This window comes from Cnephaeus nilssonii (assembly GCF_951640355.1).
Source record: "Cnephaeus nilssonii genome assembly, chromosome: 7".
Taxonomy (NCBI): Eukaryota; Metazoa; Chordata; class Mammalia; order Chiroptera; family Vespertilionidae; genus Cnephaeus; species Cnephaeus nilssonii.
The window spans coordinates 41,318,417-41,462,595 of NC_137078.1; the positions used below are offsets into that span (position 1 = coordinate 41,318,417).

Below are 144,179 nucleotides of genomic sequence, written 5' to 3' on the forward strand. Positions count from 1 at the left end.
AGCCCATAATTCAATTTCAACAATTGTCTCAATAATTCTCTTTATAGCATGCTTTTCTCTCCCGTACAGGACCCAATCCAGGCTCACTTCCTCAGCCTTTCTTTGTCTTTTTAAAAAATATATATATTTTATTGATTTTTTTACAGAGAGGAAGGGAGAGGGATAGAGAGTTAGAAATATCAATGAGAGAGAAACATCGATCAGCTGCATCCTGCACACCTCCTACTGGGGATGTGCCCACAACTGAGGTACATGCCCTTGACCGGAATCGAACCTGGGACCCCTCAGTCCGCAGGCCGACGCTCTATCCACTGAGCCAAACCGGTTAGGGCCTTTCTTTGTCTTTATGACACAGATTTTTGAAAAATATTGGTCATTATTTTGCATAGAGCTCCTTAATTTGAATGTGTTGATCTTTCCTCGTGATTGGATTCAGGTTATGCATTTTTTACTTCAACACCACAGAAACATTGCCGTGTGCTCTTCAGTGTATCATATCCAGAGGCACATGACATCGGTGCCCCTCACGGGTGTTATTTGGTTGCCCAGTCATAATGTCTGGTTTCTCCATCATTATGGTGGCCGTAAAAGCTCACCACTCAGGTCTCCTGCGGCGAGAAGCAGGACCGATGGCTGCCTCAGCTGCTGCGAGGAGACCGCACTTCCCATTGGCGGCCCATAGCCAGTGGGTGATGCAGCAGGCCGGGTCCTGCCAGGTAGGAGGGCCCCTCTGATGGACTCCCCATCAACCTGGCTGATTCCCTCTTAGAACTGTGCTGTATGTAAGACTCCTACCCAACGCTTCATCTTTCACTCCCCTCCTCCCAAATTCTCTTGCATTTCTAATCCTGTCTTGGTGTCTGCCTCTTGAAGGGTCTGAACTAACGCAAAGTGATATCAAAATAGGTCGCAGAACACAAGCGGTAAAACGGAGACTCGGGACTGGTTTTCTCCTTGCTGGAGGGTGAATCAGCTGCTGTCCTGGGTGATAGGTACAGATATAAGGTGGTGGCCCAGTTGCCAATGATTTTCCTGGTGGCGACCTGGGAAAGGGTCCTGTGGCAGAGAGTGCCGTTGCAGCCTCGATGATTCTGGGTGACCCCAGCGTTTGGGAGGTGTGGTAAAGCGGTGCATACAAAGACAGGAAGAGGTAGCTGATTACTTGTAAGTTGATTGACACTCTGCAGAGGGATGAGAACTGAGAGCTGAGGACAAGTAGTTAAAGGTGAAGTAGGAGAACCAGAAGTCTCAGTGGTAGCTTGCAGGGAGGCCCTGGTCCCCGGCACTGTAAGAGCAGACCTACTGAGCAGCAGACTGAAGCCCTGTGAGACTTTCTTGCCCGTGTTTTATAGATGAGAAGATGGAGGCTCCGAGAGATGCAGTAACTTGCCTTTCCGCTTTTTGACAGGTCTACCTACCTTCAGAGCCCTTACTCCTTCTGCAGATACATTTGTGGGGGCCCCTGACTTCTCCAGGGGAAGAAAGCCATGGCCGGGGGTGGGAACATTGCTGTACCATAGTCACTGTGTATTCTATCTCATCCGCTTTTCACTGCAATTTTTACTCTTTTTTTTTTTTTTTTTTTTTTTTTTTTTTTTTGTCTGATCCATGTTCTCCACCTCAAGAATTCAGGGTTACCTTATATAGAGTAAAAGGATCAAACTGTGGAAAAGTACAGCAAGACATTCTAGCCATGCTTATAAGAGTTAAGCCCGGCCGGTGTGGCTCAGGGTTGAGCATCGACCTGTAAACCAGGAGGTCATGGTTCGATTCCTGGTCAGGGCACATGCCTGGGTTGTGGGCTTGATCCCCAGTGTGGGGCGTGCGGGAGGCAGCCGATCAATGATTCTCTCTTATCATTGATGTTTCTATCCTTCTCTGTCTCCCTTCCTCTCTGAAAACAAAAAAAATAATTAGAAAACCCATTGCTAAGAAAATACATTCCTTTAAACACTGAAATGAGTTTCCTTCTCTTTGGGTGTACACATAGCTTTAACTGTGTGTGTGTCCAGGGAGAGAAAGGTGAATGGTGAAACTGTTTTACTGGTCCATGATTTGCTAATATTTGTGTAAATATATAAATGAGAGTAGTTTTACTTTGAAGATTAGATAAAGCACAATAATAGGTAATTGAGATTTTGCAGGCTTGTTCAAGAAATGGCAGGGAAAGCTTTTTAATACTAACAATCCATCATAGGACCATGGATGCATAATAATACCTTATATTTGCATGGTACTAAAAAGTTTGCAAAGGGTTTTCACATGTATTATTTAGTTTTATTCTCACAATAATCCTGCACTGGGGAGGGCAAGTTTTATTAGCCCTATTTTATATACACTATAGTGAAATTATATTCTTTCACAAACAGATAAACTAAATAAAGTTCATTGAAATGTCCATGCATTATAAGAAATGTATCTGAAACCTGGCATAAGAGGAATGCAATTTCTGAAGCAACCTGCTGTTCTGCCTGGAAACTTCCATTTGTTTTATAATATTTAATATTTAATATAATTGCTAATACACTGGAGTCAGTGTTCCCAACCTGCAAACAACCCTCACTTAAATCTATAATTCCTTTTGCTGCTCTTTGCAGTCAGAAGTTAATAAATAAAATAACACGAACACTCAACACGAATCATTTTCCTTTGACATTGTTAACATTTTCAAGTGTCCTTAAACCCTTTAGATTGCCATGGGGTTAATTAAAAAGGAGAGAGAAAAGAACCAAACCTAGTATTTCTAGATATGATCTATTTGGGAGGTGGGATAGGAAAGTGTTATTATCTTTTCCCACTTCTCTGAAGGGTGCAATCAAAGTTTTAAGAAAAGTTCTATAGACAAAACTCTTCTTTTTAGCAAGTAGCTTCTTGGAGAATGATTTATTTTATGTATGTGGTGAGTCTCTTTATCCCAAATAGTTCTTTTTGCCTTATGGGCTCTTTCATTTGATATTAATAGAGTTACACAGGCTTTCTATTGGTATTTGCTTACTTTATATTTCTTCTCATTATGACTGAACTATGTCTCATTCACATAATTTGTAGCTGGATTTGTTGGTTCAATTACAGTGCAATATCTCTCTTTGAATAGAATCATTTAGTTTGTTTATATTGTTGTGATAACAGATATTTGGACTTATTTCTATCCTCCTAATTTGTGTTTTGCATATATCATGTTTTTGGTTTTTTCTTGTTTCTTTCCCTCCTCTCTTCCATCTGTTGGATTAATGGAGTTTTTCTTTATTCCCTTTTATTTCTTTTATTTTAGTATATACTTTTCACATAAATTATAAAAATCTAAAGTTTATAAAATCTCAGGGCACCCTCATTCTCCATTTACTCTTTGTCTTACATGGTTTTCTTGTGTAGTAATTAGTTCCTTTTTCCATCTCCTTTTTCCCATAAATTGTTATTTTTACTTATTGTCTGGCATGGGCAATGCTTATTCAGATTTACTCACTTACCTTAGTTAAAATGCTTTTTGCAAACCACTTCTTCTTTCTGGGTTCAATTTCCTTCTTTCTTTAGTTGCTTTTTTATTGAGCCTCGGTCTTCATCTGAAAAATATCTTTATTTCACCCTCAGTTTTCAGTAATTCTTTAGCTGACAATGAAATCCTGGGTTGCCCACTATTTTCCTTCCACACTTAGGCAAAGGTACTGCATTTCTATTGGTCTCTGTTGTTGCTGGGAAGTGTTATCAGTCCTAGTGATCTGCCTGTTCTTGCTGGTTGCATGTAAGAGTTATTCATTTTTAAAATACTTCATTGTGTGTATTTGTGTGCATTTAAAAAATGCAATCATTTGAGGTAACTATAGTTCTTGAATCAAAAAATGCATGTCTTTCTTCAATTCTGAAAAGAAAAAAGTCATTTGTTTTTAAAAGATGCTGTTTCCTCTGTCCATGCTCTCGTCTTAATTTCTGGGACTGATTAAAAACATGTTAAACCATCTTAATCTTTTCCCTATCTCTTACTCTCTTTCCTATTTGCAATCCCTTTTTCTTCTCTGCTACAGTTTAATGAATTTCTTTAGATTATATCTTTCAGCTCATTGATTTTTCTCTTCAGCTGTTTTTAATTTTTTGTTTAAGAGGTTCCTTGGGGTGGGTAGTTATTTATTTATTTATTTATTTATTTATTTATTTATTTATTTATTTCCAGGACTCAATTTTTCGTTTCTAGAAGTTCTTTTTGGTTCTTTTTTATGCTCATCTCTTTCTCTTTTAAAGTGTCTTATATTTTCAATATTTTTTTGCATGGGCTGGACTCATTAAATGTAAACAGAATATAAATTTAATTTTTTTCCCCAATTGCCCATTTAAACTTGATATATGATATATTGACCTTTTTCCTGCCTTTTTGATGAAAGCTTAGCCAAGTCTCATAAATGTTCTAGCTTTTATTAGATAACTAGAAGCCCGGTGCACGAAATTCGTGCACGGAGGGGGGTTGTCCCTCAGCCCAGCCTGTACCCTCTCCAATCTGGGACCCCTGGAGGGATGTCCGACTGCCCATTCAGGCCTGATCCTGGGATCGGGCCTAAATGGGCAGTCGGACATCCCTCTCACAATCCAGGACTGCTGGCTCCCAACTGCTTGCCTGCCTGCCTTCCTGATTGCCCCTAACTGCTTCTGCCTGCCAGCCTGATCACCCCCTAACCACTCCGCTGCCAGCCTGGTTGATGCTTAACTGCTCCCCTGCCAGCCTGTTTGCCCCCAACTTCCCTCCTCTGCCGGCCTGGTCACCCCTAACTGTCCTCTCCTGCAGGGTTGATCACCTCCAACTGCCCTCCCTTGCAAGCGTGGTCCCTCTCAACTGCCCTCCCTTGAAGGCCAGGTGCCTCCCAACTGCCCTCTCCTGCTGGCCATCTTGTAGTGGCCATCTTGTGTCCACATGGGGGCAGGATCTTTGACCACATGGGGGCAGACATATTGTGTGTTGAAGTGATGGTCAATCTGCATATTACTCTTTTATTAAATAGGATAGAGGCCTGGGGCAGGGGTGGGGGCCAGCTGGTTTGCCCTGAAGGGTGTCCCGGATCAGGGTGGGGGTTCCCTTGGGGCGTGGAGTGGCCTGAGTGAGGGGCCTGTGGTGGTTTGCAGGCCGGCCACACCCCCTGGCAACCCAAGTGGAGGCCCAGGTATCTGGAATTTATTTTCCTTCTACAATTGAAAACTTTGTAGCCTGGAGCGGAGCCAAGCCTGCTGCTCCCTCTGCGGCAGGCAGCCATTTCTGTGGCAGTTAATTCACCTTCTATAATTGAAACTTTGTAGCCTTAAGCAGAGGCTGGGCCCGGACAGGGTGTGCGGAAAGCTTTGCTTCCCCTGTTGCCGCCGGCAACCCTGCCTTGCTCTCTCAAGCTCCGTTCTGCCGCCATTTCTGTTTGAATTTGTTTACCTTCTATAATTGAAACTTTGTAGCTTGAGTGGAGGCTTAGGCCTGCAACAGCTCTCGGAAAGCTTGGCTTGCTCTGTAACCTGGGAAACCTTGCTCTCTGTGGCTGTAGCCATCTTGGTTGGGTTAATTTGCATACTTGCTCTGATTGGCTGGTGGGTGTGGCTGGTGGGCATGGCTGGTGGGTGTGTCGATGGTACAGTCAATTTGCATATTACCTTTTTATTAGGTAGGATTAGGTATCTTGTGATTACTTTTAGATAGTGAAACAGTTCTGTTTCTGTCATTATAATTTCCAACCTGGTATATTAATTACATTTCTGAATGTCATTTGAAGTTGAAGTTTTTCTCCTTCCAAGGCTTGTTTTTTTCCAGCTGGAAAATCTGAAGTGGGAGAGGGGAGCCTGGTTGTCATTGGTGCTATTTTTCCTTTCTGCGGCCCTCTTTGTAGTTGTCTTAGTTTCTAACCTCAGGATCTAGCCCAGGAGGTTGGAGGAATAGGAGAAGGGGCACACTCTTATATGGCTGGTACTGTCCTCATCTTCCTTTGGGACTCTCTGGATAGCAAATGTTTAATAGCAATCTCTTTCACAGGATGCTTCTCTGGGTTTTTCAGAGATTACCCACTCCCCCAACCCCAAACACCTTTAGGAAAATATAGCTGCAGTTACCATGAATGGGCAAAGCCTCACTTGTAGCCAATTCTTCCTTGTCCAGTCTTGGCCCTGGTTTTCATAACATTTTAGTACTTGTATGTATTCTAACACAAATGGGCCATTATCCTTTCTACTGATACTCATATCTTTCCCCCCTCATTGTTATTTGCCTCCACAATATCTGTTCCCACCAAAACAAATTCAAAGTAAGCTATGGCCCAGTAAACTCAGAGATTTGAGTTTCCTAGAAAATCTTCTATTGTAGCAAGATAATTTATCATGACATGTTTTCTTGCTTGTAAGCAAAATATTTATTAACTAGAGGCCTGGTGCATGAATTCGTGCACAGGTGGAACTGGCCAGGGGGAGGGGCCGCGGGCAGTTGGCCGGCTGGCCACGCCCCCTAGTCAAACTCCCGGTTGAACTCTCAGTCGAACTCCCAGTCGAGGGGACAATTTGCATATTAGCCTTTTATTATATAGGATGTTTGCAATACATTTAAAATTATGCAATGTGATTACTACAATTTGATTCTCTCATAAAATCATAGAATCCTATTTTATTTTATTTTTGTTTCAAATTTTAGTACATTAAAAAAGAAGGCTAAAAACTCAACTCTTGCTCTTCCATTTCAAATGAATCAACTTTCTCTTTTACATGGACTAAAGATTAACAGCTCAGATTGGTTTTTATACGGCATTTATGTCTTAGTCTACTGTGTTAGTATCCAAAATACAAAACCATTAAATATTAATCTGGCTAGTAGTCATAAAATCCAATTGGAAAAAAATCAATCCAGGAGATGGGATCTTAGTGTCATATTACAACTTTCTTTCACAAAACAAGGAAAAAAGCTTAGTGCAGAAAATTCTAACAAGATTTATTTACAGCTTTTTTCTTTTTCTTTATCAGGTTTACCAGAATAAATATTTGTACAGCTGAAAGTGTTGCTAGTAGCGGGTTGTTGGTGGCTGCCTCAGGCAAGGCAAATATCTGGAGCATCAGATTTGGGAGAAGGTAACCTTTTTTTTAATTAAAAAAAAAAATCTTTATTGCTGAAAGTATTACATAGTCTCCTCCCCTCCCCCTACCCCATTGACCTCTTCCAGCCTGCCCCAGGCCCTCACCACCCTAATGTCTGTGTTCATGGGTCATGCATATATTCATACAAGAACTTTGGTTGATTTCTTCCCATCTACAGAAGTTAACCTATTACATAAGGTGTTACCACACGTGGCTTCAGCTTTGCCTGAGGGGACCCTCAGCACCCACATGTTGTCTATATGCAACCTTCTTGATGCTCTCTTACTTAAAGTATCTTGGTGTAGTACATACACATTTCTCAGGCTGCAAATTTTGCTGGCAAACATATAACTATTTATCTAAATATAAATCTAAATTCTATCTTGAACCTCCTTATTTCTATCACTGACCAAAAATTTACTTGTCTTACTTTCCAGGTAAATGGATGCAAATCCAGCAGTCTCGGTCATTTGATGTATATACTATGCTCCTGTCCCTCACGTTTTCTTCGTTGTGAGATACGAGTTCTGAATGGACCTCATAGTGTTCAGGTGTTGGGGTTGGGTGGGTAGGTAATGCACGCCTGGTTCACTACATCCTTTAGAGAAGTGAGTCCCCCTCCTAATCATGCTGGCCTCTGTGCCTGCTGCGTCCACAGCCGATGTGTCCCTTTAGGTACTTTTCCACAAGGAACTGACTTTAGTGCTGTTCTCATCATGCTGGGGCCCAAAGAAAACTCAGGATTCAGTTCCTCTTATGTCTAGCTATGTCTTGTCACCACTTCAATATTGCTGTTCCCATATCATCATGGCATGGAGCACTTATGCATGAACGTTCCCTATCCAAGTCTCAGATGGACAGTCGGGCAGAGTACATTTTTGTTTGTTTGTTCATTTTTTGCTAATCCTCACCAGAGGATATGTTTTTCCATTGATTTTTAAGAGAGAGTGGAAGGGAGGGTGGGAGAGAGAGAGCTAGAGAGAGAAACATCAATGTGAGAAATACACACTGATTAGTCCCACCCATGCATGAATTCATGCACCAGACCTCTAGTTAGTAAATATTTTGCTTACAAGCAAGAAAACATGTCATGATAAATTATCTTGCTACAGTAGAAGATTTTCTAGGAAACGCAAATCTCTGAGTTTACTGGGCCATAGCTTACTTTGATTATATTTTGGTGGGAACAGATATTGTGGAGGCAAATAACAATGAGGGGGGAAAGGTATGAGTATCAATAGGAAGGATAATGGCCCATGTGTGTAGGAATAAACCATACAAGTACTAATCCCAGGTATATGCTCTTGACTGGGAATCGAAACTGACACCCTTTGGTGCATGGGGTGATGCTCTAACCTCTGAGCAACACCGGCCAGGACTATAGTACATTTTTGTGTTTGTTAGAATAGGCTAGGTTCTGCTGTGGTGACTAATGCTCCTTAAATCTCAGTGGATTCAAAGGACAAAGGTCTACTTGCCACTTGTATGTCACTCCTGAGTCAGCCGTGGTGCTGCTCCGTGCCCTCTGGATCCAGGCTGCTGGAGCTGCCTCTATCTGCGACACTGCTGATACCAGGGTAGAGGAAAGGAGAACACAGTGAACTCTGCGCTGGCTGATACAGCTCACACTTTATTGGCCAAAGTAAGTCAAACGGGCAAGCAGAGAAGTATCATTCTCCCTGAGGGAGGGGCAGCTTGTATTTTCAAATAATACAATCTACCACACTATTTCTGTGTTTCTAGCCTAAGGGAAAATGTGTTTCTCTAGTAACTTAGCCTGAGGAGTGGTGAGGGGTCAGAAACCTCATGCCCAGGTCTTTTGTTGTTTCTCCTCTAGATCAAATTCTTCTCCCTGGTTGGGAAACTTTAGTCTTCAGGGAGGGTGGTCTGGTTCTTCTTCTGTTTCCTTCTGATTGATTGCTTATGGGAAAATAATGTTTGTGTTCAGCTTTTTTTCAGCGCTTAGCCCTTTGAAGCTCCAGAGAACCCACCTTTTGCAAATCACAAAGCTTGCTGTTTAGATAATTTTTTTTACTGCTATGAGCTTCAGAAAATCTATTTAGGAACCCAAGAGCTAAAAACTCTTTTCTTTTCTTCTTTGGGGCTTTTCTCTTAAAGATTTGTTGTTTGTTTTGTGTCCTCCTTTATTAAATGCTCCCCAAAACAATGAATGCTGAGGGGTCGGAGGGGCAAAATAAGAAAAGGTAATAAAAGAAAACCTCAATTATTATCTCCAAATACAGTTTATCACAGTTGTAAGAAAGTGAAACAGTTGCTAAAATAAAGCCTGCTTGCGGGAGGAGAGATTGAGGACGTTATTATCCTGAGAGAATATTTCCTTGGTCGTGGGGGATTACCATTTCCCACCCCCTGATCTCCAAGGCTCACTGGAAAGGATGTTTGTAAACAATGTCTAGCTTTGCTTGGGACCTTTCTTCTGAGAAGTATAAATGTTTGCCTGTTGTAGGAAGCTAATCCTCTGCACTCGGAATCTGGTTTCTCGCACCATATAAAATTGAACAACCCCTCAAATCTCAATTTGACTGTATACACATTTCTTTATAATTACTTATTTGAAAAATCATGTGATCCAATATTAAAAGTACTAGAGGCCCGGTGCATGAAATTCGTGCACAGGAGGAGTGTGTGTGTGTGTGTGTGTGTCCCTCAGCCCAGCCTGCACCCTCTCCAATCTGGGACCCCTCAAGGGATGTCCAACTGCCCTCTCACAATCCAGGACTGCTGGCTCCCAACCGCTCGCTTGCCTGCCTGCCTGATTGCCCCTAACCACTTCTTCCTGCCAGCCTGATCACCCCCTAACCACTCCCCTGCCAGCCTGATCGACACCTAACTGCTTCTCTGCTGGCCCGATTGCCCCAAACTGCCCTCCCTTGCCAGCCTGGTCACCCCTAACTGCCCTCCTCTGCCATCCTGGTGGCCCCTAACTGCCCTCCCCTGCCAGCCTGATTGCCCCCAACTGTCATCCCCTGCAGGCCTGGTCTCTGCCAACTGCCCTCCCCTGCAGGCCTGATCACCCACAACTGCCCTCCCCTGCCAGCCAACTTGTGGCAGCCATCTTGTGTCCACATGGGGCAGCCATCTTGTGCGTTGGAGTGATGGTCAATTTGCATATTACTCTTTTATTAGATAGGATTATTTTTAGAAAATATATCATAGTACATTATGCCCAAGAGCTCATAAATTGTAAGGTATACCAATATTTTATGTAACACAAAGAAAGAAAATGATGCCAATTAAATATAATGCTATCTTATCACATATACCTTTTATTTTATAATCATTGAAAGAGTTTTTTGGACTTATTTAAACACTAGGGGCCCAGTGCACGAAATTCTTGCAATGGGGGTGGGGGGTCCCTCAGCCCAACCTGCCCCCTCTCACATACTGGGAGCCCTCAGAGGATGTCCTACTGATGGCTTAGGCCTGATCCCCACGGGAAGTGGGCCTAAGCCGCAGTCTGGCCTCCCTTTGTGGGGATAAAGCTGCTGCAGCCACTTCCAGTCATCACAGCCACCAAGGTGTTTTCATAAACACAACTCCAGTACCTTCACCAAGAAAAAATGACAACTTTCTTTAGGCATTTTCAAGATGTGTCTTTCATAGGATATGCATTTCTTTCTTTCTTTCTTTCTTTCTTTCTTTCTTTCTTTCTTTCTTTCTTTCTTTCTTTCTTTCTTTCTTTCTTTCTTTTCCTTCCTTCCTTCCTTCCTTCCTTCCTTCCTTCCTTCCTTCCTTCCTTCCTTCCTTCTTTCTTTCTTTCTTTCTTTCTTTCTTTCTTTCTTTCTTTCTTTCTTTCTTTCTTTCTTTCTTTCTTTCTTTCTTATCCTCGCCTAAGGATATGTTTCCATTGACTTTTAGAGAATGTGGAAGAGAAAGGGAAAGACAGAGAGAAACACTTTGATTGGTTGCCTCCTGCATGAGCCCTGATCTGGGCCCCAGCCAGGGAGGAGCCTGCAACCTAGGTACATGCCCTTGATCATAATCAACCCAGACCCTGCGGTCGGCAGGCCGAGGCTCTATCCACTGAGTCAAACCGGCTAGGGCAGGATATGACATTTCTTAGCCCTCCAGCAGCGGACCTTCGTTTTTTTCTCCAGAAGTGTGGTGGAAAAACCCTAGATCACCTTTTTGGATTCTTATTACCCAAGTTACTAAGAATATTACCAGTGGCATACAGGAAGCTTAGCCAATGGGCAGTCAGAAAAGATGTTTCCTCTATAGTTCACACCAATCACGGGCTGTGCCCTGCCCAGGCCTAAAGCCTCTGGCCAAAGCTTTAGGCCTAGGCAGGGGACCTCCAGCTCCCTGTGATCGCAGACACTGCCCATTGGGCAGGGGACTCCAGCTCCCTGCAATCCACCACAGGAGCAGACCCCCTTGCAGGAGTGGACTCCCAGTTCCCTGAGATCCATCGCAGGCTCCCCGCTCGTGCCCAAGGCCGGAAAAGCCTCTGGCGGATGGTTTACTGGTGGGTGTGGCTGGTGGCGTGGCTTGTGGGTGTAGCGGAGGTATGGTCAATTTGCATATTACTCTTTTATTTGGTAGGATACAATCAGCTTATATTTTATTTTTGCATACCCGTAAAGTAGAAGCGAAATGGATGGCTATGGTATTTGCTCCTAAACTTTCTAATAATTTGGAGTCACTTTCTGGCTCTGTGCAGTCCTTGACCTGAATGCCATCAGAGCATTTGGATGCAGCTTTTTTTTTTTTTTTTTAGTGCTCTATTGCTTTGCTCCAGGATTTTCTTCCAAAAGCTGATATCCATTCTTTAAATATTGGTATGTATGGTCAGGCAATGACAACTAAATCACAACTGCTGCCTGTCTTACAGTGATCGTAAACCTCATCTCAACTTAGAGATATTAGCATGTGAAAAAAAAAAAAGTACTTCTGAGCATGAATGAAAGCTGCTATACTGCAAATTGCACACCAGAAAACTTTTACCCATGTGTATTCCCAGCAGCACCTCATGAAGTTACTCATTTCTTTTAAACCTTAGTCAATTTGGGTAATTTCTATAAACAAAAACCTTTACCAATTTGATAGGTGACAAGTAGTATCTCATGTTAATTTATACTTGTTTTACTACTTTACACTTGCTGACATTTATTTTTATACATTTTTGGTCATTTGTATTTCTTCTTTTACTCATTCTTCATATACTTAACTTATTTTTCTGTTTCCATGTTAATCTTTTAAATATTAAGAGTTCTCTACATGCCTCTCAATAAGTAATGTAGGACAGGTATTCACCTTTTACCAATTATATGCTGCAAATATTTTTCTCCCCTAGTTTTTAGTTTTATTTTTAAATTTAAACTTACAGGATTATTTTTATTATGTGCAGAAGTATCTAATATGCATACAGTCAGGACATTAATATTTACTTCTTTTGCTTAAAAACATTCACCCCAACCTTCAAATCAAATAAATATTAATCTTTATTTTCTTCAAATTGTTTTATGGTTCTTTCTCTTTTTTAAGAAATTAACTCTTCACTGCATATGAAAGTCACTTAGTAAGAATCTAACCTTATTTTTCCACAAAAGTAAATACATTGGACTGAATAAGCCTCCCTTTCTTAGTGATTTAAGATGCCAACTTCCTTAAATGTAAACATTTTTATACTTACTAGGATCTGTATATGAGATAGCTAATTGGGTCAAATGCTTTTCTCTCTAGTTTTTGCACCACCATCATATTGTTTTAATTATTAATTAAATTCACTATAGAATTTGTCAACCAAACTAGGATGCTTTTGCAAGTGAATTATGTCTGGATGACAGGCAGAAATCTGGGCCCTGGGGCACCCAAGTCATTGTGGCTTTATAATAAACTAGAGGTCTGGTGCACGAAATTTGTACATGGAAGGGTGTGTCCCTCAGCCCAGCCTGCACCCTCTCTGATCTGGGACCCCTCAAGGGATGTCCAACTGCCCATTTAGGCCTGATCCTAACTCTTTCAATGATTATAAAATAAAAGGTATATGTGATAAGATAGCATTATATTTAATTGGCATCATTTTCTTTCTTTGTGTTACATAAAATATTGGTTTACCTTACAATTTATGAGCTCTTGGGCATAATGTACTATGATATATCAAGAACCTTAAAAATTTGACTCAGTAAATTCACTATCCTAAAGATGCCATTGAAGGCACACAAAGGTTTTAATACAAATATCAATATTTCAGTATTATTTATACAATTGACATATTAAAAACAACCTATAAGTATAACCTAAAAATCCAATAGGACCAGGCCTAAACGGGTAGTTGGACATCCCTCTCACAATCCAGGACTGCTGGCTCCCAACTGCTCGCCTGCCTGGCTTCCTGATTGCCTGCCTGATCACCCCCTAACCACTTCTGCCTGCCAGCCTGATCACCCCCTAACCACTCCCCTGCCAGCCTGATTGATGCCTAACTGCTCCCCTGCCAGCCTATTTGCCCCTAACTGCCCTCCCCTGCAGGCCTGGTCACCCCTAACTGCCCTCCCCTGCAGGCCTGGGTCCCCCCCAACTGCCCTTCCCTGCAGGTCCGGTCACCCCCAACTTCCCTTCCTTGCAGGCCTGGTCCCTCCCAACTGCCCTCCCTGATGGCCATCTTGTGGCAGCCATCTTGTGTCCACATAGAGGCAGCCATCTTGTGTGTTGGAGTGATGGTTAATTTGCATATTATTATTTTATTAGTTAGGATTAGATAGGATAGAGGCCTGGTGCATGGGTGGGGGCCAGCTGGTTTGCCCTGAAGGATGTCCTGGATCAGGGTGGGGGTTCCCTTAGGGCATGGGGCGGCCTGGGCGAGGGTCCTGTGGTGGTTTGCAGGCCGGCCACACCTCCCAGCGACCCAAGCGGAGGCCCTGGTATCTGGGATTTATTTATCTTCTATAATTGAAACTTTGTAGCCTTGAGTGGAGCCAAGCCTCCTGCTTGCTCTGTGGCCGCAGCCATTTTTGTTGGGATTTATTTATCTTCTATAATTGAAACTTTGTAGCCTTGAGTGGAGGCTTAGGCCAGCCAGGGTGTGTGGAAAGCTTGGCTTCCTCCATTACCGGGAAAACCCAAGCCTCCTGCTCTCTCCGTGGCCACAGCCATCTTGGTTGGGTTAATTTGCATACTCGCTACTGATTGGCTGGTGGGCATGGCTTGTGGGTGTAGCGGAGTGATGGTTAATTTGCATATTACTCTTTTATTAGATAGGATTTTCATATCTCATAGAATAAGAGTTCCACCATGACTTTTATTCTCAACATTGGTAACTCTTTTCTCAAGCACAAAAATGCGCACAAATTAAGTAGTGATGGGATGAATAGCTAATAAGTATTTTAGAATGATTCATGTATGTCATATGAGATGTTTTGTTCAATTTAAATGAAATTAAGTTGGTTTTGATCTTTGATATTTTGGTATTTGTTGACTCTTTTTGTGACTTCCTGTTGCTTCCCACTTGAAGTTACATGCAATTGAAAGATACTTTACAGGCCATCACCTGGCTTACTGCCATCTCCTTTTCTTTGATTTCTGTGGTTAACCTATTGCTCAGTCTTCCCTCAGAACCTTCTAGCTCAGCCATTTTAAACCTTTTTCATTTCATGGCACACATAAACTAATTACTAAAATTCTGTTGCACACCAAAAAATATATATTTTTGCCAATCTGACAAAAACAATAGGTATAATTTTGAAATCATTCACACCAGACGGCTATTGTTGTGTTGGCTATTGTCATTTTTTCATTTGACAATCTAAGGAAAAGGGGCCAGTGCCCTTGACTAAATACTCAGTTATTGCATGTTTTACAAATTTTTGTGGCGCCCGGCCTGCAGGCATGGTTCATTGGTTGAGCATCAACCTATGAACCAGGCAGTCATGGTTCTATTCCTGGTCAGGGCACATGTCTGGGTTGCGGGCTCGATCCCCAGTGTGGGGTGAGCAGGAAGCAGCCAATCAATGATTCTCTGTCTTCATTGATGTTTCCTATCACTCTCTCCCTTTCCCTTCCTCTCTGAAATCAATAAAAATATATTTTAAAAAATTCTTGCAGCACACTGGTTGAAAATTGCTGTTCTAGCTAACTGTTATTTCAGGTACCAGTTATATCTCTTGTTTAATAGCTGCCATTTCGCTTTCTCACATTATTCTGTAGGCATCCTAATTGCTAATTAGTACAGATTAACAAAATATAACAGTTTTGTTACATTTGAGTTGAGATATTTCAGTTCAGTTATTTCCCAAAGTTAAGAATGCAAAAATCTATGAGTTCCTGTCCATATGATCAGAGGTCCAAGCCAAACTGGGGGGCAGAGGAACATGGGTCCTCTTTCCATAAATCCAGAAAGGAAGAAGTTTGCCTGAGTCCTACATTGTTTCTCACTGGGCAGGAGGCAGTCTTATTTTTAATTTAATTTGTTTATTTATTTTGCAGCATTTATTCCCTGCCAAGTAAAATGCTGGCCAACACAGGGTCTCCAAGGCATCTCTTTTCCATCAAGCACCGTGGAATGCCCCCTTTCCCCTTATAGAAACAATGTTCTAAATCTCCGTGTCTCCAGGAACACAAAACACAGCATTATACAGGGAGCTGATCCACAAATGGAAAAGTTTTGAATGACTTTTTCCAGCCAGTGATGCTTAAGGCAAAGTGTACCCTCAGGCTTTGTGTATGCCATTTTTTATATTGGTTTTAACTTGTTTTTAAGAAAAACATTCCGGTAGAGACACTACAGAACCTACAAGGATTTAAAGAAGGTTCTGGTGGTTTAATCCTTGAGCTTCTTTGTAAAAACTAGGATTTGGGGCAACACCTTTATTTGTACTATCCTTTGCATCTTGTCCCTTTTCTCCTGTCCTTGTGTGTAGGTCTGTCTATATGTAAGCTGGGTGTTCTTCCCTGCCCTCTTCCTTCGGCCTCTATTCTTTGCCTTCTGCTCAGATTTAAACCACATTTGTTAAAAAAAAAAAAAATCTAGCTAAAATGGCTGTCTTTTTGCAGCACAGCTCACCGTATTGCCTTCTCCTTTCTCCTCTTTTTAGGATTCATACGTGAAAGGCAATCCCATCTGGCTTTACCAACTCCCCTGTTCTACTTTGTAATGCTCAGGTTCAGGAAGTTCCAAGTTACAACAATGTGTTTCCAAACTGCCTTTGCTAATGAGTTGTTTGGAACTTGGAACAAATTTTTCCAGCAAAAGTAGTCTCTAACTGGTGTTTACAGTTCCCAGTTCAGCCTGCAACAACTTACTCGACATGCTGCACATTTGCTGAGTCAAGCGTTTGCTAAGTGCTTGCTGGCGGTGGGGAATTTTTTGTGTTCACCAGGTTGCCCTTCAGCATTGTGCTATTGGTTGAGCTGTTCACTCCCCTGACCTCGTTCTCATATGTCATCTGCAAGGCTTTTGCTTGTTCTGGTAAACAGATCTTTCTTTAGTACTAGCTTTGCAAGTTGTAGCCCTCTGTACACAGTTCATCTGTAAGACACCACGGTAACTTTCTGAACACTCAGGTGAGGCAACAATAATTTGTATATGTTGATCAAAATTTAGCCACATGGCTGGGAAGGTTTGAGACACACCAGGCTGTCATGGCCTTTGGGATGCGGTTCACTGCATAAGGAATAAAACATTCTTAAGACATGATCTTCAGAGAGAGCGGAATTTCTTTGGTGGTAGGGGACAGGTTGTTTCTTGGAATATGGTTCCTAGTTGGATACAGAAGCGGAATGAAGAATGAATGAAGAATGAATGAATGAATGAATGAATGGCAAAGGGTTACAGGCAGTCCCCTGGGCACATGCACTCAGTGTTGCACACGGTTTTGAAGCATGGATAAGAAGGGCCCCACATTACAGTATTTCCCTTCTGTGAGGTCACCAGGAAGGCCCAACTTTTAGCATGTCTGTGATTTTATTTTACTTTTCAGGGTTCCGAAAGAACAAAGGCTTCATGACATTGTTTTGCTTTGCAATCTTTCTTCTTTAGCAAAGGTAGGTCAGTGGAGGCTTTATATTTCATCTTTCAAGAACGAAGTATCCGGGACTATGTACCCCAGGAGGCCAAGAAGCCTCTCTCATAACTTTAAATCTTTTTTATTTCCTGTTTCAACCAAAAGATGCCTTAGGAAAGGCTTCCCACAGAGGTTGGGGCGGATGGGTGTGGCTGCACTTGCCCGCAGCCTCCTCAAACAAATCGGAAGGACGGAGAGAAAGCACTTAGCACGGACCTCCGAGGTATGGCCCGGGAAGCCCCGTGGATGGTAGCGGTCCTCTGGCTCCTTCTCCTCCAGGCTGGCCACCCTCCTGGGGACCAGTTCCAGGCAGGAGAGCATCTGCATTGGAACCCGATCCGCGCCTCGCCGGTGGGGGGCGCGCTCCCGTGGGAGCGGTCGGGCTCCTGGGGCAGGGCGGGGCAGGGCGGGGACGCGGCCCCTCCGCCCCCTCGGCGCCACCCCTTGCTCCGCCAAACTTTCCTTGGGCTCGGGACGCGTCGCAGCCGCAGTTGGCAGAGGCGCGCCGCCGCCGCCACCACCGTGTCCTCCGAGCTCCTCGCGCCGGCGGAAGTCCAGCGCCCGGCCGCCCCGTCGCGCGCGGCCCGAGGGCATGCGGCAGCCGCAGGGGCCCCCCGCTCCCGGGCTCGGCGGCGCGGGCGAGCGTGAGCGGTGAGTGGGGCGCCGGGCTCGGGAGGGTTCTGGGGCGTGCGTGGGGAGGCCGGCTTGCGGGGGGCCCTCCGCCGGGCCCAGCTTTTCGGGATTGCCAGCCCGGGACCCAGATCCACTCACTCCGAGCGCCTGGGACAGGACCCTGCAGGCGGAGTGTGGCGCACCTAGCCCTTTCTCACTTTTCCCCCCCCCGAGGAGTAAAAAGCCATCGGAATGCCCACGCCGCCGCGTTGCTTCGCTCCGGCTGCGGGCTGGTGGGCTGGGCGCAGGCTCCGCTTTGCACAGGTGCTGCTTTCCCAAGCTCGGTCTTACCGCCGTAGGTGGGGACGGAGGTTCTCCCGCGGGGCCCGGGGATATAACATTTTTCAGTCTCCAGTTGCTCCCCGTACAGTGGAACCATGCGAGCCATCTAAACATTCGGGAAATAGTTATTATTAACTAGTAACACTGTCAGGGGTGTGTGCTTTGCAAGTGAAGGTCCCAGTGGCAGACAAATGGGCTTTGTTCTGTAGCAATGTTACTTTATTGCTTTCCCTCTGCAAGCTGCGAATACCCGAAATGGTTTAGAAATTTCTCAAGCATGTAATTTGAGGAGTGACAGTGAATAATGGAAACAGTTTAATCTAATAAGGTAATCATTAAAACGGTTCCCCAAAGCATTGGTAGGTCAACTTTTAAGCGAATAATTTCCACGAAATGCACGCCCCCCCTCCCCCCCCCCAACACTCCCGTAATTTGTTGTTGTCATTGCAACACGTTTACCTCCTTACTCCTTTGCCACCCAGAGTAATACCTGGTCTTGGAATGTTACTTTAGAAGTCAAGGGCCACCTAGCTTCTCACGGTTCCTACTTGCTTTTATAAATTGGAGAATAAAGTGAATGTTGGCCAGACAGAGGATTCCTTTATAAGTAGGTTGTTACTCCATGCACGCACCGCATTTCATTAATGCATAAACTTCTGTATTGCTAAGGTTTCGCAGTGAACTGTCAGTAGTTGCTTAGCCTGCTTCCCATGAGACATTGGACCCACTTTCGTGTGATCCATCCAGTGAGTAGAATTTTCCTTATCGCCCCTCCTCCACCCCCACAGAAGTGATACAGTTAGAAACACACAACCTTGGCTCTGCTAACACCATGCTTGTCTAAACAAACTGGGTTATTCTTAAAAAAAAACAACAGCAAGCAAACCCTGCCAGTGAGGCTGATGTATTTGAGATAAGCTTCCAGAGTTGTCTTTTGTGCCTTGAGTATGGGACCCAGTATCATGTCCCAATATCTGGGCATCTAACCACCTGGACATAACTTACATTGATTGTCACTACCATATAACTAGAAAAATAGATCCTTTAGGCACATTTTTTCTTGTTTTATTTTTTGTCTTTAGAACTTTATAACTTTGATTTAACTACAAACGACACAACCTCTTTTTTTAATTCTGACAAATGCATAAATCAACTACCACACGCTATCAGATCAGGTCTCTTTTAGGTATCTGGCTGTTTTACAAGATGTTTGATAGAACAGATCTGTGTATGTTTTCTATGAATGAAGGCTGAAATGAGAACACTAAACTACGTGATCGTTTTCCATGTACGTTCATCAGAACCTGCTCGAAAGCCTACAACATGTTCATTCTCATGTTTCCAGAACACCCATGCTCACAGGAACAAGTGCGCACACAGCATTGCAGGCAGGCGCAACCAAGGCACACACTCTCAAAGCCGTGTCCACATGCCCGGGGCTGGCTGGGTCTCTCCCAGGTTTTCCATGTTCCTGCTGAGGAGCAGAAATCCACCACAACTTAAGCCCAACCTCTTATTTCTTTGGGCTGGAGCAAGGGGGAGTCACTCTAACTCCAGTGGGAATTACAATGGCTCAAATGACCTATTAGCCATTCTCCTGGGAGTGTACATTAGTTCAGAATGCTTTCTGGCCTGTGATTATATCCATCAGCGTGGTTAAGGCTGATTGCAAGCTTCTACATGGCAGAGCCCAGGCCCAGGGCATTATGCATGTGGTGGAAAGGGAAGAGAAGGGCTTTGCAGTCAGACCAGCCTTGGTTCCAGGCCGGGCTTTCTGACCTGGGATACATGGCTGTGCCTCTCTATGCCCTCGTTTCCTTGTCTGGGAAAACGAAGATGACATCCACCTCCCGAGATTCAAAGAGAAAAGCACTTAGCAGGGTACCTGATACACAGGAAGAACTCCTTAAATGTCTGTTGCCTTCTTTTTCATCTAGGTGAACATTAAAGTATTGATATTTCTGGAAACATGGGTGCAACCCTACCTTTTTCTGGCAAAGATGGATCCCTGAGATGTTCCGTGTACCTTCCTCACTTGCTTCCCCTCTTCCTGGCTCTGGTCCTCTTGCTCTTTCCCCCATCATCCCTCCTGCAGGGACTGGGCCGCTTCCTCTCTGGCCTCGCTGTTCCTTTGTCCCTCGTACTGGAGTCTGTATGTATGTGGAGGAGTCTCCTGGAACTTAGTCCCGCTGTGGATGGGAGAGGTGTCTGCAGAAGCCCTGAGAGTGTGTGCTTTTACGGTGCTGGTCAGAGGGGAGGTGGGAGTACAGGAGTCTGGGTTCTAATCCCAGCCCCACTCTTGTGAGTTCTTGTGATCTTGAATAAACCACTTGTCATCCTTGAATTAGTTTTCTCATTTACATCATGGGGATGATAATTCCTTTTTTACCTACCTGCCTGGGTTGTTGTTGGGGCCCAATAAGTCATGTATGTGAAAGAGTTTTGTGCCCTGTGAGGATACATTGGAATTAAACATTGGAATTGAAGAGGCAGGACCTCCCGATGTGGGACACCCCTGGCAGACTGTAGGGGTGATAGGATCTCCATGTGGGTGTGCTAAGTGGGCAGGGCTGCAGTCCCTCCGCGCCCCTCTCTCCTGGCCTCTGATGTGGAATGAGACATCAAGGACGAAGTCGTGCCAAAGGTTGAGAAACTGCTCTGTGGGGAATACAAGAGGAAGGTACATTTCAGGACTGAGAAAATCTAATACCGTGCAATCGAAGACACAGGGCAAAGTTCCGAAAAGGCTTTATTTCCCTCTCACAATTCCCTGTACTGTCTGCTCATCTCAGTTCATAATGAACAAAAACAAAGAGCGACCCAGCCAATGTCAGAGGAGAGCGTGATGGCATTCATCAGACATCAACATGGGACGCCCCACGCCGTCCTCACCGCCCTGTGCTTTCTTGCTAACTTGGGTCTCTAAGGTTCACCCTGCAAGGCACTGAACTGACTCAAGCATTTTCCTCTCTCAAACAATTAATCGAATTATTTCCTTCCATCTGAAAGATATGTGTTGCTGTCTGCCTGACCTGCCTGGGAAGCCAGGTGAGCAGTAGCCAGTGAGCGGAAGTTTCTGATTTTCTGAGTTGTGCCCACCCCCTCTTCATCCCCCCAGGCTGATGTTTCCTCCTTTTCCCTCTTCATCTCCTGGCCTGGCCTCTGCAGCACCTGGCCCTTAGCCTCCTGTCCTGCCTTGAACTCCTTGCCTGTGATCCTGACACTGTCCGGGCCCCATGGACCTTACCTCTTATCAGATGTGAATCATTCAGACACCTCAGGCTGGGCCGGACTGAGTCAGTTTAGTGCTTTGCAGAGTGAGCCTTAGGGCCAGACTGGGTGTCACTCTGGAAAACCCATCCGGTGTCCAGTATAGCCTACCTCACCCCTTCCAACAGATATTTACCAGCGCCAACCCACCTCTCAGGCTCCCCCCAGATACTCATCAGCTAGTCCTATGTCTTCATTGTTCCCTGGGACACTAGGTGGCAGTTTTATTGGCCCTGGCCTTCACTAGGCCACGCGCCAGGTCCGTGGTATCTTCAAGGGATGGCTTGGCGGGTGGCAGGGCTGGGTTGGAGGGCACTTCAGCCCCTCCATAAGCTATACCCATTTGCCTAAATGAACATGAGATCTAAATAAAAGCAGTGTGCTTGCTTTGTAAATGCAGCTTTGAGGCAGCCTCCTCAGATCCCCTTTCAGCGAGACTGCCCCAAAGCCTCTCCTCTACAGGGATTCTGGAGCTGCCCCAAGGCTAGGTGAGTCCAAATGGCCTGTGGAGTCAGTCAGAGTCTTTCACTCCCCAAGGAGAGCTAGAAATCCAAACACAAGGTTCAGAGTCCTGGGGAGTAACTAGTAATTGAAGACCAAAGCAAGGGATCAGGTATAGAACATCATTGTATCATCTGCTTCCTGCCCTGGTTGATTTTTAATAGGTCAGTTCTTTGACGGGTCTCCACCCCCCCGACTAAATTGTCATGTGGATCTAACAAAGAGTATAATCTTTTTCTATATCCTCATGGCATTTAGATTAGTCAGCATTCTCCAAAGAAACAGAACCATTAGGGTATATACATACTTACACTGAGTGGCCAGATTATTATGATCTCTGAAGGCATAATAATCTGGCCACTCAGTGTGTGTGTGTGTGTGTGTGTGTGTATATATATATATATATATATAGAGAGAGAGAGAGAGAGAGAGAGATTTACTATATTGGAGGCCCGGTGCATGAATTCATGCATGGGTGGGGTCCGGCCAGCCGGGTGAGGGGGAGGGGACATGGGTGGTTGGCCAGCCTGTCTGCCGGTCGAACTCCTGGTCGAGGGGACAATTTGCATATTAGCCTTTTGTTATATAGGATATACACTGAGTGGCCAGATTATTATGCGTTCAGAGATCATAATAATTGGGCCACTCAGTGTGTGTGTGTGTGTGTGTGTGTGTGTGTGTGTGTGTATATATATATATATATATATATATATATATATATATATATATATATATAGAGAGAGAGAGAGAGAGAGAGAGAGAGAGAGAGAGAGATTTACTATAGAAATTGATTCCTGAGATCACAGAGGCCAAGAAATCCCACCATGTGCCATCTACAAGCTGGAGAACCAAGGCCCGAGCCAGGAGCACTGATGTCCAAGTGCAGGAGAAGATATAAGCTCCAGCTCAAGCCACAGGGCGAATTTGCCCTTCTACCTTTTTGTTCTATTCAGGCCCTCCTTGTGTCACCTGAGGCCCACCCACATAGATGAAGTCAATCTTCTTTATTCCATCTACTAACCTCTTCCAGACACACCCTCAGACACACCCAGGTAATGTTTTACCAGCTCTCTGGGCATCCCTTAATTCAGTCAAATTGACACATAAAATTAATCATTGTACTAGCAAATCAGGAAATTGAATTGGTACAACACTACCATCCAATCCACAGAGCCCATTCATATTTCAACAGTTGTCCCCCAAATGTCTTTTTTCCCCTGTCTGATCCATGTTCAATTTGCCATGTCTCTTCTGGAACAGTTTCTCAAACTTGCTCTGTGCCTTAAGTCCTTGTAGATCTTATATTCAGCAGGATGACTCAGCCTGCATCTAGCAGGTATTTCTTCATAACCAGACTCAGGTCTTGTGTTCTTGGCAGGATACATATTCTGCTCTTCTTAGCGCATAAATTAGATGATATAAAATGTCAACCTGTTGCACCACTGGAATATTGGCCTCCAGTGGCTGGCTGTGTGGGTGTCTGCCAGACCTTCTCACCTTAAAATTTATCGTTTTCCCCTTTGAAATGTATTGGTGTTTGTGGGGAAGTATTCTAAGGTTATGCTAATAGCCTGTTCTTCAATAAATCTCCACCTACAGCCTTATCCTATTAATGACTTCTGCCTGAATCAGCCACCTCTATTAAGGCTGCTGCCAAATAGTGATTATTTATTTCTCTCACTCTTATATTTATTAGTAGACATTCTACTGTAAGGGAGAACTTTTTTCCTCCCTCATTTACTTATTAATTTATATTAATATAAATTGATGTGCCCATTGTTACTGGGGTGTCATTGCTTTAGGTCTTTTAGAGGAAGTATTCATAGATTTCCTTTGTAAGCAATATGTTGAAATCTGTTACTATTTCTTTTTATGCTCACATGGTCCTCAGTTTGGCCCGTGGGAGTCCCTTTGAGCTGGCCTTTTGACATCCCTATCATTCACTGAGCATTTAAACAGTTCCTGGCACTACATGATATTCCAGGCTCATCTTGTACTTTCTCTGAGTTAGTTATTCCTCCCTTTTGGGAGAGAATAGTATTTAGAAACCAAGATTTGGAAGGTTGATGTGCCCATTGTTACTGGGGTGTCATTGCTTTAGGTCTTTTAGAGGACAGAGCTAGGAAATATAAACAGACACATTGATAATTTTTTCTACACTAGGCCCTGTATGAAAATCATTCACACTAATACCTCCAAGTCCAATCCAACACCCAGGAATCTTTCTATTCTTTCCCCTTTATATCTTTTAATATATATATATATATATATATATATATATATATATATATATATATATTTATTGGTTTTTAGAGAAAGAGGAAGGGATAGGGAGAGAGCGAGAAACATTGATATGAGAGCAAAACATGGATCAGCTGCTTCCTGCACGCCCACTACCGGTGATCTAGCCCGAAACCCAGGCATGTGCCCTGACTGGGAATCAAAACAGCAACCTTTTCGTGCACAGGATGACACCCAACCAACTGACCCACACTGGCCAGGACTCCCCTTTATATCTTTGTACATATCTTCTCTGACAGTTAGAAAGTTGACCCCATTATCTTTAATATTTGTACTTCTTTGCTCAAAGTAGCCCATTCCCCAACCACAGAGGCCACGCTGTCTCCTCTGTGTCCACCTCCCTTCCCACTGCCTCTTGTCCTTGGCTGCCTGGCCTGCCAGCCATGTGTCTTTGCAGCTTCACTACCAGCCTCCAGTCCCTCCAGCTCACTGCTCTGTGTGGCTTCCCAACCAAGTTGCCCAAGCCTGTGTGCAGGTCCCCAAACTCCCTCCCATCGTGTTTCATTCTCAACCACAGGCTTATCCCTCAGTTCTGGGGAAGGAAAGAAAGAGAAGGCAAAGGAAGAGATGGGAATGAAAAGGAAGCAAAGAGAGAAATACTATATATATATTTTTCAAGCGTTTGATACAAATTGCCCTCCCAAAAAGTTGTATCACTTTACATGCTCACCAACATGTTATTAGAGTGCCATATTCCCTATTCCTTTTCCAACACTGAATTTTACCCACCTGTCTAAATGTTGTCTATCCGATCACACTTAACTTAGTCTCTGTTAGAGCCCATGCCATACTCAACTCCGTTTATACTTCGTTGTATGTCCCATCTTACCCTTTAGATAAGGGCCTCTCGGCCTTGGCACCACTGACAGTGGGCTGGATAGTTCTTGGTAGTGGGACTGTCCTGTGTATTGCAGCACGTGTAGCAGCATCTCTGGCCTCTGCTCTCTACATGCCAGTAGCACCCCTCAGTCCTGTCTACCACAAGTATCTCCAGATATTGGGAGATGTCCCTGCGGAGAGTGGAGGATTAGCCCTGACTGAATCTCTGCTGCTCTAGATTATGAGCTTCCTGAGTGCATTTTACATCTGTGTACATGGTTGTGTGTATCTGTCTTTCTCCTGCCTATAGTGAACAGTGGAGAATGCGACCTGGACAGGGATGAGAGGAGCCAGTGGTTGGGTAGAATCTATATTATAAAAGACCTGTGGAAAAAAACAACCGGTCACCAGGAGGTGCATGGAGCACCTCTCGCGGGCCTGGACTCGCGGCTCGCACGGCGAGGCTGGCGGGGAGGGGGGGGGGCATGCTACGAAGAGGGCTCAGCAAAGCGGGCGCGGGGAACGCAGCACAGGTCCCCAGGTGATGAGCGGAGGTGCTCCCGCCGCAGGGGGAGGGGTTGGGGCGCACAGGGCCGGGGGTGGGGGGGGGCAGTGTGTGGGGGAAGGGTGTGAGCTGGAGCGTCACAGGGCGCTGGCAGCGACCACGGAGCATGCATGCGAGGCATTGCAGGGCGGTGGACATGGCCCTGATGGCAGGCTAGGCCTAGGGGACCCCACACACGCACGATTTAATCATGCACTGGGCCTCCAGTACACTATAATAGGACCAATGGATCTTGCCCATTAAATATATGCAACTCTCTACATATGCAAAATCCTTGAATACCTAACAGAGGGAAAGGACAAGGAATGTCAACAAGGATGCTACCATGTCATTACTAGTCTTTCTCAGTTAATTTCCAGTCTGATATCTTCTAGGCAGATAATTGGAGTCTGTGGCCTAGTTCAACTGGTAGACTGGTTGATGGGAACGTTATGGGCTTTAGGAGAAGGTGTTTCTTAAATTACATCATTCAAAGTGTTAGAAGTAAACCAGCTGCTTGCTCTTCTGAGCTTTCTCTGAAATAGGCCAGCTGACTAATCATTGCTATTTCCTATCATGCATTTAGAATTTTATTCTGTCATTTTCATTTGATTATGTGAACTTTTCCCTCATAAACTTCTGTCAAAAATTCTCAGTAGAGATACACTTACAAATTTTTATTGACATTTACCCTAATCATGGTGTACTTCTAGTATCATTGTAAATGTTTTAAAAAGGCATTAATGTTGTTATAGAGGACAAATCTGCACATCTCTCCGAGGGGCATAGAATTAACCACTGAGAAAAGGCCGCAGTGGTCGGTGTGGTGAAAGCTCCCTGGGCCAGAGCGGTGGCAGCTGGTCAGAGTGAATCGGGATCTCCAGGTTGTAGAGCAGGGAATGCTGCTCTGCCCACCTCTATAGCAGCAGTTCTCAACCTGTGGGTTGCGACCCACAGGTTGAGAACCGCTGCTGTAGAGCCTAAGGCCATCGGAAAACACAGATATTTACATTATGATTCATAACAGTAGCAAAATTACAGTTATGAAGTAGCAACGAAAATAATTTTATGGTTGGGGGTCACCACAACATGAGGAACTGTATTAAAGGGTCACGGCATTAGAAAGGTTGAGAACCATTGATCTAGAGGAAGTATAGTAACAGAATCAGAAGGTTAAACATGAGGCGACTAAATGTTCTCCGTGGTAGTGAGAACACCAGCTAATGACTCTAGGTGGGGTGGTCGGGGAGAGAGGGCCTTGGCTTTGGGGTGGTTATGCCAAGGACCCCCCCATCCTGCGGGAGGGGTTTCCCCCTCTGCTCTCCCCTCCCTGGTAATCTCTGCTGAGACCCTTTCTCCCTTACCTCTTGGAAACAGGCTTGCTCTGAGGGTTGCTGGACTTGTCTGACTTCTCTGGCCCAGAAGTGAGCCGAGGCCTTCCCATTAGCTGTATCATTCACTTCGTCCCAATAACACAACAAGTTGGAGCTTGTCTCCCTCTTGCAACAGAGGAAATTGAGTCTCAAAGAGGTTAAGTAGCTTTGCTCAGGCCCCGCTGATAATTAGTAGTAATGAAATGAATACTGTGTATCAGAAGCTATTCTAAGCACCTTATTTAAATCTCCCAACAGTCTTAGGAAGAAGGTACTGTTATTATCCCCATTTTATAGATGAGGGAATTAAGGCACAGAGAGGTTCGCTAACTTGCTGGTAGGCAAGGCTGCAAACTCAGGGCAGCTGTCTTCAGCGGTCACGCTCTTCTGCGTGTGGATAGCTCGTTTCCCCAAAGCCATTTGCTGACGAGACTGTCCCCTGTTGTTTATTCCTGGCATCCTTGCTGAAGACCAGTTAACTGCATAAGCATGGGTTTGTTTCTGGGCTATTTTGTTTCATTAGTGTATATATCTCTCTTTATGCCAGTACCATATTGTTGTTATTTTTTTAAAAAAGTTTTTATTGATTTTAGAGAGGGAGAGATAAACATCTATCAGCTGTCTCCTGTAGGCCCCTATTAGGGGGCAGGGGAATCAAACCAGCAATCTTTTGGTGCATGGGACGATGCCCAGCCCACTGAGCCACACCATCCAGGGCAGTACCATATTGTTTTGATTACTGTAGCTTTGTAGTAATATAGTTTAAAATTAGGAAGCATGAGGCCTCCAAATTTGTTCTTCTTTCTCAAAATTGTTTTGGCCCTTTGGGATCCTCTGTAGTTCTATATGAATTTTATGATTGTTTTTTCCTATTTCTGTAAAAATTTGAGTTTTTAACTTTCTTAGGACATATTATCTACCATTTATTGAGTCCTTTCTAGGTGCTGTGCATCTTGCTGAGCACTTTATAAACATAAATTTAACGTAGTGCTTTCAACAATCCTACGTGGTAGGTGTGGCTATGTCATTTTTAGAGAGGGAGGAAAGGCTCTGGCTAGACCAGCAATGTGCCAGGTTGGAGTCAATGATGAAAGTGATGAATCTGCATCTGACTCAGGTCCAGCTGATGTAAAGCGTCTGCTCCCTTCCCCTCACTGCTCTGGCCCTCGTAGGGTCACAGGCCACCACACTTTCCTTGAAAGGGCTTAGTTTACCAGAACTCCACAGGTCTGCCCTTCTTTCTCTAACATTTAAATACCTATGTTCATCATTTCTTTATTCTGACTGAGAAACATCCTATATAATAAAAGCGTAATATGCAAATCGACCAAATGGCCGAACAGCAGAACGACCATACGGTTGACCATCAGACAACCATCTGGGACCACGTTATGACACCCACCGGCGCCAGGCCAGCCAAGGCGGGTGCAATGTGATTGGTCGGGGGCTCGGCCATCGCCCCATGATCGCCCTGCAGAGGGAGGCCCAGACCACTGGCTGGCGGGGTGATCAATCGGGGGGGCTCCACGATCGCCCCAAAGAGGGAGGCCCAGGCCACTGGCTGGCGGGGTGATCAATCGGGGGGGCTCCACGATTGCCCCAAAGAGGGAGGCCCAAGCCACCTACTATCAGACTGTGGTGGGTGGGTGGGGCCTCCCTCTGCGAGGGAAGCTGGAGTCCTGGGTGCCGGTGGCTGGGGAAGGAAGGCCTAGTCTTGCACAAATTTCATGCATTGGGCCTCTAGTCTATTATATAATGGAGAAATAGAAACAAGAAAACCACAAAAACAAAAAACAACTCCCGTTCAGAAGAATCCGAGACAGGTGTGTAGTAGCCACAGGTGCCTAAAACCGAGGGAGCCCTGCTGGGCAGGAATTCCTCAGAGCCCCCCACCCTGGCTGTGGAGTCCCATTGGGGCTGGTCCCTGCTTCTGCCCTCAGGGAGCAGCCTGGCAGGGACCCTGGCTGTGACTGTCCCCTGGGAAGTTCTTCCTTGTCCATTATCCCCTCTGGCCATATCTGAAATTGGTGTTGGGGAGTGTGGGCTTCTTGCGGGGAGAATGAACCTGGGTCTTTGCAAGCTGAGCTGTGGCTTCCGTGGCGATATGATTCCCTATAAAGGTCAGAGGCCTCTCTCCGGTCTGTTTGCATCTGTCCGTTCTCCTTGCCAGTCACCACACCCAATTCCCAGTGGTCTCTATTGTGAGGCCCTCGCACACATGGACTTGGGTGGGCAGCGGCACCCTTACTGGCTCTTGACCGTAGGCCTGTGTTCCTTTGGACCCGCGGCAGCGCCTCGCTGTGGGCGTGCGAGAGGCTGCGACAGCGATGTTGTTTCCTGCGCTTTGGAGCTTACGTTCGCTCACCTCCCAAGGCGCCCGGTGTCTGGATGCTGTCTGTTCTTTTCCGCCTTCGCTTACAAAACCTACAAACGGAGTTGGCCCGAGCCCATCTCTTTCCTGAACTGCCTTGCTAACAGCTGCACGGAGCCCCCAGCTCACGTTCTGTTTCTTTCCAACACCTTCACCTAGAACTACAGGCGTCTTAGGCAAAGAGGCCCTCAGACACAGCGACTCGATGAAAACAAGCGTTTATTTGTCTCTTGTTAACCAGGCTAGCGAAGCAGTTCAGGTTCCGGGTCCCTTACTTCTTATTTCTCCACCATTTGCCAGGGCCGTGCTTCAAAACCCGCGTCGTTTGGAGACTGGCGTCTTTAGTTCCGCGGTGCCAAAGAGCGGTACTTCTGCTTTACACTCCACTGGCCATCCGCTTGTAGTTTAGAGTAATGCCGAAGGCAGTCAGCACTCGTAAGGGCTTATGCACAGTTCCTGTGCTTATCTCCTTATGGATGGAACCTAGTTCGTGCCTTCCTTGGAGTCATGCTTCTGGGCTCGGCCTGGTCTGAGCGATCAAGGCTGGGTCACAGGCCTGTTTGGACCCAACCTGCAGGAGGACGAGAGCGCACGGAGGAGCGCACACTCCGTGTGTGAGGGCTCGCCTGAAGGGGCGCTCTACGTTTGTGCTCACCTCCAGTTGGCAAGGACTTAGTCACGGGCCGCCCTAGCCACCAAGTCTGGAAAAGGGAGTTTATTGCTCTGTAAGAAAAGGAAAGCACAGTTTAGCAGTCTGCGCTATAGAACATAAAGCCAAATAACGATACAGAAAATAATCACAAGAGAAGTTTCAGGGCGATATCCAATTATTAATGACTTAGGAGAACAGCGGAGTTTGGTGTCACACCCAGAGCAGGGTTCCGTAGAAAAGGGAGCCTGAGGTCCGAGGCTGGTGGTGTGGTGAGGGTAACGGGGAGTTCACGTGAAAAGAGGCTGAGCACCCGTCTCAGGGGAAGTCCAGAAACCACAGACCCGGGTTTGGAACTGAGTTAGAACCCACGAGGTTCTGGGGAAGAGCCCTCTGCCGGTCTGAGCACTCCCGTGGCCAGGCCCTGGTGGGGCGCCAGGGAAGGGAGCCCCAGGGTCCACCCTGAGCCCAAGCAAAGCACTGGGAGGCGGGTGGAACGAAAGGTCCTGGCCAGTGTGAGTGGGATGAACCCTCTCCGGTTTCAAAGGTCACTGCCCACCTGTGAATGCTCCTGCAGACACCGCGAGGCCCAAGGCCTGCATCACCTCAGCCCCCTCCATTAAAAGCCTGGTGTTTAAACTGGAGACTTGATTCCTCGGTGTGGCCTCATCATGGAGCTGAGCGAGACTGAGAGTTCCAACTTGCATACCTGCTACCCTCGTGGCGATTCGCTTCTTGTTTATTTTGAAGGCAATTTGGGAGCTTAGCCTGAGAGAGAGAGGACGTGAGGTAGTTATTCGGGAGTCATTACAGAGAGGACATAGTTGAAGCAATAGTAGTTCAAGTGGAAGAAAGTTTAACGGGGCTAAGGGAGGCTGAGGACCGAGTCCAGCATGTGCACACTGCAAGGTGGTGGAAGAACAGGAGGGGAAATGCTGAGCCCAGTGGGGTGAGGCCCAGGAGGGGACAGAGCCACACAGGCTCACAGGGGAGTTTCAAGAAGGGAACAACTATTCCTCGATTTCCACAGTGAAACCAAAGAAAAAGAGGACTGAACACAGGATTTGGGAATTATTCAGTCAAATTGAACACATTTTTACTCTGTGCCAATGACAAGTTGTTGCGTTTGTGCTTCAAAGAACAGGGAGATAATGCCAGTTCTGCTCCCAACAGATTCATAAATGAGGTTAAGACCAATAAATATTTAATAAAGTATGCTGAGTACCGTAGGAGAGGTTCCAGGAATATTTCAGCCAGATTTCTTGAAAAAATAGCCTATACTTTCTTTCTACTTCCATCTCGCCCAAGTGTTACTCAGTACAGTGTGATCAGGTTTCCGTCTCCACTTCCAGCCAGCTCACCGCAGCTAACCGCCATGCGAGCCAAGCCTTGGCTGTGCATCGACTACGTGCTCCATGTTGGGCATCGAGGCACAAACATGGGTCAGACTCTTCTAGCTCTTTAGGAGCTCGCAGTTGGTGGTAAAGGCTGACACGGAGGCAGAGAATACTACCACAGTGCACAGTCAGGATTTCCCCTCCTCCGGTGGCTGAGAGCGAGTCTGAATCTAGTAAATAAAGAACCACTTCAGGAGACTCAGTGGATGCATGCATGAAAGGTCCAGATTTGTATAGGTTCCAGATCTCGGATTGGTTGACTCTGGTGTTTGTATTCCTGTTGGAAGGACCAGGTGGAAGAGCAGAGGTGAAAAATAATAGGATACAATGAGTCTCAGGATGGAATAGGGACGAACTTATTCCTGAGCCCCAAAGCTTTTTGACTACTCAGGGACTCTGTCTGGCTTTTGTGTCCCCAGGGACTAAAGACCTGTTGAATTTATAGCATCTCCACCAGGGCTACAGACTACAGAGCTTCCGGGAGAGCGGCAGGTACCCAGCATCCCCCACGGCTAGCCCCGCCACTGGAAATACTTAGCTGGTTTGGCTCAGTGGATAGAGCATTGGCCTGTGGGCTGAAGGGTCCTGGGTTTGATTCTGGTCAAGTACACATGCCCGGATTGCAGACTCGATCCCCAGTAGGGGCTGTGCAGGAGGCAGCCGATCAACGATTCTGTCATCATTGATGTTTCTCTCTCTCTCTCTCCCTCTCTGAAATATGTTAAAAAAAGAAAAAAAGAAAAGGAAAAGAAACGCCACAGGGGGATGCAGCAGTGGTGCCCACCGAAAGGCAGCCCTTGTAGCTAAGTTGGTGTTGCTTTTGGCTCGCACCGGGCTGCAGCGCCCCCTCAGAAAAATCTACTGCTTCCTTCTCTGCAGTGTCTTGTTTCAAGCCTGGCTAATCCTTAGGCCCAAATTAACACAAATCCACGTCACGTATTTCCATGGCACACAAGACCAGGAACACAGGGAGGGTTGGAACTGGTCCTGGCTTGCACTGGGCCTCGGATGCACTGTGCACTATGCAGGGGTCTGCTGAAATCCAATGCAGTCATCTTTGTGTTATGTAACCCCTATAACTGCGGGTAGGCCACTCATTTATTGAATCACCATGTGTAGAGGAATTTACTAGGGTTCTGGTAGGTACAAGGGGACATGGAGGGCATCCGAATTGTGCCACCGGTCCATGCCAGAAGGAGGATTTCTTCCTCTTTCCTTCTCGAAGAGTTGTTATGTTTACAACCAGGAAAAGTATTGTGTTCTAGATCTCACTGAAAGATTTAAGAAAATCCATAACATATTAAAACCTTGCAAATAACTTTTGTTGTATTCCAATGTGTGTGTTTGTGTGTGTGTGTACGTGTGTGTGTGTGTGTGTGTGTGTGTGTGTGTGTTTTAAATATATTTTATTGATTTTTTACAGAGAGGAAGGGAGAGGGATAGATAGTTAGAAACATCGATGAGAGAGAAACATCAATCAGCTGCCTCCTGCACACCCCCTACTGGGGATGTGCCCACAACCAAGGTGCATACCCTTGACCGGAATTGAACCTGGGACCCTTCAGTCCGCAGGCCGACGCTCCATCCACTGAGCCAAACCGGGTAGGGCCCAATGTGCTTTAAATGACATCTGTATTACTCAGAGTTCCACAGGAAACAGATGACCCAGCCAAATGGTAACTGGGGAGGGCAGAGTTTATGTAAACCAACAAGAGAAGGTACAGCTGCAGGCCCCAGAGCTGGAAACAGCATAGAGCAGTTAACAGCCCTCCCCCTGAAACCCTGGGGAGGGAGAAGGAGAGGCGGCCTGACAGGAGCCAACCCAGCCAACCTGCAGCCACCAGGCAGGGAGGGAGGGAGCCGGGGAATTGTGACCTCAGCCTCCTCCCTTCTCCAGATCTCTCGCTGTACCTCTCACCGGGGCCTCTCATCGGCGGGAGCTGGAAGGGGAGGAAGCCTGTTGATTGGCCCCACAGAGTACAGAGCACATGGAGGATGGAGAGTGGAGCTGGAGGGGCCAACGATGAGATCAGGCCCAGCATTCAAAAGCCCCTTTACATGCATTTCTCTGACCTGTCTTTACACAGATGTGCTGTTTGACTACCAGCTTGGCTCGGGTGGGAGAGCGAGGCGGGATGATAGGGGGTTTGGGGGTGGGGCTCTGAGCCTCCTGCTTTAGTGATGAACCTGTGTCCTGACCTGCCGGGACCCTGGTTTGTTTGTTTAGCTCCATTCTCCTTGCCAGCCTCTGAAACCTGGATTAAAACACTATTTCCCACTACAGCCACATGCTTTGGGAATATGATTTCCCTTCCTGTACAGAGTTTCAGGATTCTGTCAGGCGCTAACCTGGGCTGTCGTGGCATCCAGAGCATGGAGGGACCACTGCAGGTCACCACTGACCTGTCCCTGGTAACAGGGGGGTTATTTGGAACCAACCATGTAGAGCAAGAGTCACTGGAACATTGTCAGAACTGGAAGCCGGAGACGGGTCACAAAATGGAATAAGCAAGGGAAAGCAGGACCACGGTTAGGTTAGGACAGTGGTTGGTAAACTCATTAGTCAACAGACCCAAATATCAACAGTACAGCGATTGAAATTTCTTTTGAGAGACAAATTTTTTAAACTTAAGCTATATAGGTAGGTACATTGTTAGTAACTTAATTAGGGTACTCCTAAGCTGGCCTTTGCTAAAAACTCAAGGGGCCAAAGAGCCGCATGTGGCTCGCTAGCCGAAGTTTGCCGACCACTGGGTTAGGACAAACAGTTCGGACCAACGTTTTGTCTGTTGTCAGTTTTGCAACATGAAGAAATCTAACTTTCTTCTCATGGGAAGTCTTTTTGCTGTGAGGAAGCACTGAAATTTCTCAAAATACATTTTCCCTGAGTGACACCATTCTTTGTACAAGAAGACTGTCTCTTTAAATTTTGGCATTTTCTCCTCCTTCAAAGCTAATGACATGATTACACAACAGTATAAGGGTTGTACCTATGTAACAGAACATATGCAGTTATGTTATATATACATATTAATTTTGAGAATTTTGATTAACATCTTTACTTTTAAGATGGTCAAAGGACAAAATCTGTCATCTTTCTAGCCTAAAGAATTAGATGAGATTAAAATTATATAATTGGGGTGGTGAGCACACAATACAATATACAGATGATGTCTTGTAGAACAGTATACCTGAAAACTTTATAATTTTATTAACCGATGTCATCCCAATAAATTCAATATAAAAGTAAAAAAAAAGTTGTATAATAGAGAAAGCTAACACAATAAAATATTTACATTACATTTGGATAAACTAAGGCAGGAATTTGCTGATCCATATAAAATCTGGGTCTCACCTCTTTTATTTGGTGTAGTTCTGTATGTTTGCAAGCTCGCTTTCCTGTTTAACCAAGAGGTTTAACTTTGCACTCGCTTGCTTTTTTCTCGATTCCTTTATTCTAATGCTAACCGTGTCGAGTCATACTCGACATCCGAGTGCAAAAGGTTAAGACAGTCTTTAGTCATCAGTGACATCCAGGGAACAATAAAGTTGATTATAGTTGTTTATTAAACAAGTCCTAGGGTAGAAGTGCGTGTGCACCAGGGCCTCCTGTAAATCCACCCACTCAGTGGGAAGAGAAGCAGCCGTGGTTGAACCAGCTGACACATGGCAGGCTGGCCTCCCTACCTGAAGGGCCCACACACTGTGCTGACACGGGAACCTGTTTATCCGTGAGGCTCCGGCAGTTTCCCTGTGTGTCACCACCTCTGAGCTGAAGATGACTTGAGGCACGGAAGTTTCTCGTTTCCCAAGCGCACCCCGTGTGTGCCTGCCTCTCTGTGTGGCTGCTGTCTTTACGGCCACGCGGAGGCACTGGGTGTGCTGTGGAGGGCTGTTTCTATGTAGAGAACTGGGGTTCTAAATCAGAACAATTTTGTGTTGCCTGAGGCTACCATTGGTTCTTGAAGAAAGTCAACGTTAGCAAGGTTGAGTTGAGCTTTCTTAAGAGAAAGGATCTAATATGTTAAGAGAGGGTAGCAGAGTTGTTACAGCCCTACACTCCACAGGCCTCCCCAAAGTGGACATACAAGCTTTACCCAATAACATCAGAGGCTTCCAATGCTCTGATTACAGACAACATCCTTTCTAATGGAGTCTCAAATTGCTACCCCTCTGTGTACTTTATCATAGCAAAGAGTGAAGAAAGTGCTTACAAAACATATGGGCTTTATTTTTTTTGTTTTGTTTTAAATGACTGTAGTATAGTAGGGTTGATAATATCCTCTCCCCCTGCCCCATCTTTTTAAAAAATGTTTAAAAATTATTTATTTATAGAACAGTTTTATATTCACAGAAAAACTGAGCAAATTGTATAGCGTTTATACCCCCACTTCTGCACACAATTTCTCTTACTATTATCATCTTACATTAATGTATATTTGTAAAATTAATGAACCAATATAGATACGTTATTATCAATTTACATCTATACTTTATTCAGGTTTCCTTAGTTTTTACCCAATGCCCCTCTTCTGTTCCAGGATCCAGGGTACACACTATATGTAGACGTCATGTCTCCTTCGGCTCCTCTTAGCTGTGACATTATTTCAGATTTTTGTTTTTGATGACTTTGATGGTTTTGGGGAGTCCTGCTCAGGACTTTTGTAGACTGTGTCCCAGTTGGGATTTGTCTGAGGTTTTTCTCAGAATCAGGCTGGGGTTGCAGGTTTTGGGAGGAAGATAACACAGTGAAGTGCCGTTCTTAACATTCTATTCAGCCGAGACCAGTTTGGCTCAGTGGATAGAGTGTCAGCCTGCGGACTGAAGGGTCCCAGGTTCGATTCCGGTCAAGGGCATGTACCTTGGTTGCGGGCACATCCCCAGTGGGGGGGGGGGGGTGCGGGTGGCAGCTGATCAATGTTTCTAGCTCTCTATCCCTCTCCCTTCCTCTCTGTAAAAAATCAATAAAATATATTTTTTTAAAAAAGATTTCAGACTAGCAACATCACTTACCACTGTTGATGTTGACCTCGAGCCACCTGAGGTCCTGTTTGTCAAGTGTCTCCACTGAAAAGGGACTCTCCCCTCCCCCACCTTTCCATACTGCTCCCTTTGGGAGGAAGTCACTGAGCACAGACCTCACTTAGGGAGTGGGGGTTATGTTTCCCTCCTTTAGGGTGCAATAGCTACATCATTTATTTGCAGTTCTTTTGCATGGGAGACTTGCCTCTCCTTTCTCACTTATTATTTATTATTTTATTCAGTCATTTATTTATATTAGTATGGACTCTTGGATGTTTATTCTATACTTGGGGTTATAGTGCTTTGATTTTGTTGCTCGTTTTGGCCACTGGGTCCCCCTCTCTTTTGAAGTTATGTTCCAAGGAGGAGCCCTCGTTTCTGATGTCTATACTGACAAGGGAGAGGTCTCGTGATGGGACTGCCCTTCAGACCACCCTGCCTTGTTTACTCCGATGAAACCACTGTTCAAGGGTGGCAAACGCCCCTCCTCACACCTCTCAGCCAGCAGGGCCGGAGCCAAGCCTCTAGAGGGAAATGAAAGAGTTCTGAGACCCAAATTAGAAAGTGTGCAGGAGAAGAAAGTAATAGTGCGCAGTGTGGGTAAACGGTTAGGGTGCATGCGGGCACATGTGCACAGGATGCTTCGTCTACTTCTACATTTAACAAGTGTTTACTGAGGGCCTGCTACCTGCTGGGCGTTGTCCCAGGTACAGGGGATGCACCATCACAGCACAGTGCCCCTGACGTCCTCAGCACATGGGGAGATGGACCGTCCTCAGGGAGTGAGAAATGCTGTGAGGACAGTAAAGCACTAAACGGCAAAAGTGCAGCAGGGTGGGGATCGCTGATGAAGTGACATTTGAGCAGGAATGAGGTGGAGATATGACCCCTTTGGGTATCTGGAGAAGAGGCTTCTGGGAAGAGCAATCAGCAAATCCAGAGGCCCTGAAATCAATGGCTGAAATGAACCTCAGGGGTCATATGTGCGTTTAGATCTCCCAGGCTATCCTGATTTTTCCATTAGTATGAATTATTAAGGAGTATTTAGTTAGCCAATGTGCTTGCCTTTATGGAGGAGTGGTCTCTTTCCTGGCTGTGAACATGCCTGCTAACCTAGCCTCCAACTCCCGTGTGGCTGGGTCTCCAGGACGGAGAGGACTGTTCTACATTTGTGGACCAAAGGGAAAGGAAAGATGCCCAGCGCCAAGCCACCTTGTTTGGACTGCACCCCGACTGTTCCTAGGAGGGAGAGGAGAGTGGTGTTGAAAGCCAGCCGAGAGGCCGGAGGCCACTTGTCTCCTAAGATGTAGCTAGAAATAAAAGCTGCTTGAGTGGTTTTCAGATGTCTTAATTTTCATAATTGTTTCCACATTATGGGCTGGCTGGACATTTTTTTTTAAAAGAATCAAGTTTGGGAGAGTCTAAATGAAAGCTTTGCTCATGAAGTTTTCATTTGGATTCCACATATAGACTTTCTAAACCTTCATTTCATGAAGTCTTAAATTACTGAAGTTCGAAGTTGTGGTAATAGCTCCAGAGTCTAACATCTTTTGTTTCTGGGTCAGAACTATTCAAGCCCTCTATACTTTTAGTATAAAAGAAAAGAAGAAAAAGACAGCTGGAATTTGGCAGAATAAAAGTTTAGCAATGTTTGCCCTAACTGGTTTGGCTCAGTGGATAGAGCGTCAGCCTGCAGACTCAAGGGTCCCAGGTTCGATTCCGGTCAAGGGCATGCACTTTGGTTGCATCATCGATGTTTCTAACTCTCTCTCTCTCTCCCTTCCTCTCTGTAAAAAATCAATAAAATATATTTTTAAAAAAAGTTTAGCAATGTTAATGTTGTCTTGATATTGACCATATTGTGTGACCTATTATTCTAAAATTTGAAAAAATATTTGCAGCAAAGTGCCTTTTTTATGCTTCTTAGAGCTATGAAAACAAAACAAATAAAAACCCTAAAGACCGTTTAGAATGCCCAATTATTTTTAAAAAATAATCCAAGACAGTCTTTGAGTGTCATTTGATCGGGTCATTCTGTTTGGTAATTCTATAGTTATTGTAAGTGTGACGCTTGGTCTGTCTGGTGTTTTGTTTGTCTGCGGAGAGAGAATGTGTAGTGTAGAAAAGCATGTGCGCCTGGGAGCACAGCTGCCTGAGTCTTCCACTCACTAGTTGTGTGACCTCGGGGAAAGGTACTTCAGTTTCTTTATCTGCAAAACTAGAGGCCCAGTGCATGAAATTCATGCACCGGGTCAGGCGTGGGGGTGAGGAGGGGGTCCCTCAGCCCAGCCTGCACCCTCTTGCAATCCCAGACCCCTCAGGGAATATAGTTGGACATCCCTCTCGCAATCCAGGACCGCTGGTTCCTAACCTCTTGCCTGCCTACCTAATAGCCCCTAACTGCCTCTGCCTCGGCCCCCGCCACTGCGGCTTCATCCGGAAGGATGTCCGGAATGACGTCCAGAAGGTCATTTGGCTGTCTGGTATAATTAGCATATTACGCTTTTATTATTATAGATGGCTACAATAAGAACATCTACATGATTGCTGGGAGGACTGAATGAGACCCATGTAAAATGCTTAGTCCGGCACCAGACACAAAGTAATCACTCAAATATTAGCAATTAAACATGCAGTAGTAATAATGAAGTAGAGATAGTAACTAACCCAAGAACAAGTAGTTAATAAGTAAGGAGTTCCCTAATTGGTATATTTAGTGGGTGACGTGTAAGTCAGCAAAGGCATTTACTAGTAATTGAACCTTTACATTTTAGTGAGGGGAGGAGATAGTGTAGGATGGAGATTCACTCATTCACTCCACAGATGTTGATGTTATCAACAGGAGCATAAAAGGCATGGTACCCGCACCCCCAGAGCAGACTGGTCTAGGGTGGGGGCTGGACTATACATGCAGAAACACAAAAGAAAATAGGTAACAGATGATTGGTGCTCTGGTGAAGATACAACAGGGCTCTCTGGTCTTGAGAGCTGTGGGGTTACTCCCCTCCCCACTTTCTTTTGGCCACCATGAGCTTGTTCTCTATATCTATGGGTTTGTTTCTGTTTTGTTTCGTTTATTCATTTGTGTGTGTGGGTTTTTAGATTCCACATGTAAGTAACAGCATATGGCATTTGTCTTTTTCTGTCTGACTTATTTTACTTAACACTATACACTCTGTCCATCCATATCGTTGCAAATGGTAAGATTTCATTCTTTTTTATTGCTGAATAATACTCTACTGTATATGCAGCATAGGGCAAAAATGAGTTTACAGTTGCTTTATGGGAATTAATATAATAATTGATAGTTGAGAATAAACTCTATGTTTCTCATACTCACAACTGTAAACCTACTTTTGCCCCATCTTGTATATATCACTTCTGTATTCATTCATCTGATGGATATCTAGGTTGTGATCATATCTTAGCTATTACTAGCAATGTTGCAATGAACATAGAGATGCATATATCATTTTGAATTAGTGTTTTTATTTTCTTTGGATAAGTACTCAGAAGTGGAATTGCTAGATTGTGTGGCAGCTCTATTTTTAATTTTTTAGGAACCTCCATACTGTTTTCCATAGTGGCCATACCAATTTATAACCTCACCAACAGTGTATGAGGGTTCCCTTTTCTCCATTCTCACCAGCACTTGCTATTTGTTGATTGATCCATGGTAGCCATTCTGACAGATGTGAGGTGATATATGATTGTGGTTTTAATTTCCCTGATGATTAGTGATGTTGAACATCTTTTCATATGTTTGTTGGCCATCTGAAATGTCTATTCAGGGCCTCTGCCCAAATTTTTATTTGAATTGTTTGGGTCTTTTGGTGTTAAGTTGTATGAGTTCCATATATTTTGCTTATTAACCCCTTATTATATATATATTTCATTTGTGAATATCTCCTCTCATTTTATAGGTTGTCTTTTCATTTTGTTTTTGGTTTCCTTTGCTGTACAAAGCCTTTTTAGTTAGATGTAGTCCCGTTTATTTAATTTTTCTTTTATTGACCTTGCCCGAGGGGACATATCCAAACAGATATTACTAAGAGAAATGCCAAAGAGTTTGCTGCCTATGTTTTCTTTTAGGGGTTCTATAGCTTCAGTGTGAAGTTACTTTGGATTGGTCAGAGAAGGTATTTCTGTGAAGCGGGTATTTAGGCGAGGATCACAGAATCATATCTTAAGGTCTGAGACGGGTCAAGAGATGATAAATCCGATCATTTGTTGTAAGTTCACCAAAATTTTTGGTAATTTCCAGCTAAGAAAATACGATGATCTGTAGTTGATATGTACTGGGGACGGTCAACAAGCTTGGCAGCATATGGCAGAGGAGAAAAAAAATCAAAAGTACTAATTTACAAAACTTCCAGTTATTCATTTTTGGAGCTCTGGGATGATTGCATTAGGAAATGTTTTATAGGAGAGTTGGGGGAAATGATGTCCTGATTTGGTTAGTTATCAGCATATAAGGTTTTTATGGTTACATGAAGCTTTAAGTAGAAAACCATTTTATTTTCATTATCACTGAAAAAACTAAAGTGTGCTTTGCTGATAAGTGTAGTAATAATGGACATAGGTGAATCCTTTTCCTTTGAACATGAATTTTGATGTTTCAGACTGTAGTTGTCAAGAAAGGTAGAATGCATTAAGTAGAATGGGTGCTTCTCAGACAGAATTTTTAAAGTAGCATTTAAAAGCCTGTTTATTACAGAAAATGTGGAACCAAAAAATCTGTAAAGAATTATTTTAATGACCCTCAATTCCACCATCCTTAATATTACACTTTGAGACTTTTTCTTAACATTTTTCTATATCTTTAAAAAATAGTCAAGATACCACACATATTTATGTATGTATAAATGTATATAAATATATGTATACATATACCTAATATATAATTATTTGTAATTAAAATAATGGCATATGCTTTTTTCTCATATTACCATGACTTCATGGTAAATGTGATTTTTTTTTTAATGGCTGCACAATATTCTATCCTCTGGAATATTTTTAACCAATTCCCTATATATGTTTCAGCCAAAAGTAGAATTCGAGGCTGAGAGATAGGGAGCTGCTTGGTGGAAGTTCTGGCTAATCACGGTTTCTCTACTTTGTAAGACAAAACTACTTCTCAATCTCAGGACAGTTTTTGTTAAAATATGTCGAAGAATGTGCCATTTAAGTTTTTATGGAGGAAAGTTGAATTTGAGATTTTTGAAGTAAAAATCATTGAGGTTTTAAGACATCATATAATTACAAATGCAACCAGATTTATGAACCCAAACTAAAATATTAAGACACCTTCCAAAGGAAAATTGGGAAACCTTAAAGTGATGTGTGTGGGTTTTTTTTGGTAGTATTATATTTCCAACATCCTTCTGACATATTAATCTTGACATTGCTGATGAATTAATCAAAGATTATAATTTAAATTAGAAATGTGTTTCTCTTAGGTATCTAGAGCATATAGCAAAACAAAATACATCTTTTTCATTAGTGAAAGGACACATATTAATTGCATCATTAAAATTTCTCATGTGTTTTTTTAATTGTTTGTCTTGAATTTCTATATATTTTCAAAATTGTTGAAAGCTGATTTTTCCTTGGATATTTAAATTTAATTTTATAGATTAGTATCTTCTACTCAATGCTCATATGCTGCTAGTAGAATTAGAGACAATCTGTCTCAAGGACAGTTGGACAATATGTATCAGAAAACTTTAATAAATTTATATAAATTACTTCAAACTTGAAATCTATGGATTAGTCTTAAGGAAATAATTGGCCAAGTATGTAAAGATTAATGCACAAGAATGTAACCTTGCTTATAAAAGCAACCTATTAGAAACACCCTAAGTGTCCAGCATTTAGGGATCAGTTAAATAAAGTGTGGTATATTCATAAACTGGAATATTAGGAAGCTATTTAAAATGATCAAATATATCTATACCTTTAATTTTAGAAAATTATCACAATAAAGTGTAGATATATTGGCCTGTTGTATGGAGTTATCTGATACTGGCAATTAAATACCGGTGAATCCTGCGAAAGAGAGTAATTTTTGTTTGGTCATTATTAAAAATTGAGTCCCCTTCCTTGTAATGGAAAGGCACTAGAACTATTTGTCTCTTGAGACACTCTCAGTTTATTTATTTTAAGCATATAAAGTCATACTCTTACCTTCCATTTGCTATGGCAGAGAGGCATGTGTCCAATTCATTTAAAGGTATCACATGTCGACAACAGGGGGGTGAGGGCATGAGTGGGGGGTTTAGGGGGTTAATGGGGATTTGAGGACACATAATGTAATACCTTAATCAATAAAGAAATTAAAAAATAAAGGTATCACATGTCATTAAAATGTAAATAAAAGAAGACTGCCTAAGATACATTTCTGTTTTGTAGTACTTCAAACTGATATCTGATATGCTTGTCCTGATTCTGTATGTGGTATTGGATTACAGAGTTTATAAGATCCTTAAAAGCTGGGGATTTCCATTAAGCGTTTGCTGTTAGAGCCACTTCATTCCCAGCAGTGAACTGCTCAGGGCCTGAGCCTACTGGATCTCCCACAAACACATTGCAGCCTCATTGCCTGTGAGGGAGCCCATGGTTATTCTCTCCAGACACTAGATTTCCTTCAACCCTGGTCTTCTTGATAGAAGCTTACATGGCTATACCCAATCCCTTGTGAGGCAGACATCCCACCATGGATAGGAGGATGGGCAATCAATCTTAGAGCCTGTGCCCAGCCTCTTCATGGCCAAAACCCTCAATTTTGGGGTCCAAGAGATCTTGGAGCTGAGATTAGTATCTTCCCTGTCTGCCTGATAACCCAATTTGGGTCTACTTTCAGATACGTGGTCCTGAGGATTTGCCCTTGCTGGCAGTTATGTTCTCACATCCTTGGACGTCTGTCCAAACTCCATATCTCAGTCTTGGCCCATGAAGGCCTGCCCTCCCACCACCTACTGTGTGAAGAGAGCTCAGGAAAGGAAACTGACTCAAAGCGATTGAGTTGGAAAGTCCAGTAAACAAATTCACATTGGTACAATCCGGACTAGAGAATAAGGAAAGAAGTAAACAAAAAGGCAAGGAAGAGTATTGAGACCAGTCTCCAGCCTGTACCACATGCTTGTCAAGTGGAATGTTGTCATTGTACTTGAAACCAAAAGATGGCAAAAGCAAGATCAGGAGTGGAATCAGAGTGGTGAGAAATTGAACTCTTGGGGAAGCCACTTGGGTCATGTGAAAAGTAACTCAACACCCGTTATCTTGGCAAGAATGTGCCTGTTCATTGCCAACCTGCCTTTGATTAATGAACAGAACCCATAAATAAGAAATGAGCTGGAAACCACCAGGAGAAAGCATTAATACGCTGTACTTGCAATCATTACCAGGACAGAGTGGATATTGCAGGGCTCAGAATATTTGACTTACTGCTGCCTCCATGATCATTTATTCATTGATTACATTCAGGCAGCCGGTCAGCCAGCATTCAGCAAAGACCTGTCTTGAGGCAGCCAGGGAATAAAATTCTGGGGTTATAATGGTGACATTTACGCTCCTTCACTGAGCTTGCACCTCGCCTGGAAACAGACAACAATTACCCATGCATGAGATAAATGCTGTGATAGGAGGTCAGGGTTGGGTCCTGGAGCAAGGGACATTTACTGAGATTGGAAGGCTTGAGAGAAACTGGCCAGACAAGGGGCAAATGGGTGGTTTATTGATTGATTTTGCAAAGAGTGATATTTGTTTCTTCTTTAAATTTCTTTCTAGGATGTTCAGTTCTTCTCCACAATGAATGAGTGTCACTATGATAAGCAGATGGACTTTTTTATAATAGAAGCAACAGTGACACTGCCGATGACTGGACAGGAACGAAGCTTGTGGATTGTTCTATGTGTTGGAACATTTTTCTGCCTGTTTATTTTCTTTTCTAATTCTCTGGTCATCGCAGCGGTGATTAAAAACAGAAAGTTTCATTTCCCCTTCTACTACCTGTTGGCTAACCTAGCTGCTGCAGATTTCTTTGCCGGAATTGCCTATGTATTCCTGATGTTCAACACTGGCCCCGTTTCAAAACTTTGACCGTCAACCGCTGTTTCTCCGCCAGGGGCTTCTGGACACTAGCTTGACTGCCTCCCTGACCAATTTGCTGGTGATTGCCGTGGAGAGGCACATGTCAATCATGAGGATGCGGGTCCACAGCAACCTGACCAAAAAGAGGGTGACGTTGCTCATTTTGTTTGTCTGGGCCATTGCCATCTTTATGGGGCGGTCCCCACCACTGGGCTGGAATTGCCTCTGTGACCTCTCTACCTGCTCTTCCCTGGCCCCCATTTACAGCAGGAGTTACCTCATTTTTTGGACTGTGTCCAACCTCGTGGCCTTCTTCATCATGGTCGTGGTGTACCTGCGGATCTACATGTACGTCAAGAGGAAAACCAACGTCTTGTCCCCACATACCAGTGGCTCCATCAGCCGCCGGAGGACCCCCATGAAGCTAATGAAGACAGTGAGGACTGTCTTAGGTAAGAAGAGCCAGTGAATCATTCTTCCCATCATTCAGCACATACTTATGAGTATCTGCTGTATATAAGGCACTTACTAGGTAGTAGGAATGCAGCAGTAAGCAAGGACAGATATAAATCTCCACCTGCCTCCAGCTTATACACTAGTAGGGGGAGACAAAATGAGTATTCTAATAGGGAGAAATAAAATAATTGTATAAAAATTTTAAAATAACATAAAATAAGAGGTTGATGACTCTTACTGGAAAATTAAAGCAGGGAAGGGAGATGAGGCGTGCTAAGCAGGTATAGTTTGCAGTTTTAAAAAGCACTGTGAGAGCCGGCTCCATCTAGAGGATGACTTTTGAGCAGAGACCTGAAGGTGTTGAGGGAGCCAAGCTCATGGGTGGGGAAGGGCATTCCAAGCAGAAGGGGCCTGAACAGAAGGAGGCCAGTGTGGCAGGAGTGGCGTGAACTCGGGAGAGTAGGAGGAGATTGGGTCAGAGACATAAGGGTAGAATGGAGCAACTCAGATTATTTAGGACTATGCCATGATCCTACTTAGGTTTTAATGGCCTCTCTCTGGCTGCTGTTTTGAGAAAATACTACAGTGGGGCAAGGGCAAAAGCGAGAGAATGTCTTATGAGGGTACTTCAGTACTCAGGAGGGATGATAGTGCTGGGGACCAGAGGGCAGATTGGAGGTGATGAGGTATGATGTACAGATTCTTGATGTTTCTAAAGGTAGAGTTGATAGGATCTGCTGACTGATAAGGTATGAAGGAAGTGAGAAGAGGAGGGGAAGGTGGAGAGTGTTATTTACTGAGGTGGGGAAGACAGAGAGGTGGAGATTGGGGGCAAGGCCAAGAGTTTGGTTTTGGACAAACTAAGTTAAGGATCCTATTAGACATCTCAGTGGAGTCACTGAGTAGGCAGTTGGATGTATGAATGAGGAGTTCAGGATTAAGTATGGGCTAGAGATCTATATTGGAGAGTCACTTAGGGAAGAAATGCTGGATGGAGATGAGAAGAAGATCCAGGAATGAGCCTCAGGACACTCCAATGTGAGGAGGAGGGGAGGCAGGGAATAGCCAGTGAAGGAGCCCCAGAGGAGTAGCCAGGAATCCTGGGAGAATGTGGTGGCCCAGAAGCCAAGCGCGGGAAGCCCTGGAGGATAGGCAGTATCAGCAGTGGAGTCCTCCTGAGAGACCGAGTCCGATGAGCTTACGGGGTTTAGCAGAGCGGTCGTATTATAGTGACCTTGAGAAGACTGAATTTAGTGTAGCCAAGAGCCCGATCTGAGCAAAATGAATAAGGAAATGGAGGGGAGGATTTAGGACAACCTGAGAAGTTTGCTTTGACCTGTGAGCCCTGTACCATGAAGACACATTCGGTGCAAAGAATGTTCCCTTCATTTTGCTTTTCCTAAGGTAGATGGCTTGTTGTCCCCCAATTCCAGGCCTGGGTCACAGGTTGAATTTGGGATGTGTGGGCAGACACCTTTGTGGTTTCACAGGCCTTGTATTTGAAGTTAGGAGGCCTTTCCTCACTATGGCTGCAGCAATGGGGACTGTTAGTGAGAGACCCAGGAATGTATTCCAGGCAAGTCCCAATGTAAAGGAATTAAAAAATGAGTTCTCAGGAAACAATCCACATTAGAGGATATAGGGTGTCTGCAGTGTGGTGTGGGAACCATCATAATGTTTCTATGTCCTAAAACTCCTAGTAAGATTTGCAGATCAGCAGACACACAGCGTGAAAGTTAAAATAATTTCCAACTCAGGATTTATTTTTGTTAACTAATATTTATTTATTTATATATTTATTATTATTATTATTATTATTATTATTAATCCTCACCCAAGAATATTTTTCCATTGATTTTTAGAGAAAGTGGAAAGGAGAGGGAGAGACAGAGAGAAACATTGATGTGAGAGAGAAGCGTTGTTTGGTTGCCTCCTGCATGCACCCCGACCAGGCCGGGGAACCTGCAACCAAGGTATGTGCCTTTGACTGGATTTGAACCTAGGACCTCTCAGTCCATGGGCTGACACTCTATCCACTGAGCCAAACCAGCTAGGGCTTAGTTAACTAATATTTATGTAGTGTTTCATATGTGTCAAACATTGCCCTAAGTATTTTACATGTATGAACTGGTTTAATGCTCATGGCAACCCTGTGAGGTAGGTACTACTATTACCCTATTTTCCAGATGAGGAAACTAAGCAGAGAGTTCAAGCAGTATGCCCAGGGCCATTTGGCTGTTACTGGTGGAACCAAGATGGCCAGTCGGCCTTTGGAGTCCACATGTTTAACATACTCTGCAACTACTTTTGGTTGTTTGGACTTTTTACGGGTCTCATCTTTGTCCTGTCTTCTGCTTTGACCACCTCCTTCTTCTCTGAGTGCCTTGACAAGAACATAGACAACAATAAGAAAACGGGGGGTTGGTTAACCAATGGTTCCACTCTTGAGCGAGAGAAGGTATTTTTGGTAAAGAGTTAAGTTTGTTATTTACTGGTAGTGTGAATGGACTCGGATGCTTTTCCTGCTTAACTTACAAACATAATTGTTTGCTTGGCTTTGTGTCTTGAGCAACTACCTGCCCGATTAAGGAGAAAACTTAACTTTTTCAGCGTATGGTATTCACATGCAGCATGAGCTAGAAGAAACTTCTATAATCCTAGGTAGAGAGAGTAGGACTCTTTGCGATGTGGTCATAGTCACGAACTTTGGTTTCGTAGGTAACTTTGTCTGGACCATACGGAAGGGTTTAAAATAAACCAGCCGTGTGGTTTTGGTAGGTGCGGTATTGGATAAGGGAAACACTGGAATAAACAGTGAAATTGCCCAGCAGGATAAGAGAAGTCGTGGCATTGAGATGGAACAACATCAGGGAATTGGTTGATGAGAGGAAGACAGTTTGGTGTTGACTTGGGGAAGTTCCTCCGTGGTCAGACCGAGGGATCTGCTGGAAGACGGGAAGTCTGGGGGCCGGGGAAGTGAAACTGAAGAGCTAGGTGGTCTGAGGTTTTGAGCTGATTTCTTTGGATAACAGAAGATTTGTTTGGGTTTTAACTTCAACTCTGTCATTTTCTACAAAGGTGATCTGAAGCACATTCGCTCACCTTTTTTGGTTAAATTTCCTCATCTGAGGTGAAACAGAGAATCTTTAAGTTCTTTCAATGTTATAAAATTCAATGATCCTGTTATAACCAAAAGTCACCAAAGCTGATGCAGAATTCTGTGGAGTGACTGTGTATCAAGCACAGAGTCTTCTTCCCTGGAAGCATCTACCATAGCGTCCGCTCAGGGAGGAAGCCGCTCAGTTGCTGTCTGATACATGAAAAAATTCAGTTGCCTGAGACAAGTGTTTTCCATGTGATAGTATATTAGAAAAATCAACAGTGCTGGCATCTACCATTATTGTTGTCGCTGGTTCTGAGTATGTGGAAATTAATAACTTAATGTTTATTTCTATAATGATTACCTGATTTAAATAGCTTCATAGTAAAATACTAAACCTTTCTATTGACTCCTTGCTATGTATGTTGTAAGAAAGGTTAATTTAAGATTAAATTTTCTTATAAACACACCTTTTAAATATTAGAAAGTCAGTCAATGCCTATATATTAACAGCATCTAAGAGGCAAAAGGTTGCATGAATTCATTTCAGAGAAAGGGGGAGGGATGGAGAGGTCTGTAGAATTTGGGGAAGACTTCTTAGAGCGCTTGGGATGTGATCTGGAAAAATAAATGGAGTTTGTATGGGCAGGAAGGGAAAACATTCTAAGTAGGAGAAACAGTATAATCAAAAGTGTGATGGTAGAAACATCTAAAGCTTTTGCAGTACCACCAGGAAATCCCTTAGGAGCACAGATGCATGTTGTGGTACAATGGGAAATAGTTCATCTGTGAGCTGGAAAAATTTAGTTGGCCATCCTCTTTGGAAGGAGAGGTAGACCAGAAGACTTTTGTGTTTCTCTCCAGCTTTAGGATTCTGGTTGGACACAAAGGCATGCAGAGCTCAATAGGGAGCAGATTCTTTCCTCACTGAGGGAGGTGGAATCTGTGAGGATGGTGCTGTGAATTTTAAATCTGTGCATGATTGGAAAGGCATCTAGTCATCGTGTTCCCATTTCAGCAGCCCTGGGGCAGAGTGCTTGCTCACTCCTGGGTTATGAAGTGTGATGGGCCCTGTACGTGAAAGAAGTTGTTTATTGAATGTTCTCGTCGAAAAGGCACTGGGGACATAGGATCGTACTTTCCACAGGGCACCAAGGCCCTGCCCAAGAGAGAGTCCTGTGTTTTGGAATTCTGCTTGTCAACATGTTAATCATCTGCAGCAACCAAACACACGAGGAACCCCCCGTGGAAACCTCTCCTGTACCTTCAGCACAGCGCCAAGTGAACTGTGCAAACCAATGGTTTGTTTCCCAGACAATGGGCTGGACTTGCTTCTATTTTGCAATGACTTGAAATGCAAAAGAAACAAAAAGTCTAAGGGATTCGTGAATTACACTTTTGAAATCTTCCATGAACCCTCCTGTCTCTTAGGGTGGTGTTTTTCAAACTATAGGTGTTTTTCAAAGTGTCAAGTAATGAAATCAGTTTGGAGATTGTAACTGACACTGTTTTATAACGTGTGTGTGTGAGTGTGTGTGTGTGTGTGTGTGTGTGTGTGTGTGTGTGATGGATTATGGTATAAAATGTATTTCTTACTATGGGTTATGGTCAAGAATGTCTAAAATGTCATGGTTTTAGGGTCAAGGTTTCCTTTTTGGCCAATAAAGAACTGAACTCCTTTATGACATGAGAAACATTACAGGTAAGGGGCTTTCAAAAGATCTGTGGTAATTGAAAGAGCTGGACACTTTTCTTCTCATTCCTCCCTCCCACCTCTCCACTCAGATCAATACTAACTCCTGTTTGTCTTCTCTCAGGGGAGAGAGGAAGGAGGTAAGGTGGTGGTAACAGAAGAAATAATATTCGGAGCTCTCATGCTGGGAAATGGGTGAGATTAGTACCATAAGGAGCCTTGCTAGAGTACTCCTAACAACCATACATGACATTTCTGTAACATGGTGTCCCTTTCAGTGTTTTAAGGCATTGTTCTCATCAAGCCTCACAGAAATCCTGCAAGGGAAGTGGGGATGATGTTATCCTGTTTTGCTGCCACTCCCCTAGATGCACCCTGTACTCAGCCATAATTAATTATTGACAGTTCCTCGTTGTGCATCCCTAAGCCTCTGCACTTGCTGGAATACCTTTCCTCTGGTTCTGCCTGGGAAACTCCCATTCATCTGTAAGACTCAGCACCAGGGCCTGCCTTCCCTGAATCTTTCCTTGCCCTGCCTCAGTAAATCTGATGGCTCCCTCCTTGGGGCCACCTGTGTGTTGTCTATACCGCAATGAATGCACTTCATTGTTTACCTGCCTTTATCTTTAACTAGAATGTGTGTTCTTTGAAGTCAGGGACTGTGTCTTATCTATCTTTGCATCTCTAACGTGCAGCACGCTGTCTGTAACACACTTGCTGAGATTATCATAGGTTGAATAAATAAGGAAGTCAAGGTTTAGGGGAGGTATGTGGCTTTCCAAAAGCTGGAACTATAAGTAGGACCCAGGTTACTTCACATGCAGCCGGGCCATTGGCCTGCTCTGGCTCTGACATGACCTGCCTGTGAGGTCATGTCAGAGCCAGAATGAGGGGGGTCCGGAATGAGGGGGCGTCTCGCTTTATAACACAGGAGACAGGTCTCAGGAGACCACGTGAGAGTGCTACCCTGGGAAGAGGAAAACAAATGAACATTTCCGAGTGCCCACCGCAAGGAGCTCTGCATGTGACATGCTTTCAGGATTTTATTTCACTTAATCCTCATAGCAGCTCTGCCCATCTGTTTTATAGATGGGGAAACTCGGGTATAAAGCATCTTGCCCGTAGACTCTGACTGGTACAAATAATTATCGTTAATACTCATTGTGGGCTCAATGTGGCTCTGAGCGTTTTACATGTTCTATTTCATTTCATCTTCATGACAGTCCAAGGAGGGAGGTTCTGTTATTATTACCAGATGAGGAAACTGAGGCCCAGAGGGGTTCGGTGTCTTGCCCGAGATTAGAAAGAAAGCTGAGATTAGAGTCCCAGCAGTTTGGCCCCAGGACCCCACTCTTCAAGGTTAGTTAGCAGCCTCTTGTAAGTGACAGGGCTAGAGCAGCATCGAGCCAGGTAATGGGGTATAGAGCCTGTATGTCCCTTGATTCTTAGTTAAGGTTATTTCAGTAGAGTCACTTGATCGCTCAAGTTTTAGCTCGCCCTTGATTGGTTTTAAGATGTTGCAGCATGGTAGTAACAGTCATGACATTATATCCCAGGCCTGACACAGCTCCAGTCTTCAAACCATATGTTCATTGAAGTAAATGTTGAGCGGAGGGGCCCTGGAGTAGGGGGGGGGGGGACCCAGATTTAAATTCTGGCCTTGCCACTTCCAGGTTGTGTGATGCTGAACAATGTGCCTGCCCGCTTCCCCCTCCGTTAGATGGGGATGATAGCAGTACCTCTGGCCTGGCCAGGTTTGGGGAGTACAATGAGATAACACACACAAAGTACCTAGTGTGGTGCTTGGCACACAGTAAGTACTAAGCAACTCACATAATAAGCAGTAAGTGCTAAGGAGTGTAAGCTACTCTTCTTAGGCCAATGATGGCGAACCTATGACACACGTGTCAGCACTGACACGCGTAGCCATTTCTGATGACACGCGGCCACTGAGGTGGCCGCATGCCGAGGATGAAACATTTGCGAAATAATGTTTTTTCCTCAAAGTGACACACTACCCGAGTTATGCTCAGTTTTTTGGCGAAGTTTGACACACCAAGCTCAAAAGGTTGCCCATCACTGTCTTAGGCCTTCGTTTGACCCTGAAGAGCCTTGCCCAGAATCCAAGCAGAGTGTCCTTTCCCCGGATGATGTCACAGGCACTGTAGGATGGGGACTAGAGACCTGCTGGTGGTGCCATCCTGGTGGCAGGTTTTGTAAAGTGGACACAGGTAGCCTGGAGGAAGCTAACTGGGTGTGCTTTGCAGAGGCTGCCAGACAGCTGGCGAATGGCACCAGCTTGGTTCCACGGGACCAGGGCCAATCTGAACATGTGGTCACCACCACCCCTACCCCCAGGGAAATTCTGTTAATGATTCCACTTTTGCAACATTTATGAAAGAAAAATTATAAGCGAGATCCTGGCTATCAAGTGTTAGCTTAATAAAAATCTTGTAACACAGCACCAGCACCTGTGTGTGGATCTCTGAGACAGTCCTCATAAGAAACTGTCCTCATCTTGCTAATGCCTCCTACCAGGATGCCTAGTTAGTCAGGTACTATTACCATCTCTACTAGGATTGGAAATTTAACCTTTGTCAGAACAGAATGGGGTCCGGAACCCAGACCTTTTATACTTCAGTTTCTGTTTCTGACCTTCATCAATGAATTGTCCTTGCTCCATTTAAAAAAGGGAGGGGGGTACACATATATGCACCCACACATGCACACGTGCACACACATGCACACACATGCAGGAACCAGGAGTGCAAAGATGCTAACCAGAGCCCCTGGGAATTCTGAACATTTGCTTTCAGCTTTTGTGGACTTACAGTGGCTTCTGTATCACAGAAGCCTGCTTTCAGTGTTTGCTGCCTTGCATGCCTTAGTAATCAGATATCTGTTAAAAAAAAAAAAAAAAGGGAAAGCTTTGCCTTGGGAAGTGCTGAGTGAGACGATCAGATGGTTGGCACACAGGAGCTGCCGTGTTGCTGTGCAGTCATGTCAGAATGCTTCATTCTTTTCACCGTCAAGCTGCCCAGGCACCAATCCTGAGTACACTGAGTCCAGGGTGTTCATACTTTTGTCTTGAAACAGCGAATCCAAGGAGCACCTTTGTGTGCTTCAGGACAGCGCAGCAGGGACAAGGGCCTTGAGGGAGAGAGGCATTTATTCCAGGGCAAACGGTGAATGGGTGAGTGCAAACATAACCTCCTTCCAATGGCTGCTCCTAGCGATTCTGCTTGACAGACCCCTCCATTCCGAGGGGGAGGGTAGTGACGGAGAAACCTCATTGTCTCGTGTTAGAAGGAAGACAGCTTCAAATTAAAAAAACAAAACCCACTGTTGCCCGCCACCGCATCCCACCTTTTCAGATTGTCTCCACTTGTTGACAACTTCCACCCCCACGGGTTTAGTTCCGCCCCAGCCTCTCCTCTGCTGTCTGTAGCCCTTTATCTCAGGCCTGGCTGTTGGTTCTTCTTTTTCCTGCTTCGTGGTTGCAGATGCCTCCCTGTGAGTCAGAGCAGAAGTCATTTTTCCAAATCGCCATCCTTGTTTCCAGCGTAATCACTGCTCTGCTTTCTTCCTTCCATCTCCTCCACACACCCCTTCAGTCCTACTCCTCTCGTTCCACTCCAATCACACTTCCTCCTTCAGAACTTTCTTTCTAGCTTTTCCTCTTTTTAGAAACTTGAAACCCTCCTCTTCATCCGGGACAATGATTGAATACCATATTGCCTGGGTGCAGGGTAAAGAAACACTTCTCAAATTCTATCTCTCCCTCCCCCCCCCCCCCCCCGAAATAATTGATAGGTATAATTGTATATATTTAAAGTGTACAGCATGATGATTTGATATACATGTACATTGTGGAATGATTACCAAGATTAAGGTAATCAACACATCCATCACCTCCCATAGTTAATTCTGTTTATTTTGTTGTTGCTTTTGTGGTGAGAATACTTACTCTGTACTCTCAGCAACTTGCAGGTAAACAGTACCATATTATTAACCATGCTCATCATGTCGTACATGAGATCCTCAGAATTTATATCTGAAATGTTGTGCCCTTTGACCTACATCTCCCATTTCCCCTCCCCGCAACCCTGACAACCACCACTCTACTCTGCATTTAGCAACTCCCACCTTCCTCTCAACCTATCAGTATCCTCAAGCTCCTACAGGGGTTTTCATTCCATTTTTTTTTTAAATTGGCTTCTTTCTTTGCTTTGAACTCCACATATAAGAGGTAGCATACGGTGTTTGTCTTTCTCTGGCTTGTCACTTGGCAGAGAAGTTCCATTACCCAGCGACATCCAACCCTGCTGCCAACACCCAGGCTCCTGGGAGGCTTAGGGTTCCAGAACTCAGGAATGCCTGCTCCTAGGGCCTCCGTTTCTGCCAAAGGAGAGTGGGGTTATCACCTGTCACACCTCCAGGCTAACACCTGGAATAGCCTGGTGCGTGCTGACCCCTTGGTAGAATTTTATCAAATCCGTGCCAATATTGTTTGTACTTGTAAAATATCCGCTGGGGACTGTGCATCTAGTGGGTAACAAGCACACAGGTTGGGTGGGAGTAGGGAATAAAGGGTGTTTGCTGGAATCCCAGCCTGTCACAGACCCAGGGGTCCACAGAGAAGCTGGGAGAAAGGGCAGGCGAACCCGTAGTGTTGGCTGGGGACACCACAGGTGAGCAGCCCTTCTCCCTGTTCTGAGAGTTGTCCCTCTGGTCCAGCCACCTGCTCTCCCTCCCCACCAGATGGTCATTATAATTGCAGAGTGTGAGGAGGAAGGATCCCGTTTCCTTGAAGAATCAATAGCTGCTGAGAGATTTGCCCAAGGTCACCTTGTAAGTCATTGCTAGTGTGTGGCCAGAGCTCTGGTCTTCCTAGTTCCTGCTTCTCCTAGTGGCTGTCCCTTCTAGCCTCAGTGTAAGGCACCTGGCCTCGGACGCCTGTGTGACAGCGGTACACAACAGGGATTGTTTGTTTCCATCAAGTCAGAGTTTACTGCCCACCAGTGGGACTGTTTTAGCCTTGATGTTTTCGGAACAAGAAGAGATTTCTGCTTTTTGTACTTATTCATCATAAACATTTATAGAGTACCTACCAGGTTTTAGTCAGTTATACAAACTAAAGATGCGGCCTCTGCCCCGAAGGCTCTGCATCTGTGCTCGTTCTCATGTTTTACGGTTCTCAGGAGACGACCAAGGTCTGTGAGTCAGTGGTTGGCTCATGTGCGAGATAGATTACTCAGAGGCAGATCTGCTCCAGGTGGCCTTTCGTATCTACAACTTATAAGGGATCCTTTTTATAGGCTTATCTGAGGAAATAGGCAACTTACCAAAAGAAACGATAACAAAAATATATACACAAGCGTCAAGTTGTAGGCATCGGGGACGGCACCAGATGTTAGACCCCTGGCGTCAGACTGGCAGTGGGTTCAACAGCCTTGGCATTTGACTTCCCGCTGGGAAAGAATTCAGAGCCAAGACCCAAACAAGAGAACATTTATTTGGTAAGTCACAGAGGCAGAAAAAGTAATTCCTAGAATAAATGGGCTTAGGAAACAACTTGTAGAGGTAAAGGGAAGGCCCTTGGAGCTTGGGAGTGAGGAAGCCAATGGTGATGCCTGGGGCAGGGAGAGAGAAGGGGAACGGGAAGGGGAAGGGACAGACACAGGTATGCTCCCCGTGGGGAGAGCTATTGGGCCCTCCACCCTAAAGGATTTAAGGGCGGAGAGTTTAGGGGAGGTCCCAGGGGAAGATCTCAGTAGAATATTCAGCAGTTTTCCAGGTGTGTCCTTTCAGGGTTGTGGTCTCCCCTTATTGACTGGTTGGCCAAGGCAGGGGGTCATTATTCAATGCAGCTGGTCCTGAGGTCAACCATGGATGGGGTCGCTAGTCTGATTTTGCTGCTTTTCTGGGCCTGGAGCTGAAATACAACTGAGGCCCAGATGTTATCTCTAGGGAGGAAAAGGTCAGGGGGTCCAAACGTCAAGATCAGCAATATGCTAGGGGAGGAAAAGTCACCCTGGGGTCAAGGTCCCACCCTTCCATTGCCCATTGCTGGACACCTGGGGCTTTCTACCCTGGTGACCTTCTGTGCCTGGCCCATCATGCTTGCTCTGCTATCATCATGTCTGTCTAACTGCCTACCACAAGTGAGGGGAGTCCAGGCAAAAAATGCTGTGGATGGTCTATAGAGGCCTCCTTGAAGAGGTAGGATTGAGCCAGATCTTAGTATGACAAGTGCAGAGGAGAGGGCATGCAGATAGGAGAGGTAGGGTGGGAGACAGGCATGCACATAGCTAGGGAGACCTGGCCAAGGCCAGGAGTGCAAAGGGGGGACAGGGCAGACTGACTTCTGGAATAAGGGCTTTGCATAATGCCATGTGGTTTGAGAGGCATTCTGGAGTCAGAGGATAGAAGGCCTTAAATCCTAAGATTGTGTGGACTTTATTGTCAAACACCTGCGGAGAGCAGGTGGACACCTTGTGTTTGTGAATTGGGCCTGAGGTGGGTATGATGCAAAAACAACAAAATAAACAGAATTAACTATGTGAGGTGATGGATGTGTTAATTATCTTAACACATTCCTTTCTTCCGTGCCACCAGCTGAAGCATCTTCGTAAAAAGGGTGGCACATGTGACTAACTGGGTAGATTCGATTTTTATTAAAATGTTATGCAGGCTGAATTTAATAGGTCGGTGGCCATTCTTCATCCCACAGCTAAACTGCTGTAACTGGCAATGGAGAGCACCTGTAGGATCTTGGGGGTACTGGTGGGTTGAGAGGAAGGTGAAAGTTGCTAGATGCAGAGCAGTTTTAGGAAGATGGAAGAGAGAGAGAGAGAGAGAGAGAGAGAGAGAGAGAGAGAGAGAGAGAGATCATGATGGGGACTGCTGGGATTGGCCCAGGGCTCTGTGGGTTGTAGGTGGCTTAGGTGCCAGAGAGAGGCAGAGCTGGCCAGTCATAGCAGGCTGCAGGAAGGTACATGTGTCAGCAACAGGCTGAGTCTACACAGAGAGGGAGGAGCAGCCGGGGAAGCCCAGCAGGAGCTGCAGGGGAGCAGGATAGGGGGTGTGAGCTTGTGGAACTCGGGCAGGAGGCAGAGATGGAATAAACAACTGACCAAGGTCCAGGAAACCTGAAAGCGGGAAGCAGGTCTCCACCCTGAAGCAGGTCTCCACCTTGGAAACTAAGATGCCTTTTTAAAAATATATATATTTTTTTGTTGACTTTGGAGAGGCAGGGAGAGGGAGAAAGAGATGGAAACATCAATAGAGAGAGAGAACCATCGATAGGCTGCCTCCTGCACAGCCCCCATCAGGGACTGAACCTGCAACCCGGGCATGTGCCCTGATTGGGAATCGAACCGGAACCTCCTGGTACATAGGTTGACACTCAATCACTGAGCCACCCCAGCTGGGCCTAAGATTCCTTAAAGCCTTTGAACTTTGCCCTTTATCATCTCCCAGCTGATGTCACCTTCCTGCTTCCTTCTAGCCAAGAACATAGGAGTCATCTGGCATGCATGCCCCTTCACCAGCTTAGCCAGCCTGCACAGGCCCTGTCCCTCCCTTTAGCTTTCTGGAGAGCACTGCTTCCCGCCTCCCCAGGAGCCTGTTCTCATCCTTATCTTTGCTTCTCTGTATGTTTGACCATTAATAAATATATCCCCTGCCCTAACCAGTTTTGGCTCAGTGGATAGAGCGTCGGCCTGTGGACTGAAGGGTCCCGGGTTCGATTTTGGTCAAGGGCACGTACCTCCGTTACAGGATCCAGGGTGCATGCAGGAGACAACCAATTGATGTTTCTCTCACATCAATATTTCTATCTTTCCCTCTCTCTTCCACTCTCTCTAAAAATCAATGGAAAAATACCCTCCGGTGAGGATTAAAAAAAAAAAAAAGATGTTGAAAAACAAACAGATAAATAATAAAATATCATATATAATAAAAGCCTAATATGCTAAGTGTCCGGTTGTCCGGTCATCTGTTCAACCAATCAAAGTGTAATATGCTAATGATATGCTAAGGTCACTCAACTGCTTGCTATGATGTGCACTGACCACCAGGGGGCAGACAATCGACCAGTTGCTATGACATGCACTGACCACCAGGGGCAGTCGACCAGTCACTATGATGTGCACTGACCACCAAGGGGCAGATGCTATGACTGGTAGGTTAGCTTGCTGCTGGGGTCTGGCTGATCAGGACTGAGCAAGACAGACCGGACATGCCCTGGAGCCCTCCTGCGGTCCCTCCCCAGCTGGCCAACCTCCTGCACCCCTCCCTGGCCCTGATTGTGCACTGGTGGGGTCCCTTGACCTGGCCTGTACCCTCTCACAATCCGGGACCCCTCAGGGGATGTTGGAGAGCTGGGTTTGATTCAATCCCACAGGCCAGGCCAAGGGACCCCACTGGACCCCACTGGACCCCACTGGTGCACAAATTTGTGCACTGGGCCTCTAGTTTTAATATATAAATATTTATAGCCCCTGACCCTCCCTTCCCTTTCTAACTGCTCTGTCTCCTTCCCTTTATTATCCTATTAAAACCTGGAACCGTGGTGGGCGAGCTGCCCCCACGGAGACTGTGCTGAGGAAGCATAGCCCTCCTGGTTGCCGAATTTAGTGACCTGCTTGACTCCCCTGTGGCGCGGCTGCCTGCTACAGTTGGACGGCCTCTTCCCCGTTCTGTTCCTTCTCTATCTGTTGGCCAGGTTCTTGCATCTCTGGCCATCCCTGAGCTGCCCTTGGCTCCTTTGACTCCCCAGGCTCTCTGGAGGTGGTCGGACTCACCCCTGTGGTGTGGACCAGCGCCTCTGAGTGAGTGCCCCCCAAAGCAGCGTCTCCATCCTCAGCCTCTCTCTTGAGCTCTGTTTCCAACTGCCTGCTGCCCACGCAAACACCTGGACGTCCTGCAGGCACTGCAGCCTTCATCTTCCCCCATGAACCTGCTCCACGTGTTATATTGGATGTCTGCAGTGTGGGTCCCATCTGCCTCATCTTCCAAGATGGAACCGTTGACAGCCCCCCCGCCCCCCCCCCCCCCCCCCGCTCTTTCTCCCTATATCCAGTTAGTGAGCAAGTCTGCTGGAGTGGTGTCTCAGATGCTACCACATCCCTTAGACAAAGCCTCGCCATTCTGTTGCTTACCACTGTCTCTGTCTGCATTCCCTCCTCTGGTTTTACCTGCCCCCGGCCTTCTTCCATACCACCAGCTGAACCATCCTCCTAAAAAGCACAGTTAACACTGTCTAATCTTTTCTTGGCTCCTCCTGCATACTGGATAAAGCCCAGATTCCTTAGCTGGTTTTCAAGGCCCTTTTCACAGTTCTGTTCCCAGCCTCTTTTCCAAACACTTCCCTTCCCACACAGCCCATGCTTTTGTCGTGCCAAGCTCTCTCCACTCTGCAGGTGACAGGTGTGCAGGGATGGCTTGATGCTCCTCTCGGTTTTTCTTCGCATGGATGGGGCACTCCTGTCCACCTTTCAGGATCCTTCCCTGAGATGTTTTCTGCCTCCCTCAGGCAGCATTGATTATCCAGGGCTTCTATAGCACGCTCTACATATACATACAAATATTTAGCTCGTTTTATTATCATTGATTCACTAAATCCTCGTATCTCTTGTCAGGGACAGGACTGTGTATCTTCATCTCCACAGTGCCATAGTACAGCAAGTACTCAAAAGAAGTGTTTACATAGTGAACTAGCAAACACATTCACGGGGTGGGTCCCGGGGCAGGAACGGCGCAGCTGCCCCAGCCTCTGTCCTTGTCCTGATTGTGACCACAGGGCTGCTTCCACGGCCACTCAGGACTCTTCTCACTAACCCTGTGGTGTCACAACACGATTCACTTCCTGGGATGCAGGACCCCTGTGTCCTGGTTCTCACCAACGGACTTCTTCGAGCCGGGGTGAGTTTGAAGAGGGTACCCGGTAATCCTGGGACTGGAATTGACTTGGTGAGTGACCCTAAGGCATAACATATTCTTATTTTTTTTATTTCTTTTGGGACTAGAGGTTGAGGGATCGCCGGAGAGTTCCTGGTGATTATTATGTCGTTAATCCCCTCTTTCACAGGTTAGCTGGTTACTTGGGAAGTGGTTCCATCAGGGTTGCTAACAGGACCGGGCCTCTTGTAAAAAAAAAAAAGGCAGGAAAAAAGTACACTAAAGATACAAGATACAAGTTCTTTACTTTCTTCTGCACATCTTCTCTGCTCACACCCGGGCTCTGTTGTGCCATCAGGTCACACTTACACAAAACAAGTTCAAAGATAAAATTACTGAGGGTGTCAATACGGCCACAGCAGAGCGCTAAGCCAAGTGCAGGGCCCCGTGTGACCGGAGAGGCCACCCACGGCGAGGCTGGCTGTGCTGCTGACTGCGCCCCTCGGCCTGGCCTAGCCCAGGACCACGTTACTACGATGCAGGGCACTTTGGGGGACTTAGGTCCCATCCAGTTCGCTTCCCCAGGGTGACACGGGCCAGCCGGGTGCGTTGTCTCAGGGTCGAGCTCCTCGACTGTGAGAGGGATTTTCTTAGGGCCTCCTCGTCTTCTCCAGGGCAGCGGCCTGTGTCCAGGGCGAGGCTCCTTATCCCCACATGAGCACCAGCAGGAAGTAGACTGAGGCTGTGCGGCTGAGACAGTCCGGGGCTCCCACTCACAGCCCAGACGAACTGGGTTCTCCAAGAGTCAGGGAATGGCCCCTGCTCAGGGCCTGTTCTGAGCCTGCTTATCGAGGCTTATGCAATACAGTGTTATATCCAGACTGGATATAAACTGACTGGGCCCACCTCAAGCGCCCCACAGCGGGGCCTCGGAGGAAAGAGCAGGACTTTGCGTGTGACTTGACCGGCTCCTGCCTTGGGAAGCCGGTGTTTTCCTCCCAGGACGTGTCCCAAGCTCCTGGATGCCGGGCTCCTTACGTTTAGCCTGAGGCTCTGTTGCAGGCTCCGGGCTCCAGCGGAGTTACACTGAGTTTATTTGTGAGGGTTCAGCACTGGAAAAGCCAAGTTCCTGCGATCTGCACGGCCCCTTGTATGTCTCAGGGCACACGGCAGACTTAGGGACGCGTCTCAGAGTGGAGTCAGTGGAGGACACCAAGGTGGCCAGCAGCCCGAGTTGTTCTGGGTGTGCAAACGTAATCCCTGTGCAGCTTAGACGCTAAAACTGTGGCTCTTCAGTAGCGCGGGATGGACCCTCAGAAGGACATAGAGGTAGGTGGTCCGACAAGAGGATAGTGTTCATTTCCGGGGCGGTAACTCTTTTCCATCTGTTCTACTTGGAGGAGAAATGTTTCTGCTTTGAGGCTCCCTGCTGTTCGGGGAGGGGAGCCCTGGCGGGACCTGGAGAGTCTTCAGGCCTCCTGGTCTTCTTCGCTGGGTTCTGTACAACGAGGGATCGTGCAGCCCCGACTTCGGGAGCCTCTCTGAATGTGGTCCCCAGGGGCAATGCCGAGAACTGCCTGCTGGATCCTGGACTTCTGTCATATGAGAAGGGACTGTGGCTAGCCTGGGGCCCCACAGGGACAGTCTGGAAGTTCTTAAGTGGAAGGCTTTCTTGGATTCCCTTCAGCTCAGGAATGAGGTAACAGGAGAGTTCTCTGCTGGGGTAGAAGGGGGATCAGGTCTAGGACTGCCCCAGAGGGAAACTCGATGGCGGGCTCAGCCTGAGGGCCTCACTGATGGTGGGTGGATGGGCCGTGGTCTTTAGGATCTGGGAAAGGAGGATGGAACCTCTAAACTGAGGAGTTCGCTGGGGCCTGCAGCCCCTCTGAAGCCCCTAGGGTTAGGCTCTGGGACTGGGGGTTTAAGGACAGCCTCAGGAGGCTGCAGGGCCTCAGGAGAGGGCAGTCTTCCTGGATCATACGGAGACTGGCTTCACTAGGCACCGATGTGCAGAGAACACAGCTGAGCGGGGGCATGGGGCTCATCAGCCAGGGGCCGCCTTGGACAGTGGGAAAGGGAGTGGACTAGGGCCTGAGGGTTCTGCAAGAGAGGCCTTGAGGTCCCTTAAAGACTTACTGGAGCACTGATGCATGTTTTATATTGATCAGTCAGGGGGCAGTGGGCAGAGAGAGCTTCTCACACGCTGGGCATGAAAGGTTAGATGTAAAGCTCACAGCACTCATGTCTCCATAGGAAGTGCATTCTCTACCATCCGGGGCTCCTCCTGAGTTTCCCAGAAAGCTCTCTGAGCTTTCCCTAGGCGTGTGAGGTCATTCCCCGGCCTCTCACAAATGGCCCCTGGGATCCGGTGGCCTACTTAGGCGGAGCTTCCCTAACACCTCCAGACCAGGAAAGGGTCACAAAGTGATGGCAGGACCTGCATGGAAGCTTAAGGACGTAGTACAGGTGGGGCCGGCCCCATTCGGATGGGAAGCACTTGTCCCCTCGAGCTGCCCCTGTCTGAGCTCTGCAGCAGATGAGAGGCTGGGCGGCTGGCGGGCTGGGCCAGGGCTGCTGGAGCGCACACCGCAGGGAAGGAACCGGCTGGATCTGGGCAGCGCACAAAGGCCCTGCCTGCTGGTTCAGGCAGAGCTGGGGGAGTGCCATGGGCACATCAGTATAAAGGGCAGATCCTGGAGGGCAGCACAGCAGCATGGGCCCCAGAATAATGCCTAAGGGCCACCCAAGAAGGGTTGGGGTCCAGGCAGGAGATCTGGGGACAACAGATGCCACTTCCTCCAACAACCAGGTGCCACAGGCCCCTTGGGGTCAGCAGGAAGTCAGGGTCAGGGGAGCTGCAGGTGGTGGGAACCTGGGTCCTGACCTGGGCCAGGCTGGGGATCAGGATGGGTGGGTACATCCTCCGAAGGACCTGCGGGTGCCTGAGAGAGTGACAGTAGTGGGGGAGAGGCCCAGCCCCAGCAGCCCTGAGTATCCGGCAGGTTACCATGGAGACATAATTAGAGGGTGAAGATCTAGTAGACGCCAGTGTTAGGGCTAAACTGAGGCTTGGGGCTCCTCAGATTCCTCCTGATCACAGATGGGCTCTTGTTGGCTCCAAGGGCTTGGTTTGGAGGCTGGGGAAAGAGGGCCCAGACAGTTACTTGTAGGAATGTGGTTTCAGGAGGGGGTGTGGTGCTTTGTGTCAGGATCTTCCGGGCAGCATTTTGAACGTGTGCACAAGTTCTCCCCCGTCCTGCACACACAGACCAGCTTCTAAATCAGGGGACTGCTGGTCAAACCCTCGAGTGCCTATTTTGAAGAAACTTCGGAGGTGTTCCGAATATCCTCATCCGTGCAGAAACCCTTGAGGGGCAAGAGCTACTGTGAAAACAGTGAGAAAGGGAAAGAAAGATGGATTTAAAAAACATTCAAATGGCCCAGCCTGTGTGGCCCCGTGGTTGAGTGTTGACCTATGAACCAGCAGGTCACGGTTCAATTCCTGGTCAGGGCACATGCCCGGGTTGTGGGCTCAATCCCCAGTAGGGGGCGTGCTGGAGGCAGTCGATCAATGGTTCTCTTTCATCATTGATGTTTCTCTCTCTCCCTCTCCCTTGCTCTCTGAAATCAATAAAAATATATTAAAAATAATAAAAATAATAAAGACATTAAAATGATAGATGCCTCAGGAGGTGGAGACACATTAGGCAAGAGGGGAGCAGCAAAGGATGAATCCAGCTGGCTTCAGAGTTTTACATTTGAGTAACTGAAAGAAGAAAGAAAATGGTGGTTTAGAGAGGCCCCAGGCGGAATCTCTGCTATTCCTAGAGAACACAAGCTATCATTTCTTTAAAACCTTTGGAAAATCTGCCCTAACCGGTTTGGCTCAGTGGATAGAGCATCAGCCTGCGGACTGAAAGGTCCCAGGTTCGATTCCGGTCAAGGGCATATACCTTGGTTGCGGGCACATTCCCAGTAGGGGATGTGCAGGAGGCAGCTGATCGATGTGTCTCTCTTATCGATGTTTCTAACTCTCTCTTCCTCTCCCTTCCTCTCTGTAAAAAATCAATAAAAATATATTAAAAAAAAAAAAACTTTGGAAAATCCTCCTCAATCCTGTCTCTAGGAAAGTAAACCACAGGGTAGCCCCTCAAGACTCTCCGCACATTGAAACTGCATAATTGCATATTTGGGTGCATCTGTTTAGTACATTTGCGCTTTTCTGCTTGTCTATCATAAAGAGACTTTAACACATTTTTGTCGTTGCTTTGTTCTGCTAGTTATTAGGAATAAAGTATTTTGTTAGGTTGGAATGAGCCAGTTTGAATTTGTTTCACATCTCATTTGTGCTGACACCAATAATCCCTTTGTGGGTAATGAAAACAATTTAATGGTGTGGTCCGAAGGAGAAAACAGTATTGCTCAAACTACTAACGCCAGGGGACTTCTCACTGACCTCGCACAACGACCCGCAAACTGTGCTTCCAGTATTATTGCACTCTTGAGGGAAGCAGGGAATGAAATCTTGCCCCAAAATACCGGTATGTTAGAGAATGCTTCCTATGGAAAAGTCATTAAGAGAGAAGGCAGAGAAATATAAGTCGCTATAAATGAGAGGGGAGAAGGGACTTCTAAAATTAACCCGATGGCAAGGTTTATAGTTTTGAGCAGCACCCGTGTGTCTGAATGGGGCCCGGGAGCCTGTGGGTGTAGCATCTGGGAAATAAAAATTGCATGGGGGCTGGAACTTTCCAAGTGCAGGTTAGGCCCATCATTTCTAACTTTAAAGCTCAGTGTTGGGTGAACTTTTTTGAGTTAGGAACTGGAGCATCTCATTTATCTTTAGATTGCACAGAGCGCTGTACGTGGTTGGGCTCAAGAAATGTTTATTGAGCTGAGTTATCTAAGCAGAGAAGTCTTTAGAAGACAGTCTTTTATTGCTGTGAAGCATCCCTGGATGACACTCCCAAGGAAGAGAGAATAATAGTTATTCTTTAAGAAATAACATCTATGGGCAGGGTAATTGGTTGTTGCCTACCGTTTCCACTATATACCTGAAACAGCAGTAAAATGCCTTTTCAACACTTAGGAAAATTTATCTGGGGAGTGTTTTTGATCATCTTTCATGATCAAAACAAACTTACTAGCTTGTTTATTTTCTTACTAGACCCCTGGTGCTGGAAAATTAATAGAACTTTGTAACATTGGGCTAAAATGTGCTTGCTTGAAGCTGGGGGAATTGGAGCCCACCTGCCTTATTTCGAAAGGGGCCCTCTTATTCGAAGCCTTGGGAAGAGTAGTAACTTTTAGGATTGTGGCTATGTGGACCAGATAGAACATGTTGTCCGGCCCTCTTGTTTGTACGCCTTGTTTGTAGATAACAGTAGCATCTCTGAGACAAGCGAACCCTTAGGAATTCCCGGTGGATAGAGTCTCCCTTTCCGCTGTTTGGGGCAGTGAATCACTGCCTCTGCTTTCCACAAGGCTCATATTTCCTCCAAGTAAAGACATGTTCGTTTCCTCAAAGCTAATACTTTTTCATATTTTAAAAAAATCTTGAATATTCTAAAGAGGTTTTCCTAAACTGTTCTGGTTTCTGGTTTTAGATGCATCAAAGCATTTATTTGAGCATAATTAACAGATGAACTGTGATGATGGACCGACACAGTTTGCAGGAGAAGAAACATACATACCGTGCCAAGGGTGCTCATTACTGCTCCTGACTCTATCCAGTCCCTTTCACCCTGGAGGGGTCATAGTTCACAGAGCCTTATCAACTACCTTCTTTCTGGGTGAGGAATGGGATGGCACAAGGGTTTAAAGTCTGAGTATTTGGTTCCTGTCCTGCTGTCCAAGAGAGAAACTTAATTTCTCTCCTCCCAACTTTCCTCACCTGTACAAGTCATAACACAAAGCCTCCAGGAGTGTATTCTTAGGAGTAAATTAAATATAATGCTAACAAGAAACTCAAACAATAACATAATGGCTTCTTGGAATTCATGGTTTTAAAGTGTTTTCAAAATGTGCCCTATGAACTTGATTTAGCCACCCAATAACCCCGAGCAGTAGACAAGACCAGAATTCCTAGCCTCATTTTATGAGTTAGGAATAAATAAAACCTAGAGAGGTGACAGAATTTGTTCATCTAACTGTTGAGCTCAGAATGTAAATAGTTTTATAAATATAAAGATGCTTTGGCACCTTTTAAAACTTATTATCAGCTCAAGCTAGTAAAACCTGTACTTCTATATTGCACCGCCATTAAAAGTAGCATTAGTGCATTTTGTCATTCAGTTCTTCATTGATTCTTTAAGGCGACCCGATTGGGTAGTTTGGTGGGAGATGGGACAGGATCAATAGGGATAAACCTCTTGATTTCTACTATCCTGGGCTTTGGATTCGATGCTTCTGCTGGTTGATTTGGCCTTTCAAGTGCTTGTCATGCTCAGTGGAAGAAGTCCAAACTTCCAAGACAAGATGAAGGCATTTCAGTAGCATGAACAGGAAGCTGGGGGCCCAGCAGAAGCCGATGTACTGCTCCTGGGGGTGAACTAATTCTCTGTACCAGTAACCAGTCCAAACAGAACCTGACAGACAAGAAAGGGGGTACAAAAACATGGTGGGTTTATGGGCCAGTTAAAACCACTTCTGTTAGTAATCAGTCACTTTGTGATCACCATCCTTTTGGGGAACGTTCTTTTCAGTGTGTTAATGCTTAAAAATTACCACATGTCAGAAAGAAAAGAAAAAAAGCTTTAGCTCCAGCCCTGGCTGGTGTTGCTGAATGGTTAGAGCATTTGGCGTGCACCAAAGTGTCTCAGGTTCAATTCCTAGTCAAGGGCACATACCTAGGTTGCAGGTTTAATCCCTGGCCCCGGTAGAGGCCTGTGCGGGAGGCAACCAATCCATGAATCTCTCTCACATTGATGCTTCTCTCTCTCTCTCTCTCTCTCTCTCTCCCTTGCTCCCTCCCTCCCTCCCTCCCTCCCTCCCTCCCTTCCACTTTCTCTAAAAATCAATAGAAAAAATATCCTCGGGTGAGGGTTAACAACAAAAAAATGCATTAGCTTCAGAATGATGTTTAAAACCTTTATTATTTTTCTTGAATGTAATACTTGCTTGTTGCTAAAATTTACACATTACAGAAATGTATGATTTAGAAAGAGAAGTCTCCTCAGTCCTCTCTCTTTAGAGAGATCAGAACCACGGTTAACAGTTTGATACGCCGTCTTGCAGACACTTTCCCTGAAAATAACAAAAGCCTGTAGGTACCACTCGCACACTCTTAGTAATGATATTTGTACAGATGTGTGTTCTTAATATTCATACTAGTTCTCCAGCGTGCTTTTTTCACTTGACGATATATCTTCGATATTTTTTTAAGTCAGTATCAACACGTCTAGTTCTCTTCAGTGACTGTATAAGATTACATTGTAGTCCATACTGAACTGTTGATATTTTATGGGCTACTTCTAATTTTTCACCATTACAAATAATGCCGAAATAGGCATCCTGGCATATAGATCTTGGAGCATTTGTGGGACTTTTTTTATGGACTATATTATTTGAGAATTAGTAGGTCAAGAAAATGCCTGTTTAAAATGTTTGTGAGGTATTTCTAACTTGTTCTCCCACAGAGATTATCAATCCCAATTCCCACACACAATACAGTAATCTTTTGTTTTCCATCAACACCTGGTTTTAATTTTTAAATTTATTTTTATTTTTTAAAATATATTTTTATTGATTTCTTAGAGGAAGGGAGACGGAGAGAGAGATAGAAACGTCAATGATAAGAGAGAATCATTGACTGGCTGCCTCCTGTACACAACTCAGGCATGTGCCCTGACCGGGAATCGAACTGTGACCTCCTGGTTCATAGGTTGACGCTCAACCACTGAGTCACGCTGGCCGGGCAACACTAGGTTTTTATCATGCACTTACCTTTAAATGACGCATTTCTGCTTCAACACAAGATATTTGAAAGCGTGAGATTTACTTATCTATCAATCTATCAACCCCTGTCAGCAAACCAAGAGCGGGAAGCATAGAGGATCACATTAAAGCTGATGGGGAGGTGAGCACATGTTAAGCTAGAAATGAAGATATTTGGCTTCTATTCCTGTTCATTCCTTTAAATAGGACTGACTGCGGGCCAGGCCTTACTGAGGCCCTGGGAATAGAGTGATACGGAGAACGAAGTCCTTGCCTCCAGGGGCTTACATTCTGGTGTGGGTGAACCGTAAACAAATGACTTAGAATGCAATGTCAGGTAGTATTACGATCTCTGGTGAAAAATAAAGCAGGGCAGGGATAAAAAGCGACAGGCAGAGCTGGTGGGAGGGGCAGCTCCTTTAAATTGGGTGGCTCTGGGTGGTTCCCTGCTGACGTGATGCCTGGATGGAAACTCAGATGCCGTGAGGGCTGAGCCAGGGATGATCTGGAGGGAACGTTCCTTCCAGAGCCAAAGCCCTGAGAAAGGAGCAGTTTGGAGGGTTCCAGAAATAGCCCCAAAGCTTCCCTGACTCTTGCTCTGCCAAAAGGGAGTAGTTGGGCTGCTTGCTTTCAAGAAGGCCGTGCTCAGGTGCATGAGCATGTGAAATGCCCTGGTCTCCTTGGAAGAGCAGTGCTGTCAGAGTAGAGTAGGATTTTGACCAGTAAAATCCATCAGGGAGCATCTGCCCAGGCTCAGCAGACCTGGCGTTGCTCACAGCCTCTCTCCCTAGCAGTAGGACTGCCTGCACTGACGCTTATAACAGTGCCGCGCGGACCCACCGGCCCTCAGGCGGGGAGAAGGTGAGACAGCGCACTCGTGGTGGATGGGTCCTTCCTCCTGTTCCTTGGCTTCGTGAGAGCCCAGCACATTATTAAATGTGCTTTAAATCAACTGGAGATGAGAAGTCACAGTTAAAGAGGAGGTGTTAGAGGGTGGTCACAGAGAGACGCTGCCACGCACCAGGCCTGGGAATTACTCCTGTGTCTAAAGACGGGTCCCTCCCCCCCCCCACCCCCCACCTTTCCCCTGACTCCGTGACCCTGGCATGGCCTGAGAACAGCAGCCAGGAGACTGAGGGGTGGCCGTGTGGAGGGCGAATGAGGAGATGGTGAAAGAAAAAAAAAAGGCAGTTGTGAATGTGAGGATGAAGGCAGGAGTTAGAATTTTGTGCAGGCACTGGACTTTGGCTGAACCCTGCCACTAAGCCAGGCTTGGCTTCCTGCGAGTCGTGTGAAGACCAGGACAGGAGTTTGCTTTCCCTTCAGCACTTGGTCTCCTCCTTTCAGGCCTCATCTTTTAAGGAACGGCGGAATGGACTGATATAGAGTTACAGAGGCTTAAGCAATGCTTACTTACTGGGTGGCTTACGTTTCCCGAACACCGATTCCTCCATGTCTCAACATGTAGTGAATCTCTTTCCTCTGCTCTCCTGTAAGAGTCTTATGCAAGAGGGCTCCAACAAGAAAAACCTCCTTGTGAACAAAACAGCACCCCTGGAAGACTTTGAAATCCGTGCCAAATGTGATATTGAACTTGAAATTCAAACATAGAACTGTTATTATTATCTTCTGCTCCTAAGAGGAACTCCCAATGCTACCCTCCTTTGCCCACATACAGAAAAAATGTGCTTGCTCATGAGTACGTTAACAGATAATTGTTTAAATGACAATTTTTAAAGAGTGCTATGAGTGAACAGGCTGATGGGGTATATAATCTGCTCAAATGCTCTTCATTTTATTTTAAAGAACTAATCTACTGAAGTGCACTTCTTTAATACATCTCTTCAAAGCTCTAGCTTGTGAAGCTAATGGAAATGTAAGGAAATGATTTCTGCTAGTTCACTTGCATAGCCATATATTATGGGCTGTTGGTTTTTTCATGGTTGCAAACTCTCTGGGAACTTTTTGGCTTTTGACCAGTAACTAAACTTTTTTGTCTGAGACTCTAAAATTATAGCAAATGCTTGATATGATAGTGGTGGTTATATCCTATTTGGAAAGAACTGTATATATTTCAGGTGTTGACCCTATACTTAAATATAGAGCTCCATTCATGTATTAACTATCCTTTTGATTGCAAAAACAGAAGCCAGCTTATGATGCTTAAGTGAAAAAGGAGAGAAACAAGAGTGTCTGGGTATGTTCAATAGAACCCAAGGGTGTGTACATCACCCAGCCTAAGGAATAGCCTGGAGGTGGGATTGGAAATACCCTTGTTTTCTAGGAAATTCTATTCACTTTTAATCTGAATGTCCCCCAATTCTTTTATTTTATTCACTAGAGGCTTGGTGCACAAAATTCATACACGGGGGTGGGGGCTGTCCCTCAGCCCAGCCTGCACCCTCTCCAATCTGGGACCCCTCAAGGGATGTCCGACTGCCCCTTTAGGCCCGATCCTGGTGGGCCTAACTTCCCTCCCTTGCCAGCCTGGTCCCCCACAACTGCCCTCCCCTGCAGGCCTGGGTCCGCCCCAACTGTCCTCCCCTGCAGGCCTGGTCACCCCCAACTGCCCTCCCTGCTGGCCTAATCACCCACAACTGTCCTCCCCTGCCGGCCATCTTGTGGCAGCCATCTTGTGTCCACATGGGGGCGGCCATCTTTGACCACATGGGGGTGGCCATCTTGTGTGTTGGAGTGATGGTCAATTTGCATATTACCTCTTTATTAGATCGGATAGGCTATCTCTCCCTCTGCAAACTGCTTTTCCCCTCCCTGGTACTTCTGTGTATATGGCACAATACATGGTAGTCAGTAGTTCCTAAGTGTATCTATCAAACATCTCTCTCTTTCTCCCATTGACACATTTTCTGGGAAAGGACTCACCTGGCCCAGACTGGAATTAGATGCCAACCCTTAGACCATTCATATCTGGCCAGAAGCTGAGTTCTAGGAGGGGATTTTGATAGGTCCATTCTGGGTCAGAGGCTTCTCTAAGGAACCAATTATGGTTGGGAGTGGACTCAGGTGTGCCAGGAGCTTCATCTAAGTAACCATGTGACTGGAGGATGTGTGTGCACCCGTGCAAATGCAAGAGAGACACAGAGAGAGACAGACAGACAAGAAGAAACTGAGCAACAGAAACAAGGGATGCAATACTTAATTACTCCAAATCTGAGACAGAGAAATTAATTGAGAGGGGTGCAGGTAGAAGCAGTCACCAGAAAAAAGGGCATCTTGATTGTAAGTGTCCATTTCAGTCCCCAAACATGAAGCTGTACACACTGATTGACCTGAAAGTGTAGAGGCCAAAGCTTGGAGAATGAATTTTCTAGAATCTCATGGGGGATTTATCCATTTTTTCTCCCCACTAAAGGAAAACGCCACTTCAGTGAAATCCAAGGACTCTCCAGCCTTCTAGTTTTTTCAAAATGTTTTTATTAAGTTAATGAATAAAACATTATTTGACATAAGGCACCATTGTCTTTGCAAACCTCTCAGGCAAATAAAGATTTTTATGTTTATGCTTTATTTTAGGATTTTCATCTGTATCACAAAAATGAGAAATAGAGTTTTGGCCATTCATTTTTATTTTTATTTTTTGGTTAATCCTCACCGGAAGGTGTTTCTCAATTGATTTTTAGAGAGAGTGAAAGGGAGAGGGAGAGAGGGAGAGAGGGGGGGGGGGGAGGGGACACTTTTCCATTGATTTCTAGAGAGCGTGAAAGGGAGAGGGAGAGACAGAGATACATTGATGTGAGACACATCGATTGGTTGCCTCTTGCACACACCCTGACCATGGCTGGGGATCAAGCCTGCAACCCAGGTACATGTCCTTGACCAGAATCAAACCCTGGACTCTTCAGTCCTTGGGCCAACCCTCTATCCACTGAGCCAAACCAGCTAGGGCTGAGCATTCATTTTGACCTGTGATCTAGAAAGAAAGATGAACTTCAATGGATACTCTATTATTTTTGTCACCAAGCATTTCCAAAGTATGGGGTCACTGTTGAGAACTGAGGGATAATGTTTATGGTAAAACTTCCGGTTGCTGTTTCCTCACAAGGAAATTCCAGGGGGTATTTCAAATGGGTCACAGATGTGAGGACGAAGGCTTTGGATTGCTCAACAGAAGGTCAATCTGAATAAAAGCTTTCTATATCTCTGTGTCTCCAGCCACACATTTGCAGCAAATGGGTTCTTCATTTCAATAATCTGAGCAAAGACAACGCTCCTAACAAAATCCTGGCATGGTTTTCACTCCTTTGGAGTGAAGAAAAAAAATGTTTTAATAAGACATCTGCTTTGCTTGTAAGAACACACAACTAACTTCTCTGTGGAAGTCTGAGGACACAAGCTTTTTTTTTCACTCTTAGTGAGTAAATTGTACAGGAAATTTTCCCATAACATGGAACTTCTTTGGTCCTAAAGATTCTCAGAAATCTGAGATTGTACTATTAGTCTTAGGAAGCATTTTTTTTTTTGGTAACTTTCTTATAAATGTGGTTTCATGTGTAGGAGTTCCTTATGTAAGTCAGTGTTATGCCCTGGAACTTCTGGATCATTTCCCCTTTTAGAGTGAGTAGGAGCCTACTCATTCACTTTGTTGTTGTTTGTTAAAAAGTTTACTGCTAGGCTATGTTGTTAGGAATCATTAAGCTATTTCTCCAATCGTTTGTAACAGATCTTTGGGCAATATTTAATTGGAGGATCAGCATATATTTGAAGATTGTCTCTTTCTCTTAGTTCCTCTTGCTTGTAAAGTGGAGCTAATGGTATTAATTCCATTTTACAAGTGCTTTTAGTTCCTTCATTAACATCAGGCTAATAATAGCAAACACATAGTCCTTGTATGTGCCAGGAACTCATCGAAGCACTCTGCAGATATTAACTTATTTAGGTCTTACACGAATTACGTGTTATCGTTATCTCCATTCTAGGCAGAGAAGTTAAATGACTTGGTCAAGGTCACACAGTTAGTAATTGGAAGAGCTAAGATTTTATTGTAAGCAGATTAGTTCTCGGATATACTCCTAACTCTTAAACCATATTCCTGAGCTTTGTCATCATATATCAAGTCAGCAAACACTCATTAGCCTTCCTTCATCTAGGAGACCACCAGAAATCAGGCATTCTTTTCCCTTCAAGACCTACGGTCTGTGGTGCAGAAAACTGGGAAGATAGATAATGCTAAGTGTTATGATAAGCACAGGCACTCTGGGGGCACTTGGAAGAGGCACGTAACCTAACTTTGGGAGATCATCGATAAAAGGAGAACATAATACATACCCCAAGGGTTGATATGAGGATTAAATGACCAAATGCATAAAAATGCTTTGAACAGAATGCCTCAACATTAAGTATAAGCTGCTATTTTTATTAAACCAAGCACTGGAAGCTGTGGAGTTGTGTGGGAAACCAGGTTGTGGACCTGTAAAGCATGCCGAAGGCAGAGGGAGTTATATGGACAAAGACCCAGAAATGAAAGCTGGCGTGGCCAGTTCAAGGCAATTCAAACAACACAAAAGATGAGAACAAGGTGTCAGAAGAGCAAGGAGGCTGACAGGACAGTTGGGGTGAGGTCATGAAGGACCTGCCTTTCCGGCTGTGAACTTTGGGATAGTCCTGAAGACCTTTAAGCAAGGAAGTGGCTTTGTCAGACTTGCCTTATATAGAGATCCCTGACCACACTTTGGAGAAGGAATTAGAAGGAGGAAGACTGGAGGCAGGAAGAAGGACAAAAGGTGGAAACCGCATAGAGACTGGTAAGAAGGGCGGAGGCACAAAAGGGCTGGCTGGGCACCCACAAATGGCAACTGAAGTCCTACAGAGATATCTCAGCTGTAGGGGAGTGGGGATGAGCCACTGGAAACTCTGGGATTTAATCCCGAAGCTGGGCTCCCCAGTAGAGAGCGCCAAATTGAGGAGAGTACCCACATAACATCTAGCTGTGAAAAGCAGTGGGGTGCTGTCTGCCAGGCAGTGGCAGCTTGAAAGTTTGGGCACCCCTTTAAAGGGCCAACACACAAAAATTCCCTGTGGAGCCACCCACCTTGTGCTCTGGCAGAGGAAGGGTGAAGTGGATTGGAGCTGTGAGAGCAGAACCCAGGACTGGGGTCTCAGGGGATAAACCTCAGAAGGCAGACATCCCAAGTTTCCTGGCCTGAGTCATTCCCTCACACAGCAGAGAACATCTTTCCCACACAGACATTTGCCTTGCGGGGGTGGGGGGGGTGAGGGGGAGAGGGGACACAGTGGACAACCTATTGGAAAACACCTTGCCCTGAGGCCACTTAAGAGATTAAAAATAACAATTAGCCTCCAGGAAGAAGCGATTGCCCCACCCTGTTGAAAAAACTCTCGCCACACCAGAGGACGATTGCTTGGGGGCAATTCAACTAGGAATCCTATTAGTCTGTAGACTGAGACAGTCTCTGGAGGCTTTGAGTCTTTGCCTGATCCAATTAGTCAGAAGCAGCCTTTAACGCTGTTCTGCACTAAAGCAGCCTTTAACACTGTCCTGCACTCATTGAGAGGTGTAGAGGATCTACCTAATACATAGTCACAAATCCAAACAGACAACCAAAATGAGGAAACAAAGACTGGAGGCAGGAAGACCATGTGAAAGGCTATTAAAAATTATTCCAGCCTAGCCAGCATGGCTCAATGATTGAGCTTTGACCTATGAACCAAAAGGTCATGGTTCAATTCCAGATCAGGGCACATGCCCAGGTTTTGGATTCGATCCCCAGTGGGGAAAGTGCAGGAGGCAGCTGATCAATGATTCTCTCATCACTGATGTTTCCATCTCTCCCTCTCCCTTCCTCTCTGAAATCAATAAATATATATTTAAAAAAAAATTAATCCAGGCTAGAGATTATAGGAATCTGGTCAAAGGGAGGGGTAGGATGGTTGGAAAGAAATGAATGGATTAGAGAGATATTGAGGTAGAATTAACAACACTGGGCGATTGTTCCCATATGAGGGTAGGAGAAGAAGAAGTCAAGAATGACACCTGAATTTCTGTCTTGGAGAACTGAGTGGGCAGTGATCCTGTTCCTGTAACTCAGGGCATGTAATCCATATGTAAAAGTACAGGTTCTGGAATCATTGAGAGATGGTGACGTATACAGTGAAAGAGGGTGACCAATGGAGGTGTTACTGCTGGGTGGCACACATCCCTTCGCATTCATGCAGAGAGGCTAATAACCAGCTGTTGCCAAAGTAATCCTCATCCTCAAATACCTTTGCTCCAAAGAACCCCAACTTTTCCTCTAGCTCCAATCTTTTCCTTGGGGAAGGTAAGTACAACTTGTTTCTCCAGGAGATGCTCGTTATGCCCCAATACATCCTAGAGCTCTGGTATTCGAGAGATTTTTAAAAATCACATTGTATTGTACCAGTGGGGACCATAAGGCTGTCTAATTCAACCCTTCCAGGAGCGTATTGCACACATGATAGTACTATTATAAGACTATCATTTCTGAATCACATCATTTTTTTTTTCTAGCTACAAATAATATTCCTTTTACTCTAGTTTCTGGGCAAATAAGAATATACATATCTACCAAGAGGAGGAAACCATATGCCCTTTGATTTTACTGTGGCCCAGAAAAGAAGGGGTTTGTAAAGGAAAGTGAAATTTGATTTCAGTCTGCACAATTGCTCCCCAGTCTCTCTACCCTCCAGTTTCTGTATCTCTCTTCTATCGTTAGAATTTCAGCCTTCCTTTTCAGTGGCAGCAAACTGATATGAATATTATTTGTATGTGTGTGTGATACATATAATCAAGATTTTGCTCATGGGCCTCATTTCCATGTCTTATGATGAGTAACTCCTGCCAAAGTTTGGCATTTTATCCACTCTCTGTTGACTCCATAGGAGTTGACGTCACCTTGGTTTCTTTAAATGGGAAAGGAGTCCACATTCTCCTTGCTGGCCCCAAACTGGCTTCCTGCAGGAAGGCACCTCTGCTGACGACGTGGAATCAGCCTAGAGGAATGTTCTGTTTTTCTTTAAAGAATGAAAGCGCTGTGTGCATATCAAGTGAGGTTTTTTAAATTAATAAGTAATAAAGTAAGTGATTTTCTTTCAGTGGTAGAATTCTTTTTAAGAATATAGGGCTTTTAATTTGCAGGAGAGATCAGCTGTAATTGTGTGATTTGCTAATAAGAATCACTTAACACCTCTGTGTCTCTGTTTCTTCATCTAAAAAATGAGGCAATTAGGAAGCACAGAAATGGCTGTTCATTTGGAGACCTGTAGTGTTAAGATTTTTGTTCCAATTTTCTAAATTAAGTCCCAAATAAGCTATTATGGCTGATTGAAAATGAAATGTTATTATTCTTCCCCAGGACACAATGTGTAAGTTAAAAAAGATAATAGTTTTGAACTTCAGAACTTGACATTTCATATTCTGAGCATCTTTAGAAATTTTTTGAATATTTTATAATATGAGCAGTTTTGTATAAAGTCAGAAAATTTGTCATGAATTTATATTGCTTAACTATTTCAGTGTTTGATGAAGAATCTTATATGTTCAGCAAAATTGTGGAATAGATTCTTAAGTTAAAAAAAAAAAAGTGGTGTTCATAATACACCACAAAATGAAATAACAAGTTAACCACCCAACTTACATTTTGTGGTCAGGTTGCAAGACAAGTAGATACAGAGGATGTTATAAACAGTATAGATGTGGATGCCACACAGACCTTTGACAATTGACATAATATTCTGGTGATCAAGAAGAGCTGGGGTCATGCGGCTAGATCAGGAGATTCACCAATAACTGAACAATTACACCTGAAGGCTGGTGATTAGCGATAGGATTAATGTCAACTTAGCAAGACTCTCAAGCACGGCCAGAGAACTCTGCACTTGGTCTGTATTTCCTCAGCAAAATACAGTGACTTGGAGAAGATGGAAAGAACATTGGTTGTAGGTGGCGAAATATGTAGGGGCTAAAATGAGGAAAGAAGAGCTAATATGTTAGGTAGGGGTGTCCAGGTTCAAACAGCTGTCCCAAACAAAGAAGCTAGAACAGCATTTTGTAAGAATAGATATGGTCATTAGGTTTAGACAAACCATACATGTGTGCAAACATACGCATGTATATGCACCCAGCAACTACCCAACCACAGAGATAAGGAAGACCTCCTTAAAAATAGTGTGTGTGTGAGGAGGAGAAAAAAAGACAGTTTTTACTGACCAGAAATACTGTGGTGTGGAGGACATCATGCTGTGCGATTGTCAGAACGTGTACTGCAATCATAGACGTGGTAATAAAACATGAAGAATCCGGAGTTGGGGAGGTCCCGCTTTCTTCGGACACAAGTAAGTCCCTGTAAGGCCAGCTCTGGACATCACCTTTTGAGAGGAATATTGTCAGTGCAGTATGTACCGTATCTACAGGAAGGTGACTGGGTTTTTTTTATTTTATTTTTATTGATTTAAGAGAGGAAGGGGGAGGGAGAAAGAGATAGAAACAGCAATGATGAGAGAGAATTATTGATCGGCTGCCTTCTGTGCGCCCCTACTGGGGATGGAGCCCACAAACTGGGCATGTGCCCTAACCAGGAATGGAACCAGGAAATCCTGGGTTCATAGGTCAACACACAACCACTGAGCCACACCGCTCGGGCAAGAGGTTTTGAAGGATCCAAAACATGAAAGAATTAGGGAACTGTCACCAAAGAAGAAATTAAATGAGAACCTAACAGTTATCTAAAAACAGTTTAGTAATTGTTACCTAGAAGAGGAATTATATTACAGAGGTTTGGAGGTTAGGATCAAGTTGTAGAAATAACAGAAAGGATATTCTAACTTATTATTAGAAAAAATGTTCTAAAAAATCAGAGCTGTTCTCCAATGGATCTGGCTGTCCAGGACAGTGGGGTGAGCTCCGCCTTGTTGGAGGTGGTAGGTAGATGTTGGATGACCCTCATGGGTAGTGTTACTTAAGGATTCTTTCACAGGGTTGGAGGACAGATAGAGAAACTAAGAGTTCTTGCAAGCCTCAGAGTCTCTGAGTCTACAGAAAATGTTTTATTTGATTTATTGATAAGATTTTTTTCTAAGCATGAGAAGATGACTTGATCTCATTTGAACTGGGAACAGCATTAAATATTTTAATTGTATGGGTGTGTAGCTGCTACATAAAGCAATTTTGCCCAAGGCCCCATGCAGTACATTAGCTCTGGCTGGGCTCATTGGAATTGCCTAACAAACAAGATGATTCATAATAAAAGCTTCGTATGGTAAGAACTAGGCACCGTGAAATTGAGGTCCCAGGTTATGGGAACATCATTCCTGTTCATCTATCTTCTCCTTTGCTGTTGGCTCCTACCTGGTGACACACGAGTCAAATTCTTCTCTTTAGTATTAAAAGGTCTTCTTGCACTTGAACTAATATCTACATGTACCTTTGTTCTTTTACCCCTTCATTTGATCATTTGCTCATGAATAAGTATTGACTAAGTGTCTGCTTTATTTATGTCAGGCACTATGCTAAGAATTGGGAATGCAAAGCAAGTCAGCTGTGTATAGTCCTGGTCCTTGAGGCACATATGGTCTAGTAGAAGAAACAAGCATGAAAATAAAAAATATTTGCAGCCTTTCTAGTGCTGTGATAGAGATAAGCAGAATGGAGAGGGTTAGCATGCTACTCCTACCTCTCAGGTCTTTCTTAGTTCCATCTGTAGAGCTATGTCCTAAAAGGCTAAATTTATTTTAAAAATCATTATCCCTCTGGGATTACTTAGAAAACAGCTACCTGTTGTTGTTTTAATCTGCATCTTGAATAACGCTGCTTACTTAGTATTTTTCCACCCCTCGCCAGACTGTTGAGTTTGAACCTGACCATCCTTAAACGTGGCGAGCAGGAATGGCTAACACCTCGAGTCTTGCTCTGTGCCGGACACTGCTCTGGGTACTTCATACATCATCAATCATGTACCCCCGCAGCAACCCAGGAGGTGGATATTCCTATTATTTCCATGTTACAGATGAGATAACTGAGGTACAGGTGGACTCAACAGGTTAAATAAAAAGTGCCTAAGAGTATCCAAAAGCAAGTAGGTCTGGGATTTGAACCCAACAGCCTGGCCCTTGAGGCCAAGCTGTTCAAATGCTACACCAAACTGCCCCTCTGACCAATGCCAGTGTAGGATTTCCAAATCTCAGAGGCCTTTCCTGGAGCAATAAGAGGTCAGGATCATGAAGACGGTCCTAATGCTAAATGCTGCCCTGAAGGCCCTCCCCAGCCCCGGGATGGGGATTTACTGTCTGTGACAGATGGGGAAGAAAGGCTTAGAGAGTTTAAGTAAATTGCCCAAGTTGACCTAACTAGTAAGTCCTTCAGAATATGTGTATCATTGGGTAAACATGCCCAATTAGTCACTGTACACAGTAATAAATAAACCCATTTGCTTCAGGAAAATAGAAGTTGTTATGTTGAAAGAGGAAATGTTCTATGTTTCTCCTGTGTGTGAGAGGCGAAGGGACAAGAAGGTGAACGTTTTGTTATTTGAGTATCAATTCTTCTGTTCCATGGAGTGAGTAGGACAGCACCCTAGACTCCATTTATTTTCCCCTTGTTAAATAGGGTGTCTGATTTGTCTAATACCCTGGGCTAAGGTGAATGGATGGTTTCTAGTTTAAAGAAGTGGCCCCTTAAACTTTTGAACGATCTTTCTCAGCATCTAGACATGTGTGATTTAGATGTTCCCTCTTCACTGATGAACAATTTACAAATTATTTGTTGTTGTTTACACATTTTGACTTACTAATCTCATTTGATTACTAGGACAGTAAAAGTAACTTTTTAAACAGTGGATTCTTTCAAACTATGATATAATTAGAGGCCCGGTGCATGAAATTTGTGCACAGGTAGGGTCCCTAGGCCTGGCCGGTGATAGGGCCCATCAGGTTCCCCGCCTCCCCACCACCTCCTTCGCTTGCTCCCTCAGTGCCCCACCACCACTGGTCACCCGCCATGTTCTGCATCTCCCCCTGGTGGTCAGCGCATGTCATAGCATGTGATTGAACTTCCGTTCTCCTGGTCAAACTCCTGAGGGGACACTTTGCATATTAGCCTTTTATATATATAGATGTGTTTTAAATGTGTTAGATGAACCCAAATGTGGAAACACATGGACTGTAAGGAAAGCCTCAAACTCTTTTGCCCTAAATGATAATAAACCATCCTTAATCAGACCAGCACCCTTGGCTTCCCAGGTACCTGTGATAGCACAGTTTACAGTGCCTGTGATAAAACGCATGGCGTTGTCCCAGCTCACTGTATTACAGCCCTGCAGTGTAGATCCTAAGACGTTTGGTATATTTACATGTTATGTGTTTAGCTAGTGGGTCAGGGGACAAATTGAAAGTGTTCTTCCTACCCAATAACTCAATTCCTGCATTTCTTTCCTGGTCCCCCTCAAACCCTGTCTTCTCCATCAGTTTTTCTCTCACCCCATCCTGTAGAAATTTCTCCTCTGATTACTTTATCATTCTACTCACTTGATGCATGTCATTTACTACCTAACTATAGTCATTTTTATGTGTGTGCTCTTTTCGCTGTACTAGAGGGCAAACACGTTGAGGGTAGGAACTGTCCCTTAAAAACATCCTGTTTTCCCAACACTTGTTATGGAGATGAATGATGCCCACGGGAAGAAAACGATCCCCTTGCCCACAGGAGAATGAGGTGGGCAGGCAGTGCGGCCCTGTCTGCACAGGCAGTCCTCGTGCTTACACTTCCTGCTCGTTTCTGGGGTAAAGTGAGGGAAACTAAGTTCAATAGAATTTTCAGTAAAAACAATCTCTTAAAAAGGAATTATGTTCCCACCCAAGGGCCTGGAATGTTCATTCTCTCTCTAAAGGAAATTTTTATCAATACTCTATACAACTCTGAATAAAAGATTTGTATATAACATAAAGCCTGTGAATGTATATAAAATGTGCAAGTGTGTATATATGTATATGAATTACGCAGGGTAAATAGAGTAAACAATTGTATGTTTTAAGATTTAGTTTATTTTTAAAAACATAGGTATGAGGGGTACATGGAGCTCTGGGAAAGGGCTGAGGGTCTTGAAGAAATAACCGGAAGAAACAGGGACAGAGCTCTCACACCCTTTGCAGGAAGTAGCAGGGCCTTAGGCAAGGGAAGGCTCACCATTGGGAGGAGACTGCTGGAAGTTATTTTAAATATTAGCAAGGGTAGAAAGGGTTTAGCTGGCCAAGAATCAATCAGTGAGAAATCAACTGCAAATTAAATTGCTGTGAGTCCAGAATCGCCTATAAAGTAATCAACTGTCTGTGGATGAACAGGCTTTTCTAGGTGATGTAGAGCCCCGGATATTAGTTGTGCTCATGACAAAGTGTATTTTGAATCCCACCCAACCATCTTGTGAAGTTTGGAAACAGAGTACACTATTGAGTAAATTCATAAGGTGGGTCTCCTGTGGTGCCGTATCCTTGCGCTTACCTCAGTGGCATAGAAAAGTGATCAGGGCCCTAGCTGGTTTGGCTCAGTGGATAGAGTGTCGGCCTGTGGACTGAAGGGTCCCAAGTTCAATTCCAGTCAAGGGCACATGCTTGGGTTGTGGGCTCTATCCCCAGTAAGAGGCACCCAATCGATGATTCTCTCTCATCATTGATGTTTCTATCTCTATCTATCTCTCCCTCTCCCTTCCTCTCTGAAATCAATACACACACACACACACACACACACACACACACACACACACACACTAGGGGCCCAGTGCACGAATTTGTGCACCTTGAAAAGAACTGTGGGCCGAGAAGCTGTCGTGGGCACAGGGGCGGGTCTGGGCTCATCCTCTGCACCCCTGCCTGGCCCCTCACACTGCAGCCCCCAGTCCCCTGTCTGCTGGCAGCCCCACACCCACCGCTGTTGTTCCCATGTGCTGACGGTGCTGGCCCTGCTCGCACCCACTGACGGGCACAGAGCCATTGGGGCTGGCACCAGCAGCGGATGCGAGTGGGGCTGGTACACAGTGATGGGGCGGGTGCCAGCAGCAGGTGCAAGTGGGGCCAGCGCCTCAGTGGGTGCGAGTGGTGGCTGTTGCTCCTATCGCACCTCAGGAGCAGGGGGAGGTAGAAAAGCCCTCAGGGGTCATCAGGGCCAGCAGCCACTGCTTGCACCAACTGAACCCACTGACAGCGCTGAGCAACTGGGGCCAGCGCCAGACGTCGGCAGTGGGTGCAAGCAGGGCTGGCGATGGCAGCAGGTGTGAGTGCCTGGCAGGACCGTGGCATGAGGGAGCAAAGAATTTTCAGTAACCACCAGAGGCTCACCCCAATGACAGCGACTGGCACCCTGCCTTGGTCTGGTGCCCCTGCTCACCTGCTCCACCATCCGGCCATGGCCAATGCCCACTATGTTCTGTGCTCTGCCGCCTGCTGCCAATGACTGCTATGTTCCGCGTGTGCCCCCTGGTGGTCAGCACACATCATAGTGACCAGTTGTTCAGCCGTTCGGTCTATTTGCATATTAGGGTTTTAGATAGATAGATAGATAGATAGATAGATAGATAGATAGATAGAGATATACACTGAGTGGCCAGATTATTATGATCCCTGAATGCACAATAATCTGGCCACTCAGTGTATATCCTATATAATAAAAGGCTAATATGCAAATTGTCCCCTTGACCAGGAGTTTGACCAGCAGGCAGGCCAGGCTAACGACCCATGTCCCCTCCCCCTGGCCAGGCTGGCCGGACCCCACCCATGCACAAATTCATGCACCGGGCCTCTAATATATATATATATACACACATACACTGAGTGGCCAGATTATTATGTGTTCAGAGATCATAATAATCTGGCCTCTCAGTGTATATATATATAAAGTTATCAGGGCCTGTTGCTTGAGAAATGATCTGTCTGAAACCAGTGGATTGCAATGGATCATTCTAAGTGAAAATCCAGTAAGCAGCGCATCTAATTTTCTGTTATATTACCTCTGCGATTCCTGTCTGTGACATTTCAGCTTTCCTACTTCCTTGAAAATGGAGCACCTACTAAGCATACAGTCCGATCAGGTGCGGGGACCCAAGGTGAATATGGCAGCATTTCTGCCTTCCGGTGCTCTCAGACTGGCTGCCAGATGGAGGGATATCCACTGATGGTGTCTGATTTGACAATGAGCGTGTAGAGAGTGCCTTGGAAGCGTGGAATGGGGAGCAGTTGACTCCACCTGAGGGGAGCAGCCAAGGAAAGCTTCGCAGAGAAGGTAACACATGGGCAGTGAAGGCAGCAGAGGGAAGAACATGCATAAAGCATGGGCCTCAGAACTAATTTGCCTCCTTCCTTCCTCCATTTGCCTGCCCTCTCTCTGGATGGTGTGTGTGTGTGTGTGTGTGTGTGTGTGTGTGTGTGTGTGTAATTAGAATGCCAACATATTTTTGGATACTCAAGACATGATAAGGTCACTTACAATCAGAGGCTGCCTTTTGAACAGAATCAGAACAGGCTGATCTTGACCAAGCACTTTTCTCCCTGGGAATTGCATAGGGTCCTTCTAGACATCCTGGCTCTCGTGACATTCTTTCTTCTAAGATGTTACTGCTTCAGTCAGATTTCAGTAAAGGTCCTGCAGTTCTGGAGTTGGGTAAGATCTCTTCAAGGTGACTTTGGTGTAGAGCTTAACCTTTTTTCTCTCATTTCCAGGTTCCCATGGGAGACCTTAAGGTCATCTCTACTGCTCCCAGTGTCCATCTTTCCTTTCATCATCACCTTCTACACGTGTTCTATTTGTGTTTCCCAATCTTGCTTTACCTTCTTCTGTTTTAATCCTTACTATAGATTTAAGCCACCCATTTCCTCGTATTCTATCAAACTTTGAAAGTTTGCTCAAAGCAAACGAAGAATATGTTTCCAAATAGCATGATACTTTTCTTTTTTCAGATTGCATAATTCGTTCATTATAGCAAATTATTAACCAGGTCATGTTTTACCGATACTTTTCTTTTTATTGAGTATGAGCCTGACTGATAACATTCAGATGCTTGTGCCCCATTCCAGATACCTAGAATCAGAACTTCCGGAAAGGATCTAGAAAGTACTGTGTACATGGAAGATGTATGTAGGAGAATAAAATGGGCAAAGTTCCCATTGGGTGATGTGAATTAGTAAATCGATTGATCAGCCGGTACACCGATAAACTAGTGCAGAGAGTGATACAAGGAAATCAAAGATGATGTTTGGGGATGGCTGGGCTGGGTGCTACGTTCTATGACACAAAGGAAGACCTCTCCCAAGGGCACTTTGGGGGCTCTCAGAAGGAACTGGTGAAATCAGGAATAAGGAAGAGCTTGTGTCTAATTTGTTTACCTCCATGTCCTGGGTAATCCTTGGTTAATCAGCACTCCCCTTGACTCCTTATAGAGGCTCTATAAATATTTGTTGGATGATGCATGAAATCCCAGGATAGAATCTGAACAATGGAATCAAATGAGGGCTGTTTACGTTTGAAAAGTTTGCTAAGTTAGGTGGGGTTATCACCACAAATAGGATACAAGCAGAATTCCTGGAGAAAATTGGATAACGAAGAGCATTTGAGAATAATAGGACATGGGGGTGGGGTGGCAGCAGGACAGCTAAGGGGGTGAAAAATAAAGAGAGTAAGAAAACAAATCCATGCCCAGCCTGAATGACTGTTGAGGTCTACCTATGAACCAGGAGGTCACAGTTCGATTCCCTGCCTGGCTTGCAGGCGCAATCCCCAGTGTCAGGTGTGCAGGAGGCAGCCAATCAGTGATTCTCTCTCATCATTGATGTTTCTCTCTCGCTTCCTCTCCTTTCCTCTCTGAAATTAATTTAAAAAGAAAACAAATCCATGTTTGCACATCTAACATCAATGCACTGCTGGTTCATAGGTAAATCAGTAAATACTGACATATTCTTGGGATTTGAGCAGTATGCTCTTATCAACATTGCTTTGTATATTACATTACATTCCTTGTACATTACATTCCTTTAAAGCAAATTATGGTAAATACCAATTCCAACTAGCTTAGGGAAAAGTTAATGTGATCAGAAATATAAGTGGAAGATATTTCTACAGAGTCTGAGTGGTGCTCTGATTCATACTCCTGCCGGGTTAAAACTGTAGATGTTTGTCACTGGATCTTTCCCCCCCCTCTTGGCAGCAGAGAGCATAAACAACGCAAACTGAGTTATTGGAGGAGAAGCTGGCTGTTTAAAAATTAGCAGGGTGTACTCACAACAGAATAGCTCCACATCTGTGTGTATGTGTCCAAAGCTTGCTTAGCCTGCTTTCACTGCGAGGGCTTGAAATGTAAGATGTGAATCTGTTTTCCTGTGCCCTTGTACTAGTTTTCAGATCTCAGATGAAACTTTGGAAGTGAGCTACAAATGACTTGTTTAATAACCATTTTGTTTGCTTGTTTTTAAAAAAATAATGAATGGTGGTTAGCTAGTTATCATGTTTCATGCCCTAGCAGCTGAGCTGGTTTGGCTCAGTGGATAGAGTGTCGACCTGCAGACTGAAGGGTCCCGGGTTTGGTTCCAGGTCAGGGCACATGCTCGGGTTGCAGGCTCAATCTCCCTCTCCCTTCCTCTCTGAAATCAATAAATATTTATTTTAAAAATATATATTTATATAGATAGATTTTTTTTTTATTGATTTGGGAGAGGGAGAGGGAGTTAGAAACATCAATGAGAGAGAATCATTGATCCACTACCTCCTGCACGCTACTGGGGATTGAGCCCAAAACCCAGGCATGTGCCCTGACTGGGAATCAAACTGTGACCTCCTGGTTCATCGGTCAACACTCAACCACTGAGCCACGCTGGCCAAGCAGGAGTGAATCCTTAAAATTAGCCCATATAGAGATGAATTATGTTTTCTGAGTGTCCCTGCATTTATTTAATCTCTAAAACAATCTCTGGCTCCTACCTCCATAGTGGAAAATGTCCTCGGAGCACAAATAGTTGTCTCAAAGCCTTTTAATGTGCTCTCCCCTCCCCCACCCAGGTCATTCTTCAGGGCTCTATTGACTTGATTCAGCTGCTGTTCTTACCGCACCTTCTAAGTCCACAGAACCTTATACGCAGCAAACTGAAGGGCAGAGGGGCTTGTCGGAGGCACAGGGACTGCTGGCTGAGGGTGGCTGATGGCCTCCACCACGAGGGCACAAGGCAAGGGCAGCTGTCAAGTGATGTCACCCGCTCTGGGGGTAAGGATGCTCGCAGTGGTGACACAGGTATCAAGGAAAGGCAGAGGTCTGATCCGGGGGCTCCCCTTCATAAGGAAGGGAGGGGAGGCTCGTTTTTAAAAGGTTTTTAAGTTTCATTATCCGGAAAGGGGAGTATGTGGACTCTCGTTCTCTGATAATAGATCAATGAGGGCATCTAGCCAGCATCACCCACTGATATGTAATCTGGGGTGGCTTCCATCTCGCTAGCCCCTGCTTGCAAATGGAGACCAGCCTAGTTATGCTCGGTGGGAGGGGGCGTGATTCTTTGGGACCTTTGGCTCAGTGTACAGCACAGTGTATTTCCCTTTCTTTACCTTCGTGCTTTTTGTGATTAATGTACAACTAATGGGAAGTAATTGAATGTTGCAGTAACAAACCTTAGATTTTACACAATTGATTTTTATTGATTCCATTTCAAGGGTTATGGCATGGTTTTACGATTTAATGACTTTCTCACACTCTTGCTGTGTGTTTTCCTACTTAGTAAACTGCCTGAAGGTAAAAGGGAGTGAAATCGCCTTGAAGAGATTGGTTGGGAAAGGCAGTCTTTACCTCATTTCTCAACTACGTGGGATCAATTTTATGGCACTTTTTTTTTTTTTTTTGCAGTAGAAATTTAGTGGATGCAAGTAAATTTGTTCCCAAAATAAAAACAGAAATAGCTTTAATGAGAGCTTATTATATTCACAGCGCCTGACCCTTCACAATTGCTCACTGTTATGTTAGTTGGATAAATACCGAATATCTGAGATATTCCCATCTCCAGGTGCCAGTTTCTGCTGGAATCATGTGACATACATGCATCTTAAATTTGCTACAAAATTATCTCTCTCACTCGGCACCGTCTATTTTTGCCTTTCTGCTCCATTACTTGGACTATACATTGGCCATGAAGCTACCTATGAGTGAGACCCAGAATCATCAAAAGGAGCCTTGCAGGTCATTCAGTCCAACCTCATTAATACGTGGATGAGGAAACGGGAAGCAGAGAAATAGAATGGACTTGGAAAAAGCATACTCTAGTCCAGTGGTCCGGGTTTGACTCAGGCTCTCTCACTTCTTCATATGACAAGCTTTTTTATTAAATACCGTCTAGGTATATGGTACTTGACTAATCCCTGGGTAACCCAAGTTAAATGAGATGTAAAAGGGATTTCTCCTGAGGCTGCCAGTCTAACAGAGCAGCCACATGCATACAGAAATAGGGTACAGTGTAGTAATTGTGTGTGTGAGTGCATGCAGGTGCGGGCACACAGAGCCGCTGGAGCACCCTACCAGATGTGTTTATGAGTTACCTCAGGAAGTGCAGCAGGGGACATAGCCACCCTCTCTGGGCAGGCGAAACTAACATTTTCTGCCTGTTTTCTGTGAGGGCACTCTCCACACATTATCTCATTAAATTCTCAGAAAAATCCAGTTGGGTCAGTATCCACATGCTCCTTCCATAGCTAAGAAAATGGTGGGAGGCCCAGGAAGGGGAATTGATTTTTCCGTGGGCGAAAACCAGAATTTCAACTCAGGGTCTGCTCCCTCTCAAGCCCATGTTCTTTTTAACTATACAGCGATGGAAGTGGGGTTCATTTCAGGGGCAAATTCCAGCTGATGGCTAAAGGCCGCTCGGAGCACTGTGCTGCGAAGGATCCAGGCACATCGGGGTTCAGAAGCAAGTAGTGTGGCGGATTCATGATGGCAGCCTTGGCAGAGGTGGAAAGTGGTAACCGTATGTCAGGACGCTGTGGTTCCTTAGCTGCACCATGCTGTCACTTTTCCAGGCCCCACTATCGCTAACTCACCTCCCCCAGCTCCTGCTACTTCCTGTTTCCTTCTTCTGAGCTTAGACTGGTGTTTTGTGGCATCTGGGTGTCCAGGATCTTGTCTCCTAGTCATGTTAGCATGCAGTGTCTTATGCTGTAACCCTTTCAAAAATGTTAACCCTCCCCAAAGGTACTCCTTTTGCATTGCCCCAGGATACTCAGTGCTAATGGCAGTTCATGTGATAGAATAGTACATGCTTACGGCGTGACATGTTAATATTTTTAGGTAAGGGGCAGCATAGGCCTTCTAATTCAAAGCAGTGACTCTGGCCAGAAGGATTTCAGATCTTCGGTCAGGCTAATTGGGATCTGTCAGTCGTGAGAGTAGACCAGCCAATATACCAATTCAGATGGCTGTCCTCACACCTTCTCTTAGATGCCAGAGAGCCCTGGACATAACAGGGAGGTGCTGAGGTCTTGTTGGTCTGGGCCTGCGATGCTTAAAGAAGAATCTGGAGGAGGAGATGGTGTTTTCTTATGCACTTTATGACTTCCAGCTGTTGCCCCGAGTTAAACACTAGAATTAGGTCTAGGCTGTGGTCCTAGCTGGTATGCCTCTGCTTTAAATTTTATTTCATAACCACTTGGCACCAAGATTATCAATTTTCCAAAGCTGGCCATAAATTTAAAACAAGTGTCTAAAACCAGTTGTCAGAGTCAAAAGATCCAGCCGTGGTAACAATAGTGTTAAATGAATCATTTGCGGAACGCTTAACGGCTCATCATCTATTTGAAGTGTCTTGGTGTTTTCTTGTTTTCTGCAATAAAAATAAATCAGGTTTACCAAAGGTATATATTTTCATTCCTTTCACATACGTGACAATCTATTTTCTGAGTTATTGAACTTCTCAAACACTGTGGCTAAGTGAGTATGCAAACCACATGTGCAAGTGTTATTTTTAAATTATCAAATAAATTCTTAGTATGGAAAGAGCATTTCATTGGAATATTCTGTTAGTGTGTAACTTACACGTTGTAATGCTTCTGACCAAGAGCCATTTACTTTTCAATTTTAGCTTTAAAATTCTTTTCAAATAAGAAGGAGAGAGCTTCCCTGAGAAGAGGTTCCCAACCTGATTTTTATGGAGAGCTGTCATTTTCTATTTCAGTAAATCAGACCGTCCTGTGGCTGACTAGGTTGGCATCATTGCATGTGCCCGGCCACTTTTTCCTGGACTAAACACAAAGAATAACAGAGTGAACACGTTTAAAATACATCCTCCTCTTTGATGAAATGAGCAGTCCATGTGCCAAAGCGAAACTATTCAGTGTGAGTGATTGCTTTTGTTACGGATGCTTTATTTGTGGGCCGCTCGCATGTCAAGGTTTCATTTTAATTGCATGTGTGAATTTTTAAGCAGATGAAAATATGGGCAACTAGCTGGACTAGAAAAGTCTGAGTCTGGGAGAACAGGCTTCATGCAACTTGAGGCCTCAATCTTCTTCGTATCCTGTCACTAAAATCCCAAGAATGCTGAACTATCTCAACTACATTCCAGTGAGGGGCCCTTCTCCCAGAGAAGGTAGACTTCTTTCTTATGTCCTAAAATGTGGATGAGGTATTAACCAGAGTATTGTCTGAGATATTTTGAAAACCTCCAAATAAGAGGGGTGGCGGTTATAGATTAGTTAAACATACTATTGACTGGGGACCTGGAAAGACCTTTTATTTCACTTGTCACCAATAATTTCATTTGTAATTGTATCTTCCACAGTGTTAGACATTCCTTAAATTGATGTTTCTGACTGCCTAAAATTGCAGTCATTGAATATCATTTCAGTACTTAATTGGATAGTCTAGTATAAGATTCACTATACTTGAAAAATTAGCATTGAACTTATATTGGTTTTTGAGTATGGCACTGAAGCTAGTTTATTTAATTACTAGAGGAAAGCTCATTTATAGTCTATTTGGATGACGGGTGAGTCTCTTAAACGGGCTCTGAAAGAACATAGAACATCATTAAAATGAAAAATAAATGCTTCTTATCAATATAACTGACCCGTCACTCGGCAATAGAAGGAAATGAGAATTGTTACCCAAATACAATCATCATGAAGACATTCACTCTGAGTAGCTGGCACATGGTAGGTGGTTGCCTAGTAAATATTTATTAATGGAAGAACATATGGCTTCAGTGCCTGCCCCCTGCGGATGACTCCCAAGTCAGCATTTCCATTTGGAGCTCTCAGAGTTCTCACACACACCTGGCTGCCTTCCCCCTGTCTCTACCAGGAGGAGCCACAGACCCTCTAAGTGCCCCGTGCCTAAAACCGAACCACTTTCTCCTTCCAAACCTGCCCCTTCTCTCTCTCTCCCACTTGATGTCAGAACCACAAGCTACCTCGTCACCCTGGATTTTTCCTCTCCCTCACTTCCTAGATCCAGTTCCTCATCGAGGGTTAACGTGTTTCCTCCTTACTGACTCTAACCCATCCGCGTCTCTCCTCCACCACACTACTTTTGCAAACCTTGTCACTTCTCCTGAGTTTTAACCAGTCTTTGGATGGATCTCCCTGCCTAGGCCAGGGGTCCTTACACTTTAACGACACTAAAGCATTTCCCAAGGAGCTGATTAAAAATGGAGGTGTGCCCGGCTGGCATGGCTCAGTGGTTGAGCATCCACCAATGAACCAGGAGATCGCGGTTTGGTTCCTGGTCAGGGCATATGCCCAGGTTTCAGGCTCGATCTCCAGTGCGGGAGAGAGCCAATCAATGATTCTCTCTCATCATTGATGTTTCTGTCTCTCTCTCTCCCTCTCCCTTCCTCTCTGAAATCAATCACACACACACACACACACACACACACACACACACACACACACACACACACTGGAGATACCCGGGTCATACCTTCATCAGTTCCTCATTTGGTAGGTCTGGGTGGGGCTCAGAAATCTGAATTTTGAGCAGGCACCCAGGGGATTCTGATGCAGGTGGGAACAGGCTGTGAGCTTCACCTCCCTCCAGTCCATCCTGAGCACTCAGACCACGCTTCACTCTGAAATATCAGACTTCACTATGCCCCTGATCAACAATCTTCAAAGAACTGCTATTCTATAGCAGCAATTTTCAAATTATGCTCCGTGGGGTTCCCAAGGGTTCCTCAGAGGTGTGTGTGAGTATGGGGGTGGGGGTGGGGTATATAGTATGAAGATGAGAGTGAATTTTGCTGCAAAGGGCTTTAGTCAAACTCCCCCTCCCCTTTTTATTTTTTAGTCAGAGCAGCTCTGATTTTGAAGTTTAACAAGAGATTTCCTTTGGGAAGTATTCCTCTACTTTTTTAAAGAATGATTTGAAAAACCACTTATCTATCGAAGTGGATTTCCAACTCTTTTTTTTTTTTCCAACTTGGTACTCACAATAAGAAATAATGTATATTCTGTGTCATGGCTTAATACACACACATATTTTTGTGTGTAACTGAAACAAGTTTCATGAAACGTGCCTTTACTATACTTGTACTCCGATGTTTTCTGTTCTGTTCTATTTTGGGGGTTTTGTAAATTGCTTGTTGCAGTTTTGCAAAAATTGAAAATTTGCAAATTTGATTTCACAACCCACTAGTGAGTTGCACCTGAGCCTGAGAAACCTGATCTAGCCTTTTTTCAGTGGGATTCCTTTATGAACCATGGACCTTAGAAATATTTTCTTAATCCTCCCATATATGATATATGACTCATACCAGACCCTTCTAGATGCTTGGGAGAGAGGTTAACCCATTACATACAATGGGTACCTGAGGGCATTCAAGCTTAATTCTCTTGATAAACTCCTGGTTTAAAAAAGGCTTACAGGGTCAGCTCTATGCAACGAATCTATACTCCTGACTATTGCCCACAGCGTCCTTCCAAATCTAACCTAGGTTCATCTCTTAGACGTCATCTTACTTCCCCAGTTACCTACCTGGATTAAAACCATCCTGAACTAGAATTCCCCAAATGCATCATGCTGTTTCTCACTTCTGCACAGTCATTATTGACCTTCAGCCCTCAGCTCAGCTGAGTGTCAGTATGCCTTCACCGAGACCTTCCTTGACAATAGTCAGAGTCCTCACATCTAGGTTCCGTGCCTGTCAGTGCCTGGGCGGGACTTACACTGTTTGCATTAGCAGGTGCTACAGCTACTGAAGTACCTGGCCCCGTGTGGGCACCTAATAAACTTGAGTTACGTTCACTGTTCCAAGTGTGGGGCTCCAGACTCAGTTCTAAAAATACAGCCAGGTATGAGGCACAGCCTACATGCTTAGGGAGCTTAGCCTATGAGGGACAGGACATATGTATTTTAAAACTACCTCCAGCATAGCACAATGTTCAAGAGGTTGTCTGGGGGAGTCAGGCCTGGGTTCAAATTATGACTCTTCTGTTTGTTGGCTTCTGGACCGAGACAAACTCTTGAGCCACTCTAACCTCCCAATCCGTCATGTGGAAGACTGGAATAATAACAAGAGTAACGATCTCATCGGGCAGGAGTTTTAAAAGACGGGTACGTGGGATGCCCTACGCACACTGGCCCAGAGCTCTCGGAGAGTGTTAGAGGGAATCAGGCTGATAGCGAGCCCAGTGCCACGTGCAGGCTGTAGGTGGAAAGTGGCGCAGGAGTTGAAAGGTGGTGATGGCTACCGTGGGCTGGGCAGATGGGCGAGGTCCGGTGGAGGAGGCGGGATGTGAGCTAAGCTTAGAAAGAAAAGTAGATCTTCGATTAGGAGGCGGGAAGGCAGGCTGGTAGGGTGAACCAGTGAACCAGCAAAGGCCAGAGGAGGACTGTGTCTGCCTTGTCTGCAGACTAGTGTCTGTGCATTTATTTATGTGTATGATGTGCTCAAACGTATGTCCAGATGGAAGCTGAAGGTATTGATCTCGAGAGATGCTTGTATTTTTATTTTATTTTAAAGGATTCTCCTTTCTCTTTCCCGTAACTTTTTGCTGAGTTTATAGAGTCTATATTTTCCTGATAGGATTAGTTTGAATAAACTATTTTGGGTCAGCATAGAGAAGTGGTTTATAAAACTGGCTTATGCATCCTAATCACCCAGGGAACTTCTGAGTCCTACAAATGTCTATGCACCACCCAGCACCTGCGACTTTTGGGTCTGACTGGGACCAGGGAGCCTGCATGATCTAAAAGCTCCCCTCGTAGTTTTGATGGCCAGCCAGGTTTGAGAACTGCCAGCTCAGAGAATTCACCTTCATCCGTGGTTAGCTATACAGTCTTATGTTTGGGAAACAAGTCACGTACGTTTGAATTTTATGGGAAGTGGAAACGCATAGTTTTACAGAATTTAGCAATTTTCTACCTGGAAAAGAGTTCAGAAGCCGCTTCCTTCCTCTCATTTAGGAAAAATCGCTTCCCTTTGAACATGTCAGGATAATCCAGGCAAGGAAGCACCCTGCTCAGGGAGGCTGTCTGGCCTCTGAGCCGCCAGTTCCCTCCTAAACGGCTTCATTTACCCAAATGCTGCTTCTCTGTGCTGCTCCATTTCTTTCAGGGGACCTTCTGGACCGGGACAAGTCTGCACTTCCACTTTCTACGTGAGGCCCTTTAGGGTTTGGAGACAGTTAACAACACATCCCGTCTTTCCTTAGCCTTTTCCTCTCCAAGAGAAACATACCTGATTTCCACTCCTATTTGTTAATGCCTGATTTTTTTTAAAGCATGTGGCTTGAGCCTGGCATGCTCTCTTTGAAAACTGTTTGTTCCCAGTTGTTATGGTCTGAGCATTGCGTCTACTAAAAAAAAAACAAAATATATTAGCTTTTTCTTCCCAAATTTATTGGGATTGTAGGGGTACTGACTGAAATATACTCCCCAGGACTCATCATCTGCTGCTCTTTTAAGAAAGAGCCCTGGTCCAGTGGCTCAGTTGGTTAGAGCAGTGGTCAGCAAACTCATTAGTCAACAGAGCCAAATATCAGCAGTACAACGATTGAAATTTCTTTTGAGAGCCAAATTTTTTAAACTTAAACTTCTTCTAATGCCACTTCTTCAAAATAGACTCGCCCAGGCCGTGGTATTTTGTGGAAGAGCCACACTCAAGGGGCCAAAGAGCCGCACGTGGCTCGCGAGCTGCAGTTTGCCACCACTGGGTTAGAGCATCATCCTGACACACCAAGATTGTGAGTTCATTCTCTAGTCGGGGCACATACAAGAAGCAACCATGAATGCATAAATAAGTGGAGCGACAAATCAATTTCTCTCTCTCTCTCTCTCTCTCTCTCTCTCTCTCTCTCTCTCTCTCTCTCTCTCAAAATCAATAAATAAAAAAGGATAGAAAGAAACGGCCCATTGGTATATTTCTGACATCTCACACATTCTCCAAGAATCCTCCAAGATTATAGTTTCCAAGGCCAAACCATTCCTGACATGTTCTCCTTTGGGCAGCCTCATATCTAGCTGCTGACATACAGTAAAAACCCAGAAGAATGAGCTGTTAGATAAACTGTGCACCTGCTCTGAGATGCACCGGGTGGAGGAGTCATGGAGCCAAGTGGTGCTTCCCAGGGTCACTGCCCGAGTGTAACCATCGTCTCAGGCAACACCGCTGAAGCGCCCTCTCTCTAACTTAGCAGTTAGCGTGTTGGGGCTGTTCTGTCAAAGACTTACTTGCCTCTTGTTACTCTTGCAAATAGCATAAAGGAAAGGTCAGATTTGTGTTTCCCTTCTTACTCCCATGATCAGTTTATATTTTTGTTGGAATTCTTCTTTCCTTCCTTCCTCCTCTTCTCTTTCCTTCCTTCCTCCTCTTCTCTTTCCTTCCTTTCCTCCCCCCTTCCCCTTCTCCTTCCCACCTCCCCTCCCTCCCTCCCTCCCTCCCTCCCTCCCTCCTTCCTTCCATGACCAGAAAATCTTTCTGTTAGCAAACCAGAGAATGACTTAATTGTGAAATAGGCAGCCTCATAGTCAGATATGTCACACTATGAAGGGGACTTTAAAGGCCAGAAGTAGCTTCCCCTCCCTGCTCTTCTATCACTCACTTCAGTAATAAGATCCTTTATGGCCCCCTGCCAAGCAGCCTAGCATGTGGACAGGAGCACAGGCTCTGGTCCCAGGTGCGTGGGTTTGAATCCTGGCTCTTCCTCTTATCAGCTGTGTGGCTTTGAGCATATTACCTCACTTCTCTGTGCTTCCGTTTCCTTAGGTTTAAAATGCGGATAGCGTTAGTACCTATTTCCAAAGGTTGCTATGAAGATTTAATGGTTAATTTATATTAAATGCTTGTAACAGTGCCTGGCATATAATCATTGCTCAATGAAGTTTGTCTGGTGTTGATGGAGTGAATTATGTAATTCGACACAAAGGGAAAATTTGTATGAATTACCACATATAACAAACAGAGCACAGATTTGAAAATTTATTTAAAGCGTTTCAGTTCTCTGACTAATCCCAACTAGAGTTTCATGCTGAAGGGGAAAAAAGCTTTTATGATTTTTTTTTAAATTCCCATTTAATAAAACAGTTTTTAGGAAAGCATATAATCAGTTTACTTTTATCTTTTTTTTAATGTGTATACGTGTGTGAAATATATCAAACAAAATTATAGAAGCTATAGCTACAGTTTAAATAAAAAATTGTTTAAATACCTGTATACTTGCCACCCAATTTCATAGAACATTACCATTATCCCTAGAACCTGCTATGTGCCCCATCCCGGTGGCCTCTGTCTCCTGCAGAAGTAACCAGATGGTAAATTTTGTGTTAATCATCTTGCTTTTTCCTCATGGTTTTACCACATATGGATGCACTGTTAGACATCATATTGTTTAGATTCACCTGCTTTTAAAAAAAAATTTTTTTTTCTGGTTAATCCTCACCTGAGGATATTTTTTCCCATTGATTTTTAGAGAGAGTAGAAGGGAGGGGAAGAGATAGAGAGAAACATCGATGAGAGAGAGACATCGATTGGTTGCCTCCTGCACACACCCCTTTGAGGCTGGGGCTCGAGCCTGCAACCGAGGTACCTGCCCTTGACCTTAATTTAACCCCAGACTCTTCAGTCTGTTGGCTGATGCTCTGACCATTGAGCCAAACCGCCAGGGCCAGATTCACCTGCTTTTAAAAACTATACCACAATTGCCCTGGCTGGTTTGGCTCAGTGGATAGAGCGTTGGTCTGAGGACTGAAAGGTCTTGGGATCGATTCTGGTTAAGGGCACATGCTGGGGTTGTGGGCTCGATCCCCAGTAGGGGGCGTGCGGGAGGCAGCTGATCAATGATTCTCTCTCATTGATGTTTCTCTCTCTCTCTCCCTCTTTCTTCCTCTCTGAAATCAATAAAAATATATTAACAAAAAAAAAACTATACCACAATTAACACTGAGTTTGGTGTCGGTATATTTGGACTCATTTCCAGCATCTTATTTTGTTCTTTATTTGTCCCACTTTTCTATGTTTTGCGCCCCACCCTCTTTTTTATTTTTATTTTATTTGAGGTCTGTTTTCCTCTTCTTTAGTTCCATTCTTCCCTTCCCATTGGTTTGGAAGACATGTATTTAACAAAGTAAAGTTAATATTTTACTCATTAACACAACCACCTTAAACACTCCTAAAGGAATTTCTTTGGAAATATGCAATTTACACGGAAAGGACTCTTGACATCAAAGTTAGTAGCTACAGCTTTTGATGCCTGGCTCTTACTAGTTCTTCCCTCTTGACAACATAGTAACCCTTTCTTCGGAAGAGCAGACAGAACAAAAGTGATACTTTTATGGGAAATACAAACCAGTTTAGCTGATTGGAGCCTTAAATATTACCTAAACTAGTATTTTTAAAACTTTTTTACTTAGTCCAACAGTAAGAAATAATGTTTTACTTAATACCCAATACACACATAAATACAGTTTGTAAAATTGAAACAGAAGTTTCATGAAAGAGTACATCCCGTAGTCTACTAGTATGTAGTATAATATGAGCCTTTCCATTCCATTCCTTCCTTTCATTAAAAAACAAACAAAAAACTTGTCCAAACCCATAAAAGTGATTGCACACCCATTAAGGGTGTACAATCCTTAAACAATGTAAAAAAACCCAGAACTAGCCTGAAGTCCCAATTTTACAGTGTAAGAAGCCAAAGCCCCGACTTATGACGTGGGTCTCCTCGAGTTGTACAGTAAGTGAAGAGTTGGGATCCAAATCTCTGAACTCTTAGAATCTCTGAGTCCACTTCTTCATTCACATATGTCAGCCAGACCAAAAGTCATACAGGATGGAGGAAATAGAAGCTGTTGGTGAGCTTTAATTGTGACATGGGAAATTAAGTCTTCCGATACCTCCTAGACATCTACGTTAGGCATTGCAGGGTAACCACTGCTTGCTGAACCCAACTCGTTGGTGGGACCACTTTCTGTTACCTCTGACCCTCACAACCACCCTGCACAATTGATATTATTATCCTTACTAGATGCCTGGTACATGAAAGTTCATGCACTGGAGGGGGGGGGTCCCTCAGCCTGGCCTGCCCCCTCTCACAGTCTGGGAGCCCTCAGGGGTGGGAGGCAACGCCCCATCACAGCTCTGCTGCTGCCACTGCCGGCAGCGCAAGCCTTGGCTGGCCCTGGTTACCTGAGCCTCGGGCAGCCCTGGGCAGCTGGGCAGCCGCCATCTGAGGCTTGCCTGCACCTCGGGCTGGCCCTGGGTGGCTGGGGGGCTGAGGGGACTGGGGGACTCCGGAGGTAGGCGCGCAGAGCGCCTGCCACCCGGGCGGGGCTGAGGGGACTGGGCACCGCCATCTTGTGGCTGTGGGTGCCAACATCTTTGAGGGCAGGGCAGTCAATTAGCATATCCCCTCCTTGTTGGCTGTGGACGTTGCCATCTTTGCGACAGTGTGAGGGTCAATTAGCATATTCCCTCTTCATTAGATAGGATTTTTTCAGCAAGGGAATGATGGCTCCGATAAATGATGTGCCTCCGTCATGTAGCTCATACGATGAGGACCTGGGCATAGCTGTCTGACCCCAAAGCTCATGAAGTTTCATGGCCTCACACTGACTCTTTAGAATTCTCGACTTGACTTGCTTATTACTATTCCTCTCCGAAAGAAGACAAAGCAACAAGAGGAATGTTGTCCAGGATGAATTTTAACCAATAAGGGAAACTAGTTGGTGACGTGTTTGTAGACTTGCTTGCTTATTCTCTCCCCCGTTAGCCGTTAGCTCCCAGAGCTCATGGGCACATTGTAGACTCACAGTGAATATTTATGGAATAGACAAACAAGGGCATTTAGTATGGAGGCAGGTCACATAGTGGCTGGGAGCACAGCCTCTGGTGAAAAACTGCCTGGGTTCAAAATTAGATGTCCTTTACAAGCTATTTGATGACGAGCAAGTCACTTCTCTGGCGCCTCAGTTTCCTGGGGATGCTAATGGTGCCTACCTCATATGCGGCTCTATGAGTTACTAAAGGAAAGCACTTATACCAGCGCCTGGCTCATAGGAAGTACTGTATGAGCACTGTGGTCTGAGGTTATGATGACAAAGCACGGGAATATTGGACCTCTGTCTCAGATTTTGGGAAAAACATGTCAGAATGTTTAGAGGTAAGCTGAGTATAATCAGATGGCTAGAGACTCAGAGAGACTGCCTTTCATGTGCAATTGGTGCTAAAATTGTGCTAAATAAATGAGGTAAAAAGCACATCTCTGTTTCATCATGAAAGAAATTTATTTCTGACTCAAAAAAAAAAAATCTTAGTCTAAAACAGATTTTAAGCAGATGGCCTATGAATATGTTAGTGCTTACTAAGCACCGACATGGATTCTTAAAGAATAAAATTTTTAGGAGACTGCCATAGATGCACTGGGTCTTATTTTTTAGGGAAACGTTTAGAAATTCTGGTTTAGAGAACAGCAGAGTGTTTGGATAAGTGTCTGAGGCCTTCCTGCAGATGCTCCTAGATCCAGGCCTCCATTTTCTCATTGGCACAACGTGCTTAATGACTGCAGCGGCCTCCTCGTGAGGGTCTGAGAACTAACAGATAAGGTGTGTGTAGCGCTGAGTAAGCAGGAGGCAGGTGTAAGCCCTGATGGCCAGACCTGAATAAGCAGGTAAGAAGGTGCAATAGAACGTGGAATAGTCAGAGGGTTCTCAGCTGTTTGCCTCTCACAAGCCCAGTCTCACATGCTCAGGTGAAAGGTGGGCATTTGCATTGCAGTTGTCAAAACAGATTCCTAAGGTCCCTTGACCACTGACAGGAGGCTGGGCCAGAAGACCCCTACAGAGGCAGCCTGAGGTCTGAGCGCCTGTTGCTTGCTTCTCTCTCCCTCCAGGGGCCTTCGTGGTGTGCTGGACCCCGGGCCTGGTGGTGCTGCTGCTGGATGGCCTGAACTGCAAGGAGTGCGGCCTGCAGCACGTGAAAAGGTGGTTCCTGCTGCTGGCCTTGCTCAACTCCCTCATGAACCCTGTCATCTACTCCTACAAGGACGAGGACATGTACAACACCATGAAGAAGATGATCTGCTGCTTCTCTCAGGAGAAGAACTCGGAGAGGCGGCCCTCCCGCATCACCTCCACGGTCCTCAGCAGGAGCGACACGGGCAGCCAGTACATGGAAGATGGTATCAGCCAAAGCACCGTCTGCAACAAGAGCAGCTCCTAAACCCGGTGCCCTCCGCCCACCCAGCCTGCACTGGGAGGAGAGCTGTTGAGCATGGTTGCCTGTCTCTAACAAAGCCCGTGTACAGTGTTATTTGAGGTCTTAATTAATCATTGCTAGATTTTTTTTTTTTTAAAAAAAGGAATTGTTTTACGTAGTTTAAAAGCCTGGGCAGTAAAGGGAGGACACCATGCATTTAGGGAAAATGCACAGAAAGAGGGGGGATCACACAGTGGATTCCTGCTTGCCGTCCTGTGAGCCGCCCGGAGCCCTGCTGGCCTGGACTCGCATTCTGGGCTCTGCCACCACCTTGTAGCCATTCTCATTGTGTTTAAAAGATGTTGGGAAAGGGCTAAGGCCACAATAAATAATACTGTTACTTGAGCCAGTTTATGTAGCTGCTTGGAAAGCCTAGATAATTCTTTGTGCATGCATTTACAATTTTTAAAAATGCTTCAGCAATGATATTCTTTTTGTTCAAAGAAACCATGGCCAGTAGCTAGGTATTCAGTAGGAATCTTAGAATAACACAACGGTAAGGGCTTCAGATTAAACTTGATTTTTAACTTAAAGAACATGCTGAGGAAAGGGATTTACTGTAAAGTTAATAACAAAAAAGGTCAACATTAAAAACTTCTCTTGAAGCAAAAAAAAAAAAAAAAAAAAAGTCCCGTTGTGGTCCTTTAATTATTGCATGAGTGTGTAAATGCATCTGTATATTCATACATTTCAAATTTGTATTTAAAGACATCAAGAACAGTGATGATGACATAAGTTCACTGGCCACCTAGACTTCCCAGTGTAGGGTTATAGCTGAAGAAATGACCTGTTGTGTTTGTTCTCAAAGAAAAGAGAAAGAGGTGAGTCATTTGAAACAGGCTGAAGGTATATTAGCAAGCGGGCTGAAGTCCTTCCATGTGGGATCAAACAGGAGATTGACTCAAGTCCTCATTTTCAGCTACCTCCATATCGTTGGTGGCTTGTCAGAGTTAGCAGGTGGAATAATTTTCACATCTCATATTTTGCCCACGGTTATGGACATGCATCTGGTTCTTGTCTTACTTGTGGACTGAATTTTGATGTGGGTCCTATTTAAAATGTTTCTTCTTCAAAGACCTCACTTAAGTAGGCAACATGAAAGGCAAGTCAGTAAGAAAAAGAAACTGTTTCATACACATAAGCTACTGACCAGAGTTTTCTGTGTAAAGCATTTAGAGTATATTCTGATTTTAAAGTAATAGTAACTTCAAGGCAGATATATAGTATTTATGTAGTTTGCAAAAGAAGTTTACATTTTTTTTTTGCTATTGTGATGTAACATTTATGTGCAAGAACTACTTGTAATAAAAGTATTTGAATAAAAGGGTTTGTCATGCTTTTAGATATAATGGCCTAAAATAGAGTGTTATGATTTGAAGGTATAGATTTCACAAACTCTGTGTAGTATGTGGGTCTATCTGAAGCTTATATCAAAGCTATCTATGAAATAAAATTTAAGAAAGAATCTCTTCTCCCTTTTTGAGGTGCATTATTGCTTTGTGTATTTTCTTTTTTTTAAAAAAATGTTTTTATAGATTTTCATGCCTACATGAGAGAGGAAGGGAGGGAGAGGGAAAGGAGGGAGAGAGAAAAACATGGATGTAAGAGAGAAACATCAGTCGGTTGCCTCCTGCATGTGCCCCAACTGGGAATCAAACCCATAACCTGGGTATGTGCCCTAACCGGGAATCGAACAATGACCCCTCAATGCACAGGACGACACCCAACCAACTGAGCCACACTGGGCAGGGCTGCTTTGTGTGTTTTCTAGGAAAATATAGTTTGTGGTAACTGTAGCACACATTTTATTGCAGAGGACAAATCACATTTGCCATGAAGTACATACCCTTTTTGTTTTGTTGTAAGCATTTTGAATCTACAGCTGGCCAAAGGGTGGGGAATTGAAATTGAATTTCAGTCCCCAAATAGCTACTAAGGGATCTTTAAAGGTTTTATTTTGAGGAAAACACCATTTTTAGTGCCCTGCAACAGAGTGTCATATTCAGAATGGTGTCTGGAGGGGATCCAAGTGTGAAAACTCATGGTGGAAATACATAGCTTTTGTTTCTATGCACACACATGTCTCAGATGGTGCAAGAGTAGAGAAGTCATGTATATTTGGAAATGTGATCACACGGCTCACCAAGAACACAGCAAACCCCTCTCTTGGGGAAAAAAAATAGAAAAAGAAGGTTTCTCCTCAAATTCTAGGACCCCAAGCTTAACTGCAAGTCATTGATCAGATGGTTCTAAAAATTTGATTTAAACCTTTCAGACCAGTTCTTTTTTAAAAATATTTTTATTGATTTAAGAGAGTAAAGGAGAGGGAGAGAGAGAAGCATCAATGATGAGAGAGAATCATTGATCAGCTGCCTCCTGCACGCCCCACACGGGGAATCAAACGTGCAGCCTGGGCATATACCCTGACTGGGAATCGAACCATGACCTCCTGGTTCATAGGTCGAGGCTCAACCATTGATCCTCACCGGCGGGCTCAAATCAGTTCTTGACTCAAAGCCTGGGCTCTTCCCCAGCCAAACAAGCTTTAATTTTCTTCAATTTTGTAGCGCTGTGCAAGGTGTTCTGATAAGTCCGTGTTAGAGGAGGATTAAGTCCATTGTGAAGGCTGCCTGCTAGGAAAGACAGGTTTTTGTGGGGGTGTTTTTGGAAGTAAATTGTTGAGATTTCTTGGTGAAATTGTTTTAAAAGTGGGTGGTAGACTTGGAGCCCTAATAGAACCTTTAGAAGCTCTACGCACTGGAACGATCATGGCGCCACGCTGCCCCCATTTGTGTAGTAATTCCAAATAAGAACGACACTAAATGTACGCCTCCATCAAAGCTCCAGTCTCCCTCACAGTCTGCACTTGGATGTGTTTGATAAATACTAAAAATCAAAATCTAGAAATGTCAATGCCCCTGCTTCACAGGTACTGAGCATGTGCACAGCCCATTGGTGGATGGCCCAGGACCAAGGACTGGAGGGAGTCAGCAGCACCTGCTTCAGGCTGGGGGTAGGGGGGGTGGGGGGCAGGTTTGTCTGCTGATGGCAGCCCACATAGACTACATACAGGGCATGCCCTGCCCCATGACTGTAGGCTAATTTCCTCATGAGGTTGAAAGTATTATGAGCTTATTAGCTCATTAATCCTCTAATTATTCAGGGAGGGGGGGCAATAAAAAATGCTTGGCCCTCTTTTTTAATTGAGTGAACAAGCATAATGAAAGTAAGCCCTGTAGACATGGGTGAAGGTGACTTAGCAACAAACTGAAGCCCTGTCAGTGCCTGGAGTAAAAGTAACCAAAGCATTATTCTACACACTGACGCCTCTCACCATCTACTAAAAAGGATGATGAAGAAGAAAAAAAAAATACCCAGAAACAGATCTGACTTCTGGGATGCTTAGCAGAGAATTCTATCCCCATGGTGGGCCACTAAATGTGATACTAAATTGAAAGCTTCAGGGCTCCTTCCAGTTTTACACATTGTCTTTCAGGCTTAGGCATTGGTTAGAGTCACTTAAAGACATGAAGAATTTTTAAAGGGAAGCTGCATTTTGTGTGAGGGGTGCTCTCCTGAGCACACCATATAATTTAAAATACTTATCAGTTAAGACCGGTTATCACAGAGGAATAATGTTAGGATAGAGATCCTGTTACTATATGTGTGTGTGTGTGTGTGTGCGGGGGAAGCTTGGAGGGGGTGCTAAGTCGACATTTAATTTTCATAGCATCCTCTCCAGTGCTGTGTAGAGTGTGCTGTTTCCCAAATCAGCAGATGGCAAATGACTAAAGGCAGTGGTTAGGGGTGTAGAGAGCTTTTTTATGTGTAACTTCTGAGCTAAAGGCTCATAGTACAAACAATAGCACAATGGTCACTGAAGATGCAGGTGAAGATTCCAGTACACACCGGTGGAGCATGTGCTTCATATCATGCTGTATAATGTGGCACCTCTGTGTGCCAGTCCATGAACATGGTTTGCAACCCACCGGGCCCGCCAGTTTTGGAATTTGCAGTTCTTGGACGTTTTTCAGAGAGTTTTATGAAGCAAAACTTTGTAAAATTTTTCTATATCAGCAACTTCAAGTTTGCGTAATTTAAGTTTCCATAAACTGCATCTGTACTGTATTTGTTATTAAAATTACACATTCTATGCACATTCTTTGTTAGCCATAAGGTTGTATTGAAGATAAAGTGGCGGGGGCCTATCACAAGCCCAGGTTACATCTTTGTGCATATTAGAAAATGGTATCTCTCCCTTAAGACACTCTACTTGCATCTAGTGGAAATCATCTAATACACTAATTGTGTTAGAACTTTACTGCTTCATTTCAGAAAATGGTGGTAATACATATGCATGGTATGACTGGCACACATAGACTTGTTCAGTTCATTCACACAAATGAGCATGAAAACCATCTTAAAGAAAGTACAAGATTAAGCCCTGGTTGGGTAGCTCAGTTGGTTGAAGCATCATCCAATGTGCCAGGGTTTCAGGTTCAATCCCCAGGACACATATAAGAACCAACCAATGAATACATAAATAACTGGAACAACAAATCAATGTTTCTCTCTCTCTCTCTCTCTCTCTCTCTCTCTCTCTCTCTCTCTCTCTCTCTCTCTCCCTCCCCCTTTTCTCTCTAAAAACATCAGTAAAAACATATCTTCAGGTAAGTATTAAAAGAAAATAATAATAATAAATAAAAAAACATATATACAAATAATCCAAGGGAAATAAAGTGAAAGGGAACTGAAACATGTATGGGTGTAGCCAACCTCAAGGTATCACCATGGGAGATGGCTGATATTGGTGTTACATTTTTTAGATCTGGTCTCTGTAGTATGTGGAGTTCTCCAAGCCTAGGGGAAGAAGAAAAGGAAGTCACATAAATGTGTGACCTTCTGGGTTAAAATCAGCTTGCAATCTATCGGTTGGGGGTCTGCAACTGCTTATCTAAATCAGGGTTGTGTTTTTCTTACTTAAATGGATGCCTGACCACCCGTTTGTATAAATTAGGAGATGGAACATATCACTCAGTCATCTGTTAGAAAAACAGAAAGCATGCTGGGTACTTGAAGCAAGAGGTATCTATAATAATAAAAGCGTATTATGCTAATTAGACTGAATGATCTTTCAGACGAAGCTGGGGCTGCAAGAGAAGCCCGGGTCCCAGGTGTCAGAGGGAAGCCCGGGTCCTGGGTGCCAGAGGGAAGCCGGTGCTGGCAGCCGGGGGAAGGAAGGCCTACTCTTACATGAATTTTGTGCATCAGGCGTCTAGTTTTAAATAAACAGTTAGGGGCTTGTTAAACAGTTGAAGAGGCTGGAAGAGAAAAGATAAGGGGAGCTCATAGTTAGTTCTCATATTTGCAGCTAACTTTCAGGGAAATATTGCTACACAGCTCAGGAACATCTGGAAACTGCCTCCTGAGACAGATGATTTGTGGAGGGACCCCCAGAGGCCACTGTACAATCTCTAATCTGCTGCTTCAGGAAGAATATGACAGCTTCACCCTAGCTGATTTGGCTCAGTGGATAGAGTGTTGGCCTGTGGACTGAAGGGTCCTGAGTTCGATTCTAGTCAAGGGCACATGCCGGGGTTGCGGGCTCAGACCCCAGTGAAGGGAGTGCAGGAGGCAGCCAATTGGTGATTCTCTCTTATCATTGATGTTTCTATCTCTCCTTCTCTCTTCCTCTGATATCAATAAAAATATATTTTTTTTAAAAAAAAGAATATGACAGCTTCTGCTTCCCTTCTGCCTTTCTCATCTCTCATAATCATCTGCCACGGAGATATTCTCAGGCTTTGTAGTCTAGGAAATATAGGGTGGGGCAAATGTAGGTTTACAGTTGTTTGTATGGAAAATAATACAATCATTAATAAGTAATAATACAAGAATAAACTGTGTTTTGCATACTCACAACTATAAACCAACTATTTTTGCCCAACCCTGTATAGTTCCCAGGCTTCCAACCTTTTAGATTCAGGGGAGAGCATAGAAAGGACCAGCAGACAGCTGACTGCCAGTAGCTAACTCAGCACATGGAAGGGAAGGGGTCTTCTTGGCTTCTGAGACTTTCCCTTCCTGAGATATGGGTCCTGTCAGTTCTTCTTGACTGAGAGTATAAGATAATATAGCTACTTCTAGAGTAAGGGGAGAAAATTCTCTTAAAAAAATTAAATGTTGGTGCATACAAGTTACAGGTTCTGCATGATTGCACATGGATCTTCTGAAGGCTGAATGGGAAAAATACAAGAAAGAACATAAGAGCATAGCTTGCATATTATTGACTATTCATTATCCAAACCTGTGATGTCAAAGTTAAGATTAGAGCATGAGAAACAAAATATTTGTGGTCACAGTTGATATACAACCATGGCAAAGTTAGCTCTACTTAATTTTCCCTTCAGGTCCAGATGATGAGTAGAAGAGGAGTAATGAGTGAGCCAAAGTAGGCCTCAAATTCCATGTGTGAAGGCATTCAAAAGTCAGACTTGAGTGTTCTATGGTCTGAAAGATGCAATAGATTAACCCTTTTCTAGAGTGGAACAATAATAGATCTAAGTTTCAGAATTTGTGGTTTGTTGGGGGAAAGTAACACTAAAGTTTTTTCTTCTGATAGAAATAAGAACCTGAGCCATGACTGGTGGGGTTCAGTTGGTTGAATGTAGTCCCATGCACAGAAAGGTTGCAGAGTTTGATTTCTGGTCAGGGCACATGCTCAAGTTGCAGGTTCCATCCCTGGTCCAGGTGCATGATGTTTCTCTCTCGCATCAATGTTTCTCTTTCTCTCCCTCTCCCTTCCTCTCTCTCTAAAATCAATAAAAAGATATTTTTAAAAAATAAATAAGTGAAAAGAACTAAGAACTCCATATAATTAAGTGAAAAAGTAGAGAGGGACCAAAGATGGTGGCCAACAGGACAGTAGTGAGGGAGAGTATGAGTGAGTGAGGGAATAAAAGGGGAGTATGTGGACGTGGTGTGTGTGTGTGTGTGTGTGTGTGTGTGTGTGTGTGTGTGTGTGTGAGAGAGAGAGAGAGAGAGAGAGAGAGAGAGAGAGAGAGACAGTTAGATCCTGAAGAACTTTCAGGGGCTGATGGACCAGGCTTTCCTAGATGGGGAGCCGCTGCTACTGCTACACTCACTCCCAGATGGTTGGCGGTAGCACAGAAACCATGCCATCTAGAAGGGGAGAGCTGCTGTAACTAGGAGCCCAGCCTCACCACCACCCAGACTGGCCTCATATGCCACCCTGGACCCTACAGACACTCTGGCTAAAGACCTGCTACCTCAGCTGCAGACCCACAGACACTGGAACTCCAGCCTCCCCAGCTGCAGGCTCCTGTGAGTTCCAGAGCACACTCCCCTTCCACCCACCGTGGCTTTGGCCCCTGTCCCAGGCCCCATGCATCCCAGTGACTGGGACCCCCAGGAGTATTGGACTGCATGACCCTCCCACTACGCCCTCTACTTTGACCCTGAGCCCCACCACTGTGCAAACCTCTCGCCAAGACCCCCGCTTCAGCACTGAGCCCCACCAAGCCTGCCATTTCAACCCCAGGCCCCATGAATCCCAGCACCTGGACCCTCCAGGGAGTCTCAGAGAATACAACCCTCCTGCCAAGCTCACTGCTGCAGCCAGAGGCCCCATGCAACTTGGCACCTAGATCCTTCAGTGAGAGCAAAAATGGGGAGACAAAGAAACAATCCCCAAAGGAAAGAAAAGGAAAAGTCACCAGGAAAGGTACTAAAATGAAACAGAGGAATGCAATATGTCAGAAAAAGAATTCAGAGTAAGGCTCATACAGTTTCTAAACCAGCTGGATGAGAAAATCAACAACTTATGTAAGAATCAAGAGTAATAAAGAATGATATAGCTACAAGAAAAAACACAATGGAAGGTTTCAACAGTAGACTAGAAGAAGCTGAGGACTGAATTAGCAAATCAGAAGGCAGGACAGAAAACATACCCAATCTGAACAGCAATTGGAGAAAAAAATTAAAAAGCAGGAGGAGAGCCTAAGGGAGCTGTGGGACAACATGAAACAAAGTAACATATGTATAATAGGGGTGCCAGAATGACAAGTTGAGGAGCAAGGATTTGGGGAAGGAAAAAGGTCACACAAGCACAGAGTCCCAAACAAGAGGAACCCAAAAGACCCATACCAAGACACATCGTAATTACAATGGCAAATATTAATGACAAAGAGAGAATCTTAAGGGCTGTAAGAGAGAGACAGAGAGTTATCTAAAAGGGCTCTCCCATTAGATTATCAAATGATTTTTCAACAAAAACACATCAGGCCAGAAAGGAATGGAAGGAAGTATACAAAGTGATGCAAAGCAAGAAACTGAATCCAAGAATACTCTATCCAGTAAGGCTATCATCATTTGAAATTGAAGGGGAAATCAGGAGCTTCACAGACAAAAAATAAAAATAAAAAAATAAGGCTAAGCGAGTTTATCACTACCAATCCAGCAAAGCAAGAAATGCCAAAGGGACTGTTGTAAAAAGAAGAAATAGAAAGGGAAAAAGGAACACAGGCACAAAAAATAAAAATGGCTACAAACAAGTACCTATCAGTAATAACCTTAAATGTAAATGGACTAAATGCTCCAATCAAGACATAGAGTGGCTGAATGGATAAGAAAACATTATATATATATATATATATACATATATATATATATATATATATATATATATATATATATATATATATATATACTGTCTACAAGAGACCCAACTCACAACAAAGGACTCACACAGACTGAAAGTGAAGGGATGAAAAAATATCTTTCAGGCAAATGGAAATGAAAAAAAAAAAAAAAAAAGCTGGGGTAGCAATACTTATATGTGACAAAATAGACCTCAAAGTGAAGGCCATAAAAAGATGTAAGGAAGGCAACTTCATAATACTAAAGGGATCAATACAACAAGAGAATATAATTCTGGTAAATGTATATGCACCAAATGCAGGAGCACCCAAATACATTAAAAAAAAAAAAAACTTTTGGAAGATATCAAGGGAGAGGTCAACAGAAACACAATCATAGTAGGGGACTTTAATACCCCATTGGCATCACTGAATAAATCCTCTAAACAAAAATTAGCAAAAAAAAACCACACATCAATCCTAAATGATTCACTAAATCAGAGGAAATTAATTTACATCTTCAGAACATTTCACCCTAAAGCTACAAAATATACGTTCTTCTCAAGTGCACATGAGACATTCTCTAAGACAGAACACATATTGGGTCACAGGCAAAGTCTCTCCAAATTCAAGAAGATTGAAATCAGATCAAGAATCTTCTCAGATCACAATGGCATAATATTAGAAATAAACTACAATAAAAACAATAAAAAAATTCAAACACTTAGAGGCTAAATAGCATGCTATTGAATAATGACTGGGTTACCAAAGAGATCAAAGAAGAAATTAGCAATATCCTGGAAGCAAATGACAATGAAAACACAACAATCCAAAATCTATGGGACACAGTGAAAACAGTCCTGAGAGGGAAATTCATAGCAATACAGGCATACCTGAAAGAAAAGAAAGAAAGAAAGAAAGAAAGAAAGAAAGAAAGAAAGAAAGAAAGAAAGAAAGAAAGAAAGAGAGAGAAGAAAGAAAGAAAGAAAGAAAGAAAGAAAGAAAGAAGAAAAAGGAAGGAAGGGGGAGAGAGAGAAAGAGAGAGAGAGGAAGAAAGGAAGGAAGGAAGGGAGGAAGGAAGGAAGGGAGGAAGGAAGAAAGACTGGTAATAAATTATCTAACTCTACAACTTAAAGAATTAGAAAGAGAACGACAAGAAAAGCCCAGAGTGGGCAGAAGGAAGGAGATAATAAAGATCAGAGCAGAAATAAATGACATAGAGACCAAACAACAATACAAAAGATCAATAAAACCAAGAGCTGGTTCTTTGAAAGGATAAAAAGATTGATGAACCTCTAGCCAGGCTCACCAAGAAGCAAAGAGAGAGGAGCCAAATGAACAAAATCAGAAATGAAAGAGACAAAATAACAACCGACGCCACAGAAATACAAAGGATTGTAAGAAAATACTATGAACAACTTTATTCCAACGAACTGGTCAACCTAGAAGAAATGGACATATTCCTAGAAAAATACAACCTTCCAAAACTCAATCAGGAAGAATAAAAAAAAAATCTGAATATGCTAATAACTAAGGAGAAAATTGAAGCAGTAATCAAAAAAAATTCCAGCAAACAAAAGCCCTGGCCAGACAGCTTCACAGGGGAGTTTTACCAAACATTCAAAGAAAAACTAAAACCTATCCTCCTCAGTGTATTCCAAAAAATCCAAGAGGAAGGAACACTTCCAAGCTCTTTCTATGAAGCCACCATTATCCTAATCCCAAAACCAAATAAAGACAACACAATGAAAGAGAATTATAGGCCAATATCCCTCATGAACATAGATGCCAAAATCCTCAACAAAATCCTAGCATATTGGATCCAGCATTACATTAGAAAGATCATACAACATGACCAAGTGGAATTTATTCTGGGAATGCAAGGAAGGTACAATATCCACAAATCAATAAACATGATACATCACATAAACAAATTGAGAGATAAAAATCACATAATCATATCAAATGATGCAGATAAAGCATTTGATAAAATCCAACACCCTTTCTTGATAAAAACTCTCAGCAAAGTGGGAATAGAGGGATCATACCTCAACATAATAAAAGCCTTATATGACAAACCTACAGGCAACATCATACTCATGGGCAAAAACTAAAACCATTTCCCCTAAGAACAGGAACAAGACAGGGATGCCCACTCTCACCACTCCTGTTCGACATAGTCCTGGAAGTACTAGCCATATCAATCAGACAAGAAGAAGAAATAAAAGGCATCCAAATTGGAAAAGAAGAAGTAAAATTGCCATTATTCACAGATGACATGATATTGTACATAGAAAACCCTAAAGACTCCATCAAAAAACTACTAGACTTAATAAATGAATTCAGCAATGTATCAGGATACAAAATTAACACCCAGAAATCTATGGCTTTTTTATACACCAATAATGAACTCATAGAAAGAAAAACAAAACAATCTCATTTACCATTGCACCAAAAAAATTAAGATATCTAGGAATAAACTTAAATAAGGAGATAAAAGACGTGTATTCAGAAACCTATAAGACATTGAAAAAAGAGATAGAGGAAGATATAAACAAATGGAAAAATATACTGTGTTCATAGATTGATAGAATCAACATCATTAAAATGTCCATACTATCCAAAGCAATTTATAGATTTAATGCAATCCCCATTAAAATACCAATGGCATACTTCAAAGACCTAGAACAAACTCTCCAAAAATTCATATGGATATACATAGCCACAGCAATCCTGATAAAAAAGAACAAAGTTAGATATCAAGCTATATTACAAAGCCACTGTTCTCAAAACTGCCTGGTACTGGCACAAGAACAGACATATAGACCAATGGAACAGAACAGAGAACCCAGAAATTGATCCAAGCCATTATGCTCAATTAATATTTGACAAAGGAGGCAAAGGCATACAGTCTCTTCAATAAATGGTGTTGGGAAAATTGGACAATACATGCAAAAAATGAAACTAGACCACCAACTTACACCATACACAAAAATAAACTCAAAATGGATAAAGGACTTAAACATAAGATGGGAAACCATAAAAATCTTAGAGGAATCTACAGACAGCAAAATATCAGACATATGTCGTAGCAATATCTTTACTGATACAGCTCCTAGGACAATAGAAACTAAGGAGAATATAAACAAATGGGACTACATCAAAATAAAAGGCTTCTGCACAGCAAAGGAAACCATCAACAAAACATCAAGAAAGCCCACTGTATGGGAGAACATATTTGCCAATGTTATCTCCGATAAGGGCTTAATCTCCAAAATTTACCAGGAAATCATACAACTTAACAAAAGGAAGATAAACAATCCAATCAAAAAATGGGCCAAGGACCTAAATAGACACTTTTCGAAAGAGGACATACAGAAGGCCAAGACACATAATGAAAACATGCTCAAACTCACTAATCATCCGAGAGATGCAAATCAAAACGACAATGAGGTACCATCTCCCATCTGTCAGAATGGCTATCATCAACAAATCAACAAACGACAAGTGCTGGCGAGGATGTGGAGAAAAAGGAATCTCGTGCACGGCTGGTGGGAATGTAGACTGGTATAGCACTGTGGATAACAGTATGAAGTTTCCTCAAAAAAACTAAAAATGGAACTCCCATTTGACCCAGTGATCCCACTTCTAGGAATATATCCCAAGAAATCAGAAACACCAGTCAGAAAGGATATATGAACCCCTATGTTCATAGCAGCACAATTTACCATAGCTAAGATTTGGAAACAGATCAAGTGCCCATCAGCAGATGAGTGGATTAGAAAACTGTGGTACAGCTACACAATGGAATACTATGCTGCAGTAAAAAAGAAGGAACTCTTACCATTCACTACAGAATGGATGGACATGGCAAGCATTCTGCTAAGCAAAATAAGCCAGTCACAGAAAGATAAATATCACATGATCTTACTCATTTGTGGAACATAATGAGCAACATAAGTTGATGAACAAAAATAGATCCAGAGATAGATCGAACAGACCGTCAAACCTCAGAGGGAAGGCAGGGGAGGCAGGGGGATAAGAGATCAACCAAAGGATTTGTATGCATGCATATAAGCATAACCAATGGACACAGACACTAGGGGGGTGAGGGCATGTGCTGGGGGAGTGGAGATGGCCGGGAAGAGGTCAATGGGGGAAAAAGGAGACATAAGTAATATTTTAATCAATAAAGAATTAAAAATAAAAGAAAAAGTAGAAGAGCACTAGCTGGTTTTGCTCAGTGGATAGAGCATCGGCCTGCAGACTGAAAAGTCCTGGGTTTGATTCTAGTCAAAGGCACATGCCTGGATTGCATCCTTGATCCCCAGTAAGGGGCGTGCAGGAGGTAGCCAATCAATGATTCTCGCTCATCATTGATGTTTCTATCTCTCTCGCCCTCTCCCTTTCTCTCTGAAATCAATAAAAATATGGTGTTTTTTTTTTAATAAAGAAAAGTAATTTTTCAAAAAGTAGAAGAAATAAGGGCCTGATTTATCTATCCTTGTAATGTAGGGATTATCTTAATTTTACAGTTGAGGAAACTGAAGTCCATAATATTGAATGAGTATTTACTAGTATGTGACTAAATCAAAGATCACACTTAGGTAGCTTCTTCTTTACCATGAGAAAGTTCCCTAATAATTTTACATAACTTAAGATTTCAAAAAGTCAATGTTTACTAATAATAGTTTTGGGGATTAAGAATGTTTGTGCTCTTTGAACAATTCGACTCCTGAGAACATATGCTAACGCAGTGTTCTAAATTAGGCAAAGGTGGTCGGGAAGGTGGTCAAAACACCATGATTTATAACTGGAAACTTCTAAACAATGTAAACACTCAGCGCACAATAAATGCAAGCACTGTCAAACCCATGACTCTGGAGTCAAGCTGCCTTGATTCAGATCTCAGCTCTTCCCCTCGCTGGCTGTGCGATGCTGGCAAGGTCCTCTGCGCCTTAGCTTTGCGCCTATAAAATGGGGACAGAACTCTGCCTCTCTCGTAGGGTTGCTGTGGAGAGTAAGTGATGTATGCCGAGCCCTTAAAACAGTGCCGGGCACCGTGTATGTGCAGTTACTGTTATTGACAGGATGCAATTTAAAATTATGGGCATGGATAATCTAATAATATCTAAAAACCTATATGATGTACAAATCAACTTGCTGATGGATTGGATATGGTAGCAAGAGAGGTGTCTTACAGTCATTCCCAGGGTTTTGGTCCAAACTACCACAAAAGTGAAATTCCTTTCTACTGAGATAGAGAAGGTGGAAAGCCGACAGATCTGAGGTGGGGGATGGGAGCCCGGCATTCTGGGTGGGGAAGCCTGGTTGGCTTAAACAACAGAAATTTACTTCTCAGAGTTCTGGAGGCTGGAAGTCTGAGATCAGAGTGCCAGCAAGGTTGGTTTTCTGATGAGGGCTCTCTTCTCGGCTTGCAGATGGCCGATTTCTTGCTACGCCTTCACATGGCAGAGGGAGAGGAGGGAAGAGGAAGGGAAAGAAGGACTTCTGATTCAGTGTGCCATTTGCTGTTGCAGAGACAGGGCCAGGTGGAGATGTCGAGAGGCAGCTGGATAAACAAATCTGCAGCTCAGGGGAGAGGGGCAGGCAGAGGCATTTAACTTGGAGTCAGCAGTATGGGAATGGTATTTAAAGCCACGAGGCTAGCCTAAGTCACGTGGACAGTCAGGGTAGAGATAATAATACGTCTGAGAACTGACCCCGAGCATTTGTAACGTCTGAGGTAGAGAAATGAGGAGTCAGTTGAGGAGACAGAAGGAGCAGCCTGTGGTGTAAGAAGAGAACCAAGGCTCGGAGGAGACTGGAGTGATCAGCTGTGTCAAAGGCCGAAACTTGAGGCTTGAGAATGACAGCTGACTTGGCGGGGAGGTTTTCGGTGAGGTTGACAAAGCTGTCTCAGTGCCGTGGTGGGGATGAAAGCCTGATCGGAGGGGGTTCAAGTGAGACCAGGAGAGACTTGGAGACTGTGAGGACTAGCTATTTTTAAACTGTTTTATTTTCCTAAAAGGGGACCAGAGAAATGGGGTAGTAGATAGAGGGGCCTGTGAGGCCAAGGTGGGGGGGGGGGGTATTTCTTTTAAAAATAGATATTTTCATTGATTTTTAGAGAGAGAGAAGGAAGAGGGATAGAGAGATAGAAACATCAATGATGAGAGAATCATTGATCGGCTGCCTCCTGCACGCCCCACACCAGGGATCAAGCCTGCAACCAGGAACCAGGGCATGTGCCTGACTGGGAACCGGTGACCTCTTGGTTCATAGGTCGATGCTCAACCGTGGAGCCACACCAGCTGGGCGGGATTTATTTCAAGATCAGAATCATTGCAGCGTATTAGCAGTCGGTGGGAAGGATCCAGCAGAGAGGGAGTAAGTGGGGATCAGGAGCCATGGGGCTCAGTCCGGAAGGAGTGGGGCTTCGGCAGCAGAGACCATCACATCCACAGCAAGAGGAGGGAAGGCAGGCATGCACGCAGGGCGCTGGAAGATGTGCTTATGGGGTGTGTTTACTGTTGTCTCCTGTCTCATTCCTGAGTGAGTGCTTCAGATTCTTACCAACTGATAAGGCGAGAGGAGCTGGAGGTTTGAGGAGAGAGAAGGAGGTGAAGAATCAGGGGGCCTGGGAGAGCTGGTGGACCAGGGGGCTGAGTGGGGCTGCCAGACCAAAGCCCATCCTGGAGGCCGGTGAGCACCGACTTGGGACATTTCTGAAAATTCATGTTTTTCTGCAGCCTGTCTCGCTGCCTGGCTGCAGTCGAGGTGCAGACAGAGAGTGGAATTGTTTGTCAAACAGTGTCTGGGCTCCTTCCCAACCAATTAAATCAGAAATCTCTAGGACCCATCCCCCAGTGGGCATATCCGAAGTGCTCGCCCGTGCAGCCGGGGTTCAGAACCATGGATTAAATAAAGCTAAAGGTGAGGGGAGGGTCCCCAGAAGAGCTGGAGATCCAGGACACCTGCTGTGAAAAATTCAGTGTCTATTAAATTAGCTAAACGTGGGCTGTCGATTTAACCGAGCAAAGGAGCCCAAGAGGAGAAACTAGCATTGATTGAGTGGCTGCTCTGGGTTAGAAACTGTGCTGTGAACGTTATGTACTTAGCCCCGAATAAAATGAGAATTATAACCTCTGCTTTAGAGGAAATAAGCTGAGACCCAGACAGGCGATGTGAGTTGCCCTCAGCTCCACCACTAACCAGTAACAGAGCCAGGATTTAGATCCAGAACCAACTTATTCTTAAGATTTTGTGAAAGACGTGGCACTTGAGCTGTGTGTTAAAGGTGCAGTGGGGTTTTGATTTTGGAGATTCAAGAGGGCGAGGGATGCTCTGAGAAGAAAGGTCTGGGGGACGAGAAAGAACATGATGAATGCAAGGAATATTCAGGGGGCAGGATGCCTCTCGTGGCCAGGTGGGATGAAGTAAATGAAGGAACAAATGATTCAACCCACCAACCAACAGCGGGGCTGCCTGCCAATATACGTGGGGCCCGAGGAAGCTACATTGCCAAACTGCTAAGCCAACGCCCCCTGTGTTGTTTGTACAATTCCTTATTTTTCAGAAATGATAGCTCTTGGGCTCCACTGAGATAAAAGATGGCCTCTGAGCATAATCTCATGATCATCAGTCACCGCGGCCAGGGAGCTATATGTGTCCACAGAATCTTAGCATCTATATTTCTCTAGCTTTAATCTCAGGGTCGATATCCCCACGTAGCACTGCTCATAATAAATAGCCAGTAGTAAATGATAAAGTAGGCTACTGTGTTTTATTTTATTTGGCTTTCAAGCCAATCAATTTTATAGCCGTCTGTCTGTTTGAGTGCTGAAAAAATACACACACTCTGGAGACAGCAAAGAGTGATATGAAAACATGACAAAATGAATCTCTATCTCCCCACTTCCCCCGTGGAAAGAGGCCCTAAGTAGACTGTTGATTATGCATCTAATAAGGTGACTGCTCCTGAAATGGCCCTTTTGATTGGTTTGCAAGTAACTCTACTTTATGCCTCTTTGGCTGCTCAGACCCACCTGTGGGATGAACACAGCAATAACATCAGTTTGATTGCCTTCTCACAGAGATCTTTTTGCTTTGTTTTTACTTTAAGGATAGGGAAAACCATAATTCCTGAAATAGTAGCAAAATGAGAGAGAGATATATACGAAAAATAAACTAGCACCTCTCCTCAACAGCAGTGCTGATTAGAGAGCTGGATCTTCCGTCTCGGCCTCGTTATTCCTTTTTGGGAAATAGATGTGGTCCAAATAAGGTGGGAAAGTCGCCTGCCTGTCCTGTAATAGAAAGCCTACACTTGCGAGTTTTTGTTTATTGGGGAAAAAGTATAAATCATCCAGTCAAAAAGTACGCAATGAATTCAACATAGAAGGTAGCTTTCAAGTATGATTGTTGTCTGAGTTTCCATTTCTGACCGAGAAAGTCTTTTTAGTTCAAGTAATTCATTAATGCAGCCAGCCCTACTCATTCATTCACTGAGCAAACTTTTGTAGAGTGTCCACCCTGAGCCAGACAGTGTGCTGGGCACTGAAAATAAGACCAAGGAAAATAAGACGGACCGTGAGCTCAAAAAGACCTTACAGTAGTAACTAGGGCTCTTCCAGCAGATATTCATGGGGCAAGAAAGAGGCTAATATTCAGGGGTTGCCCACACTGTCCAAATGCACGACCAGATTTATGACTGCCCAGGAGTGCCGCTTGGGTTGCCTTTGTATAATCTGCAGGGTCTGGTGTAAAATTTACTACTGCTGTGGGACCAACTGGAATTTCCCTAAGAACGAATGGCCACAAGGGTATTTGCATCTGAAGTGCATATTTTACAGAGATTATGTGAATTCGTTATAGGCATACATTTTTTTAAAAATTACTGCTATTATAGGTGCATTTCTTGATTTTTATTTCCTTTATTATTTTTTAATTATTAAAATTCACTTGATTCCCCTGCAGAAGTCTATGCAGAAAGGCAAAAGATGTTTTGCTAGAGAGGAAGAGTTCGTGGGACTGGGAGGGCGAGGGCAGGTGCCACCTGGACTGCTAAGGGGCTTGCTGTCGTCACACGGAGGGCATTCCAAAGTTAAATACAGACTCCAGCGCCATAAAGGATACGGCTCCATGGCTTCCAGACGCCACATTATCTTGGTTGCCACCTCTCAGCCTCTTTTGCTGGTTTTGTTCTTCTCCCTGGCTGCAGCTGCTGGAGGGTTCCGCCACTGGCCCAGTTCTCTCTTCCATCTAGCTTCACTCTCTTGGTCATCTCATCAAGTCACGTGGCTCTGAATACCATCTATCTGCTGACAACTCCAAAATTTCTGCCTATGGCCAAGACCTCTCTCTTGCTCTCAAACTCTAAACTTATATAGAAAAGTCCCACCCTAGCCGTTTTGACTCAGTGGGTAGAGCTTTGGCCTGCAGACTAAAGGGTCCCGGGTTCAATGCTGGTCAAGGGCATATGCCTGGGTTATGGGCTTGAGCCCCAGTGGAAGGCATGCAGGAGGCAGCTAATCAATGATTCTCTCTCATAGCTGATGTTTCTATCCCTCTCTCCCTCTTCCTTCCTCTCTTTAATTAATACAAATATATATTTTTAAAAAGAAAATTCCCCTTGAATATCTAGTATTTATTCCTTCCCACCTCAAACCCACTCTGCTCATAGCCCTGCCCATCTCAGTTGATGGTAACGCAATCCTCCAGTTTGCTTAGGTCACCGTGTTAGTGTCTTCCTTCACTTGTCTTTTCCTCACACCCCACATGCAATCAGCCGACAGATTCCCTTAGCTCTTTTCAATGTAAAAGCAGAATCCAACTATCAGCTCCAGCGGTGCCTCCTGGTCTGAGCTACCTTCATCTCCTGCTCGCATTCCTACATACCATCTGATTGGTCTCCCTACTTCCACCCTTCCCCTCCTACATCTATTCTCCACACTGTAGCCAGAGTGCGCCTTTTAAAATTCAAGTCAAATCATGTCATCCCTCTGCCCTTAACCTTGCAATGCCCTTCCATCTTATTAGAGTGTTGCCAATGACCTCCATGTCCACATTGTCGCCTCTCTGCCTCTTTCCCTTCTGTGTCCCCCTCACTCACACCACTCCAGCCACATCATCCTCTTGCTTGTCCTTGCACATGTCAGGGACACTCCCACCTCAAGGCCTTTGCACTGTTGGTTCCTTTGCCTGAATTACTGGCTCCTCATATATCTACGTATAGCTCACTCCCTCACCTCCTTGAAGTCTTTACTCAAATGTCTCCTCTGAAAGAGAAGGAAATCTTACCTTTGGAGACAACATAGATGGACCTAGAGGGTATTATGCTAAATGAAATAAGCCAATCAGAGAAAGACAAATACTATATGATTTCACTGGAATCTAATGAACAAAATAAACAAACAAAATAGAAAAAGACTCATAGATACAGAAAAAAAACTGACAGTTGTCAGGGTTGGGGAGGTTGGGGAGCTGGATGAAATAGGTGAAGAGATTAAGGAAAAAAAAACCCCACACACACAAAAAAAACACAATACCTCATAGACACAAGACATTCGTATGGTGATTACCAGAGGGAAGGAATGCATGGGGAGAGGTAGAAGAAGGTAAAGGAGGAATAAATGATGACAGAAGGAGACTAGACCATGGGTGGTGAACACACAATACAATATACAGTTGAAGTATTATAGAATTGTACACTTGAAACCTATTTAATTAACCAATGTAACCCCAATACATTCAGTACAAAAATTTTTAATTTAAGAAAAATTCTCCTTCTCCATTTGATCTGCCTTAACCATCCCATTTAAACTGCAACCTACCCCACTCTTGGCACTTTGGAGTAGGTTGAATGGCACCCCCCCCCCCCAAAATAATAAATAAATAAAAAAGATATGTCCATGTCCAAATCCCTGGAACCTGTACTTGTTACCTTATTTGGAAGAAAAGATCTTGGCAGATATAATAAAATTAGGACTTTAAGATCATCCTGTCTGTATTACCCAAGTGAGCCTAAATCCAATAACAATTGTACTCAAAAGAGGCAGAAGAGGAGACACACAGAGACAGTGATGTGTAGCTGGAGGCAGAGATTGGAGTGATGTGGCCACAAGCCAAGGAAAGCTGACAGCTACCACAGCAGGAAGAGAGTAAGGAGTCTTCTCTCAAGCCTTCAGAGGGGCAGGGCCCTGCTGACACCTTGATGTAGACTTCCAGCCTCAATAACTGTGAGAGAATCAAGTTCTGTTGTTGGAAGCCAACCAGTTTGTAGTAATTTGTTACAGCAGCCCTAAGAAACCAATACAATGGTTAAGCATCACTCAACCCCAGGCTTATTTAGATTTAAGTATTGTGGTGTTTAAGGAAATAAACCTGTTGTATATTAATATTTGTGTGAAGGAAAAGCACATATTTTGTATTTTATGGGCCTGTAATCTTTAAGACAATTTGGTCTAATATTAAAATTAACATATTTGTGTTTTTAAATTCTCACCTGAGGATATGTTTTTATTGATTTTTTTAGAGAGAGGAAAAAAGAGAGAGAGAGATGTTGAGACTGGTTGCCTTCCATACTTGCCCCAACCAGGGATCTAATTCAAAACCTAGGTATTTACCCTGACTGGGAATCAAACCCACAACCATTTATTTATTTATTTATTTATTTATTTATTTATTTATTTATTTGGTGTATGGGATGATACTTGAATCAACTGAGCCACCTGGCCAGCACTAAAATTAACATATTTGTAAACTCCAATTTATAATGTGTGAATAGTTGCTTTAGGTTTTTAAGTTACATTTTTCTTAGTTTATGTACAGTATTAAAATATTTAAAGGAAACGAAGGTTAACCCTATTCATAAGTTTGATTTTTTGTTTGTTTGTTTGTTTTCTGTGTTATTTGAGTACTCAGGAAGTTATGTTAGTTCAATCTAAACACTGAAGTAATATAAAAGGAAATAGAAGACATTGATTTATAAATGCAATTTAAAATGCTTGAAATCATTAACTTAGTTAAGCTTAGAAACAGGATCACGTACCAGTCAAAGGCCTTTAACATAGCTTTAAAAAGTGTACGACAGGCTGTATCTAATATACAAAGAACAATAATATTGGATGCAAAACTTAAAGCTTCAGGGAAAATAGTTTTTTAATCTGTAACTTTAATAAATTAAATATTAATTTTTAAAAGCAACATTAACCTCTGAATGGTTTTTATTGCCTCAAAACCACCCAAGGGCACCAAAAAGCTCACATTTAATAGAAGCAACATAAAAGAAACTTTCTAACTCTGCTATCCTTCAGTCCAGGGCCGGGGAGGCGGACAGTGCGAAGGTGACCTGTGCTGTGATGGGGACAGCGGAGGGCCATGAACTTCGCTGGTGGGTGCCGCTGCTCTGAGCCAGAACGTTCCTTGTCATGGGAGGACCATCAGGCCCAAAGGCCTCTAGGGACTGAACAGGCAGCATTTTGAGTTCCATCAAAGCTCTACTCTGCCATTCCTGCCTTTCCTCCCCAAGACAGTGCCCTAAGTGTGGCATTCAGGAAAGCATTTGACTTTCTGTTTCTTTATTAGCTTAATTTGAGGCACCAACTCTGTCCCCACAGAGAAACCCACAGAAGAGTCATTTTGAAGTGGCAGCCGTTTCGGGTTTTAGTGCATTCCTATCCATGCATTGCTGCAGGCACCATTGGTTTCTTTATGTGTGGCTGCTGGTCCCGAAGTTTCCATCGGCTCCCGGTTGGCCCATCGGTCAGGTCCAGGTGAGACAGCCCTGGCAGCTGCTGTCCTGACCTGGCATACACAGTCTTGGTCTTAATGTTGCCGTTATCAGTCCTCAGAAGAATCACAGCAAATGACTTAAGGTCTGTAACATGTAAACCATAAAGAAACAAAAATGATTTTATATGAAAGAAGAAAAAACTAAAAGGAGACTTGATGATGATTTGGAAATATAGAGGGTGGAACAAAAGTAGGTTTTCAGTTGTTTGTAAGGAAAATAATACGAATTAATAAATAATAACACAAGAGTACTAATAAAGCTTCATGTACGCACAACTGTAAACCTACTTTTGCCCCACCCTGTGTAACCAGCTTTAATACTGTCCTTAGTTCTGTCCACTTCCATCTCATATTCACTTCAGAGCTCCCAGGGCACTCCACGGGCTAACAGTGGGGCAGTGAGAGAAGCCAGGTGGCGGGAGGAGCCCGTGGCTAGCAGTGTGGGATGGTACTGTGGGATGGTACTGTGGGACAGCACTGTGGGATGGCACTGTGGGATGGCACTGTGGGATGGCACTGTGGGACGGCACTGTGGGATGGCACTGTGGGATGGCACTGTGGGATGGCACTGTGGGATGGCACTGTGGGATGGCACTGTGAGATGACACTGTGGGATGGCACTGTGGGATGGCACTGTGAGATGACACTGTGGGATGGCACTGTGGGATGGCACTGTGAGATGACACTGTGGGATGGCACTGTGGGATGGCACTGTGAGATGACACTGTGGGATGGCACTGTGGGATGGCACTGTGAGATGACACTGTGGGATGGCACTGTGGGATGGCACTGTGGGATGGCACTGTTGAGATGATACTGTGGGATGGCACTGTGGGATAGCACTATGAGATGGCACTGTGGGATGGCACTGAGGGATGGCACTGTGGGATGGCACTGTGAGATGGCACTGTGGGATGGTACTGTGGGATGGCACTGTGGGATGGCACTGTGGGATGGCACTGTGGGATGGCACTGCGGGATGGCACTGTGAGATGGCACTGTGGGATAGCACTATGAGATGGCACTATGGGATGGCACTGTGGGATGGCACTGTGGGATGGCACTGTGGGATGGTACTGTGGGATGGCACTGTGGGATGGTACTGTGGGATGGCACTGTGGGATGGCACTGTGGGATGACACTGTGGGATGGCACTGTGGGATGGCACTGTGGGATGGCACTGTGGGATGGCACTGTGGGATGGCACTGTGAGATGACACTGTGGGATGGCACTATGAGATGGCACTGTGGGATGGCACTGTGAGATGACACTGTGGGATGGCACTGTGGGATGGCATTCATCCCTTTGCAAGCCCTGTACAGCAGTGCATCCATGGCTGGATGCCATCCCAACTCGGACTGCAGGAAGCTTAGCGCCCTTTCTCTGCTCTGGGTCCAACCTGCCAGTTCCAGAAAACTAGGAAACACCCCACTTACTGCCTCCCATGACCACATTAAGAGAACAAGGACACTGGTTTTAACTGGATTGAATCAACAGGGTGTTTTTGTTTTTATCTCCATGGAGATTATTCAGTAGAAACCAAAGCACAATAAACCAAGATTTTTATTGCATCTCATTGGAAATTATTCCTTTTATTATATGTTGTTGGAAATTATTCATTTTATTACTAGTTTATGTCGTTGGAAATTGTTCCTTAAGACTCTGAGGAAGTTCAGTGTCCAGTTAGAGCTGAGTGACAAGGAAGAGCATATGCTGCCTCCTCTGTGACGTCGTCCCCACGCATCCTCCTGGCCACTCCAGGTGAGCTGGCTGCAATGTCTCCCATTTGTCTGACAAACACTTGCTTGGCACCTGCTGTACTGGGGCTATAAAAATAAGAGTTTCCATCTCTGATGGCTGCCAGAGGGGAGGTAAGTTGGGGGACTGGGTAAAAAAAGTGAAGGGATTAAGAAGCAGAGATTGGTAGTTACAAATAGTCACAGGGATGTAAAGTACAGAATAGGTCATGCAGTCAGTAGTATTGTAATAGCTGTGTATGGTGCCAGGTGGGTGCTGGAAGTAGAGGGGGAAGCACTTTGTGAAGTGTATGTTTGTCTGACCACATGCTGTACACCTGAATCTAATGCAAAATAGCATGGAATGTAAATTGTAATTTAAAAATAAAATTAAAAACAATGCTTACAATAAATAAATAAATGTATGTTTTAGTCTCTGACTTCAAGGAGCTTTCAGTAGAGTGAAGAGAGGGAAAAGTAAACATAATCACAATGTATTATTTTGAACACTGGTGGAAGTGCAGGGCTGCTGGGTATCCTAATATATAAAAACACTGGGTTCGTCACATCCGCAATGACCAGGAGGCTCGACCGTTCACCAGGCTGTGCGTGCAGCAGCCGAGTGGGCAGAACTGCTGACCTCTCAAAGAGAGAGAGAGGCGGGGCTGATCAGCAGCAGCGGCTGCTGGCGAGGCGCGGATAGAGAAGCAGGGTGATCAGACCCTGCTTCTCTCTCCCAACCTCACCAGCAGCCAAGCCTCTCTCTCTCTCCCAGAGGTCAGCAGTTCAGCCCGCTCGCCAGCAGGCTGGACCAAACACCAGGCTGCGCACGCAGCAGGCGAGAGGGCTTAACTGCTGACCTCTCGGAGAGAGAGAGAGGCGGGGCTGATCAGCAGTGGCAGCGGCTGCTGGTGAGGCCAGGAGAGAGAAGCAGGGTGATCAGACCCTGCTTCTCTCTCCCTCACCAGCAGCCAAGCCTCTCTCTCTCTCTCCCAGAGGTCAGCAGTTCAGCCACTCACCAGCAGCCTGGGGCAGCTGCTGATCAGCCCTGCCTCTATGATCAGGCCTGGAGATAGGCCCGGAGATGCTGACTGACATAGAAACCAACCAATCAGAACCAAATCTGGGTGAATTGTGAGGAGCCAAGGGCTGCCTAGGAGGTGGGGCTTTTGACGCTGACTGGCATAGAAACTGACCAATCAGAACCAAATTGGCCAGCAGAGCAGGGCAGTTGGGGGCAACCAGGCCGGCAGGGGAGGGCAGTTGGGGGCGAGATCAGGCCGGCAGGGGAGCAGTTAGGTGTTAATCAGGCCGGCAGGGGAGCAGTTAGGCGGTGATCAGACTGGCAGGCAGAAGCAGTTAGGGGCAATCAGGCAGGCAGGCAGGCGAGCTGTTAGGAGCCAGCAGTCCCAGATTGTGTGAGGGATGTCCGACTGCCGGTTGTGGGATCGGGCCTAAACCAGCAGTCGGACATCCCCCGAGGGGTCCCAAATTGGAGAGGGTGCAGGCTGGGCTGAGGGACAAACCCCTCCCCCCCCCCCTGTGCATGAATTTCATGCACCGGGCCTCTAGTGGTTATATAAGCAAGTGGTGCACTACACAACTCCAGGTAGGGCAGGGGCCTTTCACATAGCAGTCAGGTGAATGCATAGCCACCTGTGGCAGCCTTAGTGGCTCTGGAGGCAGATGGGAGGGGCTGCTAACATGGACACACAAAGAAGAGCAAAGGGTGGTAGGTGGACAGGCTCTAAAGCTGCTTCCCAACCTCTGTATTCACATCCTTGAGTGTGGCCAGACCTGTGACTTCATTTTGACCAATATAATATGGAAACGGTGATAGGATGTCCCTTCTAGATTGTGTTACATAAGACTTTAATGCCCCACTTGTTAGGAGACCTGCTCTTTCGCTGGCTTTGGAGAAGCAGGCTGCCACCAGCTTCCCTATAGAGAGGGCAATGTGGCAAGGAATTGAGGGCAGCTGACAGCTGACAGCCAGCAAGAAATAGGCCCTCAGTCTGACAGCCCAGGAGGAACTGAATGCTGTCAACAACCACAGGAGCTTGGAAGCATCTCCTTCCCCAGTCAAGCATTCAGATGAGAATCCAGCCTTGGCTGATACCTTGATTGTGAGAAATCTTGAAGCAGAGAATTCAGCTAAACCTGGACCCCTGATTCCACTGATACTATGAGAAAATAAATGTGCGTTGTTTTAGGGTGCTCATTGGATGCTAATATTGCTGTGCAGTAGTAGCTATCTAATACAGGTGGTAAGGGACAGCATCTCAGGTCACATATACACTATGTTCCCATGGCACTTTGGAAAATCCTCAGAAGGGTGTATTGCAAATGTTCATCTTCCTTCTTGAAGTTGTTGTCTTATTCACCTCTGAGTTTCTTCATCTGTAAAATAGGATAATACTAGTACCTGCTGCTGAAGGCTGCAAATTAGGTAAGTTAAGCAATGTGCTTAACATGATGCCTGATTTAGTAAGTGCCTGATTTAAAAACTACTTCTAACTCTTTAGGGCTTAGCACAGTACCTGGCACATGCCTTATACATACTTATTGGATGAATGATTACCTAAATGCAAGACTTGATGGAGAAGGCCAGTGTATCAACACCTTATGGAAAAAGAAACCAGAAGGCACCAACGATGTATAAAACAGTGTGCAATAGTGACTAAGCAAACCTAGGCAGAAAGCAGGCCTAGATAAGGTGGTACCTGTTAGGAATATCCATTGGGAATAGCTGCTTCTTTGGTTTTGCCCTCTCTGGACATGTAGAAGACAATCAACAGAGACTGATGTGACTCTTTAATGCCTATTTTCTAAGGATCTGTTAATAATCTTTAAAATCCCTTTAATATTTCTTTCATTCACGATGCATTGGTGCATTCCACCCACAAACATTTACTGAGGACAAATCTATGCCAGCCACTGGATTAAGCACAGGGGATAAATACAACATGAGCAAAACAGAGCTGCTCACAATCCCGGGGCTTGGTAATGGCCTATCTGATGGGAATCTCCTCTGTACTGGTATGTCCTGAGCAGCCCCCACCCGCCACCCCTTGCTATTGGTGCTATGCTAGAATCTCCTTCTCTTGTTTTGGGGTTCTCAGTATTCTTTGCAGTCTTTACCCTCTTCTTATGCACTTGCTTCAAGAAGAGTCTTTAGATATTGAGTCTTCATCAATGAAATGTTATGGAAGGCTTTTCTCCCTCCAGTAATCTTCTTCCCATGGAACTAGGAAAGTGATTTTGCAACTAATAGCTCTTTAATCTGGATGTTCTTTGTGGTCTTTTTTCTGATGTGTTTCTTTCTGAGGAACTGGGGAGATAGCAGGGCCCTTTGATGGTTAAAAAATCTTTTATGGCTTGGAACACGACCTTAAAGTGGATCTTGCATTGCATACCACCTCACACTTCCAGACACTGTAAAAGGAGGATGGTGGGTTAGCCTATCTAACTGATTCCAACAGCTGCTGTGGGGTGGGTGAAGTAATCACCAACAGAAGCACAAAGAGAGCAACAAGAAGAAAGCCCTACCACAAGCAATTTGACGCATCCCCAGGTTGCCAGTGAGGAGCAGCACCTGACACCCCAGTCCCAGCCTACACTACTGCTGATTTCTTGGCAAAAGCTTTGGATCCAACAAGAATTATAAACAATGACAGACTTGCTTTAATATTTGTTGGTATGTTTTTTTAAATAAAACAATAAAATGAGCAGCCATGCACCTACCACCCAACTTAAGAAATAGAATGTTCTTTTAAAAAACTTTTAATAATTGTTTTTGAGAGAGAGAGAGAGAGAGAGAGAGAGAGAGAGAGAGAGAGAGAGAGAGAGAGACATCAATTTGTTGTCCCACTTATGTATGCATTCATTGGTTGATTCTTGTATGTGCCCTGACTGGGATAATGCTCTAACCAACTGAGCTGCATGGCCAGGGCTGAAATGGAGCTCCCTGTGAGTAAGGTTGCCAGATTTAGCAAAAAACAAATAACAATTAAAAATATATTAAGTTATCAATCTTTTCCTTTATGGTTTATATTTTATGGGTCTTGTTTAGAAAATACTCTTTACCCCAAATCATAAAATATTCTTCTATATTGACATATACAATTTTTAAAGTTTTCCCTTTCATGTTTAAGTTTTTATTTCACCCCAACTTTATTTTATATATAGTGTGAGGAAGGAATACAATATCATTTTCCCAATATGGATAAACTCTTGTTCCCACACTATCTATTGAACAATTCATTCCCTGTCATCCCCTGTGTCTCACACAACACACACACACTGCTCACTATTTTTTCCTTTGGTCTATTTGTCCATTCCTGTTTCAATACTATATTGTCTTACATACATAGGCATATCAATCTTGCTATTTGTCAGGGCAACCCCCCCTCCACCCCATTACATACACACACCTTGTTCTTATTCCTCAAGAATAAGAACTACTTGTGGGCCTTTGCTCTCCCATGTAAATTTTGGAATCAGATTATTAAGGTCTATGAAAACTATTGAGATATTGGTTGAAATTGCATTGAATTTGGGGAGAGTTGACATATTTATAATATTGAGTCTTTCTACCAATGAACATAGTATATCTCTTAGTTTTAACATTTTCAATAAAGTTTCTCTACATTTAAGATCTTGCTCTTATTTTGTTATAGTTTTATTTCTACTATAATAATATCTTTTAAAAATTATATTGCTATAATTTTTATGACTGCTGTGTGAAAAGGCAAATGGTTTTTATATACTCAGCCACTTTGCTAAATTATTTTCTTAATTCTAATAACTTGACTATAGATTCTTTTGTATATTTTCTATAAGTAATTATATCATCTTCTAATAATGGTAATTTAATTCCTTCCTTTCTAATTAGTATGCCTTTTATTTATGTTTCTTTTTAAATTTTACTAATGAGAATAATGTTGAATGGAATGATGATATTGGTCATCATCAACTTATTCCTGATTTTAGAGGGAATACTTGTAAGCTTTACCATTAGTAATACTAGTATCTGTCATAAGCTTTTGTTTTGGACTTTTATCCTGTTAAAGAAGTTACATTCCTAATTTTTATTTTCAGAGTTTCTGTTACAAACTAATTTGCTTTTCTCAAATGCTTTTTCTGCATCTATTGAGATAGTCAAATGGTCTGCCTTCTCTAATGTGTTAATGTAAAGAATTACATTAATGGTCTATGTAAAGTTAATGCATTTTTTCATTCCTGGGATAAACCCAATTTAGTGTGATTGATTATCTTTTTCATATTCTCCTGGATTTGGCTGATAATAGTTTGTTTTGAATAGTTTGTTTTTGCAACTTTGGTTATGAATAAAATTGGCCTAGAACTTTCCTTCCTACTCGTTTAAATTTAATTTTAGGACCCATGCTACACTAATCTCATAGGTTGAATTGGAAGAATTTAAGATTGGTGCAAGAAGATGTGCCATTAAGTTTCATTTGAAGCACTAAGATTTACGAGATATGAACTTCCAAAGGGGGATGGTAGGCCAAGAGAGCCTTTTCAAAGGAAATACCCAGGAATTCATCCTGGGCATTGGCAACTCCCCTTGTAATGTAACGGCTTGAGAGCAGTGGAGTTTGATGGAAATTTTTCAAGATTTTTTGGGGGAAGTGTTACTGGCTCACGTGAACTGAGCAAGATGGGATTTAGTACTTCCTCTCGGAGAGCCCCGTATGTATTCTCTGCTGCTAGGCAGGTCCAGTGGACTTGTGTCTGGCTCTCATCTACAACACAGAAGGCAAGAACAGGCTGGCTAGCTCCTTAGGTGATGGAGAAGAAGAAGGGTGCTGCTGGGCTTGAGTCAGCTTGCTTCCCCAAATTTGTCTGGGCAAAGAATGCATGAGTGTTTCCTTGGCTCCTCTACAGCTAGAAATGCACAGAAGAGCTGGCATGGGGTCATCTTAGATCGTATCACACAGAGTCGGGTCAGTGGAAAGGTGAACAGATTTCATTACAGGGAAGCTGGAGGTGGAGGCTGCTTTTTTGGTTCTAAATGGGGGTTAATAAGCAACTTCCAGAATACAGTGCATTCATTCAGGTCAGAGGAAATCAGCGGCGATGGGTAGGAGCATAGATTTGCAGGAAAGCACTCCTGAAAGAGTCAGCTTCAGCTGGTCCTGAGAGAGAAAGCACCCTAAAAATAAACAGCAGCAGTTCAGTAAGGGCTTTCTGTCTCCCTACCATCCCATCTCCCAAACCTGGAGCGGAAACAACAGTGAGCGAATGGGGCTGTGCCAGCCACGAAGTTACTGTCTTTCAGCCCCAACCTGCCCTTTTATTCCCTGTCTGGGATGCTAGGGCCACAACCCCGCAGACCGCGTTTCTGCTCTGGGGGCTGTTCCCCGTTGGACTCTGCTGATCAGGATGCTAAAGGGGGACTGGGCGGCTGGGGGCGCAGAGGGATGTACTCCGCCCTGCGTCTCCTTGGACGGCTTGTCCGCGGGCGGTCCCTGTGAGGGCCGCTGCCGCATCATTTCTTCACTCCGTCAGTGGCAGTTCCTTCCAGAGCAGCAGCCAATCCCACGTGCAGTTTCTACAAAACGTGCAGGCCCAGACTCCTCGCATCCACGCCTGCATCCCGAGGCAGCACTGCATGCCGGCCAGCACCCCCTTTCCAGAGTGTGGCTCCCACCTCCCAGGCTCGTTTCTCTGAGCTCAGGGACACCAGCACCCGCCGGGCACCACTTCCTCCTCAGCGACAGGATCCCTGGTCTCAGCTCTGAAGTGTTAGAAACTTAAACCTTTCTTTTTTTCCCTCGGCCCTGGGGGTGGTAGCTGCTTCTTGAAATTGCTACGTTGATAATACTTTAGAATTCTCTTCCTGTCTCCTCAGTTCCCTGGTTAATAACTTGGCATTTAGTTAATAATTCTTTAAGTTGAATTTGTCCTCTGATAACTGGTGTGTCTTCTGTCTCCCGCTTGGACCCTGATTGATAGAGGGAGGGCGGGAGAAGGTGATTGAGAAGGTGGGAGAGGCAAAGAGGTGGCCAGCCTGCACAGCCCTGGTGGGGGAGAGAAGGTGGAGAGGTCTCAGCTCTTACACTGAAAGCCTGGCTTATTATTTTACGTTACTAATTTGAGTCGGGGTTTATGTCTAAAAGTAAGTATGGGTATTGTTATTACTCAGCGATAACCATAAAGTCAAGGGCTTGCCTGGGTTTTCATCCAGTGCCAGGGTAGGGATTACCCTTACCGAGGAGACTTAAAGGGACAGTAGAAGACAAAAATGTAGTATAGCCATGAATTCTGCTTATTTAATGCACTGGTTAGAATTGGAGCTATAATTGAAATGTCTCAAAGCCTTGGATGCCTTTTGTGGGAAGACTTTTTTATGCTGATTATGTTCCATTTCTCTTTTAGTCAATTTTGGTAATTTATATTTTTTAGGAATATTTCCATTTAAAATGCACATTTTCAAACTTACCAGCATAGGTTTTGCATCTTATATTTCTATTATCTTTTTGATATTTGTATTTGCACCTTCTCTCTCTCTCTCTCTCTCTCTCTCTCTCTCTATATATATATATATATATATATATATATATATATATATATATATATATAAAACATATATATATGTTTTATTTACTTATTTATTTTTAATTTTTTTGTTACTCCTCACCAAAGGATATCTCTTCCATTGATTTTTAGAGAGAGTGGAAGGGAGTGGGAGGGGAGAGAGAGGAAACATTGATGTGAGAGAGACACATCAATTGGTTGCCTCCCCGACATGCCCTGATTGGGACTGGGTAATGAACTGGCAACCCAGGAATGTGCCCTTGACTGGGAATCAAACCCATGACTGGCCAGGGATATATATATATATATGTGTGTGTGTGTGTGTGTGTGTGTGTGTGTGTGTAATTTCCTTATTCAATCTTTTTAGGGATTAGTCTCTTCAAAAAACCAATTTTTAATTTTGTTGATCATATTTATTGTATCTATTATCTGTTTCATTATTTTAAGATTATTTTCTCCTTTTTACTTTATTTGAAGATATTCTTATTTCTACCTTCTTGTGTTTCATGCTTGGCTTATTAGTTTTAAGCCTCCTCCCGCCCCCAAAAATAAACATTTAAAGCTGTACATTTATTTTCACGTGCACCTTGGAAAGTTATCATCCCCTATCATGGCTGATATCTGCATGAATTCACTGCACATCATAAATTTTGAGTGTAGTGTCATGTAGTTCTTGTTTTTTATACTTTACAGTATGATTTTTCTTGTTGACCTATGAGTTAAGTAATGTGTTTTAATTTTAAACTATTGAGGCATAATATAGAAAGCACATACGCATATATGATATAGAAATGTGCCTAGGTCAGAGTGTATAGCTTGAAAAAGTTTCACAAACCACATACCTATGTGTCCACAGATTAGGATTTATACACAAAGATAGGAGCACCTTTTTAAACTGAGGTGACGTGCACATACACGAAGTTAAGCATATTGAAGTGTATAATTTATTGTGCAGCCACTACCTCCATCTAGTTCCAACTCATTTTCATCACCTCAAAAGGAAACTCCTACCCATTAAGCAGTCACTCCACAACCCTCTCCCCTCCCAGCCTCTGGCAACTACAAGCTTTCTGTCTCTAGATTTTTAAGTGATGTGCTTTTAAATTTCAGGATGTATGGAGGTTCTAACTTATCTTTTTCACTGATTTCTAACTTAATTGTATGCAGTCTTATGATACACTAGAGCAGGCGTCCTCAAACTATGGCCCGCGGGCCACATGCGGGTGTTTTTGCCATTTTGTTTTTTTACTTCAAAATAAGATATGTGCAGTGTGCATAGGAATTTGTTCATAGTTTTTTTTAAACTATAGTCCGGCCCTCCAACGGTCTGAGGGACAGTGAACTGGCCCCCTGTTTAAAAAGTTTGAGGACCCCTGCACTAGAGGCCTGGTGCATGAAATTCCTACACAGAGGGGGGTTCCTCAGCCTAGCCTGCACCCTCTCCAATCTGGGACCCCTTGGGGGATGTGGGATCAGGCCTAAACTGGCAGTCAGACATCCCTCTCACAATCTGGGACAACTAGCTCCTAACCACTCGCCTGCCTGCCTGCCTGATCGCCCCTAACTGCCTCTGCCTGCCTGCCTGATCACCTCTAACTGCTCTCCCCTGCCGGCTTGATCTTGCCCCCAACTGCCCTCCCCTGCTGGCCTGATCTCGCCCCCAACTGCCCTCCCTTGCTGGCCTGATTGGCCCTAACTGCCTCTGCCTCAGCCCCCACCACCATGGCTTTGTCCAGAAGGAAGTCGGATGCCTGAAAGATGGCCAGTCAACCCGGTATAATTAGCATATTACCCTTTTATTAGTATAGATATTTTTGACATTTGTTGATATGTTTATTTGCTTTGTGCCATACCTAATGTATCATCAGTTTTCATAAATGTAATGTGATTTTTGGAAACTGTGTATTCACCAATGATTGAGTGCAGAGTTCTATATAAGTCCTGTGCATCAAACTTGTTGATCATGTTGTTCAAAACCTTTATAACTTTACTGCATATTATGGCTGTTTGATCTATCAATTACTAAGAAAAATGTGCTAAATCTCCCACTCTGATCATGAATTTGTCAATTACTCCTTGAAGTCAGTTTTTGCTTTAGGGATAGACTTTTCAGGCAACACAGACCGGCACTAATCAAAGCAGAAACTTCAAATGTGCTGTATGTGCAAAAGTCCTATTGGCTGCCTTCCCCTTTTCTGCCACATTAACCCAGTTTGGTCAAAGTCCTCCCAGAACAAGGTGGTCCTTGCTCTCGCTCTATCTCCCACCCCTCTCTTTTCTTTCCTCCTGTTCTAGAAATACATTTTTTTAATTGATTTCAGAGAGGAAGGGAGAGGGAGAGAGAGAAAGAGACATCAATAATGAGATAGAATCATTGATCGGCTGCCTCCTGCATGCCCCCCACTGGGGATCGAGCCTGCAACCCAGACCTGTGCTCTGACCGGGAATCGAACCGTGACCTCCTGGTTCATAGGTCGACGCTCAACCACTGAGCCACGCCGGCAGGGCAGGAACACATATATTTAAAATAAGAAAATGAAGATGTTGAATAAAAATACTCCAGGTCCCTGGAGTTTCCTTATTTCATTTCAGCAATAGAGCCAAAAATATCTCTAAATTATCGTTTCACTAACTACCAGACAGCCTCGTAGTTTTCCATCTCCTGCAAGGGTCACTGTGCACCCGAGGCAGTCCCGGACCCAGGGTGCACCGGTCCCTGCTGGCCTGTCACGTCTGGGTGGGCTCAGGGCTGTGATGAATTCTGCTTCAGTCCACGGCGGCAGAGGGGGGCCGCTGCCATCCCCCAGCTGCTTCACGGTGCGTTCCTGTGCCACCTTAGCCAGAACAGGAAGGGGAGGCATATGTGGTCAATCACTGGTCTGGGCCCAGCATCTTCATTCCTCGTTACCTTCTGCCTCTAACACAATTGTTACTTGAAATAATTCCTGGCTTTGCCTGAGAGCGAAATTATGTTTTGCTTAGGAGACAGGTTGACTGATGTGCTTTGCAAAAGCAGCACCACGTCTTTCACGCAGCTCGGGTTCATCCGCCTTAGCAGATGAGCCCCGTGCCTTCACATCATTCTTCATCGGGCAAGTCGAGGGGAGCCACGGTTGGAGGGACATACGGCTTGCTCCTCTGAGTGGACCAACGCCTCGGAAGGTGAGAGCTTCATTTTCATGCAGACAGACGTGCCCTTCTCGTGCCTGCATGGACCGAGGGGCCTGCGTTTGCTCGAGTCAGCTTGCGGTGCTCCTACTAATTGGCTGTTTGAAGTGGGCCGCCGGCTGGCAGCCGGCTGGGCTGCTGGAACGGCCCTGGGGAGGCTGAGTCACTCCTCTCCCCAAGACTGAATGGCCTATTATCTGAAAGGGAGGATGGAGCCAGCCCGGTGTGCCCCAACTTGCTGCGGATGTTGACCTGGGAAGGGGGCCTCTCTTCACTTTGAAGAAGTCACTTGCACCTCAGCGCAACCAACAGCCTGGGGAGCATGAGCTGTGTGTCCGGTTCCCTTGAGGTCACGAGGATAAGCTGGGGTGACAGGTCAGCCGGCAGCATTGACGGTGTTTGGGGTTGGTTATCCTACCCCAAGACCCTCATCCTGCTCATCTTCCCGAGGCGAGAAATCGTGGCCAAGAAAAGGACTGTGGAGCAGGTCGTCACTTGCCGAGTCTGTGGTGATTAATCCTTTAATATTCATTTCTAACGCTTTGGATGCAGCTGGTCCGTCTATGTCTTGATCACCTAGTACTAAGACTGCCGATGGGCTAACCTTCACCACCCCCGCCCCCAGAGGCCTAGGCCCAGCCGCCTCCTCACACTGTGGGAGGCTAAGAATGGGAGGAGGTGTTACCCACCTAAGTGGATCAAAGATGAAGGTGGGGAAATAGGAAGGATGGAGGTGTGAGTCACAATCCAAGATGCTGCGGCTCGTCCTGTGAGGACTTGTACAGGGATGGCTGTCAGGGAGCCCAGTGTGGAACACGAAGGGACAGAGTCCCCCAGGTCCTGCGACCTCTGTCTGCCGGTGGTCAGCGATGACAGCGCGAGAACAGTAACCCTCGTGGAGGGCTTTCTGTCGGCGAGGCATTGCTCCAGGCACCTCTCACTTCCGTTTGGCAGGACCCGCTGGGAAGAAGGGTGGGTCCAGGTCTGTGCAAGATCCTCTGAAACACGCTGCCTCCTCAGAGAAGACGGGGTGGGCTCGGTTTCAAGCTCCTCCTCAGGGGGGTCCAGAGCAGAGCAAAGGAGAGTGTGTGTCACCCCGAGGTTAGCCTTGAAGAATTAGAGAAGCCACTGGCCTGTGCCCCGAGCCTGGCCCGGGTGGGGGACCTTCGGGGCCTCCTCTCCGCAGCCCTTTCTGCCGCACATCTCAGCGAGCTCAGGGAGACCGCCGAGCCTGGCCCCTGGCCTCTGCCTGGCAGGACTGCACTCCCTGCTGAGAGGAACATAAATATGGATGAAGCCTGGCACCGTTCAACAGAGTCCAAGAGCAGGGGGACAACCAGATCCAAAGGGCGATATTTTGAAAAGCCACGGGGAGGCCAGCTGCTGTGGAGTTAGGATCGCTCCTCTCTCCTGCGATGAAAGGAGCCTCCTGGTGTTCCCTTCCTTAGAGGCAGCCGGGTCCTCCCCTCCCGCTGCAGCCTGATGCCTTTTACGGTTTCTGAGGCCCTGCCCTCCCGTTCACTGCTCATTCTCCAAGTGAAAGGCGGGAGGCACACGTCAGGGAGCCGCCTGATCACTGCAGCCCTCGGGAATTAACGAAGGATGATGCCACCTGCCCTTCGCGTTCCTCCCGCTCCCGTGCCTGGAGAGGCCAGCGGCTCCTCTGCGCGCCAGGCGTCCAGCCGGCGTGTCTCAGCCACAGCGCCACTTCTCCCGGGCACATTTCGGGTTGCTTTTCCAGCAGAATCCCGTTTCTCATGGCCGGGAACTGTTTTCCCATAAGCCGAGTGGTTTCAGCTAGAAGACCCTTGAGTTTGTCTTGTTTTGTTTTGTTTTCCTCTTCTCTTTCATTTGTTTTTAGACACCAGTATCAAGCACCAACACTTACCTGGTCCTTTCCCTATAACAGTGATGGGTAACCTTTTGAGCTTGGTGTGTCAAACTTTGCCAAAAAACTGAGCATAACTCGGGTAGTGTGTCACTTTGAGGAAAAAACATTATTTTGCGATATTTATAGTTTAAATAACATAAATGTATAATTGTTATATATAATTGTATTTAATAAACCAAAAACTAAATATTTAGTGCTGACACGCGTGTCGGAGGTTCGCCATCACTGCCCTATAACAATAGCCCACACTTACATGTTTCTGTTTGTGTGGTGTGTGTGTGTGAGTGTGTGTGTGTGCGCGCGCGCACATTTACTTATTAAATCTCACAATAACCTTGGGGTAAGTGCTATTATTATCCCAAGGGTGAAATAAAGGTACAGAACTGTCAGTTAAGTCCCTTAAGGTAACATAGCAACTAAGTGGCAGAGCCACAATCTGAACTCAACAGGATTGGCTCAGCAGCCATACCTTAGCCATGAATCACGCCCACTGCCACCCATACCTACATTTGTATATTAGGTCACTGGGGTTTTCTAAATCCAAACTGTGTTCATTGAGATGATTTCCTCCTCATCTTGACTCAGGGTACTTTCCAGGCTGCTTCTGCCTCAAGCCACACCCTCGGTGACCCTGCTCTCCCTCCGGGAGACAGTCGAGCCCGCAGCGCCCACAGCTCCTGTGTGAACACGAATAGTGAGCATCGAGGGCAGGACCTGGGCTCCGACCCTCCTGGGGGAGAAGGCAGGGGCGCCCTCATGGGGAGCATCTTCTCCGGGGACGGTCACCGCTGCTGACGAGGTGGAGAGGCGTCGGCACGGTTATTCCATTTTCAGATGAGGACCGGGCTCGGGCTCGGGGAGGATTCCTGATTTATCCCCTCAGGATCACGCAGACTTTTTTTTTCTTTCCGTCTGACTCTGCAAAACTGCAAACTTACTGATTCCCAGTGGCTGTTCTTCCTGCCACACTGCACTGTGTCCGTGTGGTCCTGCTGGGCCGGGCATTCCCCGGGACGGCGCTCCTTTGCGCGTCATTTCTGGTCTCGTGGCCAATACATGCATGCAGAAGCCCATCAACGGTGAGTCCCAGATTCCAGGGCCTGGGAAGAGCTGGGCAGCGTTTTGGCACCAGCAGGAAGCCCGCAATAAAGCTGAGCACCAGCGTGGCATCCGTGGGCATTCTGGCAGCGACCACGGTGACGTCGTGACACAGTGAAGCAGCGCAGACTGGGAAGCCACCTGGGAAGCTGCTTTGTCTGGTGGAACCATGTTTCCAAGTAAGAAAGAGAAAACAAGGTCCAAGAAAGCAATTTGCACGGTGAGCACGCACCTCTCAGGCAGCGGGCAGCTGGCCACGTTCTGCCTCCGCTCAAAGCCTGGCCTGGGCGCTCTCGGACAGGGCAGCACCGCGCACCTGATCTTAGAGTCAGGGGCTGGGCGGTTTGGAATCAGACTGGACGCAGGCTCAGCCTCAGCTCGGCCGTGTCCTGACTATGCGCTCTGAGAACAACTGGGTCATCCTTCGGCCTCTGTTTCATCGTCTGTAAAATGGGAGAACAACTGCACCTGTGCCGCGGGGCTGTTGTGACAATGAAAGGAGACTCTGTGTGCACGGACCACACAGTGTGTGCAGCCTGCTCGGTGCACCCGAGGGAAGCACTTCACAATAGCAGCTGTGCTCCGCGTCCACGGTGCTCTCGGCCGGATTCGTCCCTCTAAGCGCCTGCTGTTCCCTCTGAACGCTCTCCCTTCAGGATCCTGCTCAATGGCAGCCCATGCAAGACCTTCCCTGACATTCCCCCTCACCCCCCAGCCAGAGCAGCTCGGATCCACACACCTGCTTTCTGCTGTTCATGGCACCACCACTACCAGGTGCCATCCTATGTGTTACTGTGCTTCTTTGTTTACTGTCTGTCTCATTCCAAAGGACTTTAGCCCTGTGATGACAACCACTGTGCTGGATTTTTAGTGCCTAGAGCTTGTCTGCCCTATGGGGGTGGGAGAGGGAACCAAGTAGCTGCCTACTGAAGGCATGTGGGTACAAGGCCTCTCTTCTGAATAGGTTCTGATTCCATACAGTGAGTGACACAGCCTGAAGCTGGACATTGGGCACGGGAGCTACTGTGTATCTGGGGCAAGCCCTGAGTTTCAGCACTGCCAGCAGAGTGCCCGAGGAGGCCTGACCCACGGAGGCTCTGAGCTGCGGTCCAGGGGGCCCTACAGCCCCGAAGTGCAAAGCAACCCCTGCGCGGGGGCCGGCGGGGGGGGGGGGGGTGTGGGGAGGGGGGGAGGGGGGGTCCCACCTGCTCACTGTTTTATTTGCTCAGAAAGTTACAGCCGGAAGTGATCCTGCAACTTAGCAGAAGCTCCCCTCCCCAGAATGAATGCTTCCCGTCCTTAGTCCTTCTCCCTTCCACACTCCCTCCAGGACTGTTACTGGGTAGTGAGTGCAACTTCCTTGAGAACAAAAAGCACGTCTTAAAAGTAGCCTGTGGCAATGGGTAGGCTACTGCTTTTAAACCCAGGAATTATCTCTTAATGGCAGCCAGCAGCCAGGAGCATGGTTTTCAAGCAGTAAAAGCAAAAGGGAGGTTTGCTCCTGGCTCTGCCTGGCTGCCAACCTGTGTTCCTCTTGTCATGCCCTGCGGATGGCACCTGGTGGGGGTCGGCATGGGGCATCGTGGACAAAGCGCTGCCTCCTTCCGGCTGCTGCCTGGGGCAGGCCAGAGGAACTTTACCGGGGCTCGGAGCGGTAAACATGCTGGCAGCTCCTTGCTGGGGCTCCTGGGACCCAGAGAGGGGGCCAGCTGGGCACAATAATGCGCCTGAGAGCCGTCAGCAGAGACTGACTCAGAGGCGCCTCCGAAGGGCATGGAGTTTCTCCAAAGTGCAAGGCTTGTAAATTCTAAGCACTTTTAGAGAGGGTACTAAGAGACGTGTGGCTTCCCAAAGCCTGCAGAGAGCAGAGAAACCCAGAGAGAGAAAAAGTAAGTGAAACAAAATGACAAATGGCAAAAGGGAGAGCATGCTCCCTGAACTCTTAGCCATTGGCTTAGTTCATGTTAGAATTCAGTTTCTAACTGAGCAGTGACCTTGGCAAGGGAAGGAAGGAGCTGCCTTTGGATCTTAGCGGAGAGTTATTGTCTATGATGTGGACAGCGTTTCCATGGTAATGTACATGCTACATAATGTAACTATGACAGTGATTCTACTGGATAGGGCACAGGGACAGACGGATGCAATCAGTAAGAGCTATAATACCCCGGATCATGAACGTGGGTGCTGGGAGAACCCAAACCATCATGCTGGTGTGGTGGGGCGGGCCGGAAGTATGCACTGGAAGTGTCCTGAGCCGCCCCACATATATCACAAGTTTGTGGCTCGCTATCCCGATTCCCTGGGCAATGTTCAGGTCTCTGGCTGTGGGTGGGATGTTTTGTCTGTTTCTTTTATTGACTTACTAGAGGCCCGGTGCATGAAATTCGTGCAAGGGACTCGGCCCTTGCATCCCCTCTAAGCCTCCGCCAGCCCTCACAGCCCTGGCTTCGTCCGGAGGTCGTCCGGAAGGTCAGTCAGCTGTTCGGTCTAATTAGCATATTAGCTCTTTATTATAAAGGATTTTCTCCCCCAACTTGGAGGAGTATTTCTTAGATAAACATAGCTCTTAATGAAAAGAAAACTCTGTTAGGGATTTCCTGGGCAAGGTTGTGTCAGAGAAGGACTGGCCTCTCTCTGGACGGCTATACTCTCTGATGGATAAACGGAGCTCCCACTGTGGGAAATTAGGATCCTGTTGTCCTGACCATCTCCTGGGGGCTTGGAGAACTGGATCCATGCCCCAGACGCTGGTCCCCACCAGACAGGGCAGACAGACAGCCCGTGACCACCGGGACCGAAACCTGGCAAGTGGATCTAAGGGCATATGGAGGCGCTCCATGTTGCCCCTTTTATTCCCCAAACAACTCCAGGCAGTAGGAAGCTCCCTGCCTCCTTCAACACCTCCCCTCGGGAGGAAATAATGGTTCCTACTTTGTGCCCCTCCCCTGAACCAATTCGTCCTTCCACATGGTGCCTGCAGCATTTTGTACTGTGTTGTGGTGGTGGTTTTGCATGTATGAAAGCCTCCGGAGGACCCATGGGGGACCCTGAGCCTGGCACAGTGCCTGGAACATACTGGATACTCACTACATGTTTGCTCACTTATTGTCTAAGGATGCTTCCTGCTGAGGGTGGCAGGGAGTGTGTTTATACATAGAAGCAGCCTTTTCTTATAATAATCTTATAATAAAACTAGAGGCCCAGTGCATGATTAAATCATGCACGTATAGGCTGTCTGTCTGCTGGTCGGGACCCGGTGTGGCCGGCAGCTCCAAAGTCCCTGGGCCCCTAGGGTGAGGCGGGGCAGGGGCATGGTCCTCCGGCGGCCGGAGCCCAGGCCGGGGTCTTGCCTTCGCCTCCCGCCCAGGAAGGCTCGGGCCGCCGCTGCCTCCTCTGCCTTCCATTTCCCTCATGAGCCCTCCCTCGGCCGGCCAGGACTGCGCGGAAACCCGCGCTCCTGCGGCCCAACTGCCGCCAGACTCCTCCCCCAGGAGCCACACCGCCTGCCCGCGCCACCTCGTCAGCCAGGGCCACCAAATGCCCCAGCTCACTGCCCCAGAGGCCCCTTCTGTGCCGCAGCACAGCCATGGCGCAGACACTGAGCGTCCTGCTGGCCCAATCACCACCCTGGCCACCCCGAGTCCCGCCCCCTGCGCCTCCCGCTGGCCCAATCATGGGCGAAGCGGAGTGATGGTAATTTACATATTACCTTTTTATTATGTAGGATGCGGAGAAATGTATGTGAATCTGAACACAAAATAGGGACAGTGGATACAGAAACCTGGAAAGATGACTTGGGTCAGGAATGCTTATAAAAATGTCCTGATCCCGTCCCAAGGGCTAGGATGGCTCGACTAGCTGGGACTCAGCCTAGCCTGAACAACGGAGTGTTTCCTCCTCTCCTTGGGGACAGACGGGTAGTCCCAGGAACCGCCCCTGCGGAGGGAGGCGAGTGTGCTGGGGAAACCCCTCACGCTAAGCCAGGCCCAGGCCTACCTGGAGAGGGGTCACGGCCCACGGAGCTTGAGGAATTCCTCCCCGGCAGCATGTCAACTGCTCTCCTTTTACCAGGATGCTGGCACCGTGGATGCTTTTTTAAAGAGTAGATTTTATTTCACTGCGGACAGAAGGGCATTCAGGCTCCAGGGCCATGGGTGGGTGCCAGGTCTCCCGGTCTCCCAGGCCCAGGGCCCAGGCCGCCTGCTCCACCAGCCGCGGTCCCCTCCTGAGCCTGGGGAAGGCCCCTGCGCACACCGCGCCGCTGCGCTGCCTCCAGATGAGGAGAGAGACCGATGGATGGAGCCCCGCAGGCAGGCCTGCTCGGTGGGAACCGCAGCCCAGGCATCTGCTCGGGGCACACTCCGGGGCGCCTGTGAGAAAGCCGCCAGGGCGCTGGGTGTGCAGTCAGGAGCGGCTGATGGACGGACTCGCTGCCAGCCGGGGAACGCGGAACGTTCCTTCACAGAACAGCGAGCCCACCGGGGCGGGGGCCTCCACGCAGCGACCGTGCCTTTGCCGCGGACGGCGGAGGAACAAGCCCCCGCTGTCCGTGCAGACGCTCCTGTGGAGCCGAGCAGGCTGGCCTCGGCGCCCCCCGCCCCCGCCCTACCCGCTCCGGGGCCTCCCACCTGCAGCCTGGGGCTCCCACCTGCAGCCTGGGGCTCCCACCTGCAGCCTGGGCTCTGCTGCTGCCGCTGCCGGTCAGTGCACAGCCATGACCTTTAGCAGTCTGTCGCTGAACAGGCCGGGAGGAGAAAGACACCTTGTAGTGGGGGCATGAGCCCTTAGCATTCATTAAAGTCGCCCGGTGAAGCCCCTGTGAGTGCTGAGGCTGTCTGTCCCACAGGAAGGGAGAAACACATCTGTGGGGGTGCACGGGTTCTCAGGGAGAGCGGCGGAGAGCCTGCGGCCTCCGTGCCATTAATCCTATCAGAGTCATCATCAAACAGCACCTTCTAAGCACCCGATCCCCATGACTCCCAAGAGGAAGACTTGGTGGGAGGCAGCGGGACTCTAAGGGAGGAGGCCTGGATGCCCACCTGTCTCTGCCTGTACACCGCCCTGGGCCTTAAGCGCGGCAGGGTTTCCCTGACCCCTCGCCAATGCTTCGCTGCATCATAGATACCGCCCTGCGCTTCCACATGTACCCAGCCCGTGCCCACGGCAGGCATGGCTCATCCATCACTCTCCTGTGGAGCCTTAGGACATGGCTCAGAAACCTTACCACAGAGCTCCTGCCAGCCAATGCTCACTGGTGTGAAGGGCACTCAAGGTTAAACCTAGCTGTCATCATGCCCTAAAGGGATTTTAGCCTGGGAATGAAGTTCTGTGCCAAAGAACAGGCCAGGTCACTCAGAGAAAGAAGAAAAGGAAGGAAGGAAGGAAGGAAGGAAGGAAGGGAGGGAGGGAGGGAGGGAGGGAGGGAGGGAGGGAGGGAGGGAGGGGATTAAAAATCATTAAATTAATAAACCCACCTAAATGATCTGACTGGCCAGGTATATGATACATAATTACTAAGCAAAGATATCCTCACTGAATCGTTTTATGTAGGTAGATCGGGGTTACCAGTATTGAAACTCACAAGTCAGAAATGCCCTTTCCTTACACACAAGGAGTGTTGGAAGGCAAGGGACCTATCCAGTCCCTTCCTTCCACAGACGAGGAAATGAAAGCCTCCGTGGTTGGGGTTTCCTGGCGCCTCACCTTGGTGGTGGCCCTGTCGCAAAAGAACCCATGCTGTCTGCTTCCCAGCCGTGCTCTCCAACCCCTGACTCTATTGTCATGCCTGGAAGGGGGGTGGGGGGAAGACAGCTATTTAAGGCACAGGCAATTGATAGTTTCCAATAGTGTCTGTGGTGAAAAGTAACTAACCAATGGCCCCTCACTGAGATCATAAAAAATAAATTCTGAACCACTCCATAATTGAACAGGGAGTCAGAAATCCTTCATTCTATTGTAACTCAGCCACTCCCTGTTTGGATAGCCGGGGAGAGTCACCTCACCTGTGTTTGACCTTGTTTTTCGTGCCTGTACAATGGGCTCCAATAATGCTGTCTGTACTTGCCTCCCCAGGACAGAGAAAATAAAAGCACAGTCGGGGAACTTCCTGCTCCGGGAAAGCAGCAGTCATCAAGAGCAGGTGATGAGCAAGCAGGTAGGGGCTGTCATTCTGGGATCAGTGGCAACAGTTGGCAAATGCCAGGAAGCGTGGGAAAATGTGCCACAGCTCCAGAATGACTCGGGGATTCACACGGCGGGGAGGGGGAGCGGTCAGGCAGGCTTCAGAAGTGGTCTTTACTGAGAAGGGGATTTCAGGGGAAGGAAAACCCAGGAGGACGTTCCAAATGATGAAGGACTGCTCCAGGGTCAGCAGGAGGCCCAAGGGGTCCCTCCTCCTCTTTCTGCTTCAGACGTCTGGAGGAGGGTCTGAGAGCAGGCATGGCCCAGGAGGGGGGCATTGCATGCATGCTTAATGAGTGTTAACTGGGGAGCAGCTGAAAGCATTAAGGACCAGCAGGTAACAGATTAGCACGCAGGGAGTAGCCCAAACACACCTCCTGATTGCATTCATCTGGGCACCTCGCTGGGTGTTCCTGACATTGGGAGCCTCGCTTTGTAACCACATGCCCACCACACCACGGCCTTTGCCATGGCACGTGGCAGTGTGTTCACAGAAAATATCTTTCTAGGACGTGAGTTAAACATGTGCTTCTCCCAGGTCTGGCAGTTTGCCGCACTCCAGCAAAGGAAAGGCTGAACCGGCTTCGTTCTCCTGCTTCAGTTGAGCCCAGACCTGTGAGCAGAAGTCATTCTAGGGAAGAAAGAGGCCTCTGAGTTGGCCACTAGGTGGCGCAAGAGTTCTACCAATGAGACTCTGGCTGGCCCAAGGCCCTCGTAGGGAAATTCTGGAAGAAAATGTGAAGCTTCCAAGAATTTCAAACAAAGCAGGATAGGGCCTTAGAGATCATTTAGTCCAAACCTATCATCCCAAGGCCAGGTAAGTGATGCTCAGAGAGAGGAAAGATGTTGCCTGATGTAATCAACTAGTTAGTGCAAAACTGGGGCTGGAAACCAGGTCTCCTACCTCGGGATCCATCTCACTCAGCCCAGCCACCATGGTTTTCTCTCTCTAGTTATGTGTGTCTCCGATTGTTGGCCACTCCTGAAGCAGGAGGAAGCTTCGGTGTTGAGGATTAGACACCGAAAAACAGGAAGGGAGTGGAATTGTTAGGTCTCTTCCCCAGTGTTAGTTTCGCTAAAGGAGGAACGCAGGAGGCCAGAAGTGGTAAGATGACCTTAAATTTATTAGGTCATCTGGAGACCAGATGGGCTGAGCCCCAAAATGGTGCCAGCACACAGGGATGGGGAGTCAGACATTTTAAAGGACTCTAGGTGGGTTTTTTCCGCGGGGAATTCTCTGGGCAGGATCCTGGACAAGTCCGGAGGGGAGAGATAATGGTCTTAGCAAATGGAAGGTGGTCTAAGCGAAAGGTCAGTTCCCAGGGGAGGGGATATCCATTCAATTATTTGATCAGACCTAACACCCAGCAGTGTGGATTGGTCCTCACTGTCAGATAGAGAAGTCTCCTGTGATCCTGCCCAGTCTGTACCTCTGGGGGTACGTCGTCCTACATGAAACTGTAATTGGTCAGATCATAAGGGTCAAAGGCAGGTGGGGATCTTAATGCAAACTCTGCTCTGCTAACCACTCACCAATGTGAGCCGCTCACATCCCCAAGCCTTGGTTTCCTGGCTTACTAAAGCAACATGGCAAAGGGAGGGTCAATTTCTGCCATCAAGTTTCCAGCCAAGACCATGGGGACCCAGAAAGTGAACCTGCCATTGTTTTTATTTTTCTGTTTTTCACTTTTTTTTTCACATATGCCTTACCATGTTCCAGAATGAAAGGAAAGTACAACTGAACAGTAGGGATAGTTTATTACTAGAGACAAAGAACTATTTAATGATAATGATGATTCATTGAACAAAATAGATCCAAAAGTATTTATTAGATACCAAGTTTGTTTTGATATATGAATCTATTTTATTTGACATTCTATCAACCAGAAATCACATTTCTTTGGCACATCTGCATTTTTTCTGCAA

The 144,179-nt window shown here is 45.2% G+C and overlaps 1 protein-coding gene across 1 annotated transcript; it reads left to right on the plus strand.

Moving 5' to 3' along the window:
* Positions 1-44,097: 44,097 nt before the first annotated feature.
* On the plus strand, positions 44,098-100,516 carry LPAR3 (lysophosphatidic acid receptor 3). The gene is given in 6 exon segments (XM_079777769.1): positions 44,098-44,143; positions 44,146-44,204; positions 44,206-44,389; positions 44,392-44,412; positions 44,415-44,846; positions 98,803-100,516. Coding segments are annotated over 6 exon segments (1,056 nt in total). The 5' UTR covers positions 44,098-44,112; the 3' UTR covers positions 99,132-100,516.
* Positions 100,517-144,179: the final 43,663 nt, after the last annotated feature.